General features: G+C 55.6%; 6 protein-coding genes across 17 annotated transcripts in view; all 6 read right to left on the minus strand.

Annotated features, from left to right (window-relative positions):
• Positions 1 to 1,117, minus strand: part of TAGLN2 (transgelin 2) — a 3,666-nt gene extending 2,549 nt beyond the window's left edge. The window contains exon 1 of one of the 2 annotated variants that reach the window (XM_075075191.1): positions 960 to 1,117. The gene's annotated coding sequence lies outside the window, so the exon portion shown is untranslated. Of the gene's footprint in view, positions 1 to 581; positions 718 to 959 lie in introns of those variants that run through there. The other variant, XM_075075192.1, reaches the window with a different exon arrangement.
• Positions 1,118 to 3,727: 2,610 nt separating this feature from the next.
• IGSF9 (immunoglobulin superfamily member 9) lies at positions 3,728 to 16,123 on the minus strand. Of its 2 annotated transcripts, none has more exons than XM_075075158.1 (20): positions 15,792 to 16,123; positions 15,331 to 15,525; positions 11,032 to 11,184; positions 10,743 to 10,894; positions 10,394 to 10,511; positions 10,067 to 10,208; positions 9,723 to 9,868; positions 9,386 to 9,528; positions 9,169 to 9,309; positions 8,891 to 9,007; positions 8,375 to 8,525; positions 8,113 to 8,236; positions 7,858 to 8,033; positions 7,498 to 7,748; positions 7,214 to 7,298; positions 6,624 to 6,794; positions 6,353 to 6,398; positions 4,623 to 5,999; positions 4,170 to 4,315; positions 3,728 to 3,988 (listed from the first exon to the last, which is right to left on the minus strand). In XM_075075158.1, the coding sequence occupies exons 1-20, from the start codon at positions 15,847 to 15,849 to the stop codon at positions 3,795 to 3,797; spliced, it is 4,086 nt and encodes a 1,361-aa protein (XP_074931259.1). In that variant the 5' UTR covers positions 15,850 to 16,123; the 3' UTR covers positions 3,728 to 3,794. The 2 variants fall into 2 exon arrangements, with proteins under 2 accessions (XP_074931259.1, XP_074931260.1); XM_075075159.1 differs by having other exon boundaries at positions 15,331 to 15,522; positions 15,792 to 16,122.
• A 2,139-nt stretch (positions 16,124 to 18,262) lies between these two features.
• Positions 18,263 to 19,993, minus strand: DUSP23 (dual specificity phosphatase 23). 4 transcript variants are annotated; one of them, XM_075075070.1, is made up of 4 exons: positions 19,781 to 19,993; positions 18,985 to 19,032; positions 18,592 to 18,773; positions 18,263 to 18,423 (listed from the first exon to the last, which is right to left on the minus strand). In XM_075075070.1, the coding sequence occupies exons 1-4, from the start codon at positions 19,976 to 19,978 to the stop codon at positions 18,396 to 18,398; spliced, it is 456 nt and encodes a 151-aa protein (XP_074931171.1). In that variant the 5' UTR covers positions 19,979 to 19,993; the 3' UTR covers positions 18,263 to 18,395. The 4 variants fall into 4 exon arrangements, with proteins under 4 accessions (XP_074931171.1, XP_074931170.1, XP_074931169.1 ...); XM_075075069.1 differs by having other exon boundaries at positions 18,985 to 19,149; XM_075075068.1 differs by having other exon boundaries at positions 18,985 to 19,257; positions 19,781 to 19,949.
• A 727-nt stretch (positions 19,994 to 20,720) lies between these two features.
• LOC142048268 (serum amyloid P-component-like) lies at positions 20,721 to 21,892 on the minus strand. Its single transcript, XM_075074984.1, has 2 exons — positions 21,492 to 21,892; positions 20,721 to 20,889 (listed from the first exon to the last, which is right to left on the minus strand). Exons 1-2 carry the CDS (start codon positions 21,890 to 21,892, stop codon positions 20,736 to 20,738), a joined length of 555 nt encoding a protein of 184 aa, XP_074931085.1. The 3' UTR covers positions 20,721 to 20,735.
• Positions 21,018 to 55,744, minus strand: LOC142048265 (cell adhesion molecule 3-like). Of its 7 annotated transcripts, none has more exons than XM_075074976.1 (11): positions 55,445 to 55,736; positions 40,783 to 40,923; positions 40,402 to 40,554; positions 40,047 to 40,184; positions 39,638 to 39,808; positions 38,978 to 39,068; positions 38,444 to 38,613; positions 36,340 to 36,462; positions 35,099 to 35,224; positions 34,515 to 34,580; positions 29,582 to 34,003 (listed from the first exon to the last, which is right to left on the minus strand). In XM_075074976.1, exons 1-11 carry the CDS (start codon positions 55,512 to 55,514, stop codon positions 33,885 to 33,887), a joined length of 1,368 nt encoding a protein of 455 aa, XP_074931077.1. In that variant the 5' UTR covers positions 55,515 to 55,736; the 3' UTR covers positions 29,582 to 33,884. The 7 variants fall into 7 exon arrangements, with proteins under 7 accessions (XP_074931083.1, XP_074931082.1, XP_074931077.1 ...); XM_075074978.1 differs by having other exon boundaries at positions 33,889 to 34,003; positions 34,522 to 34,580; positions 55,445 to 55,737; XM_075074977.1 differs by lacking the exon at positions 34,515 to 34,580 and having other exon boundaries at positions 55,445 to 55,728.
• Positions 24,694 to 27,125, minus strand: ACKR1 (atypical chemokine receptor 1 (Duffy blood group)). The gene is made up of 2 exons (XM_075074983.1): positions 26,544 to 27,125; positions 24,694 to 26,095 (listed from the first exon to the last, which is right to left on the minus strand). The coding sequence occupies exons 1-2, from the start codon at positions 26,562 to 26,564 to the stop codon at positions 25,166 to 25,168; spliced, it is 951 nt and encodes a 316-aa protein (XP_074931084.1). The 5' UTR covers positions 26,565 to 27,125; the 3' UTR covers positions 24,694 to 25,165.
• Positions 55,745 to 131,487: the final 75,743 nt, after the last annotated feature.

Genomic DNA, 131,487 nt, shown 5'->3' on the forward strand with positions numbered 1-131,487 from the left:
AGGGCCGGACCCAGCCCAGCTGTGCCACTGCCGTGCTGGGGACCCCCCCCCGGACGCCACAGGAAGGGGCTGCACCCAGCCCGGCCGGGGTACCCCCCCCGCCCGGGGAGCCCGTAGCAGCCCCGCGGACAGCAGGGAGGGGACCGTGCCCAGGCCAGCTGGGGCACGCCCAACCTGGGGACCCTCCCGGCATCCCGGGGCAGTGGGGAGGGGATCCCAGCAGGGATGCAGCCAGATGGGTGCCCCCAAAGAGAGCTTAGGGACCCCATTGATACACCCAGTGCCAGCAGAGGGGGAACCCCAGTCAGCACGGGGTCACTCTGGGGACCTCTTAAGACGCCTCAGGAGCAGCAGGGAGGTGACTGTACCCAGGGCATGGCCATACTAGGGTCCCCATGGCCCCCAGGACCAGTGGGGAGGGGACCCCTGGTCGGGACACAGCCACACTGGACACCCCAGCCAACCCAGGCTCGACGGGGAGGTGGCCATACAGAGAAGAGGGCCACCCCGGGGACCCCGCAGGCACCGGGGTGGGGCGGCACCGGGGAGGGGACCGGACGAAGCCCGGCCGGGACACTTACCACCCCGAGGCCAGGGAGGAGGGGACCGGGTCTCGGCTCCGAGGTACTGCAGCCCCGGGACGGACGCACCCCAGGGTGGCGGGGCCGGAAGCCCCACCCGGGTCCCGCTTCCCGGGCGCGGCCGCGTGTCCCGGCGGCTCCGTGAGCGCAGAGCCCGGCCCTTCCCGGAGCCGTTAACCCGGCGGGGCGGGGCAGGGCGGCGGAGGCAGCCGAGGGGACCGGCCCCGCTCCGGGCCCCCAGGGCAGCGTGGCCCCGGCCATTTTAGGGCAGAGTGGCCAGTCCCACCGCGGTTCCCATCTCCATCCCTGTCCCCACCCGGATCCCGGGTCCCCGTCCCCACCTGCTGCCTGCTGCCCGCTGCCCGCGCCCCTCCCTACCTGCGGCGCCGATCCCGCGGTCCCGGTGCGGCAGTGGCGGATGCCGCCGCCCGCGCCCTTTTCACGGCTGATGTCAGCGCGGCCGGGGGCGGCCCGGTACCGCCCGCTCCCGGGGCGGGTCCGCCGGGCCAGGGCCGGGGCCGCGCCGCCACCGCGCCCCGGGCAGCCCCGCCCCGCCCGGCGGCCCCGCGGGGAGGAGGCTCCGGCCGGGGTGGGGTGGGGTGGGGGGCACAGGGGGTCGTGGTGGCGGTGGGGGACAGGATGGCGTGGTGGGAAGGGGACAGAGGGGCTGTGCTGGGGACAAGGCAGCCATGGTGGCCCGGGGACAGAGGGGCTTTGGTAGGCACAAAGCAGCCGTGGTGGCAGGGGGACACAGGGGTCGTGGTGAGGACAGGGTGGGGGTCGTGGCAGGGGTACAGAGGGGGTCGTCGTGGCAGTGGGGGATGGTGGTAGGGGGACAGAGGGGGTTGCGGTGACAGTGGGGGATAGGGTGGCAAGGGGATGGAGGGGCTGTGTTGGGGACAAGGCAGCCGTGGTGGCAGTGGGGTACAGGGTGGCAGGGGGACAGAGGGGTTTTGGTGGGGACAAGGCAGCTGTGATGGTAGGGTGGCACAGGGGCTGGGGTGCAGACAGAGTGGCTGGGGTAGGCACAGGCTGGCCACAGCATTCAAGGGACATCATGGTTTTGGTGGGGACAAGGGGGGCTGTAGTGGCAGGGGGATATGGGGGCTGCGCTGACCGTGGTGGAGACAGAGCCTGGTATGGTGGCAGTGGAGGAGAAGGCTGTGATGGTGACAGGGTCCAGCTGTGGTAGCAGCGGTCAGAGTCACCATGGTGGCAGGGGACATGGTGGTGGGGACCACCAGGGCCTGGCCATGGTGGCAGCGGTACAGCTTGGAGGGCTGCAGGCACTGCAGGGACATGGTGTCCCCAGCACGCATGGCGTCCCAGGGAGGGACGATGGTGCTTGCACAAGTCCCGTTTCCATGGGAAGCGCAACCAAAACAACAAACAAAACCTCAGCCTGAAGCTACTGGCTGCCTCCGGAATGGGTGGCAGGGCCACCACCACAGCGTCCCTGTGACCCCACCCACGCCTCAGCACCCAAAATTGGGCCCAGGCTCAGCATCCACCCTCTCGAGCCAGCTTGAGGTGCTCCCGTCCTTGGGAGGCTGGTTGTGAGGAGACTGGTGTGGTGGGGACAAGCACTGGAGTCCCTCTCCCCTCTCCCCGGTGGCCAGTACCCTTCCTGCACCCAAGGGTGACACATGGCAGGTTGTGCAGTGCCCCTGTCATCCCCCACCCCCCCGGGTTGTGGGTGTCCCCCGGGGATTTCCAGTGGGGTTTTCTGTGGCTTTGGAGACAGGGGTGCATGGCTGGGGGACACGCAGCTGAGGGGACCAGGGCAGGGGACAGCACATGACCAAGGGTACCAGGGTCACCCATGGACAGGGGTGACGTGGGGGGACAAGGTCAGTGGGTGGCATGGTGGTGCAGGGATAGGGGCAGGGTTAGGGGTGACAGGACAAGGGTGGCACAGTGACAGGACCCAGGGGAACGGCTTTAAGGGTGACACAGGGGAGCAGGAGCCATTGGGGGCGCTCAGGCTGACACAGAGAGCAGGAGGTAGATGATACAGGGGGACAGGTCCCATGGGGGTGACACAGACATTAGGAAAACAGTGACACACAGGCAGGATCTTGGAAGGACTGGCCAGGGGAGGGAGGGGTGACGTGGGGACAGGACCCCTGGCAGCAGTAGTGTGGGCAATAAAGGGGCAGTAGCTCAGGGCACAGGGCAGGACCCAGGTGAAGGGCACGGGGACAAGACAGGACACAAGGCAGGATGCTTGGGGGATGCAGCCGTGGATGCTGCGGGAGTGACAAAGGCAAGACCCATAGGGGACATGGGGGAGAACGTGGAGGACAGGGGTGGGGCTGAGGCAGGGGTTGGGGGGAGACGGGGCATCCCGGGGACACGGGGCAGGAACAGGGGGTATGGTGTGAGATCCAGGGGGAGGGAGCTGGGCGTGACCCTGGAGGACGAACGGAGGGACAACGAGGGACAGGCAGCGTGACTCGGGACACCTTCAGGGTGACACGAGTGGAGGGGGTGGTGGGGGTGGTGGGGTAACACGCAGTCAGAGCCCGGGGGGGGGGGAACGGGACAGGGAGACCTGGGGCACAGCTCGGGGGTGGCCGTGGGGACAGCCTGGAGCGACCCGACGTGACCCGTGCCACAGCCCACGAGCGACCCCCGGACCACGGCGGGGGTGACGTAGCGCGCTCCGGGCCCCGCCCCATGACGCGCTGCCGCGGCATGGCCATATAAGGGAACGAGGCGCGCTAAGCCCCGCCCCAGCAGAGCCACCGCCAGGTCCCGCCCCGCCCCCAGCCCGGCGCGGAGGGGGGCGGCGGGGGGGCACCGGGACCGGAACGGGGGGGGGGGGGAACACTTGGGGGGGGGCAGGGCAGGAGAAGGGGAGCCCATGCGAAGCGTAGGGAGGGGGAAAGTGGTGGGGCACCGGCAGCAGGGAGGGAGGGGGAGCTGCTGTGGGAGGAGGAGATGGGACACGGGGGGGGGGCACGCCGGGAGCACGGCGGGGGGGGAGGGGGGGGCGATGGTGGGCCCCCCAGGGGTGCAGGGAGCACCAAGACCCTGGAGCCTCGGTGCTCCGGGGCAAGGGGCGGTGGGTACCCCTGGGCAATGGGTGTCCCGGGGCTGGGGGCGGTGGTGGGCACCCATCCCCATCACACAGGACCCAGTGCTGCTCTCACGCCTTTTTATTCCACCCCACCATCCTTCTCCCCCCGGCCCAGGGGGTCCAGGTGGTCCCTAGAGCAGCGTGGCCAGCTCGAAGGGCTCAGTGCAGCACCCGCGGGGGCCCAGCTGCTGCCGAGCCACCTCCCTGTGGCGTCGGGACGTTGCCAGCTCCTGGCGCAGGGCCGTGCTGCGTTCCGACGGGCTACCCGCCGCCGCCAACGCCTCCACCGACACCGAGCTCACCGGGGAGGAGGCGTCGCCGGGCTCTGCGGGGAGACAGGCAGCATCCAGCCCAGCTGCGTCACCCGCCCCTACGGCCACCCCCAGGGCTGTGGGCGCCAAAGGGCCCTGCCACCCCCTTTTTACCAATTGCCTCGCCCTGGGAAGGATTGGGGACAGGCTCAGGGGGCCGTGACGGTGGGGGGGGTCTGGGGGTGCTGTACTCACTTTGCCGCTCCAGGTCACGCAGGGCGATGGTGGAGATGGGCCGGGGAAGGTCCCCGCTGCGGTAGAGCTGCAGCGCCTCGAGGAGGTCTGACTCCAGGGCAAACTCTGCGTCCCACTCGTAGTTCTCATCCACTGAGGTGTTCCTCCTGTGGGGACAAGCATCAGGACAGTCCCCACACAGCCACCCCAAGGGATGTGGGGATGCAGGGGGAAGCAGGCAGCAGGCAAAAGGATTGGCAGGGATGCTGTGGGGAGAGCTGGGGTTGTCCACAAGGGCAGGGATGGTGGGGAGGCCATGGGGGTGTCCCCAGGGAGCAGTGGCCGGTATGCCACAGGGGCTGGGAGGCAGTGAGACGGCTCCACGCCACAACACCCCAGCCAAGCCCCATGGGACAAGCTAAGAGCTGCCTCGGCATGAGCTGGCTCATCCCTGGCACCCTGCCTGCAGCTTACCTCTTTCCAGCACCGCTGAGGGCTGGATCTGTCCTCACCCTGCCTTCCTCCGCTGCCGCTGAGCCTCCACTGTGCCAACTGCCCCCATCCCCAAGGGGGGAGCCCAGGCAGTTGCCCCCCAGGGATGGTGCCAGCGAGGGGGGCCGCAGGAAGGAGGCGCTGCCCCGGCCACTGCTCTGGCTGGTCAAACTGCCCCGCGGCAGCTTCTCCAGGGGGGCAGGATCTGGGGGCCTGCCCGGTGCCCAGCCGGGCTCTGTGGTGCCAGCTGAGGGCACAGCTTCAGTCCTGCAACTGCCGGTGGGGAGGCGGTGAGCTGGCTGGGTGGGGGGCCGCGGGCCAGCCCCAGGGCTGGGGGAGCCAGGCCAGGCAGCGCTACCAGGCAGCGAGGCCTTGGCAGGACCCACCGGCAGCCTGGGGGGCTTGAGGAAAGCGGTGACTGGAGGGGAGGTGATGTTGGCACGTGTGTCAATGCAGTCCGGGCAGAGCGTCCGCCCTGTGTGCTGCAGGGAGCCCCCAGCCCCTGGCTGGACAGGCGGGGGGCTGTCGGTGGGCTCTGGCTGGCCAGTGGCATGGCTGGGCTCAGGCGGCTCCTCCAGGGGTGGCCAGTCGCCATCGACGCACATCTCCTTGAAGAAGGGCAGGCTCAGGTACTGGAGGATCCCGCTCTGGGCTGGGGGTCCAGCCAGCTGCCGGCTGGGACTGGGGGATGCTGGGGGGCCGAGGGGTGGCTGAGGGGAGCCCTCGAGGGTCAGCGAGTCCCACAGGGTGCTGGCAGTGCTCTGGCAGGGCCTGGCGCTGCCGGGGCTGTTCCGCAGTTCCTCCACGGTGCTGTAAGGCAGAGTTGCGGTGGAGGTCACAGGGCTGAGGTTGATGATGCACAAAGCCGCGGCCTCATCCACGGGGCTACTGCTGCCGTAGCCAAAGTAGCGGCCCTGGCGGTAGCTGGCAGCCCGGGCTCCCTGGTGGGCCCGCCCTGTGGGCCGGGGGCGCAGCAAGACCCCCTTGCGCCAGATGGGCTCCTCCTCCTCCTCTGCAGGCAGCTGGAGGTAGGGCTCAGGCTGCGGCCCTGGGGGGTCCCGCTGGGGGTACGGCTCTGGCTCAGCATAGGGCAGTGCCCCGAAGTCACTCTCCTGCAGCCGTGTGTCGGTCTCCACCACGAAGCGCCCGTCAGGGCCACGGCAGATCCGCTCCAGGGGTACATGCTCCCCAACGTGGCTCTCGTACATGGCATACTGGGAGCTGGCCCCGGCGATGCTGAGACCCAGGCTGGTGCCAGCCTTCTCACCCCACAGCAGTGTCCGGCGCAGGCTCCGGTAGGGAGACGGCTGCAGCTTCAGCTTCACAGTGCTGTCTGGGCTACCAGAGCCACGAGAATTGCTGTAAGGAAGAAGCAAGGCACTGCAGCACCCCTATCCCAGCCCTAGGCTTGTCCAGCTGCGCCTGTGCTGGGGGTGAGCTCTTGCTGGGCATCTGGCAGCAGCTACCATGACTCTGCAGGTTCAACAGACCTGCTCCTGTGCTTTCTGATCCTTTCTTCAGCCACAGCTCCCCAGAGGGAGCACCCTGGGGGAACCCTACCCCACTCCTAACACTCCCTCTGTGGCCTGCCCTCAGCCAGTGGCGGCAGGGGGGGCTGTCACCCACCCTGTCCCTGTTCAGTGAGTGAACGATGTGGAGCACAATGAGACAGGGAGGGAGCATGATGGGGAGCATGGCAAAGCATGACTTACTGTGGAGGTGGAAGCTTCTTGCTGGGGGAGAAGACGAGTGGTGGATCTGGAAGGTCATGAGAATACAAGGGGATCACACGGCAAGCAACTCAAAGTGATGATGAGGAGACAGTGGCACCACGCAGCTCTGCTACCACCCCTGGTAAGCCCCCAGCCCTGGGCTGGCCTGTCCCCTCCCCGGACACCAGGTCCTACCGCCCTGCACAAGGTGCTCTGAGCTCTCCAGGAGCCCTGGGATCCAGGTACCTGCACCCAGCCAGCCGCCTCCTACCTTGCCTTCGCTTCTGGATACGGGCAGCACGCCGGCGGTTCATAATGCAGGCGGCCATGGTGCTGAAGATGACAGCCAAGCTGAGGAAGCAGATCCCCCCGATGACCCCGGCCAGCACTGGCTGTGGAAGGAGCTCCGGCAGCTGGGTGCGAGACGGATACACCTCCATGCCTAGGCCAAACAGGAGACGCTGTCAGAGGCTCGGTTATCTATGGAGCACGCCAGCAGAGCGGGCACAGCCTCCCTCACGTCACCAGCACCACACGGATAAGCAGTAAAGCCTCGTTTCTCTTGCCCCTCGGGACTGGCCTGCCTGCAGGCAGACCTGTTCCCTCTGCCATGCCATGAGCAGGGATGCTCTGTGCAGAGCTCTCCTGCTACTTGGCCCGTGAGACTGAAGTCACACTGGATCTGCAGGGAGCCTTGCTCTGGGCACTTCATCCCCTGGTCTAGCAGCAGGGACACTTGGAGGTGGGAGCAGCATGAAGGAGTGGCTGTTTGGGAAGATCCTAGACCATGCTGGGCACTTTACACCTCTGGCTTCTGTCCCCAGGGCAAGAAGAGCAAGTGGGTGGCAGGCCAAGTCTTACCTGCTGTGGAGACATTCACCGTATTGCTGGGGTCGCTGATGTAGCTGCCAGCAAAGGCCACCAGTCGGAACTCATAGAAGGCGTCCTGGGGGAGCAGAGGGCCATTAGCGTTGGCATGATGTCCAGCCAAGCCTCAGCCCACACGGCTGTAGAGCTGAGTGGCTTTATGGCATCACCAGATGCCCCAGCTCCAGGTAGCAGCAACACAGGACATCTGATGCCCTTCCTTGCTGCCTACCCCCAGAGCTGCCCCACAGCCAGGGAGCACCCAGCGAAATTCCCACCTTGATAAGCCCTGGCACGAGGACCTGGGTCTTCGTGCTGGGGATGGAGCGGTCCAGCACCTCCCAGCCACCCTTGTCCTGCCGCAGCTCCAGCGCGTAGCCGCTCAGCGCCACCGAGAACTGAGCTGGGGGGTCCCACTGCAGCAGGACCCCACGCACAGTCTCGTTGGCGGTCAGAGCCTGTGGTGGGGACAGGAAGACGCGCATGGTCATGGGCGGCAGCTCTGGAGGCACTGTGGTCACTGGGAAGCCTGAGGAGAAAGGGGATGCTGGTGTTGGAGCTGATGCGGGGGGCAGCAAGTGCTTGAGGGCTCTGGGGGGGCGACGGCTGTTTTGGGGAGCACACAGGCCCCCTCTTACCCCTGGGCACGGAGGTGACGATCTGGCTGAAGGGTCCACTGCCCAGCTTGTTCTGGGCCAGGACGCTGAACTGGTAGCTCACATCTGGCTGCAGATTCTCCACCAAGAGGTGCTGAGACCCCACCGGCACTGAGAGTGACACCCAGTCCCGATGGGCCCGGGGTGGATGCTTCACCCTGAGGAGATGTGGGACTCGTGAGCCCAGAGCTGAGGCCCCAGGTGGGGCACCAGACCCTGCCCACAGCAGGGACTCACAGTGGTGTGTACCAGACGCTGAACCTCTGGAAATAACCTCCATCAAACCCTGGCTCCCAGGAGATGTTGGCTGCCAGCAGGAGCGGGAGCACAGAGACATTGGTGACAGCGTGAGGACTGGTACCTGGCAGGGGAAGCAGAGAGAAGACCTATCAGACTGGGCAGCTCCGACAACAGTCTTGCAGGGCCTTTCCACCTGGTATTGTCCGCCCCAGAGCAGCCAAGCACCCATGGGTGATGCCTCCAGGGACCAGTGACTCACCCAGCACGTGGACAGAGGTGGAGGTGCTGACACTGGCCACCTGGTTGGTGGCCGTGCACTCCCAGACCCCGTGCTGCTCCTTGACGAGTGGGCGGAAGATGAGGCTGCCATTCACATCCACCTGGGCGCCGCTATTCCCTGTGCTGCCTACCTGCACGGCGAGGCACGGACATGCTGATGGTGGGCAGCCACCCAGCCCACCCCACTGCAGGGCTCGGACGGCTGCTCTGCAGCGACCCTGCAACACAGCCCCTTGGGGAAAACGGGACGTGATGTGATCCACCACCCTGGGGCTGCTGAGGAACCGAGGGGCAGGATTTTGCCCTGGTTTCTTACAGGGCAACAAAAATGAAGTGCCCTGAGCCCCTTCTCCCACAGGAACCAGGAGAGATGGGATCTTGCAGCATCTGCGGGGACATGGACACAGGGCGTGCCGTAAAGGCATGGCCCAGAGGCCCAAAACAGTGTCCGCCTCCTAGGAGGGCTCAGCTGGTTCCCCAGAGCAGCAGCTCCTACCTTCAGCCAGGTGACAGTTGGGGGGGGATCCCCATGGGCCTCACAGGGGACCACCAGCTCCCGGCCCACCTCCTGGAAGTATTCTTCCTTGGGGCGCACTGTGAAGGCAGGGGGGTCCTGGAAGACAGGTAAGCATAGAGTGGGGCTCGGCGGCAGGTGGGATGGGGTGCAGACCCGCTGCAGGGCAGGCCGACGGGCACGCAGCATACCCAGGCTTCTCAGCAGAGCGGGGTGGGAGCAGCTTGGCTCGGGCAGCGTGCCCACCTGCCCCGTCTCACCTTCAGCAGCACACGCGTGGGCCGGGACTTGCCAGCGGTGCCATAGCTGTTGTACGGGGTACATGTGTACACTCCCAGCGCATCGTCGTTCCCCGTTGCAATAACGATGGAGCCGTTTGGTCTCATGGACCAGCCGGGGAGCTAGGAGAGGAGGCTCGGGGTCAGGACGAGGGGCTCGGGAGGGTGAGATGTCAAGGGAAGGCACAAGTGATGGTACCTTGTCCAGCTCCAGTGGGCGCCCATCCCTTGTCCAGCGGACGGAGAGCAGAGGGGGATTGGCCCTGGTGGGGCAGTGGATTACACCCTGCATCCCCTTGGGCAGGTGGGTTTCTGGGAGCATGGTGGTCACCTGTGCTGGATCTGCAAGGACAAACAGGGTGCTGAGGCCTGCGTGAGGGTGGCAGGGGGCTGGGGTCCCTGTGGCAACTGAAGGGGCACCCCTTTCCCACCACAGCCTGCGGAGACCCCCTCAGTGGATGGCTCAGCAGGGCCTTTTCGCAAGCAAAGCTGGTGACAGCGTGGCCGAGGACTGCAAGGGGCTGCAGGGCTCCTACACAGCACTGTGATGAAGGCTGAGGCAGAAGGCGGCTTCCACAGCCCGTTGCTGGGGATGCAAGTGTATTTGCCAGCATCGTCGGGGGTTGTTCGCTGGAGCAAGAGACTCCCATCCACGAGGACACGGACCCGAGCCTGGAGGCGGCTGCAAGCAGAGGGCAGTGGTGAGTGGCACGGCTGGGACTGTCCCCAGTGTCCCAGGATGAGTGAACCCCGCCGCCATGCACCCAGCCACCCCATTGTGCTCAGATCCAGGCTCTGCAGGGCTACAGCAGCCTGCTGGCCCCAGCACCACTGGCAGGAGCCCCCCGCTGCCTCAGTGCCATCCCCATCCCTGCTGTACCTGACGTGGAAGACGTTGCTGCTGCCCTGGAACCAGGTGTAGGTGAGGTTTCCTGGGTATGCCTCTGCCTGGCACACCAGAAAGGCATCTTGGGAGACGTTAACGGTGACATTCTGGGGTGGCACCACGATGACGGGTGGCCCTGCAGTGTGGAGCAGAGGGGATGGTGAGGGCTGAGGTCAGGGGACGGCCCCAGCTGCTCCCAAAGCCTGTCATACCTGTGCCTGCCCCAAAACCAACACCCACGTCAAGGCTCCCTCCATGCCCTGCAGCAGCACCCTGTGGGCTGGCCCATGTATCCAAGGCCAGGACAGCACCCACCCTTACCCTGCACAAGCACGCGGGTGGTGTGGGTGATGACGCCCTCCTTGCTGGAAGCATGGCAGGTATAGGTGCCTGCGCTGGCGCGCTCCACGACAGCGATGCTCAGCGTCCCGTTCCTCACCTGCAACAGCACCAGGCGCGTGGCACGGCCACCAAGGGACAGAACACCCTCAGGAACATGGCACCGTGGGCAGGGCCGGTGGCAGGAGATGGGTGCCACCACAGTGGGGACAGGTACTCGCTCTGCAGCCAAGCAGAGTCGCATTGCTCTGCACACCTCGCTGCCACACGAAACCCTGACCAAGTTGGGGGACACATCACAGGGGGGTAACCAGTGGTTTGCTGTCCTCACCTGCACCGTGTTCCCGCTCTGGACAGCCAGGTCACTCCTCTTCCAGATGACAACAGGCTGGGGGTTGCCAACAGCCGTGCAGGTAAGGCTCAGCGTATCCCGGTCCCGCACCTCCACAAAGGCAGGGGGGGTCTCCAGGAAGGTGGGAGGTGCTGTAAAGACAAGTCCAGACCCTCACCCCGAGATGCAGCTCAGCTGGTCTTGGAAGACCAGTGGATCCAGTCCCAGTCCTCAGAGATCTTGGCTGGTGCTGGGCAGAGCAGTGACCGAGGGTAGGATCAACCAGTACCATTGACAGTGAGGTGGATCCAGGTGCCGTTCTGGAAGTCGGCGTCGGTGCTATGCCGGTCGAGGAAGAGCACACGGCACTCGTACCAGCCTTGGTCCTCGGCACGCAGGAGGTCGATGCGCAGCGAGGCGCCCTCCTCAATCCGCACGCGACCTGCACACCCAGAAGCAGCCGTCACGGCCAGCGCTGCTGGCTCAGGGGCAGCCGTGTCCCCGGGCCACCCACCTCCCCGGGGCGTCCGCCCACGCAGTACTCGCCCCCGCAGCAGGCTCATCAGCCTCCCTGGGGAACAGGGCCGACTGGCCCACTTGGCAGCAGCAGGGTCTGCCCACACGGCCAAGCCAGCTCATCCTCCTGCCTCAGCTGGCGCCCGGGGGGCTGGGAACCGCCACAGGACAAAAGCCAGGCGGCCGTGCTGCAGCGGAGGTTGGTCACACCAACATTTAGCACTGCACCTCCTGCTACTGTCAGAGAAACAGGGGAGGCCGTGATGGTGGGCTCTCCCACCCAACCCCGCGCAGTGGGACCTCATCAGGGAAGCTCCAGCCCCTAGCAAGGTGGGTCCCTGTGCCCTGAGCATTGCTCCCAGCAGCTGGGCAAGAGAGCTGATCCCACTGTACCCTCCTCAGCTGCCAGCCTGCTTGCAAAATCCTTCCCCACACCCTTCCCCCTTGCCTTTCCGGGACCGCTCCCCTGCAGCCTCAGATGCCCTTTCCCTGGGGAGCCCCCCCGCCGTCTCACCCTTAGGAGTCCTGCTAAGCCCCAGGCAAACCCGCACCATGCCCCCTCCCCACTGCACTGGGGGTGGGTATGTGCGTGTCAGGGCAAACCCCTCGCCCACCTCGCAGGGACAAGCGCTGCAGCCCCCTTGAGGGGCATGGCAGCAGGGGGCTCTCCTGGGCCCCAACCCCAAGCAGGCAGTGGCCCCATGCCCTCTCTGATGAGAAGGAGGATAAGGGCACAAAGCAACAGCGAGCACAGCCTTTTAATCCCCGGGGCTATTATCAGAGCCATAATCGGCTCAGGCGTGCAGCAGGCAATTGGCTCAGCTGCAGCCGGGGTGCACAGCCAGCAGCACCCACTGCCCCAGCACCCTGGGGCTATGTGCCCCTGACCCCGCTGCAGGCATCCATGGCCTGGAGAGCTGCTCCAGGCTAGGGATGAGGATTTAGCCCCAGGCGTGCCATTGCCTGTGGTGGTCTTGCTCCCAGCATGCTGTGGCAGGGCCACAGACGCAGCAGTGGCAGCACTGCATGCAGCTCTTGGCACTGGAGTGGCCCATGATGCTCCTGTCAACATCTCGGCGCTCCCCAGGAGCAACATCTTCCTGAAGAGTTTCCAACAAAGCAAGTTTGGCAGAACCGTCCCCACCCCCCAGTCAGCTCTGTACAGGAGCTCAGTGTCACGGGTGCTCACCACACACTGCCCGAGCCACCGGAGCCCGGTCCCAGCACCATCTGGGTGCTACTGGCAGCAGGAGGCTGCACCCACCAGACAAGCCTGTCAAGGAGGAGGAGCAGGAGCCACAGCGGTGGGACCGGAGCAGGCTGGTTTGAGCGCAAAGTCCAGGTGGTTGAGGGACAGGATCACACACCGAGTGCTGGGGCCACGCAGCGCTGTGCGAACCCAGCACACAAACACGTGCAAACCCTTCCCAACAGCGCCCGGAGCTCCTTCCGGCCACTGCAGCCACCCACCACAGCTCCCACCCCTCCTGCCTCCCCCCATAGCCAGCTCCAGCACAGACCCGTGGTGTCTCCTGCAGCAGCAGATGCTGGGGACAGACAGATGTATCTGGGTGCCTCTGGCAGCAACCCTCACTCAGAGCACAAAGCAACTCCCCAAGCAAACCTTGAAGACAAGGTGGGTGGCTGGAACAGTGAGAGGGATGGGAGCGTCCCGTGAGCAAAACACCCGTGGGACAAGGGGCCCACCCCCCCCCTCGCCCCAGAGCCGGGTCCCTCACAGAGCCCCAGGGAGCAGGGAAGCTGCAGGTAACCCTATCCCTGCCTGCAGCTGCCAGCTCACAGCCCCCAGAGCTGGGTGGGAGCAGCAGGCTCCTGAACAAAGGTCCCTTTGGAAGGAATCAGAAGGCCCTGGGGACACCCCCCAGCCTCCCCCTAATCCCCCGTGCTGGCCCCAGCCCCCTCCTCCTCTTCCACCACCCAGCCGATAACAAAACCTCCGCTGCCCTCCAGACCAGCATCCCCCAGTGCCTGGCAACCACCATTCAGAGGGACACAAAGGGGGCTGCAGCCCCAGCCGCCTGTGCTTGCTGTTGTGGATGGGGTAGCTGAGCAGGCAGCCAGGCCAAGGACCACCGGCCCTGCTCCAGGCCAGCTGATGGCAGGGTACAGTGGCCTATGACACTGTGGGGAACAGTGGCACCTGGGGGAGAGCTGACCCCATTTACCCCAGCAACCCAAGGGCTCTCACAGAGGTAGCTGCAGCCCACCCCATCCCCAGGGTGCCCCAAATTGTCCAAGGAGGGATGTGGGTGACAGCAGCAGGGGCTCCCCAGCCTCTCTGGGTGACACCTCATCTGCTCTGCCTGGGAATGGCTAGAAGCAGGGGCTGCCCTCGCCCTTATTTTGCACCCACAGCCCCTGCCCTTCCCCCCATCCTTTCCCAGCTCCCCAGAGGATTGAAAACAAGCCGCCCTGCTGCCATGGTGACAGCCACCAGCCCCCCTGCCCACCCACCTTGCCCTCATTACTGCCACCAGACCCCTTCCCCCAGCACATCCCCTCCAGCACTGATCCGGGAGCAGCCCACCCTGCTCCCACAGCCCCCCAGGGCTGCGCTGGCAGCAGGGACAAAGGGGAGGGCTGAGGGCAGCGCAGGCAGGAGCAGGCAGGATGCTGCCAGGCCCTTGCTGGGTAACCCGAGCTTCTGCATCAGAGGGGCCTGCGATGCTGGGCTCAGGTAACAGGAGCCCAGCCTGGGCCTCCTGCAAAAGCAGGTGCCTTGTCATCGCCAGAGGGTTTGTTGTCACCGTAGGTCCCACTGAGCCAGCTCGGGGCTGGCTGTGGAGCAAAGGCGTTCCTGCACACAGGCTGGCAGCGGGGAGAGGTCTGGGTGTGCCCTGAAATCGGCGTTCAGCACAGCCTGAGAAGCAGCAGCATTGCTCTGCCTGGGGCCAGGCAGGAGAGGGGTTGGCTCAAACCTCAGCCTGCCATGCATTTTTTTTTAGGCAAGGGCTGGTTTTGCAGCGGGGGAAGGCTCCTGACCTAGGCACAATCTGGCGCTCCAGCTCTCCCCATCCTGTCCCGTGGGAAGATTTCGTTGTGTTGCTGCCACAGGCTGTCGGGCTGGGCTCAGCCCAAAACACCGGCCAGCTGCCAGCCCTTCCCCCGCTCCCCAGCCATCCCCATCCTTGAGGGACGCTCCGTTGTCTTCACCTCCATGCTTGCAGGGATCCTCTCACAGGGATCCCTCAAGGTCTGGCACCACTTCGCTTTAAATATCCCGTAGAGACGAGAATATCCCTCTCCCACGCTACAGCCCTTCCCCAGTGCAGCTTTGCTCCAAATCCCAGCCAACCCAGCACCAGCAATTACTGGCTTTGCCAAAATCCGCTCCCCAGCCTCAACCTTCAAGCAACCTGCACAGGCCGAGGCGTCAGCATGGCAGTGCCTGGGCGCCTGTGGCCTCTGGCATGGGGCATCCTGGTGTCACCAGCCCCAGCCTGGCACGGCAGGCAGGACGGGAGAGCCAGGGCAGCGCGGCGGGCATTACCACCGTGCTGCAGCCTGGGCACAGGCAGGTGGGCACTCAGCTGTCCCCATTCCCAACTGGGTAGCGCTGGGGGAGGTCCCAACAGCCAAAGGCTGTGGTGATGGGAGCAAAGGCTGGCGTGGAGCCTCCCACCTGGGGAGCTTCTCCCACCCTCTGTCCTGGTGGGGATCCTGCCCGCTGCTGAGTTGGGCCAGGGGACTGCGTCTCCCCTGCAAGCTGGGTGTCCACATCCCTTCTGCCTGCTACTCCAGACATCCCTGGAGCTGCTGCACAATGAGGGGGCTCTGCCCTGCCACAGGGCCCTCCCCCAGTCCCACAACATCCCCTTCTGCCACCCGGGCAGAGGGAGAGCCCTGCGCTTCACCCACCACCCCGGGAGCGTGATTAATGCAGTCTGACAGCAGCAGCCCTCGGCTGGGGCCCAGCCAAGGAGAGCTGGGACGCAGGACACCGAACCAGCCTGGCCAGCCTCACGTGCTGCCCTGGGCCAGTCCCAGCCCAGGGGCTGGGGCCAGGAGGGCCTCCCAGGACCCCAAAGCCACCCACCGCTGTGGGACTTACCGATGTACTCTGGGTCCACCCGTGGCGAGTAGAACCCGAACTTGATGAAGATGGGGAGGACAAAGCCAAAGCGGACCCACTCGATCACGTAGAGAGGGGGACGGGCGTCGTGGGTGTCCAGGAGGTCGCAGCCCAGCACCGTGCTCTCCCCGACTCGCCCCACCACAGCTCGGGACTCGCTCTGGCCGCTGCCTGCTGGGACCAAGGCAGGGGAGCTGAAGCCCGCCGGCGGCACCGGACGGGACGGCACCCGGCTCCTCGCCTCCCCTAGCCGCGGACCCCCTTCCCAACCGGCGGCACTGGCCCCACTGCGGCGGGAGCGGCACCACGTGCACTGTCCCCGCCGCCACCCGCCTTCCGGGGACCCGGCACCGGCCCGACCGGCCCCGCCGGCAGCACCGGCCGCTCCCGTCCCTGCCCCGGGCTCCCCCGCCGCCCCGGCTGGGACGGTGGACCCTTACCCTCAGCACCAGCGCCGGCGAGCAGGCTGAGGACGGCGGCGCGCAGCCACCACCGCATAGCCCAGGCACCCCCTCAGGCGGCCCCGGCGGGACGGGACCGAGCGGCGGCGGGTCGCCGGGAGCCAGCAGTTGGTCACCGGGAGCCGTCGCCTCAGGGCCCGCGGACTGCCGGGCTCCACCGGGCTGCCCACGGCGCACCGGCCCCGGGCGGGGGGCGCTGGCGGCTCCACGTCCCGCCGCTCCTCATACCCGTCCCGCGGAGGTTCGGTCCGGCCCCCGGCGCCGGGCGGCCGCAAACAAACCCGCGGCTCCGGGAGGGGCCGCCACAGTCACCGCCCCCAGGCCACACCCCAGGCCACACCCCGGGCCCTGCCCCCGAAGCCCCGCCCCGCCCGTTGCCAAGGCAACAGCCAATCGCGAGCCCAACGCCGGGCGCCCCCGAGGCGACCAATGGCAGAGCGGGGCAGAGGGAGCCGCGAGGGCTGCTGGGAGTTGTAGTTCCGGCTGGCGGAGAGGGAGCCGCGGGCGGGGGCACAGCGCTGCGAGGTGCGGGGGTGTGCCATAGCCCCCCACCACCCCCCCACCCCCCGGGACACGGGCACGGGACGTGTGCGGGACAGGGTATGTGTGACCAGGTGTGCCTGCATGCTGCCTGGCCGGGAGCATCGGCAACGCATGGCAGCCACCCGGGGCTACTGCAGGCTGAGCCCTGCTCTGCGAGCTGTGCCGAGCCATGCCAAGCCCTGCCCTGCCATATCGCACCGTATCATTCCATGCCAAGCCACGCCGTGCCATGCCATGCCACGCCATGCCGTGCCAAGGTCATGCCAGGGCTCCTCACCTGCCCTTCCCCACCCCAGCCATCACCCCTAATCCCATCCTAAATGCAGCCCTGGCATGGCAATGGCCACCAGTGTAGTGTCCCCATCCCGCCAGGCTGAGCCAGAGCTGGGCTGCCCACCAGGCTGGGGGCTCCAGAAGGTATCCTGGGACAGGGGCTGACCAGGGAGGGGACACCTCCCGCATCCAGTCACCATGATGGAACCCAGCATCAAGGGCTGAGCATGGCAATGCTGAACTACATGTGTTGTGCTGGGCCCTGCTCTGTGGCACCGCCAACTCGTGGGAGCAGCGCTGAGCAGTGGCTCGGTGATGCTGGGGCAGACCTGACCGTCCTGGCCCCCCCTTCCCTGGGGCAGGGGGGTCTGTGGTCCCCCCCGTTGGCCCAGCCTGGCCCGGCCCGGCCCGGCCCCCTGAGCCTGGGGGACTATTAAGGACAGAGCTAAAGTAAGAGGAGTTAAAGCAAATAATTCTGTGGTTAAGCTGCTTTTCTGCATCTCATGGGCCCATGTGAGTCCTGCGGCTCCTGCAGGCTTAGGTGCTGCAGCTGGACGGCGCTGCCCCATCCCTGTTGTGCCCATCCCCATCATCTCCAACCCCGCCATCCCTGTCCCCCAGTGCAGGGCTGGGGCCCCCCCAGCCACCTGTGCCCCAGGCAAGGGGTGGAGGCAGAGGCAAGCACCCCTGGCAGGCCCACATCCTGGTGTGGTGTCACAGCCCACCAGAGCCACAGCATCGCTCATGGGACATGGGTGCTTCCTGAATCCCCACTGGGGAAGGGCCATGGGGCGCTGGGCAGAGCTAGGGGCTGCTTTCTACCCCCTGATATTTGGGGTGCCCCACACCCTGCAGTGAAGACCCCCTTGCAGTCCCCTCCTCCTGCTGTCCCGCACTGGTCCCATCCCAAACCCTGCAGGAGGAGACGGGTCCAGGACCAGGGTACAGCTGGGTACTACAGCTGCCCCAAGACAGTCAGTTGCCCCCAGCCATGGCTGTGAGCAGGGTACAGTCATCTGTCAGTGGTGCCTGGTGCCACCATTCTGGTGCTTCGTTCCTGAGAGAAGATGACAACATTTTGGGGTGTTGGAGCAAGGTTTGAGGGCCACGGAGCTGCCTGGCAGAGCCAATGGCTCTGCCAACCCAGGGCGCAGACACAGCGCTCATGCCCAGTGAGCACCAGGCACTCCCAGGCATGTGCCACATACCCGGGAACAGGGACGGTGATGCTTCTTGCACTTAGGATTTAAATGCCACCAAGGTTAGGAGCAGCTGAGAAGAGATTTTCAGGATTGGACTTTTGGACAGAGATGCCTAAATTCCATCTAAGCTTCACTTTAAGCATCAACGTCCCGGGCCAGCCCCCATGTGCTGACGTGGCTGCCACCTTTCACGTGGCGTCACCGCTTTGGCGGGCAACCAGCTCCACGGCCTGCCTGCCAGTGCCTGAAGCAGAGCCACTTGTGCTCCCCAAGGGCCGAGGCCAGGCAGAGACCCGAGAGCCAGGACCCCCTGCACCGCGGGGTGTGGCTGGTGACCAAGCCGGGTGGCACAGTGGGACGGCAGGGAGCCCAGCAGAGCTGTGAGCATGTGTGCTGCCCACCAGTTCCCCACACACAGCCCTGGAGAGAAGCCACAGCAGAGTCCTTTAATGCAGAAAAGGACAGATGGCAGCACCTTGGGGCTGGGAAAGGCCCTCCTCCTTTTTGGAGTGACCGTCTCCATTGAACCCGTCCGGCACACGCTGCCCTGGGGAGATGGTCACGCTCACGCCTCCTCACTGTCCTCTCCAGAGCTGTGGTGCGGCAGATCCCACGGGTGAGCTGGGCTTTGGGACCTGCAGCTCCCCTACTGCTCGCTGCAGCCGGCACACCACCTGCTGTGGCCCCGGCATGGCATGGGGAGCCCCTCCGGGGGGGGAGTGACATAGAGACAGGACTCCCTGCTGTGGGGCTGCACCTACCAAATGCGCTGGCAGAACTGAATCACGGCTTGCTCCTGCTCCCGCGTCTCGATGGAGCCAGGCCGCAGCCGCCGGATCTCCCGGATGGCATCGCCGCCACTCATCTTCTGCGCCTTCGCCAGGTAGCAGGCCAGCATGGTGCCCGTCCGGCCGTGTCCCAGCAGGCAGTGCACCGCCACAGCCTGGCCAGCAGCGGCACACCGGCAGCTGGCACGGGCACGGAGGGATGCGGGTGTCCCTGCTGTGGCCTCCCCCCGTGCTCCCCAGCATCACCCCTTGGTGTTGCTACCCTTGGTGTTGCCCCCTCAGTGTAACCTCTCCCTGGGTGTCATCCCCCTGCAGTGTCGCCCCCCTCTGCGCTGCCTTCCCAGTGTGATGTGCGCCCCGTCATACCTCCCTGCGGGCATTGGCCTCCTCCACCAGCTGCAGGAAGCTCTGGATCTGCTCGGGTGTTGGGGGGCTGAAGTCGGGCACACGGAGCCGGTGGAGCTGGACCGCGGGGCAGCAGCCGTGGTGCGGGGGTGCCCGCTCTGACAGCGACACCAGGTGCCGCACGCCCTGGCGCAGCAGGAACCGGTAGTGCCCCGGCTCCCGCGGCATGGCCAGGCCCGCCAGCTGCCCCTCCACCACCCACGAGAAGTTGGGGGGCTCCGATGCCCCCATCGCCTGCAGGGACCAGCACCGTGGGCCTGTGCTGCCGTGTTCCCTGGAGACGGCTGCTCTGGGGACCGTGGCCGGGACAGACCCCTGGGAGGCTGCTGCCAGCACCCCTGGGACCCCACCCACACTTCAGCCCCCCACAGGAGACCACGAGCAGACACCCCCAGGAACGCCGGGCCAGGCCCTTGGCACCCCCAGTTCAGCCCCCCCCCCCCCCCCCCGGAACTCCCTGACCGGGCCCCCAGGACCACCCCCGCGGAGGACGTGGCCAGGCCCCAGGACCCCCAGGACAGGCCCCCCTCCCCGCTCCCCGGCAGCCCGTTCCCGAGATCCCCGGGCCCGTCCCCCCGACCAGGCCCGTCCTCCAGACCAGGCCCGTCACCCCCGGCAGCCCCGCACCGGCCGGAGCCGCCCGTAGGCCGGAGGGCCCGGCCCCGGCCCCGGGCCCGGCCCCCCCGCGCTCGGCCCCGGCCCGGCCGATCCCCGCAGGCCGCCGCAGCGGGCCCAGGCCCCTCCCGACCCGCCTTACCGGGGAGGGCGGGCGGCGGCGCCGGAGCGTGGCCCGGGGAGAGGCTGCAGAGAGCGGCGGCGCGGGCTGGGAAGGAGCGTCCGTCAGCGGCGGGGACGCGCCGGCCGCCGGAACACGGGGCTGCGCCCCCGGGAGAGCCGGGACTGCACCCCCCCGGGGGAGCTGGGGCTGAACCCCCCGGGGGCTCCGGGACTGCATCCCCGGGGGAGCCGGGGCTGCACCCCCTGGGGGCTCCGCGACTGCACCCCCCGGGGGAGCCGGGACAGCATCCCCTGGGGCTCGGGACTGCACCCCCCGGGGGAACCGGGACTGCACCCTCCGGGGACTCCGGGACTGCACGCCCACGGGGGAGCCGGGACTGCACCCCCCGGGGGAACCGGGACTGCACCCCCAGGGGGAACCGGGACTGCACCCCCCGGGGGAGCCGGGACTGCACCCCCTGGGGGAACCGGAACTGAACCCCCGGGGCCCAGGACTGCATCCCCGGGGGAACCGGGACACGGGTCTGCACCCGCCCGGCCCCGGCTCTGCTCTGCGGCTGGGGGGTGGCGGCTGCCCAGTGCGGGGCAAGGGAGTGCCCTCTCTCTGTCCCCCTATTTCTCACTGGCCCCGGTGTCCCCGGGATGGGAGCAGGGCCCCTGGGCTGGCGACAGCCCCTTCCCCTGGTTTGTCCCCCTTCCTCTCCTGCTGAGCCTCGCCCTAACAGTTTTTCTGAGCCTGAATTAATTACCTGAGCCACGCTGAGTTTTGGTGGGCTTCAGTTCGACCCGCAAAGACCATTGCTGCTTTTCAAACCTACTTCATTTATGTGAGGCCAAGTGGCATTGGGGGGGATTACGCAGCAGGGAAAATGGGGGAGACACAGCCCCCATGGCAATTATGGCTTGCCCAGCGCTTGCCAGCCACCCCAAGTGAGAACGCAGGAGTGTACCAGCCCTGTGCTGTACACCAGGCATCAGGGCTTCAGGTACCCCTCACCCATGATCTTGTAGGGGAAGTTTCTCCAGCCAAAGATGGGGTCTTTGGTGGGGCTGTTTTGTGGGGCTGCCCTCACCCCGGAGGTGGAGATCCCTGTGTCCCACATGTACAAGGATGAGATTTCCCCCATGCCATGGTTTAACCCCAGCCAGCAACGAAGCCCCATACAGCCACTCGGTCACACCCCCCACCGCCCCCAGTGGGATGGGGGAGAGAACGGGGAGAGAATGAGAAGAGGAAAAGTGAGGAAGCTCATGAGTTGAGATAAAGACTGTTTAATAGGTAAAGCAAAAGACGCACAAGCAAGCAAAGCAAAACAAGGAGTTCATTGACTCCTTCCCACGGGCAGGCAGGTGCTTAGCCATCCCCAGGACAGCAGGGCTCCATCTCGTGTAATGGTGACTTGGGAAGACAAACGCCATCACTCTGAACGTCCCCCTCCCCCTTCCTCCTTTCCCCAGCTTTATACACTGAGCACGACGCCGTGTGGTGTGGGACAACCCTGGGGTCAGTTGGGGTCACTGTCCCGGCTGTGTCCCCTCCCAGCTTCTTGTGCCCCTGACACAGCATGGGGAGCTGGAAAAGTCCTTGACTAGTGTAAGCAGTACTTAGCAACAGCTAAAACATCTCTGCATTATCAACACTGTTGTCAGCACAAACCCAAAACACAGCCCCATGCTAGCTGCTACGAAGAAAATGAATTCTGTGCCAGCCAAAACCAGGACACCCCACAAAGGACTGCCGGGTGTCACAGCTGCCCCCAAAGGCGTCCTGCTCCTGCCCCAGCAGGATGGTCGCCTCCGCCCCCACTGTGTAGCCCCTCTGCAGCCCCTTGCGGGGCCAGGGCTTCCCGTTGAACCAAAAGCAGATGATGCTGGTGGTGGACTCCCAGCTGGCACAGATGTGATCGCTCACCGCGATGCTCTGGTGCATGCGGAAGGTGATGAACTTGCCTGGCTTGGGCTTGAAGAGGAGGGTCTCATTGTCCTGCACCTTGGGGGTGTAAGAGAAGAGGCTGTGGGGCCAAGTCAGGTCGGTGAGGAGGGAGAGGAGGCAGAGCCACACCTGCCCCATGGCACTGCCGAGCCCGGCCACTGGCACCTCCATGGTGAGAGCGAGCTGCAAAGCCACCATGCTGCGGATCTGGGGCTGCTCAGTGTTTGTGCCAGAGTGAGCAATGGTGATGTTTGCCCGTGAACTTCATCCCCAAGTGCCTGGAGACAGTGACCCACAGGGCTGTTTGGCAGTCTTGTGAGGGACCTGGGGCCAGTTTGCCTGCAGACCCAGTGGGTGTGTGTGGGGACAGGCGTCAGGGATGGGTCCCATGTCCCTGAGGGCTTGTACTGGGCCCCTGCCTGCTCATCCTTAATCACTTCTGCTGTTTCGTGTGTGGTTGGGCAGCACTGGAGCCAGTGGATCTGCGTCCTGCCCATGTGGGAGCTGGCTGTGAGGCGGCTGTGGGGGGTGTGGGGAACAGAAAGGGTGCCCCAGGCATTGGTGACAGGTCGGAGGTGGGTGCTGGTGCTTGGGGGGACCCTGCCAGGCTGAGTGGTGACCCCAGCCCTCCCCGGTTCTGTCCGAGCCCCATCCTGACAGAAGCTCCCTGGCTGGGGCACGCAGAAGGTACCTTCTTCTTGGCAGGTTGTAGAGGCGACCGGGTGATGGGGACAGGGAGGGGGATGGGGGGGCTGAGGCTGCCCCAGCCCTGGCCCCAGGCGGGTCTCATGGCCCCAGTGCCTCCCGGAGCCGGGGTTTCACCACCACATCGCCTTTCACCTCGTAGCTCAGGCTCTTCCAGGCCAGGATGGCAGGTGGCAGGCGCAGGGACTGGTAGGCAGCGCGCATCTTGTCCGGGGACAGCCCCGCGTCCCATAGGTAGATGTCGGCCAGCTCGCCTGAGAAGGAGTTGTAGACGTCGAAGCCGCCCCCAAAGGCGTCCTGCTCCTGCCCCAGCAGGATGGCCGCCTCCGCCCCCACTGTGTAGCCCCTCTGCAGCCCCTTGCGGGGCCAGGGCTTCCCGTTGAACCAAAACTCGGCAATGCCAGTGGCGGACTCCCAGCTAGCACAGACGTGCTCCCAGTCCCTGTGGCCCTCGGGGATGCGGAAGGTGACAAACTTGCCCCCCACATAGAACCGGTACTCGCTGGACTTGGGCTTGAAGAGGAGGATCTCGTTGTCCTGTGCCTTGGTGGCATAGGAGAAGAGGCTGTGGGGCCGGGTCAGGTCGGTGTAGGACCGCAGGCAGACGGTGAAGTTCTGCAGTGGCTGCTCGAGCTTGGCCCTCAGCACCACATAGGCATCACTGGGGTCCTTCCGGAAGATGAACACCTTTCGGTACAGGCCTGGGAGATGAGAGAGGGGATGTGGCGGGAGGTTGGGGTGTCCTGCAGCACCCTCTGACTGCCTCTGAGCCTTCCTCTGTCCCCCCCAGGTGACTCCAGGTCCCTGATGTCCCCTCTGCTGACCCCAGCCTTGCTCCAGCACCTTTCTGCCCTGCTGCCTCGGTTCTGGCATGAAGCAGAGGGTTCTGAGAACTGCTGCCACATCCCCCCTGGACCTGTCCCACCCCGTGCCGGCTCCCGTCCCCCAGCATTGCCCCTACCTTCCTGGGCCATGATCCCTGAGAGCCCGGCCAGGGCGGTGAGCCAGAGCTGCAGCTGGCCCATGGTTCTGGGCACTGCGGCTGGTGCTGGGAGAGGAGCCACCTCAGTGCAGGGCTGCCGCCCGCCGGGTTTATGGGCTGGAGGGTGGGAGGGGAGCTGCGCCCCCCCAATCCCATCCCTAGCAGCCCGGCACGCCCAGGAGGAGCAATTTCATGCTGTCATGCGGCCGTGCCACAAGACCCTTGGTCACCCGCCTGCGTGGGGCTCCCCTTGGAGCTGTGCCCCAGGCGCGTGCTCACCCAGGTGGTGGGGGCACCCCGGCTGTGTGGCTTCACCTCCGGTCCTCTTGTCTCACCCTCCAACCCCGGGCAAACCCCCTGTGGGAGCAACCCAGTTTGATCCCAGTTCATCCAAGAGGCATTAGGGAAGCTGCCCCTGGCCCCCTCGGCCCGATCTGCACCTCTGAGGCACGTCCCTGGGCTCTGCTCGTTCCAGCCTGGCCAAAGGGACAGAGCCTAGAGCTGGAGCCGTGGGCACCAGGTGGCAGAAGAAACTGCAGCAAAGCCGAGTGGCCAAAGGTCCTGTGTCCTCCGAGGGTGTCTGTGGTCTGGGCACCCTCTGAGGGCATCCATGCATCCTGCGAGCAGACGGGGCTGGCTCACAGCACGCTGTGCCCCCTGCCTGGGTGCAGCCTGGTTGGGAAGGGGGGGATTTCAGCTGCTCTGGGCTCCGTAATGATGGTGCTGGGCTGGCTGCTGGGCAGGGGGTCCAGGATGGGAATGTAGGGCTGTTGCATGGGTACGTTGGAGGGGACGGTTGGCAGGGCAACAGCAGGATGCTCTCGGCTATGGATGGCCCCCCCCCTTTATGGGGAGGATGTGGGCTTGTTCCTTACCAAGTCAGTCCCTCAATTTACCAGGGTAAATTTACCTGGCTTTACTCAGCCAGGGCAGCTCCTTGTGTACCACCGTGCCAGGCCCTGGATCCTGTGGGGGGGCAGGTCCCAGCCGCAGGCTCGCGCCCCTCCATTGTTCCCCCTCCAGCTCTCCGTCCACACCCATTTTGCATCCCATGTGCCTTGTGACCGCACGTGGCCGTCCCTCATGGACCATGGCTCAGATGTCTCCAGTGCTGGATATAAATCATCCCACTTCCCACTGACAGACTGCAGAGCTTCATTATGAACTTTTCCTGCTAATTTGGAGGCACAAGGAGCACACGCCTCCTGCTTCCCACCCCTCGGCCCACAGGAAACTGTCTGGAGGTGGTGGATGTCATCCCCAGGCCCCCCTGCGCCTCCCAGTCCCTGCCATTAACGGGGCAGCTCTGACAGACATATATATTGTGTATAATTCCCACTGGCTGGTCTTGGACATGACGCTTAGCTCAGCTCGCCAGGAGGGAGTGGAAAATCCCCTGTTGCTTCACATCACTGCTGCCCTTTCTGCCTGCTGAAATCTCCCCGTGGAGCTGGGAGGGCTTGGGCTGAGCCTCAGGGGTCCCCATGGGGGTGCAGGAGCCTGGGGCTGACACCCCCCCTGGGGGCTTGGGGAGATGCTTGAGGGGCTCCAGGGCTATCTCTATTGAGCAAATCGGCGTGTCTGGCCCCAAACAGTGGGCCTGAGACCCCAAGGAAGAGATGGAGGGAGTAGAGGCACCATGCCTGGCACATAATGGGCCCATGCTGCCCTCCCCTGGGTCCTTGTGGGCAGAAGCTGCTGGGCTGGTGGGGAGAGGGGATGGTGCTGGGAGCGGGGGGGGCAGGGGCTAGTGTGAGGACCTCGGCCCCAGCGTCAGGAGCTCACTAGCTGCCACTCACTGGTGCCTGCCCGTGCCAGCAGAGCTGGGTGGCGAGCAGTGCTGTGGGCCCCAGGCAGCAGTGCAGCGCTCCCAGCCCCTCGCTCAGCCCCAGCACATAGTCGAAGTTCTCGAAGGTGGCACAGGTGAACTGCAGCAGCTGAGCTTGCAGGAGGAAATCCACAGCCAGTGCCACACCGTAAGGCACCCAGACTCCAAAGAAGAGCCAGCTCACGCCGATGCCTGGCTTCCAGCCCACCCTCAGCCGTGGCATGGCCAGCATGGCCACCAGCAGCCCTGCTGGCAGCAGCAGGAAGAAGCAAAGGCAGAGGGAGAGGTGCAGCAGGTACACTGGGGAGAGGATGTCCACGCTCCGGCGGATGCAGGTTGTCTCTGGGGCCGCCACTGTGCCGCTGGTGAGAGCTGCTGGTATTGCCAGCAGCAGCGCCCCAGTCCACACAGCTACAGCCAGTCGCCAGCTCCGGGGGTCCCAGCGGCACCAGGCGGTGCTGCAGGAGCTGCTGCCCACCAGTAGCCCCTGTGCAAAGAGGCTGCAGTGCCACAGCAGGTGGGTGAGCCTGCACAGCCCTGTGCCCAGCCACCAGCCCTGGCTGATGCCCACCGCCACCGGCAGCAGCAGGGTGGCGAAGAGACCCATGGCCACTGCCAACTGGGCCACAAGCGCTCGGCTCTGGGGCCAGCCCCAGGCATGGGGCCGCTTGACCAGTGCCACCAGCAGTGCCCCAGTGCCCAGGGTGGCTATGGCACAGGTGACAGCCAGGAAGGTGGGGGCCACGCGCTGGAAGAGGGGACAGTACTGGTTGTGGCAGGGCGCAGCATCGTAGTCCAGGAAGATTGTATTGTTGTCATTGTAGGAGAAGTTGCCCATGATGTCCAGCAGGTCCAGGGAGTTTTTGCTCTCCAGGACGCTGGGGCTCTGTGAATGAGAGCAGTGGGTGTCAGGCAGGGACGTACCTGGCCAACTGCAGGTGCCTATATGCCACGGCATTGCTTGAGACATCCCCTCTGATGGGCTGCTGTCCCACTGCTGCCGGGGGATCCACGTACAGCCCCGGTACAGGTTGAGCAGGGCGATTTATGAGGGAGGGACACGCTGCGGGAAGGGGGGAGGCTGCCTGCAGCTGATACCTCTGGGGTGTGGGATTGTCCCAGGCTGGCCCTGCTGTGCATGAAAGCACAAATTTTCTTACAGCCTCAAAGGAGGGTTGCAGACCCCAGTGCATGGGTGCAAGCGAGTGTTTGCAGGCAGTACCCACTGCAAGCTGTAGCCCTGCTCACCCCCGTGTACCCACGTGGCCCCAGCCCTTGCGTCCAGGATGGGAAGTTGCTGGGGAAAAGCGGCAGGGGAGGGGAGAGGCACTCACCACTGGGATGCAGTTGCCCATGATGTGTGTCCCAGGACGGCACCTGCTCCTCTCTGTTCAGGATCTCCAGTGGGTGCTGCGCGTGGCCGCTAACGGTCAGCTGCGTGTGCTCACTGCAGGGCGCTGAGCCCAGCGGGGCACGGTCCCCAGTGGGCACCACGTACAGCGGGGCACGCTCTCCAAGAGCGGTGTTGCACAGTGGTGCCTGCTGCACTCACTCTCCCTCGGGCTCCACTCCTCCCACTGGAAAGGGAGGTGAAGGACTGCGGTAACGAGATAAGAGCTGCCTCGGTAATAGCAGCCCTCCCAGCCTGGCAATCCCTTTTGTCAAGGCCTGAAGGAAACAGGCGGGCCACTGCTGCCGGTAAAGTCAGCGAGCTGCCAGCACAAGCCTGTAATTTCTCAGGCAGGAAACAATCACTTCTTCGCAGAACAACTTACATTAATTAGCAATTGTATTTACAGGCATCCTGGCTCTGAGGACGCTTCTGTTGCTGGCCCGGACTCAGCTGTGTGCCATTTTATCTCAGGGATGCCAGCTGTGTGCAAGCCCAGATCTGGGGTAGAGGGTGGCAAGGCATGTCAAAGATAACAAGAAGGGCTTCTTTAAATATATCAGCAGTACAAAGAAGACTAGGGATACAGTGGGCCCCCTGCTGAGCAAGGAAGGGGCCCTGGCGATGCAGGATGCAGAGAAGGCAGAGTTACCGAATGCCTTCTTTGCCTTGGTCTTTACTGCTAAGGCTGCCCTCAGGCATCCCAGCCCCCGGAGAAGAGAGCACAAATTGGGACAAAGGAAGACTTACCATCGGTTGAGAAAGACTGGGTCAGGGATCACCTATGGAAACTGGATCCTCACAAATCCATGGGCCCCGATGGGATGCACCCGCGAGTGCCAAGGGAGGTGGCAGATGTTCTTGCTGAGCCACTCTCCATCATCTCTGAAAAGTCACGGAGGACAGGAGAGGTGCCCGAGGACTGGAGGACAGCAAATGTCACTCCCATCTTCAGAAAGGGCAAGAAGGAGGACCTGGGGAACTACAGGCCAGTCAGCCCCACCTCTGTCCCCAGAAAGGTGATGGAGCAGCTCATCCTGGAGGTGATCTCCAGGCATGTCAAGGACAAGAAGGTTATCAGAAGCAGTCAACATGGATTCACCAAGGGAAGATTGTGCTTGACCAACCCGACAGCCTTCTATGATGGCGTGACTGGCTGCGTCGATGAAGGGCGAGCAGTGGATGTTGTCTATCTTGACTTCAGTAAGGCATTCGACACTGTCTCCCACAGCATCCTCACAGGCAAGCTAAGGCAGTGGGGGTTGGAGGAGGGGACAGTGAGGTGGCCAGAGACCTGGCTCAACAACAGATCATCAGAGGGTCGTGATCAGTGGAGCAGAGCCTGGCTGGAGGCCTGTCACTAGTGGTGTTCCCCAGGGGTCTGTGCTGGGCCCAGTCCTGGCCAACATATCCATCAGTGACCTGGATGTTGGGATCGAGTGTCCCCTCAGCAAGTTCCCTGACGAACCCAAGCTGGGAGGAGCGGCTGATGCACCAGAGGGCCGTGCTGCCACCCAGCGAGACCTGGCCAGGCTGGAGAGCTGGGCCCGGGGGAACCTCATGGGATTCAGCCAGAGCCAGTGCAAGGTCCTGCCCCTGGGGAGGAACAGCCCCCCGCACCAGCACAGGCTGGGGGGGACCTGCTGGAGAGCGGCTCTGCTGAGAGGCCCTGGGAGTGCTGGGGGGCAGTGGGGTGACCCTGAGCCAGCACCAGGCCCTTGGGGCCAAGAAGGCCAGCGGTGCCCTGGGGGGCATTAAAAGAAGCGTGGCCAGCAGGGCGAGGGAGGTTCTCCTCCCCCTCTGCTCTGCCCTGGTGAGACCACATTTGGAGTGCTGTGTCCAGTTTTGGGCCCCCAAGTTTAAGAAGGATGTGGAACTCCTTGAGCAAGTCCAGCGGAGAGCTACAAAGATGATCAGGGGACTGGAGCATCTCCCATATGAGAAAAGGCTGAGAGACCTGGGATTGATTAGCCTGGAGAAGACTGCGGGGGATCTTATCAATACCTATAAATATCTGAAGGGCGGGTGTCAGGGGGATGGGCTCTTTTTAGTGGTGCCCAACGCCAGGCCGAGGGGCAACGGGCACAAGCTGGAACACGGGAAGTTCCACCTGAACATGAGGACAAACCCCTTCCCTGTGCGGGTGCCAGAGCAGGGGCACAGGCTGCCCAGAGAGGCTGTGGGGTCCCTTCCCTGGAGACATTCACCCCCCGCCTGGACGCGGCCCTGTGCCCCTGCTCTGGGGGTGCCTGCTCAAGCAGGGGGTGGGACGGGGTGAGCTCCAGAGGTCCCTGCCAACCCCTGTGATTCTGTGGGTGTTGTGGGTGCAGGATGGGGACCCCGTGGCGGCGCAGCCCAGGCATGCAGTGCTTTCCCGCTCCCACACAGCGAGGAAACGTGCAGGAAATCTTCCTTGGCATGCCCCACCGGGAGGCCGGACCTTGCAGGGTCATCCTGTGGCACCGGCGCTGCGTCACAGGCTCCCTGGGCTGCAGCGGGCAGCAAGCCCAGCTTGGCAGGTGGCCAGCAGGGGCTGGTGGCACTTGGTGGTCCTTGGTGACCCTCATGCCTGGTGGGAAGATCCAGGAGGGCTGGGACTGAGCGTTACTGGGGGGAGGGGGGGGCTAGTAACTTGGCAAAAGCTGAGGGTCAGGGCCTGGGTGTCTGTGGTGGGGGTCTGGTGGACTAAGGTGGGGGGATTTGGGGGTGAAAGGGCTGGGGGTCTGCACAGGGGGTCTGGGGACAGGCAGCTGATGGGAGACTGTGGTTTGGTGGGCTGCGGGGGGCAAGGGTCAAGAGCTTGAGGGGGGCTGAGGTATGTCTCCCTGGGCTGTGCCCCTCCCATGCTGTGCACCGGGGTGAGCCGTGTCCCCCCATGAGGCTGAGCTCTGCCCCCTCCCCTGAGGGGGTCACGGCCACCATACCTCCCAGGCCACAGCAGCAGCCGGTGTGTGCAGGCAGAAGCAGAGACGCACACACAGGTAACGTGTGTAATCCAGATATATTTATAGGATTATTTTCCGAGATTACCACAGGATATTAGAAAGGTTATAAAGTCACATTGACGTTCGTTGTCTCCCTTTTATGTACATACAAGAACACAGCACAACAACACAGACCGTCCTCTGCCCTGCCCCGCTGCTGCCCCATGGCGTCTCCAGAGCTCCCTACAAATATGGCTTTCGTGTCTATTGAGAGTTCAGTGCCAGCTGGGAAGCAGCCAGAGCCTTGCCGGGGCTGGTGAGTGGGAGTGAACAGGCCTGGCTGCAAACGAGGGCCATGGGGTCCTGAATCCTCCTCAATCCCCTGGTGCGGGCCCTGGCTGCGTCCCAGTTCGGATGCCCTGGGTCCAGCATGGGTGACTGTGGTGGCACAGGGTGGACATGGGGCTGGAGGTCCCCTGCCTACATGGCCAACAAGGACCCCCCACTCCTGAAGGGGCCACTGAGGCCCAGGAGGTGACCGGTGCCCTGGGTTCTCTCAGCCATGTGGTGACACCGCCCAGCTTTGCTGGGTGATGGCAGGGAGGGACAGGAACCCGGTGTCCCCTCTCCCCGCACAGAGTGTCACCGCCCCAGCAGCACCACCTGCCCAGTCGCTTCTTCCCTCCGCAGTGTGGCACATCCACCATCAGCCACATCAGTGACACCATGTACCCACTGCCTCCTCGTGATGCTGATGGTGTGTGGCGTCACCCCCATGCTAGCATCAAGACGTAGCTTCTCACCCCTTCACACAACCCACATCACCTCCTGTACTTATGACACGGTGTCCCCAACCCTTCTTAACAGCCCTGACCCGATGTACCACAGTGCCATGCACACGTACAACAGGCCGTGCCCCAGATGCAACAGAGGGTGTACCCCATCACCCCCCCATCACCCTAACACACTCATGGTGTGGTGCAGCTCATAGCTGACACCCATCGTGCCCCCACTCGTAGTTGTGTACCTGTCCCTCTGCAAACCTGTGACACCGTGTATTCATCACCACAAAAGACTCAACACACTGAGTACCCCACCATACCCCTGGGCTCCCAAAACAGTGTTTCCCACCACACATCACACCCATGACACGATCTATTCATCAGGGCCTCAAACTCACAACGTGCTTTCTCCATCATGCCCACGACACGATGTGTCCCATCACGCCTTCCGCTGGCAGCACGGCAGGTCCCCCATCACTACACACTCCTGCACTGTGACATGCCCCATTGCAGCCTCATGAGACTGTCCCCATCAACCCTCGTGCTCATCCCAGAGCGCCTCCCTCTTCACGCGTGTGACCTGTTGTACATGTCACCCCTCACAGACGACACAGGCTCTCCCTTGCCCTGGTGCCCACTGGGCCGTGGGTCTGCTGCTCCCTTGCGTCTACCAAAGCCCTTTGGCTCTTGCTTGCGGACGCAGCCTTACATTCCTGCTCCCACCGCTCCCAGGACCTGCAGTGTCTAGGGCCGTAGCTCAGCCTCTCACGTGGGTGTAGCAGCACAACAGGCCCACCCAGGGTGAGACGCAGCCCACCCCTTGTTGACATCTGCCACAGGCAGCAGGTCCCACCCCAATGCCCCGCCCAGTCCCCCCCCCCCGCTGCATCCTGCCACATCCCATGCCACGTGGCACCTCCAAAAGGCCAAATCCTGACTTCTCTCACCAGGGCAATGTGGCGACCACTGGCACCAGCCCTTGAAGCAGCTCTGGAGCAGCGGCACTGGGGAGACACCAGCCACGGCCATGCCCATGCTGCCTCAAAGGGGCACAAATGTCCCCGTCCAACCTCAGCTCCCACCTCCCTTTCCCTAAAGACCAGTTAACCCCCCTCCCTCCTAGACACCCAGGCTGGGGCTCTCTTTGTGACCATCTACAGCATGTAGACTTACACTGAGATTAAACTGTACTTGATAACACGTCCTTGCATTTTTATTTGAAGGAATTATGTCTATTTGATAGTGGATCTTCAGCAAAGCATCAGGTCGCACATTCACACATGCTCAGTGTGCAGTGGAGTAGTTAACAGCATCGACATCTGCAGTGTTATCTCTGGCAGCAACTGCTGCATCCCTCGAAATGAGCTCGGAGCTACCATTGGGACTCCAGGCCAATGTCCTCCTCCAAAGAGATGGGAAGGGAGGAATAACATCGAGAAAACCCCAGGTTTTCTTCGCCATGTACCACGAAGGCTTCACGCACTTCTCTCTCAAGGTGCTAACACCCTGCTGCCCGCGTGCTCCTGGCCACGGTGAACCTAGTCACATCTGTGCATAGCCACAAATGCATCGCTTGCTCACACCTTGTGCCTGCCACCGAGCCATACCTCTTCTTCCTTGTCTGCTTGGTCCCAGCCCCCTTCCAGCCCACTTGTTCTGCGATGGCTTCCCTGTGGGCATCCTCCTTGTGCCACACGCTTGCAGGGTCTGGATGGGAGTGATATTACCTGCTCCATGGGCACCTGGTACCCCACAGTGGAGGACAAGCTCTTCGTCTACCTCCAAGGTGAGGTTACCCACACCACCACGGCCTTTTGCTCCTTCCTGAAGGGCTCTCCTCCTCCAGACAACCTGCAATCGAAGGAGTGCCCAGCCAAAGGGCAGCTCCTACAAACCCCTTGTGTCCAGACCAAGAGATGCTGGGAAGCTGGAAAATCTCATCCCGAGAGTGAGGGATTGGGCCTGGCTCCCAGGAGGTGTGGGGTGTCCTGCAGATGCTGGAGTGCATAGTCCCCTGCAGCCCTATCCTGTGGCTGTGTGGTTGGGGTGGGCCAAGCGGACCCTGGGGACGTGCTGGAGAGGCTGGGAGAGCTTCATGGTTTTGTCTTGCAAGAGATAGTGAAACGGGCAGGAGGTAAGGCAAGCCCCCTCAAACCTCCTTGGAGACCCCCGAACTTCCAAGACACTAAACCTGGGCATTTCAGCCCCTGTTGGCTGCAGCCCTTGGAACTGAGAGGGCAACAGCCTTTTCCAAGCTCACACCTGCCCTGGGAAGGGGCTGGGGAGGGAAAGGGGACAGACAGCTCCAAGCTCCAAGAAGCAGACCCTGGTGGTGCCCCTCTCTGCACATCTCCTCGGTCAGAAGCAGCTCAGGCCTCATGCTGCTCTGCACTGCTTGTGCTGGGGAGCAGGTCGTCTCCAGCTCAGCTCAGCTCCCCTGGTGCCAGCTCTGGTTAAAGCTACCCTCAGGGTCTAAACTACCTTTGCAGAGGCTCCGGGGACCCCAGAGGGGCCCAGCAAAGAGGAAAGTGGCGATGGCTGCAGGCCCACCGGCGCTCCTGGCTCTGCCCGGTGCTCCCAGCGCAGGTGGTCTCCTGCACTGAACATCTCAATAGATGGTTTAAATTGACACTTCCAATCTACGAATTTGTAAAATTGGGGCTTTTTCTCTGGATTCACCCCCAAACCTCTGCCCTCCCCCCTCCCGCTGGGGTGGGACTGGGGAGCTGCAGTGTCTGGCAGTTCCCAGTCTGTCTGGGGGGCTCAGCAGTTCCCACCCTGGAAGCTCACCCCCCTTCACACACCTACCGCACGAGGACAGCTATCCTCCCGAATGGACACTGTTCAACAAGAACCACCAAGGATAAAATCAGGGCGGGGGCCTAGGGTCCCTCCCCGTTTGACCCCAGCCACGGGCCGAGAACTCGGAGGCAGAGACGCTGCCTGTCAGCATCCCGCTGTTGTCCCACCAGCCGTGCTCCCTGTCCCAGCTGGGGCCGGGGCCATCACGCAGCAGCCGAGGCTGCGGGGAAGCAATGGGAATATGGGTCCCGGCTCTCAGTGGGAGGCACAGGGTGAGTGTTTGTGACAGAGGGGCTGCGCAGCTGCCCCGAGCTTGCACCAGAGCCTGGACCTGATTTTATCCTTGGATGTCAAAGAAACCAAAATGGAGAGAAACAAAGGAAAGAGCTACATCGACCCCAGCCCAACACCCCAACCAAGGGCCCAAAGCAAAGAGCAGCCACGAAACCAAAGCAAAGGTCCAAAGGAAGAAGGAAAGTCGCTCACTCACTGGTTGGTCTGTGTTTTGCGCGAGCGCCGGTCGCAGGGATGGAGGTGCAAGCAAGCAAACGGGGCCGGGGCTTTCGCTGTTCATAGTAATAACTTTTTGTACAAGTTCAAGAAGAAGCATCATGTCTCAGGCCGGTCGCTCTCTGCTCTCTGCCCCGCCATCCCTCTGTCCGTCTGTCTGCCCGTGCCAGGCGTGAGAGAAAATCTGTTGGGTTGAGTGGGGTTTGTGGTCTGGTTTCCATTTCCATCGGGGTCTGTTAGCTCCATTTCTCACTCTCTCTGATGCCCCTAGATGAAATACTCCTTCTTGTCATCTCCACCGGCTTGGCCGCCCTCTGCATTGATGATGGCCGTGTCGGCGTCTGGGGCATCGTCCGACCCCTTGGCTTCGTGGGTCAGGTAGGTACCTGGGTGGGGAGAGGGGGGTCAGTGTCACAGGGGAGCCCTGCTGGCACCCTGCTCCCACGCAAGCAGGGGGAGGCTGGGCTGCCTGGAGGGACCCCGGTGGCACAGCCTGAGAGCTGGCTGGAAAGCGGAGGTGAGAGGAAAGTCCTTTGGGTTTGGCCTGAAATGGAAAAGTCACCGGTTTCCCTGGGACAAACCCTGCCTGGGGACCGAGCCTCACACGGGCTGCTCCAGGCTTTCACGGTCATCTCTAGCCAGAACATGAAACTGCCTCCCCCTTCACAGGCAGCAGCCCTTGCCCGCGTCCCCAGGCACGTCTCCTGCCCTCCCCACTGCCTGCTCCTCCCTGCATCCCTGTTCCTGTTCCTCCTCAGGAAACTGAAGGGTTTCTCTGCAAAACTGCCATCTGCAAGGAGGCTCCAGCTCCTGGCTGCCCCTGGAGCCAGCACAGCATGGGGCAGAGATGGCAGCTCTGCTGGGCTCAGAGGGCAGGGATGGGGGGCTCTTACTCACACATCACCTCTGCTGGGTTTTGCCGATGTCTGGATGGGACCGTCTCCCCGTGCCTTATGCATGTACCTGCCGGGCGGATGAAAAGTCCAGGGATGGGGAGGTAGAAATGGTGGAGGGGAAAGAGGAAGGCGGAGGGCTTGAGGGATGGCAAGAAGGGCAGGGAAAGGGAGAAGGTGGGGTCAGGCACAGACGGGGACAGCGACACAGGCAGTCCTGGGGCGGTGGGTACCAAGCCATGAAGGAGAGATCAAGAACTAGGGTAGGAGCTGCCCCCACCTGGTGCTGCCCAGCTTCAAGGACTCACTGGGACATCTCCACGCTGGGTCGGTGCCAGCTTGGGCACAGCAAGCCCCAAACCCAGGAGGGCTCCGCTGGCTGCGCTGGGTTTCTCCAGACACGGGGCAGGCCTGCAGGACGGGGAGCTGCCTCCCTTCACCCCTGCCCCACACTGCCCACTTGCTTTGGGGATGCAGCCCTGCTCCCAGAGACCCACCGAGGTGGGAGCACACCCAGCGCTACCTGCTCCGACGCAGCACAGGGGTCTTGGCCCCGTGCCTGCTCTGTACAGCTCCCCCACCCCGTACCTTTGTGTCTGATCAGGTAGTGTCCCAACACGATGAGAAGACTGAGCAGGAGGAAGACAATGACAGCAACCACCCCGCCGATCACTGCATGGTACGTGCTGGAGGTCGAGGGCACTGGACTGGCATCTGCCCGGACAGCAGAGGGAGAGAAAACAGAGAGAATGAGCTGCTGTAGGCCCTGCTGCATGGCAGAGGCTGCTGCTCATCCCATGGACCACTCAGAGCTGCAGACGGGCACCTCGGAGGGCCCAATCCTGCTTGGCTCGGTGCCATCAGCTCAATCCTGCTGCAGACGAGAGCTGTCGAGGTGGGAGCAAGAAAAGGGAAGGCAGCAGGGGAAGCAAGGAGTGGGAAGCATTGGCCACCGGTGCCAGCTCCTGCAGGGGGTGAGATGAGAGGAGCCCTGCCGGGGCAAGAAGGCAGCCGAGAAGAGCTGTGATGGGCAAACCCATCCCTGTGCCCAGCTACCTGCGACGTGTCCCAGCGAGCAGCACTGGTAACATGCTTTGCGCAGCCTATGGTACCTACCTTCAGGTACAGCCACAGTCCCACTGCCCCAGAAGGGGAGGCTGGGCACACACTGAAGCCAGGCTAGGCTCACCCTTCCCCTGTGCTGTGCCAGCAGGCGGGTGATGTGCAGACCGGCACAGCCACACATTGCACCCCAGGAGGAGGCAGCACCCCAAGGCAGGCGGGACCTAAAGGCCAGTCTTGAGTCAGCCGCATCCTGTAGCGCAGCCTCCTCTGGGATCCTGTGCTAGCTGTGGTACGCAGGACAATTCCTCCTTCCAATCCACTCTCATCATGCCCCGTCAGCTTATGGGGGACGGCAACAGAAACGTTCAGAGGCGGCATTCGGATAGGACATGGTGGGGAAGACAACAGGGGAGGCAACAGGGCAGAGGGACTGCATCTCACATAGACACAAGGCACAGGTGGCAGTTCACAGGTAGCTGCTGCCACAGCCTGCCAGGAAGAGCTGGAAGGACCATTACGCAGCCCAGGCTCTGGGTCCTCGGCTCTTTCTGTTGCGTACCACCACCCTGAAGTGCTGAGCTAGTGGCTGCAGAGTTCATACGCACCAAAAAGCAGCTGCACAAGGACTGGAGCCTGGCTGGGCACCTGGGATGTGGCAAGGGTGTCCCTGGCCCAGGGCTGGGCCACCATCCTCCTGTGAAGCTTCTCCCACTGGGCTAGGGAGCAGTGGGTCCGTAAAGAGAGAGAAAAGGAGCTTACGGTACCTTGGATGGGAGCTGGAGTGAAGGATGAAGCGGTGGCCATGGAAGCATGAGAGATGGGCTGGGAAGGGCCTGGCGGAGGGGCTGGAGTGGAGTGAACGTGTGGGGTGGGGAGCTGGGAAAGATCTAGGGAGGACGACAAAAACACAGGGACACAAATCAACCCCAGGAGGTGCCAGTGAGGTGTGACAGAGCCCACTGGAGGGGACCTTGGCACCCCCCAGCCTGATGGGACCTGTTCTCAGCAGCTCTTTCCACAACCCCTTTCTTGGCCATGGGTCCTGCTCCTCTTCTCCTGCCACCATCCTCTGGGACACACTGCCATGAACATCTTCCCCCATCTCCTACCCTGCCAGCATCCCCAGTCACCCCTTCCTCTGTGAGGGACCCCACTAGGACCCTCCTACCTGGGAGCCCTGGGACTGCAGTGGCTGGAGAGTGTCACCCACCATGAGGTGCCACCTACAGCTTCCTACGCACGCCCTCAGGGAGCGCGCCGTCCCTGCTCTCCCCCACTGCCAAGCGAGGCGGCCGCTGCAGCAGGCAGGCTCGAGGGCTCGGCGGCTCCTCCAGTGATGGTGCCCGAGACCCGACTGGCTCTGGGGAAAAAGAGGGGGGACTTGACAAGGGGAACCAAGCCTAGATGTGGTGCTCCTCTGCTGGGGGCTGTGACACCAAGTGGGTGAGAGACACTGGTGCTCTGGGTGCTGTGTGCTTGTGGATGGTGTCAAGTGCCCTGGATGCTGCTGTGAGCCCATGGATGGGTGCTGAGCACCCTGGTGGCTGCTGTGCTCCTGATGGGTGCAGAGGGCTCTGGGTGCTGCTGTGTGCTCACAGCTGGGCTCAGGAACCAGCTCCCTGTGCACACCCCACACCCAGAGGGATGGGGGGGACGGACACAAGGGGTGACGAAGGAATGACTGCACAGGGTTGAGCATTTATGAGCTAATCCTGGGCAGGCAGAGGGACTCGGGGACAGGGTGCCCAAGGTGCCATTGCTGCCATGCGCTCCCTCTACCCACAGCCACGTTGGAGGGGAAGGATGCCGCGAGTGCCTAAAACAGGAGGAGAGGGAAAGGGGGTGGGAAAGGAAAGAGCTGGAGCATGTAGGAGTGCTAGAAGATGGAAAGTCCAAGGCTGGCAGAGGAGAGAAATGGCAAGACATTTGGCAGAAGAGGAGGATAACCCCAAAAATCCAAGGCCAAAACTGCACAAAACTGCAGGGAAACAGGCTGCTACCAACACAGGAATGCTGCTGGGCAAGGGGCTGGTACTGAGCACAGGAGCCAGGGACGGGCTGGAGAAGCACTGGCAGCCCCATGCAGCACACAGCTCTGCTCCACGTGACACATGGCACTCGGATGTAGCAGGGCACAACGACAGCGAACACGGCAGCAGAACACAGCTAGAGCACCATGCAGGGAGGCAGCGGGTGCTGCCCCTTCCCACATGAGGATGGCTGTTGAGTGGTGATACACTCTGGGGACATGGGATGCAATGCAAGCCTGTGGCTCCAGCAGCTCAGGGCAAGCCACGGAGCCCATCTCCAGAACATTGGGACTGGGCTGCTAGGGCACCTTGGGGTTTTGGTGGGGTTGGTGCCATCTGGAAATCCTCTTTGGCTCATGGTGGCAACACGCAGAGGCTTCCTGCCTGCAACAGGCTCAGGAGCACCGGCCCTTCCTCCTGTCCCAGAGGCTCTGGCAGAGTCCTGCCTGCAGCCCCTGCAGTTCCCCCATTGCACCCTCTCCTACTCCCCATCAGAGGCAACAGGGACTGAGCTCAGCCTGGGCCATGTCACGTCCCTGCCCTGACCCCCCCAAACTGCTCTCTGCCCTTCTCAGCCTCAGGCAGCAGCCCTGCACAGCACAAGGACGGACAGGATGGGGCTGGATGTAGCCAGAGGAGCCAGGGATGCAGTGCTCTGCCAGCGATCGCACCAGGACCCAGCTGTCCCCCTCCCTGCCAAAGGCCCCCTCCCACCACAGCCCTCCCTGGACCCTTGTGCCCCTTCATGGGGAGATGTAGCTGGGATGGAGGTGGCTGTGCCAACCAGCAGCTGCCAGAAGAGGCCGGGTGATGCTGGGTGCCCTGTGGCTCCACTTACCGCTGACATCGAGGTTGTACTTGGCCACAACACTGCCCATGGAGCTGGTGGCTGTGCAGACGTAGGTACCGCTGTCACTCTTGTTGAGGAAGGGGAAGATAAGGACACTGTCGGAGCTCAGCTGCAGGGGTGTGTCACTGCCCTCCTTCTCCCACAAGAACTCCTGGGGGCTGAGGAACAGGACGTTGGTGAGGCACCGCCACCCTCCCCAGCACCCTGGGTGGACTGGGGCAGGGCAGAGTCCCTGGCTGGGCAGTGGAGGGGGCAACAAAGGTGTGGGAGTATTTAAGCAGGAGGGAAATACCCCATTTAGAGATGAGCCGGGATGGATCTGCTGCTCCAGGGAGAGGACAGGGACTTTGCCTGTTCTCTGCAGGGTGCCCGGCCCTGAGCCCACCCAGCGCTACCTGCGACGCCCTGCCCAAGCTCTGGGGAGAGCTAAGTGGTGGGAGCCCTTGGGAGCCTGGCAGTGGGGGGACAAGTTGGCCAGGGCCTGGCAGGGCTGAGCAGGAAGAAGGTGGGGGGGGCCCTTACATGGGGTTGCCCTGCCCATCACACTGCAGCTGGAGCTTCTCGCCTTCCCGTGGGTACTGGGGATGCGGCTCGATCTTTGCTGTCGGCTTGTCTGAAAAAGGAGGAGAGGCACAGTTGAGTGACCACCTGTCCCTGCCCCACACTGTGCAGGGGCCTGCCAGCACCCCAAAACCTTGCACCTGCACCCTGCCTCAACTCCAGCGCTGTACGTGCAGAGGTGCAACATGAGCGCGCTTGTGGGTGGTTGGGTGCACTGGGGTGGGGGTCAGCACTCTGAGGGGTGCACAGTGCAGCTCCCACATCCCTCCCCCTGTCATCACAGGGGAGACGCAAGACTAGGGGAACAGGGACAGGCAGGACATGGGAGTGCAGGCAGGTAGCAGGGTTTGGCAGAGAAATCTCAGGGAGATGGGGACAGGGACAAGCAGGGGAAACCAAGGGCCTGCATGTGCAGGGTAAGTGTCACTGTGCAGTGCCCCTACGTGTGACGGGGCTGCTGTGTATGCACGTATGCCTGATGGCTATACACTCATGTAAATGTAGGGCCATGTGTGTGATCTCTGCTGAACTGTGGTGATGCTGAGGCCTCTCCATTTTTCCCACCCCACCACAGCCCTGTCCCCCTCCCCATCTGGTCCTGTCACACCACACGCCACGTACAGTGGACCTGCAGCTTCTGAGTGGTCGACCTCTCGGAGTTCTGCAGGGACTCATGGTCCACGGTGCAGGTCACCTCAGCTTCATTGTCCTCCTTGGTAACGCGGAACTCCACCCGACTGCTCACGGTGAAGGTCTTCCCGTTGGGGTCCTCTGCCACCTCGGTACCCTCATCTGTGGGGACAGAGGACCATTGGAGCCGAGGGACAGTACCCCAGCAGAGGCATGAGGCTGACATGCATGTTGAGCAGGGGACCCTGACCCCATCCCTTTGCTGGCAGCAGCATAGGGTGCTGGACTGGTGTGGTCCAGCACCGGGCACATCTGCCACCCCTGGTGCCCCACCCGCCTCCATGGTGTTCCCCAGCCACCTCACTCCCTCGAGGCAGAGCCCCACTGCTTGGGCACCCACCCTTCAGCTCCTTGTTGCCCTTCTTCCACCGGAGCTGGGCTGCGGGCTTGCTGCCAGAGGACCGGCAGGTCAGCCGGGCTATCTTCTCCTCATCAATGGGCTGCTCATGGCCAAAGATTTGGGGTTTCTGGGGGATCCCTGGTAGAGGAGGAGGAGACAAGAAATAAAACGGCCTATTAGCTGTGTGTGTGCTGCCACCCAGAGACGGATGTGCATGCAGAGGCACGTCAATAAATACAGCAAGGACGAGTTAATGGGTACAGATATGGGAGTAGCAGAGATGAAGGGCTGTAAGGACAGCATCTTGCAGGCAGAAGACTGGGAGCAGGTGGGGGGCCTGGCACTGGTAGCTTACCCAGCACAGTGACCAGGGCCTTCGCAGTCCGCACCGGCATGGTGAAGATGGAGCAGGTGTATTCCCCCTCGTCTGACAGCACCACATCACTGATGCTGATGGTCAGCTCGTTGGGTGTGGACCTCTCTAGCTGGATCCTGTTATCTCGCAGGGCTGGGGGAAAAGGGACGACAGGGTGAGTGACAGGCTGAGTACCACTCCTTCACTAACTCATATTTTGCCTGGTGGCATCACTGTAGGTGGGGAGCAGGAGGGGACATCACCCTCTGGGGCACCGCCGGCCCTGGTCCCCTTTCCCTCTGCCCCACCATCACTCTGGTCTTGGAGCTAGCTCTTCTCCCCAAGGCAGCCCTCTCCCATCCCCAGCTCCTGCACATGTACCTCGTTTCTCCCCAAAGTAGAGAGTCTGCTGGGCAGGGTTGGACCACTGCAGCGAGGAGTCATCAGGATCCTCCACCTGGCACTTGAGCACCACTGTACCACCGGCCACCACAGTCTCGTCTGACGTCGTGGGCTGGCTCTCTGGACACAGACAGAGGTTAGCGGGGGCCCTAAACATCGCCTCTCCCTGGGTGTGCACAAGCATCACTGAGCAACCAAGGGAAGGGAGGGAGGAACTCAGCAATGCCCCCAAAACCCCTGGAACAAGTAGGGCTCCGGTGCTGGGCTGAATACCGCTTGCTTGGGACACTTTTTCTAGCTGACCGCAGGCCCTGGATGGCTGGGCTACACAGGCTGGGGTAACAGGGGTGGGTGACACTGGCTCAGCTGCTCTGGGTGGCAGCGTGAAGGGGCATGGGGAGGAAGAACAGGTGTTGCCAGAAGTCTGGCTGGATGCAGGGAGACACTCCGTGTGAGTGCATGCCGGTGTGTGTATCTGTACAGCCCCTTGAGCACAGACATGTGTGCACGCACAGGTGCTTGTAGGTGAACGTCCCTCTCCAGGGACAAGGGGTTTCTACCACACAGGCAGCATGCTTGGAGCAGAGCCACCCTGCACACCCTGGGGACAAGAGGAACCTGCTCACAGGCACATGTCAGCCCAAGTCTCCCACTGTGATCCATTCCCCAGCAGGGAACGGCCTCACTACAGCTGCAGAAGTGAGGACCAGCAGGCAGGGTCCGGCAGCACCCACTGGGGTGGCAGCTCTAGGGATGCTGCTGTCCCTAGGGAGTAGCTCCATGCCAACCTGTACAGGGGCATCAGGTTGGGCCTGGCTCCGAGCACAGCCCCTGGGGCTGCTGGAAGAAACAGGCAGCTGGTGCCCACCAGGCATGAGCAGACCCAGGTGGAAGCAGGGGTATGCCAGGAGGGGGCAGGAGAGCCTGGCACAGGCTGAAGGCACCTGGGGAGCCAGTAAGCTGGGTCTCACGTCAATGGTGCCTCTGTGCCAAGCACCCCGTGCAATGGGATTCTCAGAGGACCATCTCCACCCCTGCCTCCAGCAAAAGCATCCGTGGTCCACCGAGCACGGCCTGCGGGGTGCAGTCACTGGCCTGCTCTCCACCTCATTCCTTAAGGGGATTGTATCTTGCTCACGCTGCTCCCGGGCTGTGCGTGCCCCTTCCCAGACTACACTTCCTCAGCTAAGACATCTTCCTTCACGCTCTTCAGAGGGCTCCGTGCTGCCAAGCAGCCCAAGGGCAGAGAAGAGCAGCAACAGGATCAGACACCGCCCCACCTGCCCGAAGGACAGCTATTTTTGGAAAGCTGATGCGCCAGTGAGCTGAGCTGCACAGGGAAAAGGGGGATGTTGGCTCTCCTGGCCTGGGGGCTGCACACCCTCCTCACCCAAGTGGGTCCAAGGCAGCCACATGGACAAGAGGGAGGAACATGGATGCTGCTGCTATTTGCACTTCACTCGTGCTGGACACGGGGCTTTACAAAGTGTCATCCTCTGTCTCAGTCCAAGTTACTCATGTTTAGGCAGGGACTTGGCCTCAGGACCTCTGAGCCTTGGGTGATCCCGCCTGCGTGCCTACACAGCCTGCAGCGCAGTCCTGATTTCAGTCTTGTTTTCCTGTGTGATATTCGCTGTCTGGGAGAAGCACACAGTTATTGGAAGGAGAGGGTGGAAGCAGCTTTGGCTGAATTTGCCTATTTTCTACTCAGAACGGTGAAGGGAAACGTTTTCTTTTGCTCCCATTGCAAATTCCCCAAAGTTATCACAGGGAGTAGGAAGAACTGAAGAGGTTTTGGAGGAGGGCAGGAGGACGAGACTGCTATTGAAGCTTTGCTCCTCTCCACCTGCCTGGGTTTGATGGTCAGCCCTCGGCCATCGCTACACTCCCGCCAGGTCAGCTGAAAAGCCCCTGGTTCTCATCTCTTTCCCTGCAGACATTTACAGATAGTAATCAAGCCTTCCCCACAACCAGCTGGCCGGAGTGCCCAAGCCTCACGCCACAGCCTGTTCCCAGCTGTTGAGCACAACCCCAGCTCATCCCCCCATGCATCTCCAGCTCACTCAAGGCCCGGGCACAGTGGGAGCTCCAGTGAGGACCACTGGGACCCCCAGTGCTGGGGACAGCACCAGGCAAGTGGGACCTCCCTCCACCACGGGGGGGGCATGTCTCCACTGTGTCCCATGCTGGGGACTGCAGCTCAGCCCAAGGGTTACGGCCCCAGCTCTCTGTCCACTCCTCCCAGCTGGGAAGATCTGTCAGCTTGTTTTAATTTGGTTAACAATGCCTTCGTGCTGCTACTGCCACAATCAGGGGATTAGGCTGTTGCGAGCCACTGTTGTCCAAACTCAAAACACTCCAACTCAGATGTAATTGAGGACAGGGTCTAAAACCCACACAGAACAGACCCAATCTCTTAATCAACACAATCACCATCACCTGCCACAGCACGGCCTCATTAAGGTATTAGTATGGGGAGACATTAAACAGAACAAGGTGTGTTTTCCCCTCCTCCCCAGGCAGGGGCCAGGAAATGCCGCCTACACCCCCATGCTGGGTGACACACAGGGCACTGCAGAGAGCCGTCGAAGCTCTGGCTTGGCCTTGCTGACAGCCTCCCCTCTCCCGCCCTGGCTCACAGCTGTACAGCCGCGACTACCAGGATGGGTGTGCAGCCCCCTAGGGACCACGCTTCTGCAGGAGCTGCAGAGCCGCATCCCGCTCGCGCAGGATGGGGGACGCAGCCCCACGCCGGCCCCTGCAGCAGAGCCTCTCCGGCCGCCACACTGCGCCCTCCGGCACGACCTAGATACGCGGCTCGCCTCCGCGCCGTGTGCCCGACAGCTTGGAGGAACAGATGGGCACGGCTGGGCCAGGGCGGCTTGATTTAATTAAAAACTGCCATGGCTGTAACCTGCTGGCCCTTGACAGAGCAGGGTAGAGCCACTGCGGGAGCTGCTGTGGGGCCAGGAGAGGAAGGGGCAGCAGGACCCCAGAAGCAACACGTCCCACCATGGGGAGCATCACCCCATCACAGCCAGCGAGGAACAGGGCACAGCCCGTGGGGTCCCCATCCCTCCACAGCCTCACCACCGCCCTCGCAGGCAAGAGCCCCTCTGGCAGGGGGGCACAAGGGGCAAAGCTGCCATCCCACAGCTGGGGACAGCAGCACACTGAGAAGGAAGATGCCTCACACACTGACTGCTCCCAAATCCAGCAGCTCCAGCCCTGGCAGGGCCTAGTGCATCCTCCTGGTCAGATCCTGGGGGTTCCCAAGGAAGATGAGGGGCGGCTGAGGCCACCCTGCTCACACTGCAACAAGCCGTCAGGAGCATCACGAGGGGCTCTCCTATGAGAAAGCAGGCACCTGTCACACAGGGGTCGCAGACCCCCGGGGAGCCCCGGGCAGCATCCCAGGGGCTTGGAGGCATGAAGGGGAGCAGGGCGAGGGTGCTCTGGAGAGATGGCTGCAGCAAAAGCTATCAGGTCTTCCTGGCAGGCTGGTTACAACAGCCCCCACGAGCCCAGGGACAGGTGCCGGACACTCAGGGAAGCATCCGCCCTCACCATGCCAGCAACTGCTGCCAGCACAGAGCCACTGCCACCTGCCAGCCTAGGCTGGCACAGTCCCCTCGCCCTCCCTCTGCAACATCGCACCATGGCCAAAGCAGCCCCCAGGGCCGCCCTGCTGCCCCGGCGCAAGGGCTGCACAGCCCGAGCTGCAGCGCGCTGGCAGGGCTCGGCACCAGGCTGCGCGGGGGGACAGCCGCTGCTCTCACGCTGGGGCAAAGGAGGTGAGCGCACGGCCCCAGGGACGCCACGGTCACTCTGCAAGGATGAGGCGAGGCAGAAGCATGCGGTGTTTGAATCCAGCCTTCCCCACACCGAGCTGGGCTCTGGCAGGTGCAGCCAGCCCAGAACCCCACTGCTGCGTGGCCAACAGCCCTCCCGTGCTCGTGCCTCTCCAGGAGGGGGAAAGCAGGTCTCCGAGATCTACACCTCCCAGGGGCCACCCAAGCCTCCGCCATCATCCTGCAATAGTGGGAAAAGTTATTTTGCAGGCAGCAATCCAGCAGCAAGGTCTCCTGGCAGGCAGAGGATGAAGCTCTCCCTCCACAGGTCCCTCCTGGAGGAGGCCAGCCCCACCGCAGGCAGGGACACTGAAGGCTCAGTTACTGCCTCAGACCCAAGGACAGGCAGAGCAACCTCAGGCACTCAACGAAACACCACAGCAAAGGCTTCACCAGGCCCCCTGTTTTTGGCCAAGAGCTGCTGCCCGTGTTTGTTTCAGATCCCAGTCAGTGCAGTGAAATTAGAGAAGCACCACACTCTAGAAAAATCAATATTTCATTAATTAAGCCTGTGTACTTTTACAGGGTGGGGGGGTGGGGGGGAGGCTGCATTCATATTTATGAGGGGAAAAACCATGTACACATCTCTCCCAGCTCCCTGAGCCCAGCAGCAGGACCTGCTGGCACACAGGTACCCTTCCAGCACAGACCCTTCTCAAAGGTCCCCAGGACACTCCTGTGCACAGAGATACGAATCCTCTGCAGCACCACATCTCTGGGGGCTTTTGCAAAAAAAGGCCGTGGTGTGCCTTCTGCCTTCCAGGAGCTGTTTCACCCGCAGCACCCTCAGGGAAGCAGGGAGCAATGCCTGGGAAGAGCACTGCAGCCCAGCAGCCTTCACAGGGCACCTGGAGGATGCCCTGCTGCCCACACCAACCTCGGCAGGGCATTTGCCAAGGCCTGCCAAAAGCTGGAGGCACTTCCAGTGGCAACCGTGGTCGAGGCAGGCAGGAGCCAAAGCTGCCAGAACCCTCTTCTCCCTGGCACACTGGCCCCACACCTGTCAGCTGCCTCCAGGCTGCAAAAGCATTTCTGTTGGGGCAGAAGCAGCCCCAGGGGAAAACACTCACTGCTCAAATCCCTCAAATGCCTCCAGTCCACAGCCATGGCCCAAAACCCAGCACTTGTCACCTTCCTCACTCTTTTCTATTTAGTCTAGTTTTGTCATCATAAAGATCCAATTTATCTCTGTAGACGCAGACGTTTTCTACGGCAAGCTATCCTCTCTCTGAGGACTGTGACGTTAATAATTCACTCAGCAGCATGAACTGCAAAACTCCACTTCTAGCTGCAGGCATCAAGCACCCTTCCTGTGTGGTGACACCGGAACAGCCAGGCCAAGGTGGAAGTTTTGAACTTGGTGGATTGCGAACCTGGCCAAGTGGGCTCACACATCTGCCCTGCAAGCTTGCTTGCAAGCTGATCTGAGCAGTGTGTGAATCCACAGTCTGGGATACTTGGAGCCCAACTTCCAGGCTCCTCTCACCAGCAGCTGACTTGCTCCAGATTTTTTTAAGGGGGGGAAACCTGCTCTCATTTTGGTGCATCTGCTCAATGCCACCCTGTACTCCTTTTCCCTGTATGCCTGCTTGCAGAAGCCAGCCTTGCCAGCATGCTCCAGCCCTCAGACAGAGGATGCATCCCTCCCAGGGCCGCAGGGCAAGGGATCCTCCTGCAACACCTCCAGGGCCAGCTCCTTTTCCAGTCTCATGGCATTTAGACATCTCTCATGGCTGCAAGGCTTTACCAAGTGCTGTCACGAAGGGACTGCTAGCAAGATGGGATGGCTCCGTGCCAGACCAGCAAGAGCAAGGCAGAGGAGGATACAGGCAACAGGAGGTGAAGGCAGCAGATGGAGGGCCAGGCTGCAGGCTGAAGCAATCTCCGATCAAAAGGTGATCGTGGGAGGGATGCAAGAAGCCAGGCTGATCTAGGCTAGGACTAGAAGCGGGGACATCCCTGTGTGCCATCACCCAGCTGCTCTCCGGCTGAGCAGGAGTATCCCACGCTCAGGCTGGGCAGGCAATTCTCCCTGGCACAGCAAGGCTACAGGGGCTGTGGTATCCAGGTGCTTCAGGAAGGTTCCCAGGTTCTCCTCACCCTCATAGGGACAAATCCATCCAGGACCCCCATTTGCGCTCTCTGGTGCCAAAACCTCCCTCTGACCCCTCTGCCAGCTCTCACCCTTGTACCTCCAGCCCACAACAGCCAGCCTGTCTCACCCATCCTTCCCACAAAGCAAGGGATTTGATCTCAGGGTGACAAAGGACTGTCACATTAACACAAATGCTCACTAGAAGTAGAAAACACACAACCCCTAAGAGTCTGCTCCAAACTCCAGATCTCTTATAGACAGGGATGCTGTGACATGCCACTCTTTAACAGCCAAGCCCTCTGCTTCAGGGGCTTGTGATGTGGGGTGTGAGATCCAGAGGTTAACGGGGAGAGTGACAAGATGACCTACTGTCCAAGCTCCCAACGTGACAGGAGCTCGCTCCTTGCCAGTGAAACAGTCAGCTGAGCACAGGGGCTTCATGCCTTCCAGTGAGGTCCACATGAAAAACCCCAACTCCCCACCCTAAATACCAAGTTCTGTATTATTTCTCTAAACGCAGACATGTACATGAGTGTTCTCTGGGAAGGGGCAAAGCAAGAGGACCCAGCTGCTCATCACAGCCTGCTCTGAACCCTGGGCCTTTGCTGAGGTTCTCCCAAGATCATGCCAGAGACTTTGGTCACAGCCTCCAAGACCGCATCGATGCTTTCCAGCAGCCCTGAGACCTCTGCAGGCAAGAACAGCAGGGTCCTGCTCCAAGGGGCAATGACACTCAGCCCGAGCACTGCTGGCAAATTGCAGAGCTGCATCCTTCTCCCAGGGCAGGGGGACGCAGTCACCTCCCCGACAGCCCTGCCCAGAGGTACGGTGAAAGCCGACAGCTGCCTGCAACACCAGACCAGGGTTAAGCAACTGAAACATGGCCAGCAATTAGCCATCAAGCAGCAGCCAACATCAGCCAAGAAGCTGAAGAGAGAGGCTGGTTGCAAGCACCGCTGAAGCTCTCAGATTGCAGGATGCCCACCTCCTCCAGGCCTGGCTGGCTGCTTTTAGAGCAAGCTGACAGGGCCCCTCCTGCGTGCCTTTGGGTACAGCCTCACCGCACACCTTCCTCTGCCGCCACGCATCAGAACGGAGCTGGGAAGCAGCCTCTCCTCCAGGACCAGCAGGACTCTTTGCCCTATCGATGCACACAGCCCGGTCTCCCCCCAGACATTGGCTGCTCTTGCAGTTGCCCCAGGGCCAGAGGAGCCCCTGCAGAGAGCTGGGATAGGAGCAGGCTGGTCAGGGGACAAGGGAGTGGGGGAACCCCTCCGATGGCAGCAGCAGCTCCTGCCTGCAGCTTTGGCAGCTGCACAAACGCAGGCCGCCGCTGGCGGCTCTCCTCCGTCATGTTTGCACATTCACACCAGTCTGGTGGCCAATTAGCTCAGCAAAAGGCAGCGGCATCGTCAGGGAATCCTGGCGCCAGGCACAGCAATTGCCTCCTTCCAAGGCCACCGGCAATCCCATGCCGAGAGGATCCGTTACCGCCCTGACCCACAAGTCACCAGCCAAAGCCCGAAGCTGCGGCCTGCCCGGGGAGAGCAGAGACCCCAGCTCAGGCACACACTGCACACAAGCCTGCCGAGCACAGGCACATCCTTGGAGGAGGCAGGAGAGAGAGGAGGGGGGAAAAAAGCCTCATCCTAGGCCACCACAAATCATTCAAGGACCATGACAGCCATCCCCAGTGTCAGAGCTCTCCTGGGACCCTTCAAAAGGGGACGAATTCCCTTGCGAACACGCAGCAAGCTCACCGGGACCCTCCCATCTCAGGCCTCCCTCCAGCCCAGGGCAGCAGCGAGCAGAGCTGGGCAGGGTCACCCCCTCCCCTCCCAGGGCCCTCCTCCAGTTTGACAGCAAACAGCTGATAACTACTTTTTTGAGCATGTTTTTTAGCTCCTACCCTAAGGCCAATCTCCAACATGACTGTTGCCAAGGGAACGAGCTCTTTGCTTTGACAGTTCTGTTTTAAGGATCTCTTGCCTGCCCAGCGAGGTGTCTCAGAAATGGTTGCTTCAGATGCCCTCGTACATTGCTGTTGCTTTGTGGGCATTTAAACACTTGCAGCACAGCTCTGCCTAAGCTAGCATAAGAAATTGTCACTCCCAACTGTCCAAGGATTAAACACACAAGGTTTTTTTATAATAGAAATAAGAAATGGGGAAACTCTGGCAGCTCTGCTACCCTCGTAGGGTCCAGCATGCCTGCCGATGAGCACCACACACTAACACCTCCTCCTGACTTCCCAGAGAGACAGGAGGGAAGAGTAATTTCGAAAGATTAAAATAGAGGTTCAATCCTGCTGGTCTTTCAGGTGACTACATTGGATGCTCTCTTGCATCCAGCTGTAGCATGGAGTCCCCATATCCCACTGGATGCCCAGGGAGAACGGAGCGCTCTCAGCTTTGGCTGTGGCCCACCAAGGTCATCTCTGTTGTAGCATAGTCTGCCCCTTTTGGAGATGAAGTCTGCAGCATCACAGGGAGACCAAAAAACAGCCAGAAACCAAAGCTGGTGAGTTGTGGAGAGGCAAAACAGAGCCCCCAGGGCAACGCCACAACGCTGACCTGTTACTGTGTTCATCTGCTCGGGGGGGAAGGTGTTTAAGGACAAGCGAAGAGCAGAGCACTGCAGCACGCAGCCGAGGCCGGAGTGCCATCAGCAGCACGCTGAGCCACGGGGCCCGTGTCCCCACGGCTTCCACCGCACGTCAGACCGGGAGGAGAGCAGAGTACAAGCCTGACAGCAGCAGAAAGGAGCACAAGAAGTCGCTACCCTAGGCACAGCACCAGCGCAGACACCCCCGAACACACCCCACCTCTGGAACGCAGGTCCCCAGGGTGCAAGCCCCGTCTGCTGGCACAGTCAGCCCTGCGCACGTCTCCAGGCTGAGAAAGCGAAGCCCACGCCTTTGCGGTGTCTGTGTGGTGGGTGGCCCAGGAAGCCTGCTGCTCGGTGCCGCTGGCCGCTCGGTGCCGCTGGCCGCTTGGATCAGAAGTGTCAGAACTCACTTTCCTTAGAAATGATAGCCTGAAAGCAGCAGCAAAATCAGGGGTCTGGAAAAGCTAATGCTCCACATTGGGTTTGCCAGTAAATATGCTGTCTGAAGCATAGTAGGGTGAGGAAGAGCATCTGTAGATGGAGCGCTGCCTGGAGCATCACCTGAGGAAGGGTGGGTCCCCTTAAGCTGGGCCCTGCAGCAACAAGGGGAAGCTTGCAGCTCTGCTGCTTCACAGCCACAGTCAAACTCCAGGGTCACCTGGAAAGATGCTGCTGTCTGGCTCCATGGCAAGCGTCACTGCCCTCCAGCATGTCCCTGTGACACCAGGGAGCCTCCACAATCTCTGAGTGGTGGGAGCTGCAGCGTCCAGCGCCTGCCTGTGTGCACACCAGTCCCCGTGCCCTCAGCTGGCACTACAGGGAAGGCAGAGCACGATGCCAGGCAGGTGACTGGAATGGTTAAGCACATTCCTGCCCAGCCCTCATCGTGCATCTCTGCTTCTCCGCCTCCCTGTGCTGTTATTGACTGCTCGTTTTAGGTAGCCTCATCTGGGTTAGTGCTTCTGGCATCAGGGCTGCCCAAACACAACATGGCATTACTGCGTCCGACTCCTGCCTGGCTCCTCTCCTTCACCCCGCAGCCAGCGCGGCCCTCCTGCTGCCACAGCGACCACACAGCCCAGCCCAGAGCTGGCTGCGACAGCTGCAGAGGGACTGAGACAGCCCTGGGTGAAAGCAGGAGCTCTTTCAGAGCAGGATGGAGAGCCTCGTCCCACACCTGCCCTTGCAGGCGAACTGAGGAGCCGGGGCGCCAGGGAGATTGCTTACAACCTCACCATCACTGCATGATGAAGGCTCTGCTGCTGCGTTGCTTCATGGTTGCAGGTGCCTGGCCAAGAGCAGAGGGGAGAGAACTGGACCAGATGGTTCAAGCTGAGCAGAGGATCAGGTACCTCTGACTACGTGGGTGTTACAGCACTGGCATTACCTTCAAGGTCCCATGGAGTCACTGAAAAGCCAAGCAATGAGGAAGCAATTCAATCTGTGCAGACACGGCATCAGATGACCTGCATGGTTAAGCCATTGCCTGGGCTGTAAAAGGAGCCTGGAGAGCAGTTCAGATGAAGACAAGGCTGGGCACTGGGGGTACCACATCAAACGGCAGCACAGGGAGTAGAGCACTTCCCAGAAGGCATCTGCACAAGGAGACCGTACTCTGCAGTGGCTCTAATGCAGCAGCAAACATGTGGGGCCCAGGAGAATAAGCCCAGCAGCATGCAGAGTCCAAGCTCCAAGATGACCACACTGGCACAGCCACCAGCAAAGTCACTTCAGACACGCGTTCACACCTGGCACCACCTCCTCCCTCACACTGCTCCTCTCCTGCAAGGACCTGAATGGTCACATGACACCCTGGATTGGGGTAAAACTAGGTTAAAACCAACCTAGTGAAAACCAAACAAGAATGTTAGCTTTAATGCAGATTCTTCCATCTGGCTAAGTGCCTGGCTGTGCCAGCACCAGGGTGACTACCCAGATGTAGACGCCTCCAGTTTTTACTCCAGCAATTCCAACAACCCTGGTGAGGTAAGAACATCAGGCAGAGGGAGAAGAGGCAGCGTCTAGCGTGCAGGAGACCTCACAAGCAGGGAATCCTGGGCAAGTAGGGTGCTTCCCTCCATTTCCTTCCAGAGAAGGAAAGGTACCCACAGGCTGGGAGGTGCTCAACTCATCCTTCAGCAGCAACACCCCAGTCTGTTGGGGGTTTCTCCTCTGGCTAGTAGACCAAGCTGCCACGCTCACAGCAAATGCCCTGGCCTCAGCATCGCAGGCCATGCCAAAACCTGAGGCATTACTGGGACAGCGGCAAAATTCCTGTCCCACAGCAGCAGTGCCAGCACATCCCCTCACTGTCTGGGTATGCGGCAGGGCAGCTCTGCAGCACTTGATCCCATGTATTGTCTTAAATCCAGCATTGCCTGTTGAGCCTAACACATTGTGCCAGACAGCTGAGCAGTGGCTTTCGTGCTCCCCATCCAGCTCCCTCCACCCGGCTGCTTGCAGGGGGACGCTCCTCCGGCTGACATGCTGATCCCAGCTGCATCGCCGCTGCAAAAACAGCTCACTTCCCCCAGGCAGCTGATCAGAGTCATCCAAAATCAGGCCATCCAGGTATCAAGCGATGCAGATAGGTCACACTTCCTCTTCTCATTCCTGCACGCCACTGCCTCATCAGGGATGTCACCGCTTCCTCCACTCTAATGTCAAGGGCTTGCGCTGGCAGAGAAAGAGACTTGTAGCATATGGCGAACACTAATGACATGTAAGAACAGGGCATTTGCACACGTTAGTTGGGTAAAAGCCCTGCCGCAAGCAGCATCGGATTACATTAGCTTCAAAGAACTACTGGGCTTCCGCCATCCCACTTCTGCACACCAGGGCTCTCTCCCCAGGGCCTCCCTGCTGCGGGCCGGGGCCGATGCTACAGGCTGGAAGTCGCACAAGCCTCCTGCAGTCTGGCTCGGGACCAGTGCTGACGTCTCCCCAGAGCTTCTCCTGAGGGAGCAGGACTACAGGACCCGCAGCCATCATCTGCTCCAGGGCTAGAGTTGGTAAGAGCCCTGTGGGAGTCCAAACTTCTCTCTCAGTGCTAATCAGTTACCACTATACACCACTCCCACACGGGCAGGGAAAGGTAGATGGCTTCTTACAGAAAGAATACTAGCTGGAACTACAGGGCACTTCCAAGATGGAGAAAGCTCCTCCTGTGGGGTCTGGCCAAGCAGACACCTCCACCTGCTTCAGAAAGATGAAGCCACACTCCAGGAAGGGGATGGTCTCCTGAACCTGCCTCTCCGCAAACACCAGGCAGGGAGCTCATCTCACCTGGCTTCAGACATCTCGAGATGGCTGAGGAGTGCCTAAGGGCCGACAGGGAGGTGTGGGCACAGGCCACCTAACCAGCCTCAGCATCTACACGAGGAGACAGAGCAGCCCCGGCTCCCCTGCTGTGGCATCTATATCTGGTCAAGCAGGGCCAGCTCTAAGACCCTCAACGTTGAGGCTTCTCCCAGCAAGAAAAACACACAATGAGCGGAGCAGCTCCAGTACAGTGAAAGGTAACTGGATACAAGACCTGAGCTCAGCTCCCTGCTGGGCCACTGAAGCTGCCCGGCCTCCCCTCTCACTGCCACAGGATGGTGGTGCTCCTTGTGCTGCCCATCAAGGGTTGCTCAGAGCCCACAATGCTGGTGCCACAGCAGGTTGAAGTTGCTACCGAGCACAGGGAAAAACAGCCCCAAGAAGTCTGTTTCTGGCATGCTGTGGCTTCCCATGGGACAACAGTAGAGCACTGTTCAAACAAAAGGGTTACACAACTCTAGAGTGGAATAACTCCACAGGGGGAATAATCCTCGCAGCAAGGACAACCACGCATCCAGCCCAAACACTCAGAAATCTGCCGACAGCAGCACAACACCAGCCAAGTGCACAAACACAGCCCTAGTGTGAAGCACCAGTGCTTCCAGCGCACAGGTGGCTTCAGGGGGCTCTGCTGGGCCCCACTATGGTTGTAGCTGTGAAATCCAGAGCACCGGAGGAGTGTTTCTTCAAGGAGAGGAGACAGCTGCTCCATCCCTGCCCCGGGAAGGTGCTATGGAGGGGCTTTCCTAGCCAGAAAGCCACGCTGGGGGCTGATGGTTGAGGGGCACAAGGGTAAGGCACTGACTGCGAAGACATGCCAGCAGCTTCTTTTCAAGCATCTTCCAGCCATCCCTCTCCTCTGCTCTCAAAGGCTTTTTGGAGATCCATTTGTCTTGCTGCATTGGACAACTGAGAGCCTGGCAGCTCATGGCCAGGGCTTGGCCACAGCAGCAGGCCAACCCTGGAAGAAATCTTGCAGTGTCATCATCCAGGCTGCGTCCTGCCTTAGGACTACACACAACTTCAGGTTACGGTCACCCCTCCTCACGTGAGCACTCGCCAGGCTGCTCAGCTCCCCCCCCCACCCGGTTCCGACCCACGCGCTGAGCCAGGACATCCCCATGCCGTGGGACTGAGCATCACCCACACCCAAGTGACTCTTTCAGGCTCCTGTGGGAGGACTGTAGCCATAACCAGAATAAATCCCAGGATTCATGGATGGGAATGCAGCCACCAACCCACACCAGCCCCCAGAGCAGCTCTGCCCATGTCAGCGTCCTCCTTCAGCAAAGGGACAGGCCACAGGGAGGCACCTGCTGGGGAAGACAGGTGGGAGGCTTGCTCTTCTCTGCAGCACAGGCAGCCCAGGCCACAGGCAGCGGGCTGCTGGGTTCAGACCTGTTACCCTCTGTACCACATTCCCTCCGTCACAACAGCCCGTGGGACCCTTGATCCCAGAGCCACATACTCATGCCAGAACTACCTCCCAGCTTCCGATGAGCCATGGGCAGGGACTTGGGTGGCGACTGGATCCTCTCCTGCTGCCAGCCTCTGCAACACCCCCAAAATGCAACGTGCAGACCCGAGGGTAGAGGCCGGGCCCCAGACGGCTGCTGTGTCTCCCCATGACCCGCTCCCCATCCAAACACACAGAGCAGCAATTTTATCACAACCAGTGACTCCCAACACCGCAAAGACAGCTGCCAGCAGCCCGACAGAAATCGCAGGCCCTAAGTGACAAGTGCTGGCAATCCAGTGAGGACTCTGCAGTTGAATGGTTACGGAAAACAAGGCACTACTATTGCTAAGCCCGTACCAAAATGACATTTGCTTGGTGGCACTTCCTCACCGGCTGCCTCGCCCCGCAACGCGCTGCCCGCCGCTGTGGCTGGCGTGTAGTGGGTAAACACCCTTTGTCTCCACGGCTGATGCTCCAGCCGAGCCCGGCGCTTCCCACACGCGGCCACCGAGGTCCAGGCAGGCACTAGGAAGGCACCGGACATCCAGGCACCGGCAGGACCCCGGCAGGTTGGGCGGCAGCTCCCCTTCCCCAAGACCACCGCCCCAGGGAGGGGGGATCACACCAGGCAGCTCCCACCGAGGGCTCCCATTCTGCCGGGGCAGGAACCGCGGACCCAGCCCATCCCTGGGAAGGGTCTCCCCACTCTGGGAGGTCACCGCCATCCCCCCGGTGGGCTCCATCCCCCGTGAACGGGGGTGTCTGCTTTCCCCCCGGGGGGCACCACCGACCCCGCCATCCTCCCGGGGGGGTGGGCGGGGGGCGCTACCCCACCGGGGAGCCTCCATCCACCACCCCCCCGCCTCCCCCCCCTCCCGGGCAGCGCCGGGAGGGGCCGGGCTCCGCCGCCGCCGCCGCCCGCCGGGGCCTGTCTGGAACCTTCCGCCGCCCCGGCCCCGCCCCGGGCGGTACGCGGCGACGGGGAGGGGGGAACGGGACACACACGGCGGGCAGCACCGGCGCCGCCGTGACCTTGAGCCCCGCCGGCCGCCCGGGGCCGCAGCAGCCGCAGCCGCCCGGGGCCAGCGGCGGGCGGACCCCGCGGGCAGGGCCGGGCCGGGGCGGGGCCGGGGCGGGCCGGGCGGCACCTGTCGGGCCCCGCCGCGCCTGACCCACATAACGGCGCGGGCCGGCCGCGCGCGCCGCCGCCCCCTCCCCCGGCCGCAGGAGGGAAGGTCGCGCCCCGACGCGGGGGGCTGAGCGATGGCCAGGGGGGTGGGGGGAAGCTATCCCGGTCCTGCCACTCACCGTCGCGGGAGAGGTTTCCCCGTGCGGCGCCGAAGCAGGCGAGGAGCAGCAGGAGGGCGGGGGGCAGCATGGTGGCGGCGGATGCCCGCGGGGCCGGGGCGAGCCGAGCCGCAGCGCGGAGGCAGCGGCACCGGGCGCGGCGCTGCTCTCCGGTCTGGAGCCGGCGGTGCGGCAGCGGCGGGGATTAAATAGAGCGCGAGGAAGAGACCATTCGTGACGCGGCGGTGGGGGGGTGACGGGGGGGCCGAGCCGATGCCGCCCCCCTCGGCCCCCGTGTAAACATGCCCGCTCCGGCCGCCGGCCCCCCCTGCACCCCGAGACGCGGTGGTGCGCTCCACATGCGCGGCTCCCCGCGGGAGGCAGGTGGGCGCGGGGCGGCGGCGGCGGCGGCGGCGGCGGCGGCGGGGCGAGGGTCCCGGCTGCCCACGTCCCGCCCCCGGCGCCGAGCGGGCACGGTCCGAGCGCAGTCGCGATTTGTCACGGTGCCGTCCCCGGTTCCGATCCCGGGCGGAGGGGGGTCCCGCCCTGAGCGGCTCTCGGTCTGGGGGAGATCCCGCTCCCGTTCCCGCTCCCGTTCCCGCTCCCGGCCCCGCCGCGGAGCGCCTCGGAGCCTTGCCCGGTCTCGAGAGGGCTCCTCCCAGAGCCTCGGCCGCGGGGCTGGGGACAAGGGCCCGGCCCGGTCCCCGTGGGAGCCCACCGCGTCCCGCCTGCCCCCAGCGGGGCGGCCCGGGGCAGGCCGCGGGCAGCTGCTGTGTCGCCGTGGCTCTGCCCCACCCGCGGGGAGCACAGCCCCTCCGGGGGTGTCCCCGGGGCTGCCGTGTCCGCAGGGCACCTGCCAGGCCGGGACCCTCACCTCTCTGGGTGGGTCTGGGATGTGTGCCCTGGGAAGCGCGCGGCAGAGCCCTGGGGTCTGCGGTGGGCGGCCGGCGTGGGCCGTGGGCTGGAGGAAGCGTCTGGCGTGGGCCGTGGGCTGGAGGAAGCGGCCGGCAGGGCCGCCATGTGCTTGGCCTGTGGCTCTTGCGTCCGAAGGCCTGGCTTTGGCTTTCCTCTCACCCCGGCGGCCGGCCTGTTGAGCAGGGATGAGGCGACAGTGTGCAGCTTGACCGATGCGGGCTGGTCTGCTCAGTGTTTCGTGGGGTCAGAAGGGCTACGGCTCAAATGCCAGTGTGTGACCCATGCTCATCAGGGTGGCTCAGCCTGTCTGTGGTCCTCAGAATTGAAGACTTCTTCTCTCTCTGTGTGGCAGCCCACTTAACGCCCGGTCTCACAACCGGTCCTCGCTCAGACTTGCAGGTGAATCACATTTGGGGTGAAATCTGCATTTGTTCCAGTCCTTGACTGCTAGTCCTATGGCATCTCCCAGGCAACTCCTTTATCCACTGTTATCCATCCATGTTATCATCCATTAGATTATAACATCTGACTGCTCGCTCATGCCAGCCCAAACATTTCTAGCTCGGACTCCCTCCTGCAGCCAGAGGAGGAGAAATGAGCCCCTTTTGCTTTAGTAGGTCTGAAACAGACGTGTACATTCATTTCACACATTGGCATAAACTCCTCGTTGAGTGCTTTTATGCTGAGCTTCTCCACACCCTGATGCTCTCCTGCACAAATGCTGTGCAAGAGGGATGTCTGTTAGTCATAATTTCTGTGGGAAGGGGCTGTGGGAGGAACAGCTTTCTGGTGGTCAGATCAGATCGCTGCTCTGCCTATTTTCATCCTGTGTTTGGACGTGGCCCTAAAGGTGGCGATGCTTGTGTTACTGCCCTCGGCTAGCCGACCTTAGAGAAGCTGCAGCTGGCCCCAGCCATGACGTCAGTGGTCAGGGTGCGGAGCCACAGCCAGTGGGGCAGATCTGGGGACAGTGTGGGCCAAGCGAGGCCACGGGAGGCTCTCCCCAGGTCGTTAGCTGGAGAAGGGAGTGCCTTTGGAAATGGCTCTGGCAAGCCGGGGGATGCAAGAGCAGCTCGCATGAGGTCTTCCCCTAGGAGCAGACTGAATACAAGCACGGCTCCTCTCCGAGGCGTGAGCGTGGCCTCGTGTGTGAGGGAGGCTCCGGTGGGAGGGTGAGATGGGGGGGGCAGGGAAGCTGGAGAGGGTCTCGTGGGATGGCTCATAGAAGGGGACCGTGCTGGGTCGGGCCCTGGGAGGGTGTGGGTGGCTCCTGGCACTGCACGTGGCAGTCGGGGTGGGCAGTTTCCTCTGGAGAGGAGGGTCTCGGGTGACACTAGGTCTCTTAGGGCCTTTCTTGATCACCCAGCCTCTCCTCAGATGCCTTTGCTGGAGGAGGACGTGCGGGAGTGTCGTGTCCCTCGGGGCTGTGCCACAGTTCCCTCAATGGAGGAGGGAGGCTGGGAGGGCACGCTGCCTGCCTGTTGCAGCACTGGCTACAGTGTGCCAGGGCTTTGTCCCAGGAGACAGCAGTCCTTCGTCCCCTCCCTGAGCCCCCAGCCTCCCCAGCCTGCTCCCCCCAGCCTGTCTCCTCTCCCTGTTGAAGCCTGGAGGCTTCATAGCTCCAGGCAGTGCTTTTAACCCTTTCTCTGTCTCCTGCAAGGCAGGTGTGTTGCAGAGAGCCTGGCTGCCAGCCAACGTCTGTCCCCTGCCTCTGTGGGTGCAGCACCCACATTCTCTGTCACGCGGACAGCTTCTGAGGGGTAATGGCCAGTGAACGGCAGGGCAGCTGGAGGCAGAGGAAGAGGAGGTATTCCGTGTGCAGCAGGTGCCGAGGCAACGCTCGCCACAGCAAATCCCTGTGATTCAGCCCCAGATCATCTGCCGCTGCCGGGGACCGAACGTTAACAAATGGCAACGAATGGCCAAGAGGGCTGATGCCACGCAGCTGCCTCTGTCAAGGCATCCCAGAACCCCCAGGAACTGGAGCTCCCCTGCACAGATTCACTCTGCCATGCCTGGGAAGCATGGTGCTCCTCAGCTCCGCTTTGCCTGAGACACCCCCAGAAGTCCCTGCCAGCCGAAAACCTTCTGGTTCCCTGTTGCTGATGACAACGCAGGGCTGCGAAGGTGGGTGTTACATTCAAAGCAGTGTTGGCCTCTCGGTCTCCTTGCTCTCTGGGAGCATGTGCCTCTCCTGAACTGGGCCACTGGAGTCCTCCAGAGCCTCCCACATGTGGCAGCAGTGGTCTGGCAGCATCCTTCAGCCGAGTGTAAAGGACTGTGCAAGGTACAGGCGTACAGGCTGCGGGAGCAGGGCCATTTTTTTCAGCTGCGCCACTTAGGTATAGCACCCTTAGGCAGAAGCAACCCGATCTCATTCACCTCCCACTGACATCATTTTAAGAGCTGCCAGCCCTGATCATCTGTGAAAACCTTCCAGCCCCATGTCCTGTCCGCAGCTAATATTAATGCTACAGAGGAAGAATAAACCACCCCAGTGTTAACTTTCCACCTGGCACCAGCTGGAATGTAGAGCTAGAACACTTTCCAAAATACCTTAGCAAAGCCAGTTATAATTCTGCGCCCCACCCACCCCCCAATCTAAAAATCCCAGTCTGTTTGACCACTCTCTTATCACAGCTCTGGAGAAGATTTTCCTCTCCCATTACCTGAATTTGCCCTTTTCTGGTGTTTTGTCGCTTGTCTCCTGACTTTTAGGATCAGACCAGAAGCTCCTGCCTTTCCTTTGTAGTCCCTCCAATGGGTACTCTCTGGACGTGGGGTTGGAGGGTGGAGTGAGAATGAAGTCTTCTAAATAATCAAACAGGCTGGATAACGTATTTCCCTTTAAATAATCATGCTTCCTAGCCTGTTTGCCGTTGCCCCAGCCATGGATAGTATCTCCCTGGAGGCTCTGCAAAGGCATAGAAATCTCCAGGGAAGGCATGGAAGATGGAAGAAGAAGGGTCGTTTAGCATCTCTGCAATGTCCTCATCTACCATAATTGCTTCCTTTAACCTCTGGCAGTCTAACAGCCCCGTGTTTTCCTGATGGCTTTTTGACATGCTCAGCCCTGTTGTTGGTTTTTACACCTTTACTGATTTGCTTTTCAAAACCCCTTCAGGCTTTGCTTAATTAGCCTCACCTGATTTTTAGCATTTGCTTCTGTTTAGTGTCACTCACTGCTGTTTGGTCCTGGCTCCCCTGTGCAATGCTGAATTGAACAGCACTGGGGCTGGTATTGTGCACTATCTCAGCTGCTATTATTGCTTTATGAATTCCCTCCTGTGTGCCACTTAAAACTAAGTCAAGGGTGGCCTCCCTACTTCCTCCTGCTCCTCTCCTTGCTCCGAGTGAGCGATTGCACAGAGCAGTGTGTCGAACGTGGAGATACTCTGCCTCTGAACTGTGTCCCACTGTGCTGCGTGCTTGTACGTGGGTGGTTTGAGTCCCTCGCTATCATCCGCTGTTATCACACCTTTGCTGGAGTCTCATGCCATTTTGATCTCTCTCATCAAAGAAGTGAGCCTGCCACTTCTCTGCAGCTGTCTGGGTGGGGAGATAGTCTTGCGGGGATGTGATTGCATCTGGGCATTTGACTGCTTTACTTAGCAGCTTGCTCGAGCTGTCCAGCAGAGCTTGCGGCCAGATGTTTTGCTATTTCTTTGGCTTCTGTGACTGCTTTTATATCAAGATCAAGATCCAGACAATCCACCTACATTTGCATGCTGCCCAGAGATTTGTAATGCTTGTTCCAGGCCAGAGCAGGGTTTCATTGGACTCGTTAACCTGCAACCAAGCTGACTTTACAGAAGCATTCTGTACAGAAATATCTTGTCCTTGATTTGCTTCTGTTAAGGCTTTGCTCGTTACTCCTGAGTCACGTTGCTGTGAGTCAGATCACAACTCTGCTGTGTGTCAGGAACCAGGACCCCATGGTTGTGCTTGGGGATTCCTCGCAGCGCTTGGGTTTTGTACATTTAGGGGCTATCTCATTTGAACCAATTTTCATCAAGGCAGGATTTATTAATGGCTGACTGCAGCGAGCCTGGAGCAGCGGAGGAGACAGGAGTGGGGAGCGAATACAAAACCCCAGATGTGGCAGGGTTGTTCGGTGGGTTCAGCCTGACCTCTGTGAGCTGCACGGTCTGTTGTGCTACAGCAAGCCCTCAACACCTCCTTTATTCAACTAATTCTCAGATTTTCCAGCACTGTCCTTTGTTTCTGTAACTTCTAGACCTCACACTTTATTCAAAGTGCAAAGTCTTGGAATGACCTGTATTGTGGTCAGGCTACATTCAACAGTTCTACAAAAAGCCAAACAGAAAGAAGCAGAAATGTCTCCGATGCGCCGTGCAGCTGACAAAACGGTCGGAGGGTAGGGATGGTGATTTGCTAAGCTGGAACTAAATAGGTGCTTTAATAAGGCTGAATGTAGCATTAGCTGCTGAGGAACGAATGATGGATGGTGCTGTTCTGAAATGCAGTGACCAGAGAGGACCTGGAGGTCACTGGAGTATCAGATAACCTTTATCTACTTTAACCATTGAATTCCTAAGAGCACTAAGGCCTTACTTAGCCATGGTTCCTAAGTGTCTCAGTGAAAAATCCTGCTCTGTTAACAGGTCTTCCAGTCTGGAGGACAGCAGTAACTGGAGCAGGATCCAGTGGCTGGAAGAGGAACAGCTGGGGTTTGGAATAAGGTCCTGGCCATTGGAGTGACTTCCCGAGGCAGATTAACCCACTCAGGTGATTTTAAAACTACAAATGAACTTTTCCCACAGTCCATTCACGTTCAACAGGAATTTAGAGAGGTGGTGTGGCTGCACTGCACAGGCTGATGGCCAAAATCCAAATGGCCATTTCTAATCTACTCTGTGCGGGCTTGGTGACATTTATTGGCTCCTGGCTGGCAGCACAGCTCTGAGCCGACTCCAACTCCTGGCTGGCGATTTGCTCTTTGTGTGCTGTGCAGGCTGCTTTTCCGAGCAGTGGTAGGACAGCTACAGCAGAGCTTTGAGTCCTCTCTGAGATCCCCCTATAGTTTGAACGGCGGATTTGTGTAGCTTTGGTGTAGAAAATGTTGCAAATAGTGTAGGAATTTATTCTGGGTGATTTTGTTTTTGCAAAGGAATGAAATTTGCCCCAATTAATGGTGTATTGAGTATAAATGCACATGATGTCAAAACAATGCATTTAAATAGCTGCAAACAAAACAATGCAAAATGCCAGTCAAAAAGAAAATGTTCTTTGAAAAGCTGGCATAAAAATTAATAGAAAAAGACAAATGCAACAGAAATTTCTCCTTGGTAACTCTCAAAATGCAGAGCAGAATTCAAAAACTTGGTTATAGAAAGGTAACACCAGCTCCAGAAACTCCTCTGTTACTGGGAACTAGTTAGTCACGTGAGCATGTAATAAGTGAAATAAATTGTTAGTTAAAATGGTTTAATCCATGAAACACTGACATTTTATAGATCCAGCTCTGCAATCAGCTACTGAAAATGAGATTTTAGTTATTACGGGGAAATGCCTTGAACAACTGGGCAAAAACCTGAGGCTGGAGAAGCTGCTTCTGTTTGGGGGAGAAAATGAGTTTTAGACACCATAAATGACAATCCACGAAGCAACCGGTGAAAGACCTCACAAGGGGAGAAGTAACTTCTGATTTATTCCAGAGTAATACACAGAACCTGGATCAATATATCGCTATAGAAGATACGCTTTTTTTTTTTTATACTGACTGTAATGTACTCAAATTCAACATCCTTGTGAGGGGCAAGAGCCAAAAAAGTGTACTGCGGCAGCAGGAATATGAAAATATCTTTAAATGACATAAAAAGAGGAAGCAAGTTAAAAGGCAATTAAAGGGAACAGCTAAATGAGTAAAATCCTTGGCTCTGCCATGGAGAATATTTAGAGCTGCCCCGTGAAAGTCTTGAGCCAAAAGTCTCGGCTCTCGGCTGCCCCAGACGTACTGCGTGGGCTTGGGGGGTGAGTGGCAGGTTGTGGGGACATCTGGAGCAGCTGGTGGGGCTGGGGGAGCGAAGGGACAAGCGGCATGGGCAGAGTGTGCTCCGTGGTGAGGGACCCGGAGGTACTGAGGGGGCCGGGGACCCACCACGCAGCCACGGGTCAACAGCAAAGAGCGAGCCTTTGCAGAGCTGCAGCAGGGACTCAAGTGTCACAGGAGCCAGGAAACCACCCAAAGTTGCTGAACTGAGGTTGAAGGACAAACTCACTCTGCAGGGACACCAGTCTGATTTTACCATTTGAAGAGAAATTTTGTTCTCATTTGTATCCCGACACTATGCACGTTTAGAGGTTAAAAGTCCTTTTGTGAGGCCAGTTTTCAGGAGGACATCCAGGCAGCTCTGTCCTGAAGTAAAAGGAGTCCTGGACTGATTTAGGAGCCAGAGTTAGTGTTCGAACAGCCTCAAATTGTTAGGAACAACAACGTAGAATAATTTTATTAGATGCTTGAGTGAATACAGTATATTGGGGAAGAGTTTTGTTTGGCTCTTAAAGAAGGAAGTCAAAGCTCAGAAGTGTGTCCAAGCTCTCCAGAGGTGTTAGCGAGCTGGCGGGCCGGGGCGATGCACGCTTAGTACACTTGTACATGGGGTTTCGCCTGATTTGAGCCAATTCCTGCATCAGTGACCTTCAAGAAAACTAACTTTTCACACGGTGAAGAGGCAGGCCCGTGGATTAACATCTGTTTAGAGGAGCACAGAGCCCATTTTCACAGTGATGGTGGGTGCCAGTGGCAGCACACAGAGGCCCGTGCTGGTGTTCATGCTGTTCAGTGCATTCATAGAGGATGCAGAGAAGACTGGGAAGAGTGAGCTGGCAAATTCACAGGGAAAAAAATTATTCAGGAGAGCCAAATCTAGGGCTGAAAGCAAGAAGCTGAAGAGGGTCCCATGATGCTCATGCATAAAATGGCAGATTATATTCAATTCGGATACATGCAAAGCTGAATTCAGAAGAGGGTGTCTGTACATGGTGCTGACAGTATCTGTTGGAGCTGGCAGTACGGCTGACTGGAGAAGGCACAGAAGCTCAGGCAAGGAGGCTAGAGCTGGCTTCCCTGTCAAGGACAGCGTACGGGGTAGCGCCCAGCTTGGGGTGGGCTGAATTGACGGGAGTGTGGCGGCCATCTGTGGTAGTCAGAGAGGGGGGAAATGTTTTGCCATTTTCCACTGCGTGAGAAATGGGTGCACGGATGGATGTGATCCGGTTGCATCTCTCTATGAATCCACCTTCACGTGATGCTGAGGGTTGAAACCAGAGCGTGTTCAAAATGGGATTAGACAAGTTCACAGCAAAAATCATGGTCCAGAAAGTTCAGTCCAGGATGGAGACATCTACGTTTCCACTGATGAGTGAGTGAGAACAGCCTGGCATCTCCTGTCCGTGGGTGAAGGACCAGCATGAATTCGGTTATGGGAAACCATTGACGTGAATTCAGGCACAGATGCGGCGTAGCAGCTCATGGCACTGCAGGGGACGTAGAAAGGTTGCTTAGTATGTTTGTGTGGAAGGTGGCTCCGCTCACTGCTGCCAAGACAGGCAGTCCCTGAAGCTGTATCTCGCTGGGACTGGTGCTAATGCTGGTTGCACTGCTTGGTTGTCTGTGTTTCACAGGTTCTCTGGGCTCTGGCCCCCAGTGGGGATGGCGGCATTTCCTACCCGAGTAGGAAATCACTCCTTGAGCGTGGGGGCAGGAACCCTCTCTGCAGTGCCTGGGCTCATACCTGTAGCCTAGTGACAAAGGGGCAGGTAACAGGAATGTGACATGTTTTTTCCTGAATGACTGAGTCTGTGACACACAACAAACGTTAAGCCACTGAACAGGCAAATCTGTATCTTGGTTTTGCTTTCCTGTGAAATGAGGTGGGTTTTTTTTTACACGCCAGCTCTACTTGTTGTAACATCTTCGGCGTGGTTAAAGCGTCTACGTCTCCAGCAGCGCAATTACACAGGGTCCTCAGCAAACTTGCCAGAAAATAAGACAACAGAGAGCTCTCGGGACAAATGTTCTCAGACTTCTCCACTTTTATGGGTCTAAAGGACCAAATGCCCCTGTCCTGGTGATGCTGGTGGCCAGGGTGCTGTCTTGCCAGAGGACGGTACTGGCTCAGCTGCATTGCAGAGAAACGGCGTGTGTGCCGAGGCATGCTGTAGTGCTGGGCACGCAGCTCAGCCCAGTATCTGAGCTGTTGACCCAAGGTTGCCTCCTGCCCAAGTCATATGCTGGAGTTCTGGAAACAGAAGATTGCAGCAGATTACAGACTGCTAGCATGATTAATGCCTGCCAGTTCTGCTCTGTAGAAAATAAATTCTGCCCTGCAAACCTGAATGGTATCTCTTGGCCAGATTACAAAGTTGGCTGTTGAAAATCTATAAATGTATTAATGCTCTGTGTTAAAGCTTCTGTAGGGCGTTTGGGTTCCTTTGCTGCACAGTCTGATTACAGATTTAGCCTGAGCTGCACAGCCTAGGAGAAAGTTCTTCATTGGATTAAAATTCAGGTATGTTCTAGATCTCCAAGAGCCTTTGGAAATGTGGGAATGATCGGCAGGTCCTAAAAGAAGACATGAACACAGCAGGAGTATTGGAAACCTGGGGAAGGCAGACAATGCCTGGGGCACAATAAGGCAGGTGATGTTGTTTGACAGAGGGTGTAAGCTGAAGGAAGTGGGCAGGCTAACCATCCCAGTAAAAACTAGAGAAACCTTGTGGAAAGAAAGGCCAGACCTAGACAGGATGGTGGTAGTGCTGTGTCCCTGTATCAGGCATGCATCACTGAGCTCCTGGCCCAGGTGCCATGCTGAAAGAATTTGAGAAACAGCTAAAGAAGAGTAGATTTTCCTCAAATATATCAGAAACAAGAAGTGTGCCAAGGAGTTGACAGGGCCAGCACATGATCAGAGTATAAAAGGAGCAATTAAAAAAGATGAGCCCGTTGCAGAGAAGCCGAAGCAATTATTTGCATTATTGTTGATTGTACAAGAAAACATGGAGATTCCCATGCTGTAATTAACCTTCCTGGGGAATCGTCAGAGGAGATGTTCAAAACTGAAAAGCCTGGTGCAGAGATTATGGACCCAATTGATGAAATGGACAGTGAAAAACCATCCGGGCTTGTTGTCTTGCTTCAATCTTCCTAAGGAAGCCAAGAATGAGACTGCTGAATCAGAGATGGTGGCACGCAAGTGCTTTCTCAAACCCTCTTTGCATCTAAAAGCTAAGTATGGAAAATTTGAAAAGGAGCTCCAGAAAAGGTCTGATTGATTTTCATTTACCCCATAATACCACAGAATCGTATTTGTAGGCAAATGGATGTACATGATTCATGGGCAAAGAGGCAGCAGAGTTCTCTGATGTGGCAGACAAGAGCAATTTATTTAATAGACTGTCTTGGGATTCCCAGAATGCTTTTGACAGTGTCCTTCACCAAAGGCTATAAGGAAAATAAGCAGCCATAGGCTGGGAAGAAAAGTGCTGGAAAGTATAAATAATTGGTTGAAAGGTTAGAAATAAGGTAGGAATAAATAGTTAGTCCTTCTGAGTGCTGGAGACCTGCAGAGATTATGGGTTCAAGGAGAGACTGGACAAGTTAATGCAGGAGAGGTGAGCTGGGGGTTGCAAGTACGTAGAAAATGCATTGGGCTCAAGGTGCTGGGGAGGTGTCGCAAAGGTGTCACACATGCCGGCCTCATTCTCACCGTTCCAGTGCATTTGCCTGTGACCGCAGCTGGAAGGAGGCTGGTAAGTCCGAGAGACGTCTGGTCTGATGCGGTACAGCTACTCCCGCCTCGTTTTGATGCCCGTATTATAAATGGCCACAAGTGTTGGTTTGGGGGGTGATTGCTGCAGGGCTATCTTCTTATGTATCATATAGAGAAAAAACAGAGGATCAGTAAAAAAGAAAAGCGTAGCAACTACTCAGTTGTGTGGAGTCGTTAGGCTGCTTGGTGAATTGGACTTGCTGAGCACGATGTGTTCAGTTTAGTATGGGTAATTGCAAACTGACATACAGAAAAGTGGCGCTCACATTTACGTGGTGGGGACTATTGTTTGCAAGAAGACGACACAGAAGAAAGCTAAGGGTCCTGAAGTATAAATGACAAGTATGAGCTTGAGATATGAGCTCGTGGCTGAGGACGGAAGGATTTTTGTGCAAGAAAACCCTGAATACGAGCAGAAAGAGGAACTGTCTTTTTGTTCATCCCTATCATATGCACGCTGCGTCCAGCTCCAGTAGTGCCACATTTAAAAAATCTGTTTGGAAACGGCAGAGAAAACAGCCACAAGTAAAATCCAGAGGCTAGAAAGTCTGCTTGTGAGAGAAAGTTCCAAGAGCTTGAAGCGCTTTACAAAAAAGACCAAAAAATGATCTGATTTTCGTCTGCAGCTCACTGCAAGGGCGGAAGATTTCTCATCGTGGAAGACTGAATAATCCCAGCTAAAGATTGAGTGAGGTCAAGTGGCTGAAGTGAGGCGCAGATTCAAATAAGAAAGAGGGTTAAAAATATCAGCTGTGCAGAGAATTAACCATTGGGATGCTGTGAAGGCTTCTCTGCCGTTTAGGGTCTTCGTTCCTTAAATATGTGTGGCCTTCCAGCTGGGAGGGGTGGGCTGTGCTTGGGGAGTCCCTGGCTGAAGCCCATGCAGGCCTGGACTTGGGGCTAAATGGTGAGCGTGGTCCTTTGGATCTCTAGGAACGCATCAGTAAGTCTTGCTGGTGGTCCCAATTCTCCTGTCCTATCATGAGTGCAGGCTTTACTTAGCAGACACCCAGCTGTCCTGAAATTGGTGGGATTAGGATGCCTCTCTCCCTTCGCCTTGGGTTGATCTCATTCTTGGCCATCAGGAATTGCTCTCCAGGAGTGATAAATGCCAAGCTGTTTGCAGACAAGACATTTCTTGGAACAGAAACCCTCTCTCCCCTCTCTTCTCTATTCTCTCTCATCCCTCCTCTCCCCTCCTTTCAGCTCACATTTTGCCAAAATTCTGCTCTGGCCACAGATAACGTGTGTGAAATTCAAACGCAAAGAACTTTTTTGAGAAATATAGGCTGTGAAATCAGGCTTATAAATGAGCACAAACTACACCCTTAACTGTGGAGTCCTTAGCCTGGCTTAGAAGGCTGCTAATCCCCATCTGCCATGGAGGTAAATGGCCTGAGGAGCTTGGACTGTTCCCGTCACAGCTGGGTTTTGTGCTTCCATGTGCAGCAGCACTGCAATAATTTGCTTCTTCTGTAATTAATTACTCTTATGTTTACCCAACATGACTTATCTGCTCCTTCATATGAGAAGTCCCGTTTGTCCTTGACCACCCCCAGTCTTTCTGGAAACATCTGGGCTCACCTGGAACCAGACATTGGTCCAGGGTGCTAGGCTTTAGCCTGGGCAGCAAGGTGCTTTTCTCTTACCTGCTGTGCTTGCTAGACCCTTAGCTCAGGAAGCTGGAGACCTGCAGGGCAGGGGGCTGCATTAGGAACATGCTCTGTTTTCAAGTGATTTCACTCTTCTTCAATCCAGCGCACAGCTCCTTTGTGAGGTCTGTGTTCCAGGAGGCAGCCACAGCAGGTCGCACGAACCGTGCCTCTGCTTAACCCCCTCCAAACTCGGCTGCCTGGTGCTGAATTTGCAACTGGCATGTGCAGCTTGGAGCCATCGGTGGTTCTCTGAAATCATCGGCTCTGTGCGCAGCCGCAGCAGCCAAAAAGCCAACAGCGTGTTGGGCATCCCCACGGAGACACCAGGCATCATTTTGCAGCTCTCTTGCACCTTGTGTAGCTCTGGTCTCTGCATCTCAAGCTAGAGAGAGGTGCAGAGAAGCAGCTAAAATGATCAAGGGGATGAAATAGCTGCCTTATGAGACCTAAAAGACCCAGACTCCAGTTTGCAGAGGAGGCGGTGGTAAGAGGGGGAATGTGGCTGAAGTTTATAACATCATGGAGGTGGTGAGTAAGGTGGAGGCAGAGCTGTCATCCACCAAATCCCACAGTACTAGAACTATGTGCACTTGATGAATCTCGGAGAGCATTTTAAAGCAGATAAAAGAAAGTTCATCTTTACACAGCAAGAAGTAAAAGTGAGGAACTTGCTGCTGGAGGAGGCAGAGGAAAGACAGTAACAGCAGGGTCAAAAAAGGATCAGAAAACTTCAGAGGCAATGGATCTATCAGCAGAGACTGAAGGCAGCAGGCAGGAACGTGTCCTTTAACATCCCTGGTACAACAGCTGTGGGTGCTGGGAGGATGCCCGCAGAGTCACCAGGCCTGTGAGCATCCTAAAGAGCAGCTCCTTTTGCTTCTGCCAGAGAAAGAGCCCTAGACTAGGCGAACACCTCCGATGCACGCCGGGGAGCTCCCAAGGGTGGAGCTGTGAGAGCTACAAGGGCTGGCACAGCCCCTTGGCTTGGTTTGCTTTCAGGTTTGTGCCCACCTCAGCCGGAGGGTCAGGCGGAACACATGCTTCTTGGAGGGTGTTGCGACCAGCGTCGCAGCTGTAGCCTGGGAAAGGGGATCTCTGCACTGCTGTTGCACTGCCCTGGAAAGCCACTTCTCTTTTCATACCACAGAACTTGCAAATTTTTCTTGCTCAGCCACACTCTCAGAGGAAAAGCAAGATTTGTTTAAAATACTCTGCTTTAAACAGAATACCCTGACCCTAAGGTGAGGACAAACATTGTTTTCTTATAGGAGCAGACACAGTTGGAAAGCTAGAACCAAAATATTTATCAGTGACTAAAACTGGATTTTTGCTTTTTGAAAGTTGATTTTAAAACTACCTTTTTAGATGTTAAACTTCTGTGGGAAAATAAGATCACCTGGGAGAGCTACAGCAGTGTTCGGTACTGCGTTTCAGTATGAGCTGCCCTGTGCTGGAGGGAAAGCCTTACCCATTCAGCCCTGAGCAGCATCCTTGCTCCAGTCTTCTGGGACCTCACAGCACTGATGGGGATTTGGCCCTTATCCAGAGCTGAAATCAGCCACGTAGGCAGCAAGTGTGCGTGCGTGTGCATTTGAGTGGGATGTTCTCCGACTCCCACATTTGGCTTCTCTCTTTGGATAAATTCATGCTGCAAAATTTTGCCTGAATAGGTTTGCCAAGCACATCCCCAGATGGTAGACCACTACCTGCAGCCTTATCCTGTGTGTTCAGCAGCAGCCAGCGAGAAGAGCCTTTTCACCACGGCTCACGGCGTTGGAGATGGCTCCTTTGCTGTGCGAGCAGCAGCCCTCCAGTGCTCGTGCGACAGCCTTGTCTGGGATTTTGCTGGAATAGCCTGTCACTCCTCAGCGGGCATTGCTACGGAGAGGGGCTGCAAGTGAAGAGAGAGGGCACAGAGAGGAGGGAAATATGTCAGAAACGGCATTTACTTTGTAGATTTTACTGCTTTTTGATGTGTTCCTGCAAGCAGAAGTCTCTGCCCCTCCCTGCCCTTCCTTCCTACCCTGCAGACCTGCTGTCCTCAGAAGCTGGTGCAGGTGGGTTTGTGGTCGTAAGGTGAAATTACTCCTACTGCAAAATCACGATTTTGTTGCCACTTATTTTTCATCTGTGCCAGTTCCCCGCAGGGGAATGTCTTTGTGGCCTGTCTACCACTGTTCAGAGGGCAGTGCAGGGCCAACTCTTTCATTCACGGCACTGGCTTTTCTGGCCTCAGATATTTGCCCAGCTTCAGCACCAATGCCTACAGCATTTGCTCGCCATCTTTTTCCATAATACCCTTGCTCACTGCGTTCTCCCTGGGGAGATGCTCTCTAAAGCACACGGCACGAATCAACCTTTACAGCTTGCTGCCACCTGGCAGACTGTGGAGGGTGCAGGGTCTGGGGAGAGGACTGGGCTCTGTTGGCTCATTCTCTGACACTGCTGGATGCAAGAGTTTTTATTCTGTATTGTGGTCCCTTCAGCTTACGTGGCCTATGGCACCAGGCTTGGTCATCATTAATGTCGCTATTGTTACTACTTGAGCTATGTATAACTTGTATTTTAAATCATATCTCATACCTGCTACATTCTGCGTTAAACAGCAAATCAGGTATTGTTTAAAAACAAGGGAGAGAGTGTGTGTGCGTGTGCACGTGTGTGCCTGTGCTCTCTAGAGAAACCCGAGGTGGAAACGCGATGCAGAAACCCGTCAGGAACACGTCCTCTGTGTGGGAGGGAGCAAGAGGGAGCGTGTTTGATCGGCTAAGTAGAAAGGCTGCATGGCAGCCTTTGTTTCGGAAGTTATGTAAGGAGATTTTGAGTGCTGCCTAAGTGCTCGGCTGACTGGTTTGTCCTAGCAGAAGTGCCTGCGCATCCTCCTGTTGAGCAAGCTCTCAGGAGATGCCTGGGAGTTTGGGATGCAGTGCTGGGCTGGACTGCATAGGCCTGCTATTGACTCTGGTGGCGGTGAAAAGACAGGATTCCCATTTGCACATTAATCCTTGCTGCACGAGCATGCTGGCCTAGCACCTGGAGCTCCTGGGGGTCGACTCTTCTGCTCTGAGATTAGACATTCCTGGGGTAATTCAGGTGGGCAGGGACCTCGGGAGCTGATCTGGTCCATGGCTATAGCTATGCGTGTCGGGGTATGTTCATCAAAGATTGTGCTTTTACTTGATTCCCATCTCTGGAGCTCCTGAGGCTTGGGATGAGCGCCAGTCCTCCCTGAAGGATGTCCGGTAACTGCTGTTCTTTCCTAAACTGTCACCCCTGCACTGTCCGAAATCTAGCCATTGCTGCTGAGCACATCAAGGACAAAGGCAGAGTTACAGACCCGCTCTAGCACAGAGATAAGACTCAGTATAATTAGAAACTTTTTATGTGGAGAAATGAATCAAAGCCTCTTCTACTCCAGGGACATTTTAACTCTTCACAGCTTCTATTATTAGTTGTAGAACTGTTTTTTCCTCAGTTTCAGGCTAGGAAAACTTGCAATAAGGCGTCCACACTGAACGGACCCTGCTGACCTGCTTGACCCCATGGGCGAATGAGTGACGATGGAGCGTGGTGCATACCTAGGGACATCTCAGCTGTCACAGGGAGCACTGGAAAGCAACTGTGAGACTGCAAAGCGTATATGTCATTTGCCCTTGTGGGTGGGCAGGGCTTTCAGTGTTGGTAAGCAGCTACAGCACTTCCATTACCGGGGACCAAATTGGGAGCATTGGGGTTTATTAGTTTCCCAATAATACTCCTGTTGTCTTTATTGCAGAAGGCCAGGGGGTTTGCATTGACCAGACAGCGTGGAGTCTCAGGTCTTGTTTGGGCTTCAGCTGGTTTTAGCTGCTTCTAACAGTTGCCCCTTGGTCAGTAACTGTTGTCTGACTTGCAGCTGGAGCTCTGTGAACGTGTGCTAAAGGGCTGGTGAAACCAGGCATTGCTGTGTAGCAAACAGCAGCCCTTTATGTTAAATGAAGCTGGAGGAGGCTACTGGGCAGCTCCCAAACTGCAGCTCGGAACCCGCAAGAAGGCAGCGTTAGCAAAACACGTGAAAACAAACCCGAGTGTGCGCAAGACTGAGAAGGAAGAAATCACTCCCGTGAATGGCAGACTTTTCTTGGCAAAGGCTTCAGGGTGCTAATGACTTCTTGGAACCCTGCTCTGCTTGAGGAAGGCGTGACCTTTCTCTAGTGTGGAGTTACTAGCGGCAAATTGTGCCTGACCAATTTGCTTTGTGTGAGGAGGCAGCAGGCGAGAGCAATGGATATTGCATACCTTGGCTTTAGCAAGGTGTTTAACGTGGTGTCTCAATTCACAAGATACAGATGACTCCAGTGGAAAACCGGCTGGACTGCCAACTCACAGAGCTGCTGTCCGCAGTACAAAGTCCAACGCGTGGCCAGCTACTAGTGCCTTCCTCTTCTGCAGTACTGGTGAGGCTGTATCTAGTGTCCCATTTTGGGCTCCCCAGTTCAAGATATAGATCAACATACTGGAGCAAGTCCAGAGGAGGGGAACAAAGATGGTCAAGGGTTTAAGCATACAGCAGATGAGGAGAGGCTATGAAAAGGTGAAGGGGCTTCTAATTGTTGTCTTCTGTTGCCTAATGGATAGTCATAGAGAGGAAGCCAGGCTCTTGATACACAACCGATAATGGTCACAATTTGGAACAGCAGAAACTTCTGGTTGGTCATAAGGGAACAGTCTTCCCCATTAGGGAGGCGAAACAGTGGGGCAGGAGCCAAAGAGGCGGTGGGATCTCCATCTTAGGAGGTATTCCAGACTTGACTGCACAAGGCCTAGAGTGATGTAATTCAGCTAGGAGGTCAGCTCTGCTCTCATCGGTGGTTGGATGAGAGACCTCCAGGGTCCACATCGACCAAAATCTTTTTGTGATTATTGTATTGGCGCACTTCAGCAGAGAGTATAGCAGGACATGACACACATCCCTCTTGCTTTTGAAAGCTATCTGATAAGAACCTTACGCTGTTATAAGCACCCTGAGAGGGGTAAGACAAGAACTGAGATCATAGAATCATAGATTGTGATGAGTTGGAAGGGACCTTCAAGGACCATCGAGCCCAGCTCCTGTCCCTGCACAGGACACCCCAAATTCACACCGTGTCTCTGAGGGCCTTGTCCAAGTGCTTCTGGAATATCGCCAGGCTGGTGCCGCGATGCCTCCCTGGGGAGCCTGTGCCAGGGCTCCACCACCCGCTGGGGGAAGAGCCTTCTCCTAATGCCCAGCCTGACCCTCCCCTGGCCCATCTCCCTGCCATCCCCTCGGGTCCTGGTGTTGGTCACCAGAGAGAAGAGACCAGCCCTGCCCCTCCTCCTCCCCTTGGGAGGGAGCTGCAGAGCGCCATGAGGGCTGCCCTCGGCCTCCTCTGCTCCAGCTGAACAACCCCAGGGACTCCAGCGCTCCTCGTACGGTTTCCCCTCTAAACCCTTCCCCAGCTCCGCGGCCTCCTCGGGACACTCTCCAGTAGCTTTATATCCTTAACGTCCTGCGGCGCCCAACCCTGCCCACAGCGCTCGAGGTGAGGCCGCCCAGCGCGGGGCAGAGCGGGAAAGAGAGATCTTTCTAGAGGGAGATCTTAGGAAGTACCAGAAAAAAGATAACTTTGTCTCTGCCCGTGACAAACAAACTGTGCTATTCATGCTCTAATTCCCTGGACAACTTGGTTTTCCCCTGGAAACACGTGCTGCACTCAGAGCAGCACGCAGCGAGGGAAGGGGGCCTAGCTGGGCAGGACTGCAGCTGCATTAGCAGCGCGAGTGCCGAGCAAAGTTCGGTGCTGCTGGGGGTCCGACGACTGCCTTTGCGAGGGGCACGTCTGGGAGCCGGGTTGAAGGGGGAGGATGTATTTCCTCATGTCATAGGGCACTGTGAGAATTTATAACCTCCCTGACGTTTCTGAGACTGACTTCTCCAGGTGATGAGTGCAACAGATAAATGCAAGAGGAAGCAAAAGATTCCCTGTTCAGAGCAGGGTTTGATGTGTAGTAAACAAGCCCTGAGGCTGTACGCTGAATGATGAAGATACAAACTGCACTGAACAGTGCAGGAACATAGCACAAAACAATGTAATGTGCGCCTGTCCAGAAAAGACTGGTTAATCTGTCTGGAAATAAAGGTGTGGAGCACAGACAGTGCACCATGTCAGCGTGAAGTTGGTGAGTGCTGCAGGTGCTGAGCTCCACGAGGGAGCCAGTGCAGCTGGATGGGAGGTGTGCAGAGCAGAATGGGCAGAGACTGCTCAGAGCAAACTAGCTGCAAAGTCCCGACCCAGGAGGCAGGCTCGGACCCTGGGAAGGAATGGGGCCAGGGAGGTGGACCCACCCAGGACACCGCAGCTGCTAAGCACTTCGTTGGCAGGAGAGTACTCAGAAATGCTACAGATTGAGGGACCAGGCACTAGGGGTTCCTCCAACCTGAGCTGCAAGCATCAAGGAATTTTGACATGTTGTCAAAGGAGTCTGTTGTGCCTGGGAATGCAGCAGTGGGGTTTTGGGTGTGATCCTGCCTTGAAAGCAGTCTGGGATGGGTGGTCATCCCTTATGTGCTGTATTCAAACCTAGGAAAACACGGGAACAAACACTAATAGCAACATATGGGCCCAGTCTGGCTGCTGTGACGGAGGTTATACCCATCTGGGACTCTTCCTTCTCCACCAGACCACGTGAGACAATGCTGTGCCCTGGAGCTGACTGGAGAGCACTGACTCTCCTTGGAAAATGCAAATCGCCCTTGTTGTTTCTACATCTTGTCAGGTTGTATAAAGATGCTTCAAGTTTATGCCAGGCCACTGTGTGAGATGCTGTCTGTATCTGCTCTGTCCTCCCCACTAATGTGTCCTTTCTGCATCAGGATGAACACTGAGACCATTAAGCCAAGAACAGACCCACTGAGTTTCCTTATTCATTTGATAAGGCCTGTTAGTACACCTGTACTGTTTGACATTAACTAGCTGTTAATCTTTCCTAGTTCTCCTGTATCAGCTCCCCCAGGACCTCTGGATATGGCCTGACGACAGGACTGCCTGCGCGGCACAGCTCCACCGATACTCTGAGTGATGCTGAAGATTTGTACTAGCAGCAGACGCTTACGGTCCAGGCGCAGCTTATTGTTTGTATCAGCTAAATTACCCAGTGACCCAGGCCTGCTTCCTGCTGCACTGCCCAGCAGTCTTGCCTATTTACCATTTAGCTCTGAAATTGCAATAACGAGATTACTTGATATAAAGCTGAGTTCAACCAGCTTTCCCACTCGGGCTCTCCTCTGCCCGCCCTGCACAGAGGGCTCTCTCCCAGGAGGAGTCAGCAGTGGATTTGCTGCTAGAGATTGCGCTTGCTCTGGCTTTGCCTGTATCCTTCAAAGAGAATCACTGTGAGGAAGGAAGAGCTGTTAGTTTAATCAGACTGTTTATCCCTTCAAAGTGAGCAGTTCACTTGGAATAAGTAGGGGAGCTCAGTGGGCTCAGCTAACAGCAGCTTATACCACCAATTTGTGCTTCCAGAGACAGCTTCTCCCTTCTGAATGTGCAGGGGAAGGGGTGGGTGAGATGTGTGCTTGGTCTGGACATACAGAGGACAGGTATAGCTGTTGTCGATGCAAAAAATGCAGTCACAGAGGAGCCTGGAGCTGTGAGAGCACTTGGGAGAAAGGCATGAATAGACTGCCCTAGTTAGTGAGCGTCTGGGGCACTGACAACGATCAGGTGCTGTGGATGGGGGCTCGCAAGTCCCCGCGGGGAGGGGGCTGGGTGCTGTAAGGTTTAGCAGCAGCAAGACAAGCAGTAGGGGGCAAGTGGGGTCTGGTGCCTCTGGTCTGCAAGTGGGTGGTCGAGGAGAAGGTCTGGTGGCTCCGTCATGCGCAAGGACAGATTATACTCAGATTTACTCTCCCGACAAGAGATTGTCGGTTCCTCCTTGGGAACATGGTGTAAGTGGCATTTCTGATGGAGTGAACACAACTTTTTAAAAAAACACCTCCACTACGTTTAATTCCCAGACTGAGAAACAAATCCTCAAAGCAGGTGTGGTGGCAAAATGGGGGACTTGCCCAATTTGTGGCAAAGTGAAGGTCTAACTTGTTGCAAATGTGATGCCTTCACAGGTGGATGTGTTCTTCTTCTGTTCAAACGTGGGAGGATGGGGCTTCATTTTGCACATAAGACTGCCTGTGGCAGGGGCTGAGGCAGGAGGTGAGCAGCTGCAGAACAACCAAGGCTGCATGTGAGCGGGTAACGTGTCCAGCTTTATTCACAGCAGCACTGCTTCAGCCTGCGCCAGCAGAGGTCAGGGTGACCCTGGTCACCCTCTCCCCAGTTCCTGTCTTCGTAAAAGAACTTTTGGTGGACAGTGATTTGGCTGAAGCTGGGTTTACCTGGGATTTGGGAATGTGAAGAGGGACCGGCATACCAAACCTGCTGTGCCCTGAGTGCTGCTGAGGAGCACAGAGATGGCAGATCTTTTTAGAGCAGAGGTTTATAACAGGGCTGATGCCTTCATCTGCTGATATTTGAGCCATAGCTCCAGGGGACAGGGCACAGCTTTCTCTGCACATGTCCTAGTGCATGTTAAAAACAGGATTTTAACCCTTACCCACTCCCAGGTACTGAAGGCCCACGAGGGAGGTTGTTCTGCTGCGTTAGAGCAAATGAGTGGAGTAGCCAGGGACACATCCAGGCAAGAGCTGCCACATGGTAGCGGAGAAAAACATGAAAATTTGATAACTGAGGGTCAGGTTGGGGAAGGCAGTAGGACCTGCCTCAGGGGAGGCACTTGGTCAGCCAGTCTTCCTTGCCCTGTGATGAGGGAGCCAAGGCAGTGCAGTTATACCGCTGATGCTGGCACTTGCACAGGACTCTGTGTATTAACTGTGCTGTTGTTCTGTTGCAGACATGTGAAAAATTACCGTGCTGAAACTACACCAGTCGCAGCATGCAGTATGTATACTTGCAAGCATGGTGTGCAAATTCTGACCCTGCCAGGTAAGGATATGCTACAGTTCCCTCACACTTGCATATGACTGTTTAGTATCTGCATGGAACCAGCACCGGTGAACCCTGTTTCTATTATGCCGGGACTTTATTACATCAGGTGCTGCACAAAGAAGCAAAAATGCTCCTTTTCCCAAAAGCAGCTTGGAGGCCAAGTGTGAGACTGGGGCTCTGGGCACCCGTGATCTGTAACATCGTCTTCTCTGCATCTCTTCGGATTTAATGCAATTTTCACTATACAGATCATTAACACAAAAGTGTTGATCAAATCTCTGTGACTAACTAGAAATTGAGATTTTATTCCTCCCCTCCCTCCAGTAATAGGTAATAGATTCCATGCCCAAAGCTTATTAGGGATCCAGATTGTACCTGTATAACCCTTGGTGAGTTCCTGAAGTGCGTGTGTGCTGATGATGAACTTCTGATTTATAACCCTCCTATTTACAAATTAATTCTCAAGCACAGACACTTAGGCTGACCTGAGAAACCAGCACCGATGAATACCTTTCAAGTCCATTTTATTCTTGCTACACCTACTGCTCTCTCTGGCCTTTGCATTGGGGAAGAGCTCCATGTTAGAAAACGTGTCAGTGGTAAAATTAAAAAGGATAACAGTTTCATTGCTTATTCTCTGAAATTGTTTGCAGTTACAACCATCCTTTTAACCTGAGGTCTGAGCTAGCAGCCACGCTAGAGGGCAGGTATTTACCCCTGTTCCTGGTGCCATCACCTTCCTTGTTGAATGTCTTATTGCATGGTCATGGAGGCGTTATGACAGAAATGAGGCATGTCCCACGGGAGGGTCGGCTGGTGAGTGCTGGGTGCAGGTCTTGGGGTAGACTCTGGGGAGGGAGGGCTTGGCTGGCAGCCTTTGGATTTGTCATTCGTCTGCCATCAACCAGCAGCCTTTGAAGACTATAGCAGGAGCCTGGGCAGGGGATGGTGTGGTAATCTAGCACCTGCCCTTGCTAGCACCGATGCCCTTGTGTTTTCTCTGCTGTGCCCGGGCTTGCTGAGAAGCCAGGACAGGGTCTCGTCTGGCTAAGCGATAGTCCCTTCACTGATGTCTCCATGTGATTTACCCAGGTCCTGCCTGCAGTTGCAAGATCCTGGAATTTCATCTGGCTGTATTCCCTGGGACCTTGACTTTCAGGAGAATAAATTTCCACTGGTGCCTGTAACTGCATTAATTACTGAGCATGCCTGGAGGGGCTCGTGTGAGCTGACCTCTTCTTCCCTGAGGCCCTCTGGCAACCAGAAAAAAGGCTGCCTGGAGTCCCTGTGCCCTGAAAAGCTGGATTCCCTATGGACCATGCCTAATCACAGCAACAGGAGACCGAGATAAATGTGTGCGATGTCCCGGAGCTTTGAACAGCTGCCCAGGAAATGGGGTACCTGCAGGCCTTTCTGCCTACAGGAGATAGGAACATCTATCCGGCACTGCATCACGCCATGTGAACATACCTGCGGGTAAACGTGCCGCTTGCGTAGTCCCTGCTCAAAATGTGCCTGGCCCGGACAAGGATGTCACTGTGCTGACAGGCAACGTGCTGTGCTGAATCCTGCAGCGTCAAGCCCAGCCCTGCGTGCTGATGTGGACAGCTGGAGCAGCCCGTGGCTGCCTCTGCTGGGCGACACTGCAGGAATGTTAGCAACTGTGTTTTTTCCTGTAAAACTCGAAGCCTGCATGACAATAGGTACCTGGTTGCACTGCTGGAAGCAGCAGATATGTAACGTCCTCACAGGCCCCTGCAACTCGTTACTTGTGAAGCTGACGCAAGAAGACACTTCAAAGCTACCTTGGTGCAGCTTCCAGTAACCTGGTGTGGGATGTCTGTAAGGGGTGAGGTGGAGTTTGTTTGCCCAGACAGAGATGTCCAGGGACGTGAGAGCTCCTGGCATACATAAGAAGTCACACAAGGGATGGAAGTTGTGACACAGGACTTACTGGAGTCCTATGCCCTTTCGGAATGACAGCTGAGACAAAGCTGGGTCTCTAGGGTATCTCAGATTGCACCAGATGTCTGTGTGGGCAGCCGAATCCATATTCTGGTTGCAGAGCAGACACTGGCTTCACCTGAATCTCTCTGCAGACCTTGCCAACTAGAGCTCCAGGCCTTGGTTTGGTTACCTTCATACCAATCTCTAAGTACTATCTTAGATTCCCCAGGGTGCCCCACTTGGGCGGGAATCTCCCATAGATGGTGTTTGGTCTCTCAGCACTGGGTGGATGTCTGGGATACCCCAAGGCATCCAAAGCAGCACTATGAGTCAACACGTATACAGCTGAATCCCACTTTGGCTGACCGTGGTAGGAAGCTGTACCTCCTGCTCCCTTGTAGGTGTCCAGATTTGAGCTGAACCCCTCAATTTGCTCTTCCTGCCTGAATGTGATATCTGTTTCTAAATGGAGTCTGAGGTGGCATCTGCGATGGGGGTGCTGGCACCAGGTATATCCGTGATTAGGTGAGATGAATCTTGCAGATGGGATTTAGGATTGTATACGTTCTGCTTGTCCATATCCACCTGAGAGCTGTGCTTTGCAGGGTGCTTTTGAGACCTTGTGGTGACACGTTTTCAGCTCAGATTGAGACCTGCGGGTTGTGATGCTTTCAGTCCATTTTATAGGGGTGATGTTGATTTTACCATTTAAGTTTCACAGTCATGTCGTATAGGACCAAATGAAATGCTCTTCACATTTAATTATCATTAAATTATTAATTTACCTTTATCACGCAGATTTATCATTCCATCAAGATAACAGGTTATGCTGATAAAGTCTATTTTCTGTGAACTTCTGTAGAACAGCCAGCTATTCCCTGTCCAACTGACAGGCCTGTAATTACCCAAGTCTTCTAATTTACCTTTCTAAATATTGGCACAGAACTACCTTTTTTTCCCATCTGCTGGACCTTCCAGCTCCCTTCTCACTTCCTCACTTCCACCCATAGATCTGCCTTGGCTGACTCTCATACTAGCAGCCCCAGGCAGTCCACACAGGTTTTTGCCTTCGGTCAGGAACAGGAACTCAGTTATCTCCAAGATTTCTTCCTGTAAGGGAGCCCCTTTTCTGCCCATCCTGAAAGATGGGAAGCCACCCCTGGGGTTGTTCTTCCTTTTCTGGGAAGCAAGGTGTGACCTCCTTAGTGAGAACAATATTTGCAAGGAAATCTGGGTCACTAGACCAGTCTAAATGGAGCTTACAATAGTTCTGTGCCATCTTTTGTGGAGGAGAAAACAGGTCATTGGTGTTACAAAGATCTTGTAAAGGCTGAGAAGTTTTCCAGCCCTCCACACAGGCAGAACATGGTGTCCATCCATGCTGATGATGTGACGCTCCCTGGCTGGTGCTCACACATCAGTCCTCCTGGCAAGCCTACGTCAGGTTCCCGTGTGCATTGTGCATGGCCACTCCTCATGTTTTGGTCTGCTCAGCTCCTTGACTGTTTTCTGAGTTATAATCTTCTTGGGAAGCAAGAAGCCTGGAGTCAGAAGCTTGGGAATTCAGCTGAAAGCCTCAGGCTCTTTTGGATCAAATTTTATTCCCTGCAAACTTAGTAAACCCTTTGCTAGGATTAATAAGCAAACCCAGGTTTGCGCCCAAGTCCCGATCCACGTGTGCGTCTGGCTGCTGACTCTTCCTACCGCATTTATTGTGTGAGCGATCCTCTCACTTGCCTCTTTCCCAAGAGGCAAAGAGATCTGCTGCTGAATGGAGACCCTCTCCATGCCTGCCACTGCTGGACATGCAACCAAGGAATTAGAGCAGCACAAATGGCAACTTTAACCCTTCAGTATACAGTAAATAAAATAATTGGCTTTAGACTCCCCTCAAAACCTCTGCTGTCTTCCTGACAGAAGGGTGACAGCGTTTAAGTGCTGGACGCACAAGCATTAGGCACCGCTGGGGAACTGGAAACCACAAATGCTTTCTCCTTGGGCAAACAGGATAAATGAGTATTTACATAAAAATGGAATCGGGAAAAGCTAACGAGTGTTAAATACCAACTCTGGAGGCTCTGATATGAAGGGAAGTGCGGAGTATTGGGAACAGATGGATTTGAAAGCTTGCAGAAAGACTCATCAGAGCAGTTCTGACTGCCTGAACTCATATATAAGGCAAAAAGGAAAAGGTGGTCAAAAAACGTCACCAGCCTTAAGAAATGGGCAGAGGTGGTGTTGGCAAGGATTTTACCCCACGTGCTTCTGCAGTGTCCTGGAAAGTATTAGCAGCTATTTGTCTAATGGGCTGTGGGTGATAGTGGATATTTGGGTATTTTCCCACACAAGAAGTGTGGGAAAAGCCCTTCTATGACAGCTCTGAAGAAAATTCAGTGGTCGCAGGTTAAGGGCACAGTACTTGCAGGGACTAGTAGCACATTAAAGACTAGGGACCAAAGACTAGAATGAGTATTTGGTTTTCATGGGGAAGGGGAATTAAGTGTCGAGTGATGTGAAGATCTGTGCCGGAGCTGGTAGTGCTCAACATATTCACAGGAAAATGATATAATTGTGAGTGGCAGTGTTTTTCATTGGTGCAGGATTGTTTAGGATAGTCAAATCTAAAGCTGTCTGTACAGCCCTGCACCAGCTCCAGTGTCCTTGGGCTGCATCCTAAGCTCTAAAAGAGATCCTGCAGGTCTTATGGCTGTTTGTTGTTCTTGGCCTCACTCAATGCCCTGGCATCCAGCGCCTCAAATTTAGCATCACAGGACAAAAAGTCACTGCGAGGAGATCTGTAAGGAGACAAGGACCTGTAGGAAGCGGAGTCCTCACCACGTGTATTGGGATCCGCCAGGGCTCTTAATGTTTGCTCCGGAGAAAATTTGCCAGGGCCAATATTCAGCAATAGCTGCAGAATTGGCTTGGGGTGCCTTAATTTAAAAAACAAACAAAATCTTTAAGGCTATTTACATTTGTGCTGAGGATAAGATTCAGCACCTGGGACCACTGGTCTGTGAGCAGACCCAGAGCTGGCCCTGCAGCCAGGGCAGCTCTGTAGTCTTGGACAGGCCTCCTGCACTGCCACCATCACCGTAAATGCTTACAGTTCTCTCTCTGAGAGTCACTTGTTTTCTATTGCATTTCATATTTCATACACCTGAAAGGCTAGCAAGTATGTCAGCACCTTAATGCTGCAATGTACTCTAGGACCAAATGTGATGCATGGATACCATGAATGATCCTTGGACTGCATCCCAGTCCCCCCATCCTGCACCTTTTCCCTCTGTGTTTTAGGGAATTTGCTCCCAGGATCTGAAAGATGAAGGATGCCTCTTCTTTGTGATATTGCAAGATGCATAAGAAAGTCTTTGAAATGGGTTACAGGTTTAATGCTTAGGAGGAATGCTTAATTTTGACTCCCTAAGATAGCCTTCATCAGATACATGATGAAGGGTTACAGCAAGAAGGGACACAAATGCTTGACCAAAAGTTTGAGAAAGCTTAAAAAAAAAAAAAAAAGAAATCCTCAAAACAGCAAAATATAGAAATTTGAGGGGAAAAAAAAAAATCAAGAAACCAAACAAGAGGGTCCCGTTCAGTGACACATATGAATTTGCCAAAACTGCAATAAATAGACAGGCAGAGCTGAAGTGTGAAGTGTGGAGGTGTACTCCCGCTTGTAATTATAGAGAAACAAACACACTTTGTCATCCTGTGGGAGAAAGCATCCTTATGAAATGCCTAGCATCCACCTTGTTGCTGAGATTAATACGCTGGATATTTACATGTTAATGCAACACATCTTTGTTCGCACCATCATAATGCCATTAAAAATAAATAAATGCATTCAAAGGATTGTTCAAAGGAAAATTACTAGTAGTGGATAAAAAGAAGCCCTGAAAAAAGATACCCAGGAAAAATGGAGGAGGTGAGAGGTGATGGGCACAAGCTGCATTAATGGAAGGTTTGACTAGAAATAAGAAAAAAATATTCCTGTATAGGGTAGCGGTCAGGGGCCCTGGAGATCATTCCTCCCAGATATTTGTTCAACCCCACCTTAGAAGCAAGTTTATATGCTCCAGTATGGCATGGTTGTATCGGTATAGTATCTACCTTTGTCCGTGTTGTTTTAGAGCTGTTACCAAGCTATTTCTTCCCTAATCTGTGTTTCTGAAATGGGCTGTTCTTCCCTAATCTGTGTTTCTGAAATGGGCTGTTCTTACGTAGGCTCTGGGCACGTGTCCTCTCTAAATTGCAGCCTATTTTTTGCAGACTATTTCTCCCAATTTGTCAAGGTTATTTTGAATTCTAATCCTGGCTTCTAAGTTGAATCACCTGCAGATTTCATAAGAAAAGTCTTTATCCCATCATGAAAGTCAGGTATGAAACACTGAATAATGCTAGGCCTTGGCCAGGTTTCTTCTTGATATATTTTCCCATTTTGACCTAAAATCATCTCCCAAGTAGATTTTTTTTTTAGTAGTAGATGATTTAGCACTTGTTTTAGAGAAGCTTAATTTAGATGACTTTCTCTACCTCATCTATAGGAATGTCATACAAGATGGTGTCAAAAGCTGTATGGAAATCCCTGTACATGGTACCTTCTCTGGGATTTTGGAAAGATTCTTGGAGAAAACTGCTGACCGCTCTGGACCTGCAAGTCTAGAAGCCCTCCGTGATGAAAGTCACCAAGCCCAGCTAATATAAAAATTAACTTCCTAATTTCATGATTATAGAATCACTAGGGTTGGAAAAGACCTCTAGGATCAGCAAGCCCACCTGCCAACCCAGCACCCCCAGGCCTCCTAAACCACGTCCTGAAGTGCCACGGCTACATGTTTTTTGAGCACCCCCAGGGATGGTGACTCCCCCCCTCTCTGGGCAGCCTGTGCCAGGGCCTGGCCGCTCTGGCAGGGAAGACATTTCCCCTCACACCCAACCTAAACCTCCCCTGACGCAGCCTGAGGCTGTTCCCTCTCGTCCCGTCACTGGTGACTTGGGAGCAGAGACCGACCCCCCCCTCACTCCAGCCCCTCTCAGGCAGCTGCAGAGAGCGAGAGAGGCTCCCCTCAGCCCCCTCTTCTCCAGGCTAAACCCCCCCAGCCCCCTCAGCCGCCCCCCAGCACACTTGTGCTCCAGACCCTGCCCCAGCGTTGCTGCCCTTGATCTCCTATCTCCTTCCCTTGTACCACTGAAGATATCCCACTTCTGCCACTGCAGTAGCTCCCTTTTGAGTAAATGCTGTAGCAAAAAGAGCCTTGTGCTTGTGACTTCACCTCTCGACAGCATCTCTGCGGTGAGGGGCTGGAACACCTGTTGCGGTTTGCCCTCTCTGTACCGCCAGCGCTTTATGGAGTGGGCATCGGTGCCTCTCAGCTCCTCTGAGGTGGTGTCTTGTTCGGCGCCCGGACCCTCTGACTTTGTGCTTAATCCCCTGTGCTGTTCTTAACTGACCATCCCCAGTAACCTGAAGTGTTTTTCCTTTCTTTTCCTTTCCGCCCTATGCTTGATGTCAGTACAATGTTTCTAGTTTTGAAAAGTTGGTCTTTAAATTCCTCCTGCCGCTTCCTCATCAGAATAGTTTTCGGTTGTTGCTGTTGTTTCTCGAAGTAACCGTGGGTTCTCTTCAGCATCTGCATAGATTTTCCCTTCCTTCGGTTTTTCCTCACCAGTTTATGAAGCAGCTGGGTTTTTTTTGTTGTTGTTGTTGTTTTTCTTCCCTTTCGGCCAGAACAAAATCTAGAAAAACTCTAGCTTTAGGGTTTTTGTTTGTCTGGTTTACCTTTTGGATGAGAGCTGTTCTGCCAATGCAGTCATAAAACTTGCCAAGCAATCAGTGATTTACAGGATCCCTGTTAAGCAATTCTGAGTAGTTAAAAATCCCTTGCTACCACCAAATACTGTTTTACTTTGGATGATATTGTGAACCACTCGTTAAAATGGCTGGTCTGTTTTCTATTCCTGGCTGAATTGCTGTATGCCTCTGCTCTAGTAGCACCCATTTTTCCTTCTTTAATTTTTATTCAGAGGCTATTTCCTCCCGCCGTCTGATACTCGGTGAGTGTACCTATGCTCTTGAGATCCTCCTTTTTCTCCTTGTTTGCCCTTCGTGAACAAGCTGTACAGTTGGATATTAATATTCCAGACATAAGTTATCCCAACAAGCCTGTTATGCCAATTAAATCAGAATTTTGCTTTGTATGAAGAATTTGAGCTCCTCCTGTTTGTTCTAATGTTTGTATACACAGATTTCTAAGACATTAAATGGGTTGTCCACTCTTGTCCTTGTCCTCTTATGAACTATAAATGGTTCAAAAGCCATCCTGAAATTGGTGTGGTTTCTTGCTCGTCAAAAGGTTGTTTCAGAACATTACTTCTCTGGTGGTTAGAATCCTATTAATTTTCAGCCTATGTTCATGGCAAATTTATATTTATTTATTCTTGTGCCAATCTGTGCTTTGGATTAAATAGGTCTTCTCCCTCCATGGTATTTACTTCCCTGTCGTATTTAGAGCAAGCGTTTCTGCCTCTCCTTAGCCTTTGCTTTGTGGCATTGAGCAAACTGAGTTCTGTCATTCTGATGGACTCCCATTTTCTGAGCCGCAATCCTTAGGATCAGCGCCTCGGCATGAGCCGCTCCTTCCCTCTGCTAAACTGCATTGGAGTGGTGCTACTCCAGACCTCAGGGCCGGGCAGCCCTTCTTGTGCAATAACCTTACTCCCCTTTATATTGATGATGCTTCAACTTTAGGCCAGCTACAAATTTCATGATAATTCCTGCTGGAATCGCTCAATGAAATATTAACTCCTAGGTGGCTGTTTGTTAGCCGATCCATTGCCTACCGGTAGAAATTAGTATCAGGGTCTGGGAACTGTGAGGCAGGGGGTCCTTGGCTTGCCATCAGCAGGTGAGCACGGGCTCTGGGGGACAGGATCGTACCCAGTGTGCTCCGTTCGCTGTGAGAAGAGGTGCTGCTGGACACTGCACTGGGCTGGGCCTGGGGTGTGGGTAGCGTGCTCATTTGCAGCTCCTGGAGCAGGAGCTCAGCTGGGCTTAGTCTGTTCCTGAGGCAGAGGCTTGAGGTGGCAGAAACCAAGCGGTAGTTCCAGAAAAAGATCCTTTTAAATAAGGGAATTTTTGCTTAAACTGTAAAACGCGGCAGATGCTGAAGACAAGCAGTCTGGCTTGTCCAAACACAAGTGTTTACTGCTGTCATCCCAGGGCTGCTCTAACAACCAGGAGGAGCGTTAGAAATTAAGAGGCTGAAACTGTGTCAGGAAGTAGGCACAGCAAATCAGTGCAGCCGTGAGCAGCTAGGCTGACCCCCTGCCCCGGTGGAGCGCACCGCTGTTGGCGCAGACCGGTCCTGATGGTGCGAGGGACGTGCCAGGCCTGGGACACGCTGCAGCGTCACTGCCTGTCCTTCCCCCTCCAGCCTCTCCGCTGGGGCTGGCCCCACATGCTGTGCCCACCGCGGTGGGCTGTGCCTGGAGTGCGGAACGTGTGGTCTTGGGTCCCGTCCCCCAGCGGTGGGTCTTGAGTGCCCTGGGGGATCTCGAGTGGCCCTGGGTGCCAGTGTTTGGGCACGGCAGCCACCCAGAAGATCTGACCCCTGACCGGTCATCTCTGGGTTAAGCTGCCTGTGTGTGGGTGTGCAGGCGTAAACCTCTCCAGAGGTGCTGAATGTGATGTCTTGACTACTTTTACAGTTGCCAGAGACTGAGAAGTGTTTCAGCTTGCTCGGGGCACCTCTTATTTGACAGGTGAATTGCTGTGGTTCAAATAAATGTGAAGACAGAGCTGGCCAGAGCTTTGCGGTGATCTGTCTTGATCTGCTCTTGCAGCTGGCTTTCTAAAGGAACCAAGAGGCTTTTAAACTCAAACAACCCAGGTTTTATTGTAATATGAGCTAAAATACTTAACAGAGGTATCTCAGAGAGACAGATCAGATCGAAGAGGGCTAAAAAGGGGGTTTATTTAACTCTCCCCTGCCCCCTTGCAGAAAAGAGTATTTTCTCCAGGCTTGCCTTCAGCCATCTGACTTTCTGAGGTGCAGAAAACTCCGCACGGTCTCCTTTGAGCCCAGGGACATTTTCTCCATCTTCCAATAGTGTCTGCTCCCTGCATGCTCTTGTGGTACAGATGTCCCAGCCCCTCCTGCCACATCTGCTGAGCCTAGCCAGCTCTGAGTTCCCTGAGTTTGAACCGCGATGAAGATTTGTCTGTGAGGATGGTGGGGAAAGATGCTTCATCCCTGCAGCATGCTCGCAATCGGCAGCACGCGGTCTGCTGCAAAATGTTTCTGGTTCTCAAAGGGAGAGGCCAGAGAGGACCTAGGAAAAAAGGTCTAGACTTCTTTGAGGTGCCTGTGCATGGAGAGGAAGGGGCTTTCACAGGCCTTCAGTGTGCATGCAGCGTGTCTGCTTTCCCCAAGTGACCCAGCCAGGCACGGCTTTCCTGGATCTGTCGTTCAAGAAGGGCAGGGAGGATCTGGGGAGCTGCAGGCTGGTCAGCTTCACCTCCTGGAGGGTGTTTTCAGGCATGTAAAGGACAAGAAAAGTCTGGGAACAACCAGTAGGGTTTAACCAACCAAGAGTTACCTCCTGTGATGTGATGTCTGGCTGTATGGAAAAAGAGGGAACCATGGGTATTGTTTATATTGATTTTTAGCAAGGCTTCTGACATCATGAAGCATCCTTATAGCCATACCGGGTAGGTATAGCCAGGCTGAATGTATGGTAAGATGGGTGGAAATTTGTCTAGCTGTTGTTTCTAAGGAATACTAGTCAACATTGCTGCTTCTGTCAGTCCCAGCGCGGGTGCCTGTAAGCTGCCTGCTGATGCTGGCATTCCCTCTTTCCAAGAAAGGACTTATGCCCTTCATGGAGGGCTGCCTTTGCCAAACAGCTCTGACTCGCCAGCATCCATGCCAGTCTGCTGGGAGCCCCTTTAGGAGGCCCAGCCCTGCCTCAGGTACCTCTTCCATGGGCTGTTCTCAGAGCTGATGGTGGCTCTTTGCTAAGGACACTTGGACATCCCACCTCCAGGCCATGCCCAGCTCCTCCAGGTAGTGAGCTCTAGCCCTTTATCTCCTCTGCAGGCTTTCCCCTCTGCCCCTGGACAGTGGTGCATCTCCCCAGCGTCTGTGTTGTTTCTGTCAAGGGTATCCAGACTGACTCACCCATGGGTGCAGCTCCCCGGAAACACATGGCAGAAGAGCCTGCGGTGTACCTGAGGTCTGGTCCTGCTGCCTGGAGAGACCAGGAGCACCCTTGGCTGTCTTCTCAGCGCCACAGCCTGGCTTCTTCTTGATGCCTCTGCCAGATTATGGAAGGAGGATGCCTGGAAGCAGGGAAGACCTAGAGGAAGAGGGGCGTGCAGAAGACCCAGGGCTGCGGTAACACAAGGTGACCAAGGTGTTGCTGTGAATGCATTTGCACTGTGCCAAGCTGTTTGTGCAAATAAGGGCCTCTCGTGTTGTGAGGGAGGAGCCCTGTGGTGTTTGGTGGATGGTGAGCCAGCAGTGAAGAGGCTGCACGGTCTTCTGCTGTGTGAAGAGTTATGTAAGCTCTGAATAATAACAGAGCTGTTAAATATGACTTCTCAGGGTTGAACAACAAAAAAAAAAAAAATCCAAACCAAAGCAGTCGTCCTGGCAGGCACAACAGGAGCTGGAAGGAAGCAAAGTGCCGTGAAGGAAGGATCTTCTTGGTGACTTGATCTCTTGTCTTCCCCACCAGTGGTCGGAGGCAAAGCTGGGTTCAGAATCTGGGAGCTGCAACCTTCCCCAGCGGCCAGGCTCATGTCAGGCCCCGGGGCTGTCTCCACTCTGCTGTGCTCTGGGGACTTGCAAACTGTTACCACCAAAGCGCTGCTGGAAAGGGGGGCTCAGCAGTGGCCCTCTCCTGTGCGCAGTGGGGCAGGAGGCAGCTGAGGGTCTGCGGGGCACCAGGGCCGTTGTGAGGATGGAAAAGAGGCAGGCCAAGGCGACTGGTGCTCCTTGTGGTGTACTCCTCTAGGACACGGCGAGCGGTTTTCCTCAAACACGTAACGTATAAAAGCACGACTCCTCCCTGAGCAGACCCTGCTAAAGACCCCTGTGGGTGTGCAGCTCTTGCCCGGCGAGGCAGTAAACACAACCTTCCTGCTTCCAACCCGCTGAGCCACTGGACCCCGACGCCCTGGGTGCATCCCCTGTCCCTGGAGGTACGTACACGGTCTGCCTCCCCTGCTGGGCTGTGCTGCCGGAGGCAGTGCTGGGGCTCACCAGGACACACAGCTTAGCGCGTCCCTTTGCCCCCGGGGGAAGCTGTTCTCTCTCCCTGCAGACATGGAGGCCAAACGCCTGCTCTAGTGAGTTAAACAGTGTGAAGGGATTGTCACTGGATGGCTATCACCCCTACTCGGTTTTGGTTCAGGCCAAATCATGCTCTCCCAAACTTTCTGGATGAGCGTGGGGTGGCGTTTGCTGGGCAGGGGGTTTGCTGGGCGGGGGGTTTGCTGGGCGGGGGGGGTTTACTGGGAGGGGGGTTTGCTGGGAGGGGGGGGTTTGCTGGGCAGGGGGGTTTGCTGGGCGGGGGGTTTGCTGGGCGGGGGGGGTTTGCTGGGCAGGGGATTTGCTGGGCAGGGGGGTTTGCTGGGCGGGGGGGGTTTGCTGGGCAGGGGATTTGCTGGGCAGGGGGGTTGCTAGGCAGGGGGGTTGCTGGGCGGTGGGTTTGCTCAGGAGCAATTTGTGTGCTGAGCTCCCTTGTGGAGGTTGAAGAGGGGTTGATAGCCTGGATATGGGCTGGGTGATGCCAGCTGACGTTTGTGCTGGAGAACAGTCCTGGACGCATTTAATTTACTAGTGCAAAGAGACATCCTGGCTGGACAAGCTGCAGAGCTGGGCTCGTGAAGGGCTTGGTGCCAGGTGTGGGAATGGTGCCTGCTGCACAGAGCAAGGTATGACCACAGCTGCGGGACCCACGGGAGGAGTGTGGGGACAGCAAAGGCTCCTTAGACACAGGCTTCTCCATATGGAGGCGAGCAGCTGACAGATTCAGAGATGGTTTGTGCACAGGGATGCCCAAAGACGTGGGCTCTTGTCACATATGTGGCTGCAAGCATTTGAGTCCCATAGGACACAAGTCCAGTGTCCTTGGCTGTGCCTGTTGGGAGCACATAATCTCGTGCTTGTCTTGTCTCTGGGTTTGAACACGCCATGGAGACGCTGCCTGGAGAGCGCTGCTGCCTCCAAGCTGAGCAGAGATGAGCAGGGTACCAGTTCAGTCCAGAGCCGGCCTGTGAGCTCGGCTTTGCTGGCTCGAGGGCAGCAGTTCTGGTGCTTGGCTCTTTCCCTGTAATGGGCTGAAGCCATGTGTGCTCCTCCCCAATTCCGGGAAGAGGATGGTGCCTTTGCAGCTGTTTGTTCTTGGGAACTGACAGTCCCAGGAAAGCTGCCAAATGTCTGGCTGATGGATGAGCCCCTCTCAGAGCCTGAAAACCTTTCAGACAAACAGAGTGGAGCTCTTGAGGGAGCTGCATGTGGGGATAATTCAGAGTGAGGGGGAAGAATTGAAAATGGGAGCACTGTAAAGGGTGTTGACAAAAATGCCTCTTCATGTGCATGGGAGTCCTCAAAGCCGTGCTGGGAAGAGAGTCCAGGAAACTGGAATTACTGGCCTGAGACAGGGACAATATGAAAGGAGAAAGGATGTGAGCTCCTGACATGATGGGGAAACAATGTGCCTTAAGAACAGGCATTAAAACAAGCAAATTCGGAATGAAGAGAATTAAATGATTCCTGTCTCAGCTGGAGATCTGAGGAACTCCTGGCCAGAGTGTGCCATTAAACTAAGTGACTTGGGAGTTAAACGTCGTCTTCTCTGGCGCTGTTTGTGGGTCGGTACTTCCAGCAAACCCGTTTCAGTTGAAAGAGACCTTAAAGGGAAGCCAAATGACCTCAGGGCCTATGTGGATTGGCTTCTCTTGGATATCATGCTTATAGAGAGAGCAACAGGAGAGCAGGAAAGAAATGGCAAAATCAGATTGTAGAGGCTGCTGGCCAAGGTTACCAAATGCAGGCAAGTCAATCTCTGCCTCATAGTGCTCACGTGTGGGTCTCTTGTGGTCCTTGGAAAGGTTTCCTGACCATCTCCAGCCAGCAGCAAAGCAAGCAGCTCTTGGTGACCTGTTGGTCTCTCAATCAGGCTGATGAACTGGTGTGTTATCCCACGTGCGGGCTGTCAGTTATCCCACGTGCAGGGAAGCATCACCGTCCAGCACCGCTGAACCGAGTGATATCCATCCAGGAATGGGAGCACAAGCTGTGCAAGCCATTAGGAAGCATGTCAAGGGCTCTGGTGCAAGGCACAGGGGCTCTTCCGAGCCTTCTGGGCTGTGGACTCCTGCAGACAAAGGAGGCATCTGCCATTTTTGAAAGACTGGGTATCACATGTGGGATATTTTTGGCTTTTTAGTCAGATGCTAGGGCAGAGCCCTTTGCCGTAGCCAATGATGTGGCCCACAGGCTGCAGTCGGGTCAGGCTACTTAGCAGGGGGTATTTTCTTAGTCTCTACACAAGTTTGCTGAGGGTTTACTGGGGGAGCAGTGCAGCATGGCTTTCCCTCAGTGTCCTTAACTGTGCTGCCACTTTACACCGCCAGGCAATGAGCCTACATCTGGTTGCACGCCCCCTGTGAGGACCTCCTCCAGCAACGCCTCTGTGCTGTCAGGCAGTGCCAGTGAGGGGCCTCCTCTCCCCCAGCTGCAGCTTCCAGCTCTCTCTTCCCCTGCAGTGGTCCCTGCAGGGCGGGGAGCAGCCTGGCATGCTCTCCTGCACCTTTGGCCGGGGTTACCTCTCCCTGTGCTCAGCCGGCTGGCGCACAAACTGCTTACCTGGGCTGATGTTCCCTTGCTCGCTCTGCTGAGTAGTGTCTAGAGTGGCTCTGGGAAATTAAAGCCTTAACAGAGGCTGTGGTGGCAGGTCCTGCCTGAGCACATGCGTTTGCATCCTCCGTCGACAATTCTTGACTCAAGTCACGTTCCTGCAGGGTGGTAGGAGTGGTGTCCGCCTGGTTCTCACGGAGGCCTGTGGGACTGCTGGGAGCCTCTGCAGAGCCCCCCTTTGCAGACCCCCAAGCCCACCAGTGTGCATCCCTCAGCTGGCCCCGCCAGGCCAGGGCAACGCTCGCAGCGCTGCCGGGGAGCAGCAGCCGGGGAACAGCAGGGAAGGGGGCAGAGCGATCTGCTGTTCAGTGCAAGTACAGGGGCCAGAACCGGGAGCACACGGGCAGGGGGTGGCTAGAACAGGCGGACAGAAACTGGAGCACAGCACCGGGTGGTGGGTGGGCTGGCAGAGACCCAGGGCTCGGGGAGCCTCCATGCTGGGGCTTCACACCTGCCTGGTGCATCTCCAGGGAGCAAATAATGCCTGCTGCCCTGAGCATCCTGGGTTTTCTTGAGGACCGTAATTGCACTTATGAAATGGCTGTAAAGAGCAAGACGCAAATGTGTCTCTCCCCTGTCATTTATGCCCTTATGGCCTCAGAGCTGGTGCCTGTGTTGGAAGGACAAGTGGGAGGGCTGTGCAGCTGAGCTGGCTGGGGAGCACAAAAGGGACGTTGCTCATGGCACCAGGAGGTCTTTGGGCTGGGGCCATATGGCCCACGTGGGACTGGGGCCACGTCCCTTCCAGAGAGGAGTCCGAATCACGCAGGAACCCAGTTCTGCTGCCAGCCTGGTAAGCAAACCTGCACAGCTACCGCAGCCCAGGAGAGCGAGCGCAGCGCCCTGGGCACAGTCAGGCTTTCCTGTGCTGCCTGGCTAGGGCTGGCACATGCAGGCTACGGGGTGGATGGCTGCTTATGGGGCTGCTCCTAGGCAGGTATTCTCAGCTTCAGAACAATCTTACAATTATTCCAGTTGCTCCTGCCTCCCCACGCTGTGCTAAGGTGTGACATTTCCCTCTCTTTCAGGCACCACCTCAGGATGAGATGAAGGCACAAGGGGAGCCTGCTCTTCCCCAGCTATTGTGAAACCTGCAGGATGGATTCAGCCCGTGCGTGTGGATGACAATGCCTAAGTGTGTACAGCAAACGTGTCTGTGTGAGACCCAACCTCCCCTAGGGCTCACTGGGGCTGGAGAGCAAATCACTCCCCGGGGTCTGTACTGCTCTCTCTGGAGACACCTGCTCAGCTGTAGGCACCTTCTTGTTAGATACCTCCTTTTAGGGAGATGTTTGCAACCTGGGGCCGAGCAGGTGAAGATGTGGACAGTCCCACACTCTGTGGCTGGGAGCAGGCATGGTTTTTTGGCAACCTAGCAAGGTGCGAGAGCAGAGTGACTGTAGGAACAAGGTTGGGGTGGGAGCCCCTGGCAAGGACCGAACTGTTGGTCCTAGCTGGTACTTCCCGCATATCCCATCCTGACAGCTATGCTGCAGGGCATGGGACATGTCCTGGCAATGCTGGGTATGGGATACACCACGCTCAGATATCCCTCCTAGCTCGGGACAGCACAGCATCTTGTAGGGATCACTGCCTGCCGATCATCAGTCAGGGGAGGACTTTTGTCCTCTGCAGGCACAAATTATAACCACCAGCCTGCTGTAGGTATGGGCCCAGAGTCAGAGGCTCTTAGGTCACAGCAGGGCAGCTGGGTTTTCAGCTGGAAATGATTCATTGGGTCAAAAACTGACAAGCAATATGGCTCTCCAGCCCATGGAAATGGAAGGAGGTGGTGGTGAAATTGGACCTAATCTGACATGTAGCCAGAGACATGCATGCAAGCTCCGTGCACTGTGTTCCTCCTTGCTTGGCTTTTGCTGTGTGCTCCCTTTGGGATCCATTGGGGACACAGGGCTTGTTCTTGCTCCCTGGCAATACTCTGCAACTGCTCAGAGCCCATGGTGTTGTGGGTCATGGACTATGGCTTGGGTACCTCAGCCCTAGTGTTTCCAGTTTTTGTTTACATGCTTTCCTACTTAACAAATAGTTCCGCAGCTAATTACTGCTGAGAGTATTTATAGCAGCCTAGTTCTCCCTAATAGGTCTGTTTGCTGCTCCCTGCCTGCATGCGCCTTTGATATAAATAGAGAGCCAGGGAGGCTGTAAAGGTGGAAGATAACAGTTTGCAACAGGAAACACCAGGGAAGGGGATGAATCCTTCTTGCCCCAGGGTCCTGATGTCCTCTGCTATGTTACACCCTCTCTTGCAGACTCAGCCAAGACTCCTATGGGAGGAGGAGTGATTCGTGGAGCCATTCCAGACCTGACCGTGCCTTGCTATGGGACAAAATCACTGGGGAGATGGTAAGCATGGGGCCCTAGGGCGGCCAGAAGAGGAGTCTGGACCATTGCCAGCAGCGAAACGAAGAGCTCCAGGGATGCTTGTGAGTCTGTAGTAACAAGATCCGAGTGGGATATAGGGAGGTCTGTGTGGGTCGGAGAAGGGAGATGAGTGGATGAGCCGTGCGAGAGGGTGGCACACTCATGACAGCATGAGCGGCATTGCTGGAGACACAGGCAGTCTCGCCTCTGAGGGAGCTCTGTAGCAGCAGGGGACCAAAGCTGAGGATAGGGGCAAGGGTTACTATTTCTGCAATCACTTTGCATTTCTCTGGCTGTTAAAAGCAGCAGCATTTCCTTGCGTTGCCTCTGCTTAGCCAGGGACTGGCTCCCATTGCTTGTGCCTCCCTTTTGCTATCAAACTGGAGTCCAGGGCTGCACTGTGGCTGTGCTCCAGGGTGTCTAAGGAGAGATGGGAGCTTTGGTTTCCAAAGTTTTCCTGGTTTTATAAAGAACCAGGAGGAACTACTTGACTTAGCAGGGGGGTTAGGTGAGGACACTGGATGCTACCAGTCTGTGTGGATTAAAAAAGCAGCTGGACAAATTAATGGATGAAAAATGCATCAAGGGCCATTAAACCTGAAGACACCATCTCAGGCTTGGGAAATCCCTGAGCCACAGGTCACTGGGGGATAAGCAAGTACGCCAGGGATGCTTACCCTGTTCTTACAGCCCTCCCTTGCTGTCTGCTGTTGGGAAGGGTGATAGGCAGACCAGGTATGGCTGTTTTTAAATTCTTCAAGTCCATTACTAATCTGTATGAGCCACTGCTGCTTCAAAACCACGGTTTTGTCTCTGCAGGAGCCCCTGTTGTGCTCAGTTCACTTCCTGCCTGCTTCTTCTACTGCTGCAGTGAACACCCTTCTCCCCTATCAGATGAAAAACAGGAATGAGCCTGAGTGTTTGAGAGAAGAGAGCGTGTTATCCAACCTTGTTTGGGCACACAGATCTGCATTTCCAAATGGCCTCTGACAAGGGGCACAAATTTCAACAGGCTGTTATGGGTTTCCGGAGAGTTTGTCTTTGTTCCCCCTGCCTGCTGCACGTCGATCCCTTGTGCACAACAGTTGCAAACTTATACCCCACTTCGCTGGATGTGGGCAACCAAAACTATTGACTCTATTTGAAAATGGGAAAGGTATTGAAGGAAATGTGACTCCAACAATGTACTTTAAAATAGTCTAGGATGTTCCTCTTTACCATGTTTAAAGAGCTGGAATAGCAGATTTGTTTCAGCCCTGAAGAAGATGCTTGTTTCTGAAGTTATTTCCACAAATTAGGAGCATATAATGCTCTATCAGTAATGATAATTAAGTGTTCTCATATTGAATTGCAAACTTGGCTGTTCCGTGGAACTACCTGTAGGAGAAGGAATTACAGAGCATAGTAAAAGTTAGTGGCTCTGGCTCATTAGTGACAGAAGATTAGATAGTGAATGTACTTGAAGCATTTGGTCCTGTTTCCTGAAAGACAAAACATTAGTGTAATCTGGTTCAGCTTGAAAATAACGCCCGGCCTGGCTGAGGTCTGGCTGTGGGCTGCAAACCCATGTGCAACGAGCTGGAGCTGTGTGGGAACCGTGTGGGGACAAAGCTCATTGCACCTCCGGAACGGGAGAGCAGAGCAGGATGGTGTCCCTGAGCAGGGGTCTGTGCACCAAAGGCAATGGGAGGAAGAGTCCTGGAAATCTTCCTCACAGAAACTGCTCACTGCTGCCTGCAGTAGCTGCAGGTTAACTAGGTTTGCTCAGATCACGGTTTCCCAGCTTGCTCCGAGTGCACAGAGACTTTTTGACTCTCTACCTTCCCCTGGCTGGGAATGATGCCTCCAGATACCATGAGTCAAGATTACTGCTGGAAGGTAAATGCTGTTGGTCTTGGGACAGCCAATGTTGAGACTAAGGCTGTCCAAACAATCATGAAAACAAACCTCCCTTCACCCCAAAATGGCAGACCTTTTGAAACTTGACTCTGGGCTTGATGCTCCGGTCACTGGTTGCTGAAGATTGGGCTGGACAGAGCCCTGGGGGGAAAAGTGCTGCTTTTCACACTGCTCTGGTTTCTGAAGACAGGCTCTGCACCAATCCAGTGCCGACCAGATAGCAGCCAGATCATGAGGAGCTCTGCTGGTGTAACCTGCCTCTCCCCAGTTGCCCTGCATGTTTCTTCCTTGCTTCATATTCCCATGCCAAGTTTCTAAAAGCTCTGCAAATATGGGGTGATGCTTGGAAGGCCGTTATCTTAAGCACTGGAGTAAATGAGCAGACGCAAGCTTTAAGAGCTGCCAGAGAGAAACGTGGTGGTGCAGGGACTGTGCAGGCTCGTTGGACTGGACAGCAATCCAAGTGACTGAACTGCTTGGGCAGGGGCTGCCACAGCCCCGAGACCAGCCCTGGAGCTGGGCGTCTGTTGCATGCACAGCAGTGGATCCCCAGTTTGCCACTCCTGCCCCGTTCCACTGTTACCTCCAGACCCTGGGCTTTCTGCGTGGTCGGGGTCTGGATGGCATCAAACTGGGCAACCTCTTCTACCCCGCCTTGCGGTTGGGCCACTCGTACCGTGCTGGGTCTGACTGCAGGAAAAACAGCTCATCTGTGAGAAAGAGCTGCAAGAAACTTTTGGTAGGTAGCTTTCCCCTGTGCACCTGTTGGACCTACGTTTAAGCTCAAGCCTTTGCCCCTGGTCCTTGATGGAGCTACATGGCAGGTTGGCCTGCGTCTAGCCCTACACCCAGCCAGCCCTGACCCTAACCTGCTTGGTTTGCCCTTCTCGCTTGGGCTGTTATGGGAGCATGCCCCTTGCTAGTGTGGCTTCTGCCCTCATTTGCTTTGTCCCCACCCTTGGCTCCTGGCTCTCCTTCCGTTGCAGAGCTATACTACTCCGCTCCCTGCCTGCAAACCATGCCAGGCAGGCTCCACAGCCGCAGCCCGGCCCGGGAGATGGCTGTACAGCTCTGGTCTGGACCTCTGGGTGTGCAAAGCATCAGGTGAGCCCACACAGACTTCTGAGAGAATTGTCTATTCCATGAGTCGTTCCCCCAGCCCTACCGCGGCGTGTGCTATGGGGCAAGGAGAAGCATGGGCTTATGGAGCGCCCCTTGAGTGGTGGTGGGCTGGAAGTGACCGGGACAGTGGTGGGGAGGGAAGCAGGGCTGAGGTGAGCATGGCAGGATGAGAGAGGGACACACCTTCTCCATGCTTCTTTTCAAGAGGAGGGATGCTGCACCAGGTAGCTGTGAGCTCGCCGCATCGCTTCCCCCTGGCTCCTGCCCAGTCCCTGCTCCTCCATCATCTTTAATTCCCCTGCCTGGCTGCAGGCAATCTGCAGTATTTCTGCGGGATGTGTGCAGGGGCGGTGGCTGGGCTTGTGCCAGCAGCCTCGCCCTGCTCAGACCAGACAGCATCAAGGCTCTGCACCATCATTTAAAGTCAGGGTCTGATGAGAATGTGCCTCGGTTGGCATCAGAGCCGCAGCGTCAGGCGAAGCCATACAGATGAGTGTGACGGCAGCTCCACTGGCTCCATGATGCGATGCTGGAGTGGGATGGGAGCACTGCCCTCCCCGCTGTTCCCAGGATCCTGTGGAAAGGAGTGCCATTTGTCCTGCACTGATAAAGCATCACATCTTTTCTGCGTGTCTAGGGAAAGGCCGAGGACAATCTCCTGCTCTGTGCAGCTCCTCTTGGCCCGACATCTCTCGCAGCCATTAGTTCTGCAGCACTTGCGGTGTGGCAGTAGGAAGGAGGGACCAAATGCTACCTCTGCATCGGATATAAATGAACAGATATCCAAGGCTCCTACTGTGGGCTGGGGCATCGTGGCTAGCCTGGTCTGTGCCACCCACACCATGGACTTTCAGCACAGCTCTAAGCGGTGTTTCTTAATGCTAAAATCTCTTTTGGGGTAAGGAAGGGCTCCCTGGGATGAGCTTGCTCTGCTGCTGTATACTCTCATTGACCAATGTCTCAGGTACTGCTCTGCTTTTCCACAGCCGCCCAGGGAACAGCTCAGGGCAGAGTCTTGTCTTGGTGCCAGGCTCCAGCACGTGCTGTTCTAGTTGGACACAGATTCACTGGAATCAGCTCTGTGGTGACAGAATTTGCTCTGCATTCGAGTTCAGGACAAGCCTTGGGTTCGTAACTGACCTTGTGCCCTAGCTGCTGTGCAAAGAAAACTGAAGCCCGCAAACCCGCGGAGCACCCTCGTGCACTTCAGCTCACCTCGTGGTCCGGGCAACCTCTGCCCTAGGCACGGCCCCTTGCGCTTCACCTGCAACAGGCAATGCTGCTGGAGAGGGGCTGGTGCTTCTGGACGCGTCATCACTGACGTCCAGACCTCCTGCTTGTGGCGGGAGGGAAGCCAGAGCATTTGGGAACAGAGTGGGAGAGGGAGGGATGCCAGTGGGGAAGCAGCAGCGCACAAGCTGGAGCTGCAATGGCATCCAGGTGTGCTCACCCTGCTGCTGCCCAACACCCGGTGCTGCTCTGCTCCGCTGGAGCCTTGCTCCCCGTGTCTGTCCACCTTGGATGGGAAAGGAGATGGGTTTGCATGATGAACATTACCACATTATTAAATCATCCCAGCCTAAAATTAGCCCTTAATGAAGGAAAGGGTAGGGCTCTGCAACGTGGAGCTGAGTCAGTAACAGCTTTTCTCCATCTTGCCATACCTCCCTGTGGCTGTCCTCGGCAGCAGGAGTGATGCAATGTGCCTGCGCTCCCCTTTGTTTAAGCAATGTCAGTATTGGGCTGATGATGTTGAAGCCGAGATCAATACTTACCAGGTTGTATAGTCTTTCATATGCCAGGGAGAAGAATGACATTTCTTCTGTCCGGAAACAGACAGAAAGACTTGATGGTGAAGGAGAGGAGAGAAAATATAGTACTGGATCAGGTGATGATGAACTAATGATAATTGTGAGATGCTCTAAGGGAACAAGAGGAGGCGCAGGCTCTGGCTTACTTCAGTACTCTTCTTGCTTTCTGGGCTCTGCTGTCCCAGCACTTTGAACAACGAAGAAGAATGGGGCTGAGGAAATAATCTTCCCACAGCCTCGCTGCCTGTTAACTCCCAGCTGGCTGGGCGTTGCTTGGTGTGTTCATGGATCCTCATCAAAGATTTATGCCCCTCTTCAGAAGTGGTCTCCTTAAGCAATTCCTATTAACACAAGAGGGAAAGCCCTTCAAGGAGTGTGAGCGTTCTCCTAGAAACAGGAGAGGAATTATTGCTGTAGCCTGCAAAGAAATGAATCCCGCAATATGAGTGCTGGGACAGGGCTCCCTCCCTTGCAGTCCAGCTCCTGTTTGAGGGAGCTCTGGCTTCTCCTACCACTGGCATGGGGTCTTCAGGGTCGGGGAGACACACCACAGCCTTGCACTACAGGAGGGAGATGAATGAAATAGTAAATGGAGAAAGATAAGCAGATGGTGATGGTCGGGAGGAGCCCCCAGCCTGAAATCACCAGCTCAGCCATAGAATGGCATATTGGGCCAGAGGGTGCAATCCTTTCCCAGGTCGTCCCTACTGAGACTGAGTCTGGAGCCAGCAAAGGAAATAGATGCTAACAGCTGGAGAAGTGCCAAGCCCTGATTCACGGTGCTCTTGCCTGCCCTGCAGCCACCATTTGAAGCACAGAGGTTTGTGATTTGTAACAAAATGCAACATGTATAGGAGAGTTTTTCTCACCTTCTTCCTTCTTTGCTTCCTCCCTGCACAGGTTTATGAGGATTGGACTTCAGCCAGGACATCCTGGAGACAGACGCAAGGCTTCCTGCATCCTTTCTGACAGGAGCAGTCACAGGGGGCAGGAGGGGCAGCTAAGCAGGCAGGTCATCAGTGCCTGCTGGGCAGGGCTGGCTGGGAGTCTTGCCAGCATGTTTGGGAACGTATGTCAGATACCACATCGGTCCTCAGCTCTGCGTGCCCTGTGCGAGCAGCTCTGATTCGGTCCTCTCCCATTCATTCCTGTACAAGGTGTGTGTAAATGCATGGTCTGTGCTATTTAATGGAGGGAAGAGGGAAAGTATTTTTTAATATTTACATTAGAGACTATGAAATTTAATCGGCAATATTAACAAGTGAAGAACCGTGCTGAGATTCCCAGTGAATAAAAAGGTTTTGACAGAGAAAATGAATAGCCTGACAGTAGCCGAAAGGGAACCTAGGGTAAAATTGCTTCAAAGGGAGTTAGTCCAAAGAGATGCGGCAGAGTGCTCTTCCTTTACAGTGCCTTTAAACGAAAGACTCCCGGGAATAGCAGTAGCTGGTTTCACAGTCCTGACGCCCTGTAGGAAGGGTGCACGTGTGGAAATGCCAACTGTGCATATGTGCGGTGTTCCGGGCATGCGGAGCGCCTCTGCCCCATAGCGTGGGTGCGATGGTGTTTTGCTGGGTGCTGTACTTCAGCCTCTGCACCGCGGGTGTCAGGATTTTCCGAGCACGTCACTGTACCGCTTGCTGCCGCCTTTGACTTTCTCCGCATGCGCTGTGTACTTTGGGTGTGCATGGAGTATTTGTAGGCACAATTTTTCATGAGCCGCGTGGAAGATGAAGAGTGTGTGTGGCTCAGGTATTGGATCACTGGGCGTTGTGGTGTGGGGCTGGGTGCATTGCCTGCAGGCCTAAGCTTGAGGGGAAGAGCTGTGCATGGATTGGGAGTTGCTGAGTTCAGGTATGCTCTTGCCATAGTGAAACCGTAGGTGAGGCTGGCCTGTGCCAGCGTACGTGAGTAACAGAGAGAGTAGGGCCCACGGTGCAAATGTCAGAGCATTGACGGTGGCTGCCACAGCCATGGTTTCAACAGAAAAGGTGCTAACCTCCTGGGGAAGCATGCAGATTGTCAGGAGCGTGTTGCCCATCGCTGCCAGTGCTTGGGGGAGCAACACAGCACGCATATAGTCTACGCCCCCAGGCCTATGTGGAATTAATTTTCCTAGGTGCTTTCCAGGGTAGCCACAGAAAGTCCTTAAGGTCACAAAAGAGCTGATGCAGGTGGACATGCCGGAGGTGCAGACATCTCCAAACTCATCCAGATGGAGCTGCTTCCTGGGTAGAAGGTTTCTCTTTGTGCCAGGACAGGTACATAATAGCTCCTGACATCTCCATTTAGTTGGGGATTTGCATCCTGCGCAAGAGACCAAGCAGAAATTTTCATCTTGGGTCTAACAAGATGGAGCCTGAGCCCAGGCTTTCCCTGTGCACAATGACCATGGTAGGGAAGAATCACCCTTCTTCACTGATGCTCGTCCCCCCCTCAAAGTCTCCATAAAGTGTTTCTGCTTCAGCAGAACAGCAGGTTTGCCTGAATTTTCAGGGCGTTGACTCTGCCGTGATGGTGTTTCTACCCTTGTGCAGGATATGCACTTGCTCTGCACATCAGGAGCAGGATCTCGGAGTATCTCAGCAGTGACAGCATAATCCAGGAGTACCAAATTGGCAGCTTCTTCAAGAAGTGAACCATGAGCTTCACCCTTACCCTGGAGATGCTTATTAACAAATATGTAAAAGAATAAAAATTGGACAGAATGCTTGTCTGCATCATAGACTTTTAAGTAGCCTTTAACTCAATCTACTACTCAGAGCTGAACATTAAATGACTACAAATGGAACTGGTGGGAAAACACGACCTCATTAAATCCGTGCACCATCCATCTCAGGCTGGACGCAAACAAACCACATGCAGATAGGACTTCAAGAAAAAGAAAAAAAAAAAGAGGAATAACAGAGAGATGCAGTCTCAGCCCAGCAAAGGTCATCATCTCTGGTACATCAATTACTCCTTATCCCTCCTGGAGCAGTCTGACTCAACCACATGGAATTCTTGGGTCAGCCTGGAAAAAACAGAAATGATGATATTTTAGAAAGAGCCCCAAACCAACCAAACCAGTAAATTTTTTATTACAGAGGCAGAGAGATTAAACATAGCCTAAATTATACATACATGGGGCTCATTACAAACACATCAGGGAGCTTTGGGCTGGCTATAAAACCATTACAAGGGAAAGCTATGCCAGTTTGTATGCAGTGAAGAAACCACCAGATAAGTAAAAAAACCCAGTAAAACTGTTGCTAAAACTACTCAGCATTAGAACTCTACTCCTTCTCCTATTTGGGACTACAGGCTGATGTCCAACTTTAGCAGCAGCCAGACTGAGTGAACTGAAACCCGAGCGAAACATTGCCTATACCAGCCTCTGAGAAGTCCCTCTCTGGGCTCAGAGGCACTGGGGTCGAGTAAAAGCTCAGTAGTTCGAATTCCTCCATTCCTCCTCCTGTTGAATTCAGCCAGCGAAGCAAACAGCTCTGTATAAAAGGATGAAAAATCTTTGATATACTAAAACGCAGATAAAACGGGGCACTAGGAAAGGCAGTTCCGCAGTGCCACGACACAGAGCTGTCTCAGATAGCTGCCTAGGTCTGGCTAGCAGACACTGACTCACCGCAACTTGCAAAACCCAAGCAGATCACCAAATACAGAATTAGGCTGGATTTAACGTGAAGATGTATCTTTCTTATGGTCTTTCTATATGGTTTTACTGTTTTATGTAATCCAGTGCAATTTCAAGTCTGGACGTTCGTTTAGCAAAAGGCGAACACCTACAGGCAGCTATTAGTTGGATCATCTCAAACAATGCACGCAATTTCAGCATGGATGTAACGGAGGAGCGGGAATGTAGGTGAGACACAAGCCTCGGGATGGCTGAATGTATCGACAGCCTGATAAAGAGATCAGGAAGCAAACCCCGAATAGCAGAGAGCTGTTTCCAGCAGCTATGGAGGATATCTCTGCAGAAAGACATAATTACCATCTTTGGGGCAGAAGCGTGGAGTCAAGAGACCTTCAACCTTCATGGCATGGAGCGTCCTACTGCTGAGCCAGCAGAGGATGCTGCAGAGGTACGTCCATGAACCTTTGCTGGGTGAAGTTTATAAATACCTTTGACACCGGCTTGTGAGGTTGGCTGCTTTTTTTTTTTGCCATTGCCATGCAGTAACGAAGCTGAATAGCAGGCGTCTCCCCGCTCCTGTGTTCCTGTTACAGGAAGAAGTTTCTTCATGACTCATTCCCGTTTTATTCCTCTGACTGCTTGTGAAAAACACGGCAGAGACGTGCAGAGAGGTGAAGGCTCTTGCATTTTGCATTGGAGGAGGGATTCATCTTGCTAAGAGTAGACAACGTAAATGTAGATGCCTTAAATTTCCTTCAGAAGGGGGAGCTCTGCAGAGACGTTCAGTTTGCGGATGAGGAAACCTGTAATCACTCACCCAGCTGAGGTTGCCTCTATGTGTGTTGGGAGTCTGAGCACCCTTCTGCAGTCAGTGGAGATGTAGTCGATGCAGCTGCTAGAGTCTGGAGCGTGATCCAGCCCAATAAATGCAACGTCTGCTTTGGCCTGACCTGATTCTTGTCCACTGGTGGGGGTGAGGATTCACGGCCTGACTGAGTTCCTTAGGTAGGGCGTTTAGAGCCATTTGAAATAATCTAGGGTGTCTAAGACCTCCCCAGGGTCAGTATGGACAGGACTTTGTGGGGACCTGGGCAAGCTGCTGGAAGGAGGTAGCACTGCTCGCAGTGTCAGACACTAGACAGGTGTGTCTTCTTTTGCACCTGTGTTAAAGGCGATGCTCCCGCTTTTGCACTGTCTCGCGCCTTGACTCAGTGGCGCAGTCTGCCAAGAGAGAGGCTCTGGCGCCTGCAGCTGATGCCCGGCCCTTGTCAGTATCATGAACAGACCTTGTTCGTAGCAATGTTGGTGTCTGGGGCTCAGCTGTTCACACTAAAGCTTGCGGTGCAGAGAGGCTCTGGAGGACCCTGTCTGGCCTGCAGCGATCTCAGGTGTCAGGCGCGTCTCCTGCGGGGCCCCAGCACTTCTAACAAAAGCCCAGCTGGGCCGTTACTACGCTGGCCTCAGGTGATATTTATGCCTGGCCCCAAACACAGGGCGTTCTGCCCAAAGCCTGGTAGCAGAGCAATAATCACAACAACCTGCCTCATTGACTGGAATCTCATGCTTCAGAGAGGCCGTCAGAAATTCTGGAGAACACGGACTTGCAGTACTGCAACAGCACCTGCAACAAACTGGAGCCAAAAAGGGGTTTATTTCAAAACTCATGCTCCAAGGTGGTGGAGCATGCTCTGCGTGGTACACCTGAGCTTGAGACACTGCAAAGGAGAAGGGCTGATTCCTCCTCTCAGAGTGTCTTGGTCAGTCACAACTGCCACCAAACCTGTGAAGAGGGATACACCATCTCCTGCTCCCTTGGCAGTGCGGCTTCTACCCTTGGGTGGGAGTCAGTCCATCCAGAAAGCGTTGTTTCTCTCTTTTTTGGTGGTTTCCCTTGTGCCTTGAAAGAGCCTGGATTAATATGAGCTGCATGTTACCCAGGAACAGTAAACTCTCCCCTTAAACCCCAGAGCTAATGAGTTACTAATTCCTCCTCATGAGTCACTTTTTGGATCCTGTTTCCTTTCTCCTTTCTGAAGCTGCTTTCTAAAGGACTTGGCCAACTGTGGAAAATCCACCAAACCTGATGTCTGACCCCATTCAGGTCGCACACTGGAGCGGACATGGGACGGATGTGAGCGTGCATCGCCCGAGAGCATGCTGGCTACCCTGCCCTCTGAGCACTGCCCGGGGCCTTGGTTTCGTTGCATGAGCAATGCAGGTCAGCTGTAAAGTGAGTGCTGATTCCTCTGCCCTATAAAGCATCCAAGTACGTGTGTGCATGCACGCGTGCACCTGGGAGCGATCGTGCTGCACAGAGCATGTCCCCCCCATTTTTCTCCAAAGTGATAAACACTGTCCCAATAGCCTGGAGCCTCAGGTCAACAGACGCTACTCATCTGCTCCCCTCCCTGCTTCTCATCAGGTTCCCTGGGAGCATTGCAAACAGATGCCGAGGTGCAAAGTCTATTAACAGAGGATCACACGAGGAGAACGGAGACGCATAGTTTGACTGTGACTCTTTCTTTTGCTGAGGTCATGTCCTTCTTGGATGGATGTTGTGTAGTGCACCGACACACACACAGATATTCCTCTACAAGCTCATACCGTCACGGTGCACTGGCAGCACGGTGGTGGAGATACACGCGATGATTGCATGGGAAAGAGGTCAATGCATGGTCCATGTAGGCTCCAGTTCTCGCTGTGAACCTTCTTCCTGCACAGAATTCTATCTAGCACGACATGCCACTACTATATTTTAAGCCCAGGGCTGTAGAAAGGACAAAGGATTTCCTTGGGAAGCATCCCTGTCTCTGGCCTGGGGAGCCCAGACTGGCTGGCTGAACAGCGCTGTTTGGCCCCAAAAATATATCAGGGGCTGTGTGTAGCCGCTTGACATCATCCCTTTTGGAAGCCTCTGCTGAGAGTGATGGCCTGACAGTTCTGTGAAGCAGTCGCCTGTCTGGAGGAATTAAGAGAGATTATTTATTTATTTATTTATTTATACCAGGAATAAAGGGAATATGAGCACTGGCACATACTCACTCCCACATGGAAGCAGTTAACGTGGCAGTCTCCGCGGAGGAAAGCCAGGCGTTGCGATAGGTATTCCTGTTCTGCATTTTAAAAGCAGCAGGAAGATGTTTCTTGATAACAGAGATAATGAAATACCTTCTCCTCCTCAAGCGAGGATGTGAGGTAGGATATGAAGTGGTAATTGTGAAGATGAACATCTCTAGCTGCCCCCCCTCTCCAGCACTAGTGAAAGGATCAGCTGGGGAGTTCTCCCAACAATTAACGCTGAACTGCTTTAAAGATCTGTCCCGGTCCATCTGCGCTACTGCACACCTCCAGTCCTCGCCTTCCTCGCGCGCGTCAGCCGTTAGCAGTCCCTCTGGTGGATAGATGTGATTACATTTCTGTAACTAATTTGGCAGTGTGTGTTCAACCTCTCAGTCTGCTGGAGTGCTGGGAGCACCACGGTCCCACGGTCGCGTAGCGGCAGATGGCACCGATTCACGGCCACCGTGGTGACACAGGGACCTCCACTCTGCTCTCAGCCCCAAGCAGTCCAAGCAGTTTTCCTTCTGGATGGTGGCATAGGTCCAGGTATCCAGATAAACAGAGGGTTTAAGGTTCAGATACTTGCTGCCATCGGCTCTCACCCCATTTCACACCACTACCAGGGAGAGACGCTAATTCCTGTCTGTGGATGTGGCAGGGAAACGCATTCACTGGGAAGTCCCCGTGAGCCTTATGAAGGCTGAGGAGGGATCCTTGTGACTCCATCTGGGCTCTTTTCACTGGCTCGTTCCTCAGTGGCCTCTGCCCAGCACAGCACTGCCCAAATAATATGAGAGAACTGGGTCCTCCTGGAAACACTGGGTGCCCATGGGTGCCCGTGGAGCCGTTTGGTGCGGGCAGCAGCCGTCCTGCTGCTCGGGGTGAGCCGGCAGAGCAGCCCCGCAGCCCTCTTTGGAGTCACCGTTTCAGCCCTGAGGGATCAATACCCAAGTTTCTTGCTGGTCTCCAGAATGCGAGACATCTTGTAGGTAGGGGCACTGCAGTGCTGATATGCTGTACAGTCCAGCAGGTGTGAAGCATTTTTAATTAGAAAAAAGCCAGAAGGAGCCCTACAGGCTGCATGCTGCGTGTGGCAGGCCAAACCGCCTGCCTGGCTGCGATCTGAGAGTGGCGGGGCAACGCAGGAGTGTGGTGTCAGGCTGGGGCTGCTGCTTTGCAGAGCAGGTTTGAAATTGCATGTGGCAGTGATGCACTGATTTTATTTTCACATGCAGACCTAGTTGCGGGTCTGATTGCACCAAAGCCTCTGCAACACCCTCAGCCCCACCCCAGGGCCGTGGCTGCCTGGGTCCAAGGCGAGCTCTGATACGACACAGCTGTGTAACCTTGGGTCAGCTTGCTGGGAAAATAGATAAGCTGTGAGAAAGAGCTCCTGCCTTCTGCTGAGGAGCTGCAGAGAGATTCAGAGAGATGCCCTAAAGCGTGCAGGGTCGTCACGGGGCTGAGCTGTGTTGAAGGAATACTTGTGCTTGGAGCCCCTTGCTCTGGCAGGTCGCTGCAGTGTGTCATGTGGTTTGTGCCAACAGCCTTACAGCAGCTTGTCTGTGCGTGACGGCCTCTGAGGATTGCGCCTCTGTAGGCAGCACTCGGTCACCAGTCGATGCATTCTCTTAGAAACCTTACAAGCCCCTGTGGTTTGGCTGCCCTGGGGCAATCGCCTGTTTCCCTAAACAGTGGGAATCTTCTGTACCGTGGAGGGTATCTTTGCACTTTCTACACTGGGTCACTTAATAACAAACAAACAACCCCCCCCCCCATCTGCCTAGCTATTTGAGATCGCTTGAACACTGTGATTTGAAACGTATGGAATTCCCCAGCCCAAAAGTGTTTTAGAAAACTTAAATGGATTGACGCTTATAATTTCAACCTCTGAGAATATATTCAGTACAGCACAGAAATGAGCAATTGTCGTGATTCCTTGCAAGGCAATCCCCGGGCTGCTGTAACTTCGTCACCTCTCTGATGCTGCCTGGCATTAACATCTTACCCACGGTGCAAACCATACTGATGCTGCAGCTTTTGTTACAGCCAAGGGGAAACAAGCCCCAGGGAACTCACCAGTTGACCCCTCGCACCTTGTGCTTTCCGAGCAGTGCTGAGGTCAGGTTAGCGTTAAAGCTTTCTGAAACCTTGGGAGAGGTTTTTACCAGCTTGAGGGAGGAAAGGGCTTTGGATTAAGCTCATCTAGTGCATCTGTGGGGAAGCACAAATGCCTCTGGGTGCTGCGTTTATTTGTTTATCTGAGCCTTGCGTTTACTCACCATTATTTGTTTAGATAAATGTAGCTGTGCCCAAAGGAAGCAGCCTTTGGAAAACTTGAGAGATGCTGACAACTAATTATTTGTCCTTCATCAATAGATATTATTAGACTGATTCCAAAATTATCCAATTCACTAAGTAACGTGGTGTGCTTTGCTGGGTGTACAGCAGAGAGCGCTTGGGTGCTTGGAGAACTGCTTTTGGCCTCTCTGTCACCATTTCCCTCTCCAGGGACTCCCCAGCTTGGTGCTTCGTGTTTTGTTGAAGTTGTCCCAGAGTGCTTGGCCCTTCCAAGGTGGTTTTTAACAGTTTCCACTGAGAAAAATGGCTCTTCTGTCTCCTGGTTGCATTTTTTTTCCCCTGCCTGTGCTCTTCTGCTTTCTTTTGGCGGTGGCTACTGTCTGGGTACCTGGCATGGTCTGGCTGGTGAAAACCTTTGGAGCAGGGCTCCTGAATTGCTGCTTCTGCTTGTTAGGGCCAACGTACACATCAGGACTTGAAAGATGTGCCTGGCGCAAGCAGCAGAGAGATACATCAGTGTAAATCTGAGCAGCTTCAGGGATGCTGTCACCAGGGGCCATTCAAAATAAAATGCCTGTCTATAGACAGGGATTTCTTCTGTTTGTTTCAGTTTCTGGGGTTGAGGAAATACAGCAAAGAGCCTTCACTCTCCTCACCAGTACAGTGCAGCTTATCCAGGCCAGGAGACTGTTGCATTTTATATAGTGTTTTTCTAAATCAAATTGTACACTCATCAGAAAATGGACCTTGCTGTTTGATGTATGTTGAAAAGTGCCATGTACGTTTATTGTGCTGTATAAATAAAATATAATAATGCTGAGACTCAAGGACTCCCATGGAGTCATTCAGAAGAGAGGCAGAGGGCCAGTGAATGAATTTGGACAAGATTCAGAAAAGGGAAAGATTTTTTTTTTTTTAACAGAAAAAAACAAGAAAGAGCCTATCCTGCCACAGAAACAGGTCCTGAGCTGCCAAAGGACTGGACTAAGCAATAAACCAGATCCTGTGGTTGATGAATGGGAAGAGGTATGTACTAGATGGGATTTTTCTGCCTAAAAATGTGTCTCTATCTGTGTGGGTGGCCCAGGGCTGCTTTTGGAGTTGTGGGTGCAGGTTTATTTCTGCCTGAAACTGGCACCTATATTGGGCGGGGGGAGGACTGCCTCACAGCGGCTTCAGCCACCAGCTCAGGGAGCTCTTTCCAGTCAGTGGTGGTTTAAAGGACTGAGAGCTCAGCTGATTTGGGGGGGTGTGTGTGTGCTCATCCAAGAGCACAGTATCCCCTCGTGCCATATGGCTATCAACAGAGGGACGGAGACCATAAGCAGTAGTGAGATGCTCTGGTGATCCTCCCACTCTGGCACTGGGAACAGCTCGACCATGCCTGAGCCTGTGGCACAGCACCTTCTGCCATGGGTGGCTACGCCCTGCGACGGCACTGGTGACATGCTGGGAGCAAGAACAACTCCAGCTGCTCCAGCTGACCGTGCTTGGAGCAGGGGGGTTGGACTAGGTGATTTCCAGAAGTGCCCTGCCAGCCTCAGCCTTTCTGGGTCTGCGTTACTGGAGGGTCTAAGCAGAAACAGTTATCGGGGGTCAGAGATACAAAGAGAGGAGGGGAGGGAGGGAGCAGATGGCAGCCCTAACCCTTTTATGGGGACCACACTTTCAGGTGGAAGGTGAAGAGCTGCAGGTAGTGTGCCAGGAAGGAGGGGGTCAGCGGCAATGTGGAAGCTCCCAGTGACCAGGCTATACCAGAGAAAGCCGTCAAAGTCATGTCATTAAGGACCAGGCTTTCAATTGGGCACAGTAATTTTTGGGTGCCAGGTGATGTCTTCTGAGAGTCTGACATCAGCTCTCTGTGCTGAAGACTTGCATTTTCAGCACCAAGCTCTTTCCACGCTAGGGCTCTAGCTGCCCTCTCGCTTCACATAAGCCCCCTTCTCTGCCTTAGATGCAGTAACAGTGAAATCTATGCCGATGGGTCATGTTAATGCAAAACCTCCCTGCCTGTTTGCACCTTTTCCTGGAGCAAATCCAAGGCTGCTGTAAACACAAAGGGATTCATCACTCTCCAGCTGTCTGCAGACAGCAAACCCAAAGCAATGTTTGACAGTGAGGAATAATTACCTTGCCAGCTTTGCTTTATCCACATTTCAAATTCAGAAGGGAGATAAAGCCACATTACCAATGGCTTGGGCAAGGAGCCTGTCAAGAAGAGCATCTAGTGCAGCTGGAAGCTCCCTCACCCTAGGAGAGAGGTGCCTGCGGCAGCTGGGTGGGAGGGTTGAGAGGCCCTGCAAATGCCATCTCCCCCTGCCCCCCCCAGGGCGTCCTCTGCATCTGGTCTTCCCTCTGTGATTCGTTCCTTTCCAGGGGCTGGCTTTGGTTACAGATGGCCCTGTGATGCTTGAGGTGCCCAACCAAAGTCTGGCATCGTGAATCCTGCCCCAGCCTGAGGAACAGCATCACAAAGTGAAGTCTGTGCCAATTTATTTTGCTCATCCTTCCCACCTCTTTAATTAAATTAGCTTGAACATGAAGGGTTGCCTGACCCTTATTGGGTTAAACAAGCCAGTCTCCATGGCAACCTGCTTCTTAGAAGGTCTGACATCTTGCTGTCTCTCCTCCAAAGCCTTCCACGTTCCTCATGTCTGATCCATCTTTGCACATGCTTTTTAAAGGCACAAAGTTAGGTTTGCATCTGGGCTGGGCTGCTATTTCAGTGCTATTTCCTAATGCTGTAGGAGCTGCACCACACTTTGGAGGGAGGCAGCTTTTCTCAGGCTGGTGGGATGACTTGAGATTGCTAATCTTGCAGTGACCTCAGGGTCTGCATCCTCCAAAGCTGTACAATGGTTTCCATTCAGACGATATTTTGGTGTGGATCAAAACTTCCAGAAAGTGTTGCTCCTGGAAGGGGAGCAGGGGGGAAGCAACAAAAATAAAAGCCATTTAGAACTTCGAACAGGAACAGTCCGGCTGATTCCAGGTGTCATAAATAAACAGCATGATCTGTCTCTGAAAGCACACGCCTTGGGGTTGAAATTTGAAGTGCTGACCCAGACCAAGCCAAGGGCAGAGACCATAAAATCTGAAAGTGTCACCAGACTGATGGGCGTAGAGAGTGCCTGGAGATGCTGAGGTGAGACGGGACAGAAGACTTTACACTTGCTTAGAGCGCAGACCTGTGCTTGTGCAAGAGCTCCCCTTATGCCTCCCCGGCTTCATACCTACCATCAAATCCTTTTCTTGCACAAAGAAGTATGTTCTCTGTGCTGTAAGGTTTGGGACAGGTTTCTTCTCTTTGTGGCCAGCCAAGTGGCTAGCAAAATTTCCAAGTAGTGGAGACGAGAATTCCTTCTTTTACATGTCCAATGTTGGCTTTTTCCAAAGAAAACAAACCGACAAACAAAAGCTAAGAAATGTCGTATTAGAAGAACAGCTTCCAGACACTGTTGCCTCTGCAGGATTTAGCATGAAGAGGAAAGGAGGCAAGGCAAGGGAAAGGTTGGAAGTTGCTTGACTGCATGCACTATTTATGTACTTAGCAAAGAATGTGAGTGGAGGAATATTTAATATAACAGGCAGAGATGTACTAAGACTCAGGGATGAAAGATTTTAAGCAATTTCAAGCTCAAAAGATGATTCAGACATTTAACAAGGAGGGGGATCCATCAGGAGAACGTATCCTAAAGGAAGCAATACATTTGCTATCTTTTTGCATCTTTCAATTACATTTGGGAATGGAGTTAATTTAAGATTCATTTAAGCTATCTTAGCTGCCTACTTTAGGAAGACATGACCTGCACCCATTACCTCCACCGACAGTAAAGGGACCTTTGGGTGCCTGTATGAAATGCAGGTGGCTGTATTTTAAGCATCTATGAACAGCCAGTTGAATCCTTCTCTGGGGTGTCTCTCTAAAACAACTGCTTCAGATGAACCATGATAAATGCCCGATTTAAGAGTGACTTGGGAAGCTTCTCTAGGTCTGGGTTACATAGCCAGCCCCAGAACAGGGATGAAAATTGTCTGGGTTTAAAATTACAGACTTAGGGGCAGAATGAAGCGTGCATGCCCAGCCTCCGTTTCAGTCCTGTTGGACACACAGGCATAGAGACGGGGATGTTCCGTCCAGTTTGCGTACTGCTTCTCAGACAAGCCAATCTGTGATTAAATGTTTCAATAGGTTTAAGCAGATACATCCTGCCTTTCATTACAGTGGATGCCAGACAGGGCTTTCAAAAATTGTCTACATGCAGAGTGTCTGAGCGATGCTTTCACAGTACATTGCAAAAAAAAGATAGAGCGATGCAGAAAAGCATCAGCCGCACGTAGAAGGGACATGCATATCCGCCATTGTGCTCCTCTGAGGCGCCTTTCTGGGTGACCCTCCTTTTTGAAAAGTGTGTGTCTGTGCCAGGGCCCGAGGGCACCAACGTGCTTTAATGGCCCTGACAATCATCACCTGGGCTCAGGGGCCTATGTCACCTCAATATTGCAAGTTGGTAAAGGGACAAAATGGGTGCGTATGTTGGGGTGTTGCTGAAAAATGGTGTGTGGTGGTGTATAAAAAAGCATGATTGCGTTCTCTTACACAGGCGAGGACGTTTGAAGTCGTCATTGTGTGGTCAGTGAGGCCAGGAAGGCAGTCTCTACGTTAGCTCATATCATATTTGGTGTGTGAGTCGTGGCATGGTGTCTCTGTTCCAGGACCTTGGCAGTCTTATGTCATTATTTTTCCAGAATAAAGAGGGAGACCTCTCTCTTTCCCCAGCAAAGCCAGGGTGGGCTGCATCTGCTTTATTTCGTCTGGATGGATGAAGCTGTCGTACAAGGTTTAGGGCAGAAAAGGTCCACAATAAATCCAGTCTCATCTGCACCATGTGGGAAAACTTCACAAAGGCTGTACACTCCATGGCTCATCTCTGATGGTACCGTAGTTGTCCTTCGACATCCGCCATGTATTCTCTTCGCTTGTTGAAATTGCAGTCTTGAATGATAAAAGCTTTCGTGTGATGTGATGAGTTTCTGTAAGGTACTTGCCTGGGCATCACATGACTGAGCAACTGGAGCACCAGCAATACTGCCGTAAGCCCAGGGAACTGCTAGGTCTCAGTGTAACTGTAAATGAGGCATCACCATGAGACAAATAGATTTCTAGTAGAGGACCTCAGTGAAATCTCCAGTTCCGAGGTCTCGGGCTCCAGCCCCACTCTCACCACATCTCTCCCATGCATTGTTGCTGAAAAAAAAGCCTTGTGCCTCATCTCCGTGTCCCACCTTTGTGCCTGAGGAAAGGCACAGCTTGGCTTCTGCTCCAATGCTCGTGTCTTCCGATTGTCAGGAGTCTCTGGCAGCGCCCACCGTGGCCACAAAGCTGAAGGAGGAGTGGTCGGTGGAGGGAGATGCTAGTGAGAGGGTAAAGGACCCCCTTTCCTCAGCTTTCCCCTACTTCTGCACAGAGGAAGGCTGGTATATGCCCTGTGGGGTGGCCATGTGGGGGGAGATCTCAGGAGGGATGTGGGGTGGCAGCTCCCTGTCTGTAGACGAGGACTGGACAGACGTGGGGTCTGAGGAGAGACTGCAATAGGAGAGAGGAAGAAGTGAACATGAAAGCATTGGAGGAGCAGGAAGACTGCAGAAGAGGATGGTGGAAATAGGGTGAACCTGGCAAAGCAGCGGGGACAGGGGGAGGTGAGAAACTTGGGGAAGTGCCCAGTAAAATGAGCACAGAGGCAGAAAGGGAAGAGGTGGGCTGGTGGTTAGCAAAGCAGCAGTAAGTGGTGGTGGCTGGACTCCCCCAGCCCCTTCCAAAGCCCTGTCCAGGTGTGCAAGGGCAGAGTCACCCCTATATGGGGGACGGGGGGGGCCCAGCAGCTGCACCCACCATGCAGGAGATGAGTTGTTGTAGGTCTTGGGACGGTAGTGTGGGGATGGCTTACTCCTCTTCCCTGTGAGAGGTGCAGAAACCCTGGTGGGAGATGTCTTCCTCTGCACCAGCATAGCTGCTCTTATGGTCTTTCATGTGGGGTTTCATTATGCCCTGCTCCTGCTGTGAATTATGCATGGATGAGAACGAGGAATGCATCACTGCTAAAATATGCCCCAGCCATCTGGTGCCATCCTGGCCTGGCCCACCTTCTTTCTTAAGAGCACAGTAATTGCCATCCTCTCCCTGCTACCCAGGGCCAGCCCTTAGTCCTTGGAATGGTCTTCCCACCTCCTGCTGCTGAGCAGGAAATCTCTGCCTTCGCTCATATTCTGGATGGGTATTTGAAGGGGATGGGCAAAAGCAACACTGGGTATGACAAGAGGCAAAAATGAGAGGGAAAAAATAGAAGAAATGTAAGGTGAAGAAAGCACCGATGATGCAATTTAGCAGGAAATAGAGATTTGGACAGTGCCCGTGCAGAGAAGATACTGCCCATAGAGCTCTTACCCAGGTACTGCAATACAGAAAACAGCTTGAGGAAGCAGGAGATGGAGGAGGGCTGGATCCAGCACAGGTCAGCATTTCTCAGTTTTGTGTTTCCATGTGTTACTTCTGAGTCCAGCCCACACTTCTGTTTGACCACAGCTGTTCAAATGCAGGATTCCTTTTGTGCAGACTTTCAAGATGCGTTGAATAAAGCTTTCATCTTTCTCTCCTCCGGGATACACAGAAAGTGGTCCTGCCTGGCGGTCTCCTCCACCTTCTAGCATTCTCCTGTGGCATCACAGTTACGTATTTGAATCGTGCTCTGTAACTTTGAGCTGGCCTCACATGGGGGCGCTGCTGATGGCAGCCTGTTCCTTTTATCATTGCTATATGTGTGTTCCTCCAGGTTCCTTGTGTTAGGCAGAAGCACCCCACGCCACAGCTGTGCAGTGTCAATATGGTGCTCGTGGCCTTCAGAAGGCGTCTGGGCAGTCCCTGCTGTGGGGCTCTGAAATGGGAAACCGCCTTAGCACTTGCACTTCCGTGTTAGCTTTTAATTAGCTCATGTCATAGAAATAAAGCTCTATGGCTATTTCTCCAGCCCTGGTCTGGGGCTGGCATCTAAACAAATGCAGGCTTTTCATCTTCTTCATGGTGGGTTTTGATCCCCTGAAGACCATCTCCTTGGTTCTTCAAACAGAACCCCCATAACTCCCCCTTTTTCTTTGACTCACAGCTTTTGCCATGTAGTGATTTTTTTAGTTTGGTGGTGGGTTGTTTTTTTTAATGTATTGTCAGTGTGGCTGAGTCATGAGTGTGTTACACCCGCTTGGCCTACCCGTGTCCCTCTTCCGCTTAGAGGCTGGACTCCTTCCCTGCTCTTTTCCCAGGCATGGTTCAGCTGGGAGAACACTTTCCCCTGTTGTCGCTGTCCATAACTGGGGAAGATTCCCTGGTAAATCCTCTCAATACATCCCTTTGTTTTCTTATTGCACATGTACTTCCTCATTTCAATTAATTATTATAGACTAGGATAATTAGGAGCCTCTGGTCATTGTCTCTGGATTTTTTGCTGGTGTCTTGCAGCAGAGATTTCTTGCATTCCTGAGGGAGATGCCATATTTTTTGTATTTCTGTTAATCTTTGTGGAGCAGCTGCAGTTTGTGTCACGGATCTTAACGGAAGAGCAGAGCCGATGCCACTGAACTCGCCCTGACAGCTTGACCTTGTTATAAGCATCCAGAAGCCGTCGTAAAATGGTGTTGCCTTTGGCTGGATCTTGTTTCTTTAGTTGGCTTATGAGGACATCATGTGTGGCAGTGACAGAGCCCTCACCGAAGCGGTGATTTATCACAGCAGTGTCTCCCTCTCCATCTATTTCTTGTCAGAGGAGAAATTAGACTGGGATTTTTGGCCCATGTGTCCAGAGGGCACAAGGTGCTGTTTGAAGGAGTTACACGTGTGTCAGAAACTGCTCTAAAAGACATTTCTCTCTAAGCATGGGGCCTCAGGTGTTTTGTCAGCATGTCTGGCCTTTGGTAAATGCAGAGCTGCCCACACACCGAGCCTATGTCTCATACCAGTGCGAAAGGGTGGTACTTGCTTTCCTGATGGCAGCAAAATGTTGTTGTTCTGGGTTTCTTCTGAGGTAGGCTAAATTAAAACTTTTTGGTACACAAATAAGAGACACACTCTCCTCTTAGTGAAAGACACCCAGTCGCACAGGTTCTCATTGTCAAAAGGTGCTGTAGGTTGCTACCCAAAATGAGGTCCTTTGCATATGCTAAGTACAGTGCATCATTAGTCATGTTGTTATAGACTGTTAGTTCCCCCAAAAGCCGTTACTGCAGGCTGAACCTGAGGCTTAAACAGCTCCTAATTATGCTGAAGCTCTGGCCGATGATCAAGTTAGGCTTATCTTTGCATGGATGACTTGCAGGTGTTGTGTGCACAGCTCAAGGTGATGGAGCATGCAGAAAGAGTGGGTTTATGTCTCCACTCGCTGTTGTCCACTGAAGAAGCATCCCCATCTGTGCCCTGCACATCTGTGACAGTCATCAGAGAGACGGCGGGAGCGTTGAGCCCTGCCGTCCCAAGGTGAAGTGCAGTACAATGCAGGGACGCCAGCACGGGCACTAGATGCGCACGTCTGTTCTGCTGATGGCTGATGTTAGGTTGTGCGAGCTCCTGCCCACGTGAGGAGGATACCCATGCTGGTAACCGCATGCCCTACCTGCTAGTTAAGAAGATAGTGATGGCTTACAACATTTGGTCTTGGGCTCTGCACAGAGGGTATGATTCAACCATTAAAACTTAAGCTGGTTTTCAATGGTCTGTGTGTGAGGGGCACAGCTGTGCTGGAGCTTCATCTCGGCTGTAACTTCTGGCAGAAGCACTGATTGGGTCTTCTCAAGACTTCTTCAGCAGGCTGTAGTCTCGGTGTCTCATCCTTTTTCTGAGCTCAGTGCTCAGGAAAAGCCAGTTGCCACCTGGGCTGCAGGGATGCTGTTATTTCAGTCACACTCAGGGTATGAAAGTGACATATGCTGGAAGCTGTTCAGAGGATGGGGAGGGTTTGTGAGGTAACCTGGACCCCAGTGACTCCAGTCAGAACCTCGTGTCCCTTGGTCTGCACGCATCTCATCATCACTCTGTATCTCTTCCAGTCACCCTTTTCCTAAGACAGACATTGAGGCACTGGTAGTTTCTGCTCCCAAATGCTCATCCATCTTTCCTTTTTTTTTTTAGCATTTATTTGCCTTCACAAATGATGTAAGCAGAAATATGGGTAAAAATGAGCAAACTCAAGATGAAAGCTGGAAATTACGCACTGGACTTCTAGCACATCCTCACTCCATAGCTCGGAGAGCCCTGAGGTTACATGGACATGGTGGATAGATTTTTGCTGGTGTTGCCTGTGAGTGTGGGAGGGACTATCCTGTTCCGTCTGCTGGCTGCATGCGCCTTCTGAGCTCAGTGTAAACTGGATAGCAGGAGTCTGGTAGGAGCAGAGAGAACGGTGCAGCTCGGACCTCCATCTGCTGTTGTGGTGGGGATGTCTCAGGTACTCTTAAGCGTTTGGGGTGAGGTTAGCTGCTGATGTTCCAGCAACTGACTCCAGCTCTGCATGTCCAAGTGAAGGTGTATCCAAGGGTGCTGGGTGTCAGTCAGTGGGACCTGCTAAGCCATCTCACTCTGTAGTCAGGCACATCCATCTGATCAGTGGAACCGCACCTAATGTACAAGCTAAATCCCACTCCAAGCTAGACTTAGTGAACAGTTTCTCCCACTAAAGGGTGTGTGAGCAATGTCAGCAGATCCCCAGGGACAAAGACTGAGATGTTTGGCCCATGCACTAGTCACAAAAAAGCCCAACTTTCTGTGTCCAAATCCTTCTCCCTCTTCCTCACCCAGCCCTTGTCCCCCCCCCCACCCCTTGTCCTACACTTCTACATCTCCTCTTCCAGCCTCACGTGCCCCTCTTTGGCTGGTTGTACCCACAGGTGCCCTGAAGTCTCTGCTCTCCTGTAGGCAGTGTAGCCTACGGCACATCCTGGACAGACCCATCTCTCCTAGTATGAGGTTTGTCTGCTCTCAGGGGCTGAGACAGGAACGTTACATATGAATCTTTATTGTTTCAAGGAAAGAGGCAGATCCCTTGCTTGCCTCTGCTCCTCTCTCACCAAGGCACAGGAGACGCAGCACAGCCCAGCACAAGCTACCAGTGCTGTTTGCTCCTTAAAGACCAAGCCCATAGCCACACACCCTGGGCGGACAGAAGTCTCCTCTAAACAGGTGTGGTGGTTTGAGCCATGAAGCCCAGGGTCTCTGCCTGCCAGAGCTGCCCAGGGTGCAGCAGCACAGCAGAGGGCTGAAAGGGCCAACCGCAACTGCAAGATCTGGTGAGGGCCCAAGAACTGAGGACAGACAAAGAACTTGGACCCATCTGCTAACATGAAGTCATCTTATCACCTGATCGCAAAGCCAGAGAGCTGAGAGAGCATTTGAATGGCTGCTGCTGCTGCCGCAGTGATAAATTAGATCGCTTTGAGAGCACTTTAGAGCTGGACGGAAAAATTCAGTCGCTCTCCTGCCAATTTCATCCTGTAAGTGGAATTAACACTTGCTTTAGCTGCACTCTCCGACCATGAGCAAGTATCCCTTGTGCACCATCTCCAAGGGATTTTACTCTCTGGGAACCGTATGTGTCTGAACGAGCAGAAAGTGGGCAGAGACCTTGCTGCACACGCAGCGCCAAGGGGAGCACCATGGGCACAGGAGCCCATTTTGTCCTTAGTGCCTCAGCCAGCTTGGAACTGTGTCTAAAAAGCAAGGTTTGAAACCACCTGTGGGGCAGTGTCTTGTGTTTGTTTTTTTTTCTAGGAGGTGGGTGAAGAGAAGCTGCCTGGGAAGGAGGTTCGGGAAGTTGGAGGGAGGGATCAGGCACTGGAAGCAGCAGCCATGCTCTGTCAGAAGAGAGGTGAGTGACTATTCCCTACCACAGTGGGATTTTTAAAGCCCAAGTTGCCACTTAACGAACACCCCACCCCGCTCTGTCTCCAAATGACACGAGATCTGGATGTGATTCAGTTTGCTGGCTTGCAACGCACAGGAGACCTGATGTTGGAAAGAGGCCTCCCACTTTGACACCTATGAAACAGAGCAGCAGGAGAGCTCCGGGGAGGCAGCGCACACCAGGTGGTCCCTGACACCCTCCCTCCTGTCACACACCACCGTGTTGGGGCACGCAGGCCAGGCTGTGTGCATGAAATGATGGAGGCAGACGCAGAGAGGGGGGACAGGTCAAGACAGCTGGGCTTCCCAGGCATGGGGACTGTTTTGCAAGGAGTGAGGAGGCCATTGGCATTGAGCTGGGCCACAAGAAATACATCTCCGTCCTGAGACTGGAAAAAGAAAGTGCAGAAAGGGACACAGAGCGCCTAAAGTATGGACCCCTGGGAGCCACTGTAGATTTACGAGGCTGGGTGTGCAAGTGTAGTGGCTGTCCCTCTGTCCATGGGATGTGCTGTTCCTTGCAAGATGTAAGAACAGAAGTTCCTGGGTGAACTACAAAAAATATATGGGAAATTGCTTTAAGAAGCAACCTTAACAGCTCTCAGACTGTTTAAATCAACCCCTTTTTATTTTTCTTTCAAACGTTTCACAAAGCTGGTCTGGCCCAAGTGCAGACGGTTGTTTCTGGTAGAGTCTGGCCTAACAGAGCTGAGTGGGAGAACAGAGGATGGAGAACAGGAGAAGGCCCTTTTTTTGGCAGAGGATTCCTACCTAGCACTTGGTAAAGCTTTCAGGAAGAATCCTGCTTGCCTGCAGTACTGCAGGCTCAGAAGCTGCTCTGTGAGCAGGCCAGTAAGGGACAAGGACAAGATGGTGCTGTGGCCCCTCTGCAAGGGGTCCGCCCGACCCCTGTTTCTGGTGGTGAGATGTACAAGGCTTGGCATGTAATGGAGCTGCAAGGAGTTTTGTAAGTCTGTTTACTGCTTTGTATCCAGGAACATGTCTTTGTTTCCCTTGAATACATTAGTTTTTGTCTTGGCTTGTCCCTAGGAGCAATGTCAGCCTTGTCTCTGAAAAACACCGGGTGGATCTGTGGCACATAATGGCATAGGCTTGCTTCTCCATCCAGGTGCTGAGATGTCTCCCATCAGCGGAGAGGGTCAGACTGTTCAGGGGAACATCTGACAGATGAACAGTGCCGAAGCAAGCCTGTTTTCCCACTGGCTTTGAAAGGATTTGTAGGGGATTTGCTCAGAGCTTCTCTACCAGGTTTGATCCCACCCTACGCATCAAGCCAAAGGGAGCCTTCATCAGTAGAGCCTGTGGCTCTTTACAGCTGAGACGGGTTTAGGGGTCTCAGAAATTGGTGTGTTTTCCACTGCCCAGTAAGAGACAGCGAGCGGCACCGATGACCAGGGCAAGGTAATACACCTCTGGTGGCTTCGACCTCAGCCTCTACTCCATCGGATTGAAGTGGGTTTGGGCAACGCCACTGGTACAAGCAGGACCCTGGTGTCTTGCGGTCAGTGGCATCTGACTGGGGCACTTCCCAGAATGGGTACAGGCAGGAGCTGGTCCTCTCTACCACAGGACAGGGTATGCAGTCTCCTGTGTTAACCTATGAAGCTGTGCCCCTGCAGATGCTAATGCAATGTGAAGCCTGTTCCAGGCTTTTGCTAAAAACCTCTGCCTAATTTATAGCCTAAATGTATTCATCAGCTCATTTGGGTTTGCTCTGAAACACTTTTCACATTTGATATTTGAAGGATCCTGTGTATAAGGCACCTGCTTAACTTCAGGCAGTGTAAGAAGCACCAATACATTTGATAATTAAATGTTTGCTGCCACCTAATTGTCCCTTATTACACATATTCTTTGAGCCGAAAGCCTGTCTACTGGCACTCTCCCCAGAGTGCTGAGCTTCAAAGAGAGCTGCAGAAGAGTTTCTTTTCTTAAAGCACAGTATATATTTAAAATGGAGCTATCTCCAAAACTGTCAGGAAGCAGATAAAGAAATTGAGAGAATAGCAAACCCAGCAGGCTAATTATAAACAGTGAAATATAGAAGAAAAAAAACAAGGCAGATTGCAGCAAGCTGATGAAATGACAACAGCAATAACACTGAAAGAGCTAGCACTTACCTACAAACACCAGAACACTCGGATGAGCATGGTCTCAGCCCTAATCATAATTTTCATCTGCAGATCTGAAAATCTGGCCTCTTTGTGCTGGCAGGTTGATATGGATCTCTACCAGAGATCAGCTGCAGCCATCAGTTTGACTTCAGCCTAAAGTCAGAGGAGATCGGGCCTCATGAATGAGCTTCCAACCACATCTGTGCCTCAGGTTGGCGTTCCCTTGATTTGAAAGTCCACGTCTGGGCTCTCCTCTGTCCCGAACGCTGTCCCCTGTAGGGTTGGGTACAACCTGCCTGCCTTTTCTGCTGCTTAGCTCTGCATCTTGCACGCTTGCAGAAATCCCAGGAGGAATGCGGATGGTTGAGTGAACTATACACGCTGGCAACGCTGCAGCCACCTGGTGGGTTCTTGCTTCTCCACCGCATGTACTGAGCAAATGGTTGCATTTACACCGGCTTTCAGTAAGGGAAGCAGTGTTTTCTCAGCTATAAATACAAATACATTCAAGGCAGTTATGATTTTTTTTTTTTGAAGCACGAGCAGCCTTTGTGTGCAAGCAACTCTATTTTCAGCTGCACTAACTAAGAAAGGTTTTGTAGTAGTTTTAGCTGAACTTTCTGGTTGTTATATTTTCTCCTTAGTTTTTAGCCTGTCTTGAGAAAATGAGGTTTATGCACAAATATGGGGTGTGTGATTGGGGAAGCTCATCTGAGCAGGTCATGGAGGGTAAATTAAGCGCTGGCTATGGGGTCAATGGGATGTCTGTAGGATTATTCTGGAGACTCCACAGAACGGATGCGAGCAGTGAGCAACCCTGGGACATGTTGCTCCAGGGAATGGGATACATCTGCTTGAATTTCAGAATGCAAACCTTGGAGATCAGCGAGCAGTGCAGGGCAGTGGAGAGCAAGGGGCACCTCCTGAAGGTGAGGCAGCTCATGCTGGGACAGGTGTCTACTGCTGTGAGTCATTCCTGCTTCTTGCCACTGGCTATAAAGGGACCAAAAACCGATGAGCTCATTGTAGATCGCTCTTTGCGGTTGTCTAAATTTGGATAGATGACTCTCACCAGTGGGCTTGACAGCCCTAGTGATGAGGGCTCAGCAGAGCTCCTGCGTCCCTACAGGAGGGGTGGCAAGAGGCATTGAGGCTCTGAAACTGGGAAGCGCAGTGCTCCTGAGGGTGGGCGCTGGGATGCAGTGGGATTAGCACATCTGTATTAGAAAATTAAACATGCCTGGGACCACTCTCAAGTATGGAGGCTAAACTGTAATCGTGCGGTTTGTATCAATGCCATTAAACTCTCTTCAGAGTAGATGTCCCCAACCAGAGCCCCTTGGGAACAGTCCCTACCCTGTGCCTGGAAATTATTTGGGAGAGCTGGCTTGCATGGCACGGCATGGCCAAAAATATGCTGGAAATCATTCAAATGATGTAGCACTGAGGATGACAGAGTCCCTGTGCCAAGAAACAGCTGACACCCCTTAATTTACTAGTGCAGAGGGAAGCGCAAGGCTGCACTTCAAGTAGGGGACCGCTTTTTGCCAGACTGGGAGCTGTGGACCCCCTCTGGTACCCGAAAATCGAGCATCATCTGCATCACATCTTTCAAAAGGCCCAACTTTTGGGACTATCTGGTGGGAGCGGGTTCACGGGTTGGGGCCGTGCTCCAAACATGCTCCTTCTTGTAAGAGCAATAGAAATTGATTCTGGCTTATATTTTTCACAGCAAACAGCAAAACATCCCCAAATGGAGACCCCACGCTCTTCCTACCTGCTTTCGCTCCCGTCAAAAGGAGCGTTTTGCTGCCCTCTCCTGTCCGAAGGCAGGCAGAAAAGGCGCCGGACCGTTTGTAACTGCGCGTTCAGGTCTCTGGGTGGAGGGGGAGGAAGCGCAGGGTGATGTCCGAGGGCTGCACCGGCCCTCACAGCAGCCAGGAGCGTGCCCCGGCCGTTTTTACCTTTGCCTCGATGTACTCCCCTTGCAGGCATCCCCAGGCTGGCCGGCCGGGCTGACATCCTCAGCCCACCTGCAGCGGTGGCAACGTGCAGCAGGGACACGGCTGCGCCTACCAACCTCACCTTTGGGTGGAAAAATCCAGCTTCCTCTGGCTGTGGCAAATGATGTGATAAAGCTGTTCCCTAGATGCCTGACCCTACTGTGCTCTGAGAATGAGACTGAAGCGTCATATTGATTTGAGAAATGGCAAGATAAGGGTTTTATCTGGGATGTCTCGGTCTGAGAAGAAAAACTGAAGCATGCTTCTGTCTGGACATCCCACCCTGGTCTTCAGGGGCTGCCTGCCTGGATCCTCAACCAGCTTGCACTGTTACCAGCCCTGCCTTGCTATCACGTTCCTTGGGTGAAAATCTCCAACCTCAGGAGAAGAAGAAAGCAACTGCTTATCAGTTCAAACCTGTCGCATCATGCCTCTGCTCAAGGGACTTTCCATTGCCTTGGCAATTCCAGTAGTAAGGGATATTGCCATGGCGTATCCTGAGGATATTCAGCTTGTATTAAATGCTAGGTGGTGAATGGCCAGGAGACTGATGCTCTCCAGAAGGTCTTTAGGAAAAACAGGTGGATTTTTCTAGGCACTGACAGACACTGTTGCACCTGTGACATCTGGATGCTGGCAGCAGAATGAGAGACTCCAGGGAAAGGTGGACAAATGCTGGAAAATGATCCTGTTGTAAGAGCCAAATTACTGCCCTCCAGCACTGGACATGAGCTGGGTGCCTGCAGACACATCGGGTGTTAAACAAAAGATCATGCCTGGCCACAAGTATAAAACAAGCCATAGAATTTTCCAGAGTTATTAATAAGCCCATGTATTGGCTTTGTGAGGCAAGGTTTTGGTGGTGGGTGAGCTGCAGGGGTGGCTTCTGTGAGAACATGCCGGAAGCTGCCCCCATGTTGGACGGAGTCAGTTCTAGCCAGCTCCAAGATGGACCCACCACTGGCTAAAACAGCCCGTCAGTGATACTGGTAGTGCCTCTATGATAACGTATTTAAGAAGGGAGGGGAAAAAACCCTGCTGCAGAACAGCAGCCGGAGAGAGGAGTGAGAATATGTGAAACAGCCCTGCAGAGACCAAGGTTGGTGAAGGCGGAGGGGGAGGAGGTGCCCCAGGTCCCAGGGCAGAGATTCCCCTGCAGCCCATGAGGGAGGCCATGGGGAAGCAGGCTGTGCCCCTGCAGCCCGCGGAGGTTAGCGTTGGAGCAGAGATCCACCTGCGGCCCACGGAGGACCCCACGCCAGAGCAGCTGGATGTGCCCAAAGCAGGCTGTGAGCTGGAGCGGGCTCCTGGCAGGGCCTGCAGCCCCATGGAACAGGTGTTTGTGGCAGGACGTGTGGCCCTACAGGGGACCTGTGCTGGAGCAGTCCATTCCTGAAGGACTGCACCCTATGGAGAGGGCTCACGTTGGAGAAGTTTGTGAAGGACTGTCTCCTGTAGGTGGGCTCCCACACTGGTGCAGCGGAAGGGCACGAGGGAGGAGTGGCAGAGACAATGCGTTATGGACCCTGCCATTCCCTGCCCCGGTGCACTGCTTGTGGGGAGGAGGTAGAGAAGTTGGGAGTGAAGTTGAGCCTGGGGGGAAGGGATGCACCAATGGTGCAGGCTTGTTCAGACATTAGAATTCTGATACCTCTCAAAGATGCCAGAAAAGATGACTTTTCATATGTCAAGTTGCCAGGAAACTCCATCACATTGCTCATGGGCTGGGATGTAGCTTGTTGGTATCTGCTATCAGGAAAACATTACCTTTCATTCCAACTCCAAACAGAAATAGACTATTTGGCAGTAACTAAAACATCCCTGTTGTCAGCACTGGTCACAAATGCAAAATTTAGCACCATACCAGACACTGTGAAGAAAATTAACTCCATCCCAGCCAAAACCAGTGCACTGGAAAAAGCTTGAAGGAACAAGATTGAACTTCTTAGTACATATCTGTAAGTTACTGTCATTTCATTGCTTTGTAATACTGGCAGCAGTTTAGGCCAGAAACATCTTTTCCCTACACAAGAAATTCTTTGAACTCCACCCTTGAGTCTTTTCTGAGAGAGATGGTGGAGAAAGGAGAGATCCTTTTGCCTAGAAATAACCTTTGTTTTCCTGTTTTATATCAGAGCTCTGAAAAATGACTGTATTTGTGAATGCTCACTGATAAGGTATCTTTTCTTTGACACTTGGAAATCTGTTCTTATGTCTATTAGCTTTTAGCAGTTAAAGTTCATGCGCTGACCAGGATAAACGAGTCTTGTCCCTCCAGGTGTTTCTAAATTGAGCACCAGCTACTCTTCAGGTCCTTGGGGAGCCCCTCTGATCCTGGGCACTGAATTGGCTGAGAGAGGTAAGTTCCCTTCCCTTCCTGTTCTCTGGATTAGAGGCATTTTATACCAAGAGAGGAGGGATGTTGGAGATGGCTGTGCCTCCTGCTGCTGTGAAGCTTTCCTTGTGCTCCATCCCTTTCAGACTGGTGCCTTGTACAGACATAATCAGGGTTACACAGCCCGTTAGGAAGAAACTTTTGGTGAAGTTGCACTAATTTCTGGTTTCCCTGTGACAGTGATAAAGATGGGCAAGTAAGATCCCATATCCTAATACACTCATTTTAGAAACTCCAGCCTCTATGCAACAATTTTTTTTCTGGCAAACCCTGAAGAGAGCTCTGTTGCAGGTACCAATCACACGTGCAAAAAGCTGCTATCTCATATTCTCAGTGAAGCCAGAATCAGACTCTGGCCAGAATTGCTAGCGGCAATGGAGACACCATCCCACTTTAACAGCTGGAAGCGGAAGCAAGATCAACAAAAAGGTGCATGGCTTTACCAGAGAAGCTAATGAATTGCTTGAAAAATTACCTTATGGATTGAGTGAGTTCTCCATCAACTGGAGAGAAGCGTTTGCTGTCTTTTGAGAAGTGCTCTGATTTAATTTTTGATGACTGAGTATGGTGTAAGAGTCTCTGAAGGAGGTGCTGCAGCCCATGTTACTGTCAGACTTTATCCTTTTAATCCATTCACACCAAAAATATGTCTTCCAAGGTTAATGCCTTGGAAGTGATAAGTGTGTTCAGAGCACCTTCACATTCCTGGAGGACAAAGCAGGCAGGAACTGCTTGCAGGCTTTCAGGATCCCAGAGCAGTTGGCAGACCTAGAGCTGCTCGTGCTACAGATTGGTCTGAGATAAGGGCATGCGACTCAGCAAGGTCAAGGATGAACTCATGAGGCCTGAGTAGGGGAGCAGCCACAGGGACCTTGCCATGAGTTAAGGGAGTAATTGGGCATTGCCATTATAGCTTTTGGATCCTTCAGGTTTCATCTCTGTCAGAAACACTTCCATTGCTTCTAGGAAAATGGTAAAAGATCCTTCTCGATCTACTGTGCACAGCTGAATGTGTGTCTAGCCTCCACGTCACCCCAGGACATAAACTCTCTAGCCCAATCAACCCTTTCTGCCCATAATAACCCTACTCCTGATAATGTTGTTATAACTGTGAGTTATGACATTGTCCTCTGAAGCCACTGGGTTCTTCCCTGTTATATCGTAATTGTTCAAAGTACTGGATAATTTGCCCATTATTATGGGGTTTGTCAATTCCCCTGTTGCTGCCGATTTGACATGCTTTGCTCAGCTCTGGCTGTTCTCACTCTCTGCTCTCTGGCAGTTTGCCAGAGCTGATGGAATCTGTGCAAGGCACAACAAGGATTTTCAGCTGGCCTTTGCCCGAGATATCCCTTGGTATGTTTTCCACCTGGCTGATGCCATCCCTGGCTCTTCATGACTGCAAAATTCCTTCTTTAAATATGTTCCTGGTCCTCTCTGGAGCGATGTGCACAGCAGTGGGTTTGTTTGGATTTTTTTTTTGTTGTTCATGCTTTTAAGAGCAAATTCCCATCAGAAAAACCCATGCCCATCATTTATAATAAAGCTCTGCAGTTCCCTGCCAGGCAGCATGGTTCTGCATCATCCAGTGACAGCCAGCCCTTTGCCTTGTAAGAGATTTATTCCCTAGGAGATAGAGCAGTAATCAACCATCTCAAGACTTGAGTCTCTGGTGTGTGGGTCAGGTTTAACTGGCTGGCTCCTCTTGCTGGTTTTTGTAGGAGTTCACTGATTCTGCACTGATTTATAATATCTCACAGACCCCCAGCTCCCATTGGTCCCTCCAGTACTGTTCGTGCCTCACGCAGACCTTCCATGGCACCAATGTAGCTTAAGTGCACAGGGATTAGAGTCAAAGGGATGTAGCGGAAAAGGCTACTTCTGTCTTGACCTAGCTCAGCAATTAGCTCAGAGAGCCTAATATCAAGCTGTTCTATGTTGTCTTAGGTGACGATTGTGGGTGTAGGGGGAACAGGCACTAGAAGAGTTAATTGATGTAGGTTATTTTTAATAAGGCAGAAACTTGTGTTGTATGCATGCACTCTGGGCAAGGATTGTACACCGCAAGGCACAGCCTGGTGTGAACCCACTTCAGCGTTGGCTGCTGCTAGCCATAGACGCAGGCATCCATCTCCCTTCCTCATCTACTGCTCACCCTTGAATCAGTCCCTGTGCTGGTTTTGGCTGGGGTAGAGTTGATTTTCTTCATAGTCGCTGGTACGGGGCTATGGCTTGATTTGTGCTGGAAACAGTGTTGATAACACCAGGGTGTTTTCATTATTGCTGAGCAGGGCTTACACAGAATCAAGGCCTCTTCTGCCTCTCACCCCACCCCACCAGTGAGTAGGCTGGGGATGCGCAAGAAGCCAGGAGGGAACGCAGCCAGGACAGCTGACCCCAACTGACTCAAGTGATACTCCATACCATATGACATCATGCTCATCGTATAAAGAGACTGGGAACCTGCTTCCTAGGAGATGCCCTGCTATTTCTACTGAAGAGGACTCTGAGCTGACTGCAAAGCTTGTGAGATCTCTACTCACACCACAAAGGTGGAACGCTGCCTCCTCTCTGAAATGGCCAAGCCCTGCTGCAAACCTCAGCTCAGCTCCGCATGCACCAGAAATTATGACAAATGTGGCTCAGAGAGAGAGAATCAGGTCAATAAAACCAGAATGTGCCAAAGGGAACGACAGCTACTGGGTGAGCTGTAGGCACCCCACCCTACTGGGCGGCAGGCTCCTCTTTTTGCACTTTGATACCTGGCCTCAAGATGCCACAAAAAACACCTGGTTCTTCTAATCAGCACTGAAAATAGTGTGACCAAGGAGAGCAAAACAGTGGTGCCCTTGTGATCAGCTACCAATAGCAGATGTTGATAGTAATGCTGCAGTCTCAACCCAGAGGTTGCTTCCTACTGCAGTGCAGAGTCACTGTTTTACTCTGGAGCTTGGTCAAGGCTAGCCCAAAGAGTGCTGCTGCTCCCTGTGAACAGACTGTTGATCTCCAGTGAATTTTAAAACTTTCAAAAGTTTACAATTTCCGGTACAATACTCTCTCAGGTCTTTCTGCTAATGATAAATACTTGGAGAGCAATTTGAAGTAAAAAGCTATGAAGTTGCCTCATTTCAAAGACTGGATAATTCATTGAAGCTTGGAGACAGAAAGGCTGGGGACAGGTAAGGCTGGAAAGCTTTGGTTTGCAGAATAAATCCACCCTCAGAAGTCAGGGCACTGCTATTTAACAACAAATATCTCACTTGCAATCCCATGCTCCCCTCATCAATAGTGGCCATGGGCTTGCTAGGGCTGCCTCTCCTCCTCTCTGCTGTCAGTGTCGAAGAGTATCAGCCTTGAAATGCCATTGCTGGAAAGGCAAAGCTGTAGAAGACTATAGCAATGCACTTGGAAGAGCCTTGCTGCATGCTGTCCCCAGGCTATTAGAAATGTGGCGAGCAGTGCGTCGCTCCACAGAAAGGAGGGTAGCCAAGGCAGCCCCGAAGGTGAGTGCGGAGGCTGAGCGCACCGCCGCTGAAGGACCTGGATGCTGGCAGAGCGCTGTACCTTCGCAACGGGCTGATGCCCGCAGTCAGGGTTGTGAATGCAGCTGTTGAGCATGCTACAGCCTTGCTGGGGAACAGCTTTCAGACTCATCCATTTCTGTGATGCACTGTCCTGATGGTGGGGAGAACCCATAGGTCTGTCCTGTGGGCTGGGGCTCTGCTTGTGAATGGGCATGTCTAAATGCAGGTCTCCCCATACATGGGACATTCGCCTCTTTGCTATTAAATGCCACGTCTCTCAGGCAGAGTTCACCCATGATCCTGCTCTGAGGGATCTGCACCGCTGTGACAGCCTGCATCTCTCTCTGAGGGATGTTCTCCCCTCCTGCTGCCGCATTAGCGGTTTCAGGTGCCTGCTCAGTGGCTGAGGTGAGCGGCTCGGTGCCGGTGTAACCCACAGTGCAGCACTCCGGCACCGGGTACCGGGGGGTCTGCTGCAACTCTGAGTGCTGGATCAGGGAGGGAGCAATGGCCTCTACCCAGCGGAAGGCTGTGTCCGTGACTGATGCAGCCTTGCAGGCAGAGCTCCTGGAATCACGCCTACCTTCCCTGGGACAGGCCTGTTGGGCAGGCAGGACACACGACACAGAGGATTCCCTCTCTCCACCCGGCAGAATGTGGTGACTTAAGAGACGGGGGCGGGAATGGCAGCAAGTTCCTGCCTGGCGCAGCAGGCACGTCTCCTCTGCGGCTGCCCCACCTCCCCAGGTGCCCTTGTACGATACATATGAGGTGCTGCCAGTGGAACAAAACAATGATAAGGATGATGGTCCACTGGAGCTGGAGGTGTCCCCACGGTCAAGTCAGCCTATGCCCTGTGTGAAGACTACTTCCACTAAGAAAAAAAAAGAGTTATTTTCATAGGAGACTCCCTTCTGAGGAGAACAGATGGTCCAATATGCTTGTATGAGAACACTGCTCCCCTGCAGTACATGATTTATTCTCAGATGTTTGTAGGTGGTTAATAACTGTTGACTTTCCACTTTCAAAGTCACAAAACAGGTGGTTTATTTCATAAGGTCATTTAAACACTCTTTCTTGAAGGGAGTAAGGAAAGGCCCTTTAGGAAGGAAAGAAAGGGGAGGAGGAACTGACTGGAAGAGAATTTATTTGAGGAAAAAGAAGAAGAAAGGAAGGGAGCTGAGTATGTGATCCACCAGAGTCTAAGTATAAAGTGACCACAGCAATTAGCACAGACAAGGGGGAGCTGCAAGGCCGAATGCATAGGTAGTGACAGCTGGTCATAGGGGAAAAAAAACCAAGAGAAGTATTTGGCGTGTTTGACCTCACAAACTGCAGGCTCTAACAGTGTCTGGTGGCTTCCTAAAAAGAAGTTGGGGTGGAAAACACCAGAAGAAAGTGCTGAAGCCAGAGGTCTGCACTCCCGAATGTGGGTGTATGACAGAGCAGTTAGGGTTCATTTGCACTGAAAATTGAAGTAACTTTTCTAGTATCAGAAGTAGGGTTCTGTGAAGCAGCTCCTGGTGGGCAGAGTGGACATAGGAGATGTGGCTGATGTGAAGGCAAATGCTGACAAGTTCATGAAATTAATTATTTGATGTGGAGTCTGTGATCGCCAAGGACTCAGCCCAGTGGGTGGGAGATTGCTATCCAAGGTGGAGCATCTTCACCTAAGCTCATATTTCCAAAAGAGGTGCTAACCTCGTCCGGAGCAGCAAGGGATCGGTTTGGGTGCCTGAACGTAGATGCACCATGGCAGGCACTAGGTTTCCCCTGTGTCCTCTGAGTACGGCTTATGCCCTGTTGGACATCTGATCCGGTGTTACGACTCACTCCCTCGTGACAGCAGGCTCTGGCTGTGCTCCATGACCCAAATGTACTCCTGTCCAGATGCTGACAGTCCCAAAGTCCGGGCATTGCATCCATGCCCTGAGACCTGGAGAATAATACTGCCCGTGTCTGTAGCCAGCCCCTGCTGCTTGTGTGCTCTTCTGTGTTTTTTTTGACATTCTCCCTGTTCCTTTGTTTCTGTTTTTGTCTGAGCTTTCATATGTGAATATTTGAGCTTGTTTATCTGTTTCAGCTGAAAAACTCCACAGGCTCCAGCAAAATGCTAACAAGAAGCATTAGCTGCAGCTAATTGAACTGCTTCTACGATCCTCCATAATTATCTCCTGGTACAGCACCTATCCTGAGAAAGTCTGTCTAGAAAAGGCAGAATGGGTGCCAGAGATAATCAGGTACAAGATCTGGGAAAAGCCTTTCATTTTCTTACCCAAAATAAGAGTTTTTGGCTTGATTACCTCACAAAATATTTGCTGTTGGGAGCAAACTAAGCTGCTGCTGGTGGGGACTGCAAAGGGAATGACGGGTGCTCAATTATTTACAGGCTTGCTTGGCTAGCTGCGTGTGCGCCAGGAATGCAAAGAGGGCCGTCACTGGGAATCTCATTGGAGATTTTTCATTGGGAGTAAAAAGCAAGCAATGACAAGGGGGAATGTTCTCCTGAGTCAAAATGCTGAAACTTTCCCGGTGATAAATTGAGCTGTCACTGGGGCTTGATTATCACATCCAGAGCACGCCTTCCCCCAGTCTTTCCCCAAAACCCTTGAGGTTG

Source organism: Phalacrocorax aristotelis, chromosome 25, assembly GCF_949628215.1.
Source record: "Phalacrocorax aristotelis chromosome 25, bGulAri2.1, whole genome shotgun sequence".
NCBI lineage: Eukaryota > Metazoa > Chordata > Aves > Suliformes > Phalacrocoracidae > Phalacrocorax > Phalacrocorax aristotelis.

Bases quoted from the DNA above. Each gene is read 5' to 3' on its own strand.
- LOC142048268 (XM_075074984.1), bottom strand. From the start codon at position 21,892: ATGGTGGCTTTGCAGCTCGCTCTCACCATGGAGGTGCCAGTGGCCGGG. The intron at 20,890-21,491 runs TGTGGGGTGTCC...GTTAAACCATGG, and splicing joins TGTGACACCCGGCAGTCCTT to CATGGGGGAAATCTCATCCT.
- ACKR1 (XM_075074983.1), bottom strand. From the start codon at position 26,564: ATGGGCAACTGCATCCCAGTG. The intron at 26,096-26,543 runs GTGAGTGCCTCT...TCTCATTCACAG, and splicing joins TGGGCAACTGCATCCCAGTG to AGCCCCAGCGTCCTGGAGAG.
- LOC142048265 (XM_075074982.1), bottom strand. From the start codon at position 55,514: ATGCTGCCCCCCGCCCTCCTGCTGCTCCTCGCCTGCTTCGGCGCCGCA. The intron at 39,069-39,637 runs GTACGTGGCGTG...CTCCTTTTTCAG, and splicing joins TCAGAAGCTGCAGGTCCACT to ACAAGCCGACAGCAAAGATC. The intron at 23,101-38,443 runs GTAAGTGGAGCC...CTCATCTCCCAG, and splicing joins GTACAACCTCGATGTCAGCG to GCCTGTACCGAAAGGTGTTC.
- DUSP23 (XM_075075069.1), bottom strand. From the start codon at position 19,978: ATGCAGTCCCGGAGCCCCCGGGGGGTTCAGCCCCAGCTCCCCCGGGGG. The intron at 18,774-18,984 runs GTATGACGGGGC...GCTGCTGGCCAG, and splicing joins AGGCCAATGCCCGCAGGGAG to GCTGTGGCGGTGCACTGCCT. The intron at 18,424-18,591 runs GTAGGTGCAGCC...GCCGCACCACAG, and splicing joins CAGTTCTGCCAGCGCATTTG to CTCTGGAGAGGACAGTGAGG.
- IGSF9 (XM_075075158.1), bottom strand. From the start codon at position 15,849: ATGCGGTGGTGGCTGCGCGCCGCCGTCCTCAGCCTGCTCGCCGGCGCT. The intron at 9,310-9,385 runs GTACCATCACTT...CTCCTCTCCTAG, and splicing joins GCCCACTGGAGCTGGACAAG to CTCCCCGGCTGGTCCATGAG. The intron at 6,399-6,623 runs GTAGGAGGCGGC...ATGACCTTCCAG, and splicing joins TATCCAGAAGCGAAGGCAAG to ATCCACCACTCGTCTTCTCC.